The sequence below is a fragment of the Amphiura filiformis genome, chromosome 9 (genome assembly GCF_039555335.1).
Source record: "Amphiura filiformis chromosome 9, Afil_fr2py, whole genome shotgun sequence".
In the NCBI taxonomy this organism is placed as follows: domain Eukaryota; kingdom Metazoa; phylum Echinodermata; class Ophiuroidea; order Amphilepidida; family Amphiuridae; genus Amphiura; species Amphiura filiformis.
Window position 1 is genome coordinate 28,996,269 of NC_092636.1, and position 140,100 is coordinate 29,136,368.

Below are 140,100 nucleotides of genomic sequence, written 5' to 3' on the forward strand. Positions count from 1 at the left end.
ACTCTTATATTCGATGATTTTTTTCTGCTACTACTTTACTTTATTATAAAATTTGATCGATTGAGGCCATATTTATTGGTCGAGCTATGAGACTAATACATATTAGGCGTAAAGCATCGAATTGTATCATTGTCATCTTTTGGATCCAATATTTTAAACACACTTGGATTCATCAAAACATAATAATGAACGACATTGGACGAATGAGGTACCAAAATGCACATAAATATACCTTCTTTGCTGAACCATGAAATGGTATCAGTCTATATGTTACTTACTTACTTACTTACTTACTTACTTACTTACTTACTTACTTACTTACTTACTTACTTACTTACTTACTTACTTACTTACTTACTCGCTTTTTGGTCTGAAATGGGTATATCTCCAAATGCCAATAAGGTATGACCACCCAGGTGGTGTCAAATGAAAGAGAAAATTGTGAAAATATAATGAAAATATTTTCGCACCCGTGGTGACACTCATCACCCGGGTGCATATTCCTATGGGTCCTTTTTATACTCAAAATGCCAAGAAGGTATGACCCCCTGACTGGTGTCAAATAAAAGAGAAAAAGTAAAGAACATACAGAATATAATAAAAATATTTTCCCCACCGTGGGTGACACTCTTCATAAGACCCTGGTCAATAGTCCTATTTTTTGTCCATATATCGAAATGCTAAGAATGTATGACCCCCAAGTGGTGTCACATGATGGATAAAAAAGTAAAAAATATAATGAAATATATTCCTCACCGGGGGTGACACTCCTCATGTCCGAAACATGTAATAGTGGTATACTACAATATACTGCCAAAGCTGCATGGTTCAGTTATGGTGCGGTAACCGCTCTAGTTTCTATGTTAACTTATTATGAATACGATTTTAATCGTATTCAAACTTTTAAAAAATGTCTAAAGCAAGCAATATTTACAAGGGATGAGTAACGTTTTGTGCAGTCTTTATAAGACCTTGGGTGTTTTAGCAGCCAGTCAGCAATTTGACGTACACAATAGATATTATATTACACATGGTTTTATTTACCCTTTTTTAGGTCATGTATGTTGAAACGTTAATTGATATTATCTAGTCTTTGGAATCCACAAACACATTAGTGGTTAACATGATGCATCAGATTAAAAGTATTGTGCACATGTTTTGAGGACGTGGCGGGGGAGTGTGCAGTTGTATGGAATGACAGAAAGGACATAAATGTCTATAAGCAGTGATAAGGGAATGACGGCATCTAGTATAAAGTACTTTCTCAAAGCAAAAAGTACCCAAAGCAAGTATTTTTCCTTTGTGTAAATTTGACCCAAAACAAGTATTTTGCGGTTGTTTTCCTACCCTAAGCAAGTATTTTTTTAACTTTTATACCCAAAACAAGAAGGGTTTTTTTTTACATAATATGAGCTGACTTTTGTTGGCATGTGGGTGAACTTGAAGAACCCTTTTCGATTATCAACTGTGTGATTAAGGTACCCTTTTTTTCGTCTGGCGGTGAAAAAGACTCTTTGTCCCCGTATTTTTGTACGCGGGTGATATACAACTCCGGATACAAAGTGCCCCTGCGGGGGACTTTATTCCGTTCTTCATATCAGTAGCCACTTTTGAGTGCATCTTTTAGAGTATATGAATCAAATCTTGATCTAAGTCATTACCTAACAACCATTCCAATATAAAATCGCATTTTTTTTGTATTTTCAAATGTTGCTTTAATTCGTTTTCAGTTATATTCAATCTGATTTTTTTGCTAACAGAAACGTTTTCATATAGTTAATGATATTGATTTAAAAGTCTGTAAAAACTGCAAGCGTGCGTAATGCACTTTTAAAGGGCATAAAGCCGTTTTAAAATTAACAGATGTAAAAACAAAAACAATAGCTATAAAAACAGGTGGTACATATATGTTAGTGCAAAACATCCATTCTAGTACAGCTGATAACCTGAAGCACTGAGTACTTTCTGTTAAAAGCAAAATGTTTCATTACTCTACAACAGTAGGACAAACTATACATTTGATTAGTTAATGTTTTCAGACGAATAATTTGGCATTATATTTCAACAGTTCAACAAGATCATAGCATATTTCAACCCTTTATGACCTTTCGTGACCTCAAAAGGCAATCCAAAAATGACTCTGTATCTTAGAATCAACATTGGACATTATATACACTTCATGTGTGGAAACTCTCGTGCTTCTAACAAAAAGTACCCAAATGGCTCACAATTTGGCATCCTCAGTTCTACTACTCGTGTAGTGCTGCATTTTTTATATTTGACTACTAGGTAAAAGGAATACATTTAAAATCGCTGATACAAGTTGGATTGTGTGTGGCGATGCAGGCTTAAAGAGCGATTTCGTCAAAATTGGTCAGAGTATACCAAAAACATTAATTTGGGCACCTCTTACTGGAAACCATAGAACAGAGCAGTCCATGGTAATTTAGCAACAAAATAATGTGTTAAAAACTACACTAATGTATATTTTCTCACACTTAAAGTTTCAGGAAAAGTATATTATTTCAAGTATAGATATTATGTGATGTACCGTATTCTATAGTATAAGATGTTTTTTTAAATTTATACTTATATTTATATTTAATGTGATTTGTTGTGAATTATGGGAAATAAATTATCTGGTATCTTGTATCTTGTATAAGCAAAAGGGGAAGTTTTGACCTTCACAGTTGAAAAATATATCTGATTCTTATCAAGATGGTCTTAACATAATGGTTTATAATAAGATTTAGGGTGCTTCATTTCTAAGGTACAATCGGTCACGGTCAATTGTAATCAATAAGGATTTAAAATTTTGTTTGTTTGCCGTGTAACCTTGGGAATCAAACTTGCTATATAAGTGAAACATCTTTACTGTAGTTCTTCATAGGAACCATGTGGGACCATTTTGTTAGGTATTTCAGTAATTTTACAAATTTGACCTACGAAGAGGTTAGAAATTGACCCTTGACCTTTTTCCTTATAACTTGAAAATGGTTCATCATAGAAAACTGTACTTTTACTGATTCCTTGAGACCTGATGAATGCATTGGTGTTGGGTTTTATCACAATATGGGAACTCTCGAAATTTGAACCCTCTTTTCATTGATATCCATATGTCCATATTTTTGGGGGCGTTTCTGAAAGAAATTAATCCTAGTGACCCACATAATCTTCATGGCCAGTCTTGTGATGTCTTTTGTCTGGTTCTGTCCCATCACTTTTTTACCCTGCTTCACTATCGTTGTCAAACTAAAGAATATTCCTCTCCCACAATCATTAAAACAAAGTATTTTTAAAGCAACCGATACATATTTACTTTGCGAAGTAAATATCACCACCTTTTTCGTATCTCTCAACATGCAACATGTGGTTGACTTTGCATTTGAGCTGTTCCAATTGAAATCAGTACACCACCTGTGGAAGACATGGCCTTAATCTCCCACACAGGGGATGTAGATGTAAAACGGAGTCACCCATTCATGATATCCCCCATTTGAAATCCACACTGCCTGTGTGGGAGATTAAGATAATGTCTTTTATAGTGGGTGTATGTATTCCATCTGTAATATGCCATTACGTAGCTATGCTGCCAATGAACAGGGACAATAAGTACTAAACAACAGTTGCAAAACAATGAGCAATTATAATAGTGCCACGTTAAATGTGGCTAATGGAAAATCAGCAGACCACATGTACGCATTTTGAATCACGTGGCAAATTAATTAACATTACTACTCAATGTTTCGAGCTGACTTTGTAATTATAATTTAATTGACGATAAACCATCATCCTGTCAAGACGTAGAGCAGAGTGAACTTTGAAAGGTAAAACTTTGTAATATTTTGAAATCCATAATCATTATGGTCTAAAAGAGGTTTTGCAAAATATTCAGAGCAGCTTTGCGGTATTTGTAGCGTGGTAATTATTGAGATAGCGCACTGCTTTTTATGGATGAAAACAAAATAACATGTTCTAATGAGTACTTGCCGTACTTATTGTGTATTTGCTTCTTAATATTTTGAAATCCATAATCATTATGGTCTAAAAGAGGTTTTGCAAAATATTCAGACCAGCTTTGCGGTATTTGTAGCGTGGTAATTATTGAGATAGCGCACTGCTTTTTATGGATGAAAACAAAATAACATGTTCTAATGAGTACTTGCCGTACTTATTGTGTATTTGCTTCTTAATATTTTGAAATCCATAATCATTATGGTCTAAAAGAGGTTTTGCAAAATATTCAGACCAGCTTTGCGGTATTTGTAGCGTGGTAATTATTGAGATAGCGCACTGCTTTTTATGGATGAAAACAAAATAACATGTTCTAATGAGTACTTGCCGTACTTATTGTGTATTTGCTTCTTGAGGAAGCAAAATATAATTTTGACTGAGCCATACACAAGTGAATTTTAAAGTGTAATTAGTGAAAAGTATTTATATTATATGGTGAGGTATCATGTAACATGGAAATGGTTAACTATGAAATGAGCAAAAAGAAGTTGATAATGACTCGATTTTTTTTTCTCGTTTTTTTGATCATTTTACAGAACTAATACTTTAAGAACTGAGGTAGAACGCGTACCTACTTACTTGCTTGTTTGTTTACTTACTTACTAATTCAAAGAATTATGACTTTATGTCCTCCTATAGAACTGCAAACTAAACGGCCAAATAACCAGTAGGGTTTCTGTCGCTTTACCTTGACATTTCAGCTCAAAATGGACAGAAACCCTTCCTGATAATTATTACTAGTATTATTTCAGCATTTTCAGTATATAGTAACAAATTTAAAATTAGAAGGAAATCGTACATGAAGGCTTTACTTACGTACTTTACTTACTTATGGCATAAACAGGTGAAAAGGCTTCAAATAGGCGAATCCCATCATGGATTGCAGGAGTGATGTGGTAATCGTGTTGACACTCGTATTTCAACTTTGCCTCACCCAAGGACAACAACCAGTCGTGGTGCAGGTTGCAGAAGAAGGATGTGAAGATAATCTAGAAACGCTGAAAGATATACCAAAAATAAACCCGCACAACTGTAAAGGTAAGGTCGATATTTTTTTACTTACGTTTTCTGACATTCATTAATAAGAAATTATGGGATTTGGATTTTTTTTTGGTGTTTGATTGTTTTTTGGTGTTTTTTAATATGATGTTCCAATTTTTTTTAACGATATTGTCAAACTGTTTTTGATAGGTTAAATTGGGAACTGTACAGGGTGTCCCAGATACAAATAAACGAGTGAATGAATTTAGAAATAAATCGAGAAATGGGCATTGGAATCAAAACATTTAAAATGCAGGGCGTGGTGCTTTTTATTTTGCATCATACTCACATTTTATTTGATTCTTTTGACTGGTTGTGAAAAAATAAGTGATTACATAATACACGCACCAATGCAATACATTTCAAGTTTGATCAACAGGTGCTTTTTTCATATTCGTTCACCTCTTCCTCTTACCTATTTTTTATAATCCTACGGTGTTTTTATTAATCATGCTTTCACTGAAAAATTAACAACCTGAATATAATTTTTGATTTGCCTTCAAATTGATACACATTGGTTGAAATTTAAGAATTTTTTACCACATTTTCTAAAAAACATAAAAGAAAATAATAATAATAATAATAATAATAATAATAATAATAATAATAATAATAATAATAATAATAATAATAATAATGTCAATTTCTAATGCGCACATCTCCACCAAATCAATGGCGCTCAAGGCGCGATACACAGATTAACTTAAACTACATAATAAAACCTGCAAGGTTTTACCTAATAAGTGTACTACTCAATACATTGCGCAAACAAAACACATATCCGTCGTTACGTAGGATAAAAGCCAGGATGATTATTTTAGAAAAACGGTGAAACCTATCGGGGGGTTTTAAAACCACACCATAAAGAAGAATAACCAAACTTTAATGTGAATTAAATTTACTGGGAGATGACCTATCTGTCTGTCTTGCTATTGCAACTTATTCAAATAAGTTAGGACTACTCAAAAACACCATCTTATCAATATTGCTTGCTTTGTCAATAGATTTACTTATGAACATAGTGCACCCTATAAAGATAACTTTTTTGTTGTCTCGACTTGTTACGATCCAGTGAGGTTAGTCACTTGGATATATACTTAGATCCAGTTATTGCAGCTCAAACCAAACGAATTAACTTAATCTCTTTTGTCAAAATTTGACCATTTCCCCCCACAAAATTCAGCTTAATAAGTTTTGTTTCCGCAATCACCTCAAAAACTTCATGAGAGCCTTTCGTAAATAGCCACACTCAATGTTGTGTGAATTTAGAATTTTAAGTTAACAATTCAGAAATAACCCATTCAATTCAGCAATTGAATAAGAGGAGAGCGTTGCTGAGTGGTTTTAAGGCGTTGGACTGTGAATCCCAGGGTCCCAGGTTCGAAATCTGATTAGGTCTGCTTGAGCTCGGCTGGCTCTTTGTGTTCAAATGTTTGTGTCATTGAGCAAGGTACTTCACTCTACTTGCTTAGTGCTTCGGAGGGCACTTTAAGCCGTCGGTCCCGTGTACATGTATTTGTCATATTAATGCAGTGTGCACGTTAAAGAACGTCACAGGCTATTCGAAAAGAGCAGGGGATCATCCCGGTACTGTTGACTGTACTTCAAAAATACACTCATTTACTCTTGGTTCCAGAGTAAAAAAATAAGTACAGCTTGTCTGTACGAAGTGCGATAATACTCATAAATATGAGGCCTGCACTAATAAAGAAGAGAAGATCTTGAGTTAGCATTACTTTAGGGGCTGTGCAATAATTATGAATAGAATAAAATATCCGAACGGCCCGCCCAAATTCGCTTCCCCCCTCGGCCTGCCAAAATTACTTCCCCCTCCCTCTCGACCCGCCAAAAATTATTTGCCACCATCCCCCACTTGGGATCCCAATTTGCAATCCTTAAGGGCTGGGGTATGAACGTTTGGACAGTATTTATTTTGGGACATTAGAGCACATCAGACATATCGAATTGCATTCTGAATACGAAGAATGTCATTCTGATATCAAATAATTTTGATTTTTGAAATTCGCAATTTAATACACATTTTATGGCAAATCATTAAAATTGATATTTTGATATTTAACAGTACTTGAAGTAAACTTTATAAATCTGATGATTTATACTTAAAGTGTATGTAGGTGGGATGAAAAGCCGACGATCAATTGAAAATGTTGACCTTTCGTATTGAAGATATGGATTTTTTTCCCAAAACACCAAAAAAAATTAGGTCTTTTTGGGAAAAAACCCATATCTTCAATTTGAAAGGTCAAAATTTTCAATTGACCGTCGGCTTTTCCTTCCTGCTACATACACTTTAAGAATATATCATTAGATTTATATAATTTACTTCGAAGACTGTTATATATCAAAATTTGAAAAATATCAAATTTTTATAATTTGTCATAAAATTTGTATTATATTGTGATTTTCAAAAATGAAAATTATTTGATATCAGAAAGACATGCTTCGTATTCAGAATGCAATTGATAGGTCTGAGGTGCTCTCATGTCCCACAAAAAATACTATCGAAACGCAATAAACGCTCATTTTAGATCCCTTAATGGTCTAGATATAATGTTGCGAGCACAGCGAGCAGGAAATTTGCATATCAAAGCGTTCCATACTGTTTTCCCAAGCCTTTTCAGATTAAAAAGGCGCCCCATGAATGTGTGCCAAAAATTCCTTCCCCCCTCTCGGCTTGCCAAAAATAGCTTGCCCCCTTTCGGTTCGCCAACCCCCTCTAGTCCTTCAAGAATGACTCTCGGCTTGAGAAGTTTAAAACTATACTAGTATTGAGCGGCCTCGCTTCGCCGAGCTCCCCCCCCACACATAGCCGTGGGTCATTCTTGAAGGACTACCAAACTCCCGTGTTAATCCAATGCACATTTTGCTTCACCGGACCGCCCTGACTTGGTCGCATTTGCAAGAGGGGTGCCACGAAACCGTAGTAGGTACAAATGTAGTACTTTTTGTCAATCAAGTATGGTTTATTCTCTACATGTCAATCTTTAAATTATTAGCATAGTCCTTATAATAACGGGGGATCGCCTTGATAAGTAAATGATAGCAAACCAGTGAAAAATACCCCAAAACTCAGTCAGTGGAGCTCCGCCCGTACATGTCAATAGCGTCATTATCGAATGGATTAGTCGATCGTAGCGGACAATTAGATCGCTCATCGGATTAATATTATCACGTGGTACGAAATTTGCATCGGACAATCGATTACTATAACGGTTTAGTACTGCATATTTCGGTTTAATCTTCACTAAGCGGGTTTATGGCTGAAAAGGTCACGGTGAATTTGCCGTGGACAAAACTGCACTCTGAATAAGTGGTATATTATGATAACATAGGACAACTTTCAAAAATCTATTCATCGCGTTTGATCTACATGATCCTTTGAATATACCATTTATTGACATTAAAATGCAACGGAGCAACATTTTCACAATTGAGTTTCAAAACAATTTACTGGAAAATAACAGTAAAACCCGTAATAACTCTTTTCTAAAAGTGGGTGTGCAGTGCTAATGTTAAATAAATAAACTACGCAAAAAAAGTTTCTTTATGGTTAGGAAATTTACCCACTATTAAAATCTAGCAACTAATTTTGTACGTTTGCTAAATAAGCGCATGCGGGGGATTGTCCTGCGCATTTTGACACCTCAATCACTACCCTACGACACTCCTGAGATATGAATGTTTAAGTACCAAGAGGTCGACAATTAAAAATGGCAAAGAAGCCTATTCAAGCCTAAAACACGAACAAAATAGGTGGTGAGACCATCGAGCTATTAATAGAAGGAGGATCCACGAACCCAGTTCCCTTTGTAATATGATCGTTATGAGTCGATACTGAGCAATCAGGTATGAATCGATTTGCTAAGCTTCTTATCTATTGAGCTTGGCCGGTTATGAACCACCGTTATCGCGACTTCTAAGCAGAATGACGTCATTTTTACCCACAAGGCATTGTGGCCGTGACCATAAACAAAGGAAAACAATTTACTTCCAGTAATTTTATAACGCCAATATTTCTTATGGCCAAGCTTGGCGGATCGTAGAAACAACATTGCCAGTCTTGGAAAACATTTCCAAATCATTTCCACTGGTTTAAAAGTCCCGCAGAAACCCGCCACTATTAATAATCACGATCAGAAAAAATACATAAATTCACCGTAACTTTGGAAGGAAATGAGGAAATTCGATCAGATTTTCGCTAGTAAATCAACTTGAACTTGGAAACACAATGACGCAATCGAAGATCATGTGACCGATGCAAAAGGGCACTAATACCATCCATTTCCGGTACGGGTCACCTAGGGGGTCGGTTTAAATTAGATTTTGAAATAGATGATCGATATTGTCGCATAACGATCATAAACATCATGCGTGTTTGAGGGACTGCACTGATTAAATCCATTTAACAGTACGACAGCAACTTAGCTCACTTCCGGTAATTTTTACCGGCGTGACCTCTGCTGTTACGTAACGCAATGTTGAAAATCAGGTGGCAAATACGGTTTTTCAGAAAACATCAAAAAATGGAATACACCAGTCGTTTCTCCCTTCATTTCCATATTGAGCCCATAGATAAGATATGAAACATGAGTATAAGGCAAAGAATAACGTGTAAAAGTTGAATTATTGTGGAAAAATGAATACTTTTGGTGCGCGAAGTAGCCTAAAAATGAGAGAAAATGCATGTCACGATCACTAAAATGGTTATATCTACAGCTTTGAGGAAACGCCGGTCTAATGCTTTTCTGTTGTGATAAACATTAATTAATCACAGCTTGTATTAAAATTTCAGCGAAAATGAGCGGTGGAACAACCTAGTCGTAGGTTGAAAAGTTGCATTCTTTGAGTCCGCGTGACGGTAAGCGCACGTTGCAAGTGTCACGATGCTTCACGAAATGGATCCCAGCCGGCGCTGTCTATTATACATGTTATATTGATTAATATAGCAATTAAAACGTCTATTGTTATATATTTTATAAATGCAAAATACTCTATTGTGTAACAAAATATTGTAGTCGTCAAAGAAGGTAGTATCATCTCATTTAACTGAAGTACAAGCAGTTTTGAAAAGATTGTTGTTGAGTGAGATCCTTGAACATGTTGAACGAGAAATAAGATAGCAAAAGAATACGCTTCGCCCGAACAAGTTGCGATGGCTTAGTGGACAGAGCGAAGGTGTGCAGTGCGGAATCTTATCGATGATGTGGAATTTTTCAGTTCGTTTTTCTTTTCTTTTTTCCTCTCCCTTTTGTCTTTAATAATATAGGCCTAATGAATGTCAGCTTGAAGGCCCACTTTTTTCATGATTTATTTCTTGTTCATGTTTAAGCCTAATCCTACCTTCGAGTTCATATCTTTAAAAAAAATGCATTGAAGTTCAGGAGCTTTCAATATGAAATAATCAAATAAAGCATGTCAAACTTAAGTAATTTTTAAAAGTTCAAGAATATATATGCCTATCAAATAAAGGAACGTCAACACAGATTTTCACGATTTTTTAATTGGACTAGACCCCTCCCCTATCGGCAACATATTTTATGAGCTTTTATGCATACATATCAAATCATGAGATGCACGAATTTCAAACCTTATATTTTGGCATATTTGTAATTTTTACACAATGTCCAACTTACACCTCGGATTACACCTAATTGGAATCAGCCAAGTTCGTTGTCTAGATAGAGCAACTAACTTTGATGTCTTATTAAGACTAATCCCCCATAGAACACCACAGTTAAGCGGTCAAGATATTAAGTGTTTTCTTTCATTCTTATCTCGCTACAAATGCTTCAAATGTAACGTGAAAACCTTCCTGACAGTTATTTACTAATATTATAAATATTGTTATAATTTTTGGAATAACAAAACTTCAAATTTGCCCGAAATCGTATATTATGGCTTTAATAAAAATATGAAAACTAGGATTAAAAAATATGAGTTAAAATCAAATCAAAAATCAAAGAGAGGTGCTTGCGGGGTTCGAACCAAGATCGAACTTCCAAATACATGTATTTACCACTAAGCCATACCTGAGATATGATTAATTCGGTGACAATAATAGCAATGTTATTCCCAATCAGTGGCTCACTCGTGCATTCCATTTCTGGAATGAATTAACACCGTCCAAATAATGTAACACAAACCTTTATGCTGACTTTTAAAATTGTTTGAACGTTGGGAGTATTATTTTCAAGTTAAATAACCAACAATGGACAATTGACAATGAAAGTTTCTTTGCAGGAAAAACATCGGCCGTACAATATATGGCGTGACAGTAGTCACGCACAAAGATAAACATTTCAACATGTTCAATATACGACTACGAATATACCCAACCAAAATTCACGAAATTTTCAGGCAAGCTAACTTAAGTTATTATATAACATGACACCCATTTTTGATTCCGGCGCTTTTTCTTGCTTGATGATATGAACATTTTTGTGTTCGTGACATGCAATTTTCTCATTTTCCGAGCTACTTTGGACATGTTCAAGCTTCTTTTTTTTTCATTTAATTCAACTTTTACACGTTATTTGTTGCTTTACACAAATGTTTGATGTCTTATCTGTGGTCAGGGTACATGAATGGAGCAATATACGACCCGTGTCTTCCATTTCTGGAGCTATTTTGATAAAAAGCGTTTGCCGGCTAAAATTTCAACATTGTGTTACGTAACCCGTGTTCACCAACCCGTATAAATTTTCCGTCGAACAAAAGAGGTCACGAAGTTGCTGTCGTACTGTAAGTGATGACTCGCGTTGAATAGCGTAATCGGCTTAACCCTATTGAGTGGATAGTAGCTCGAAGGTGAGACCAGGTTTAAAAGAATGATAATTTGTCATGTGCAGTATGACTCCTTCCGCTTTTATTTGGCACTGACGGAATAGCAGAATACTGCTATTCCTACAACTACTGAACCATATTTTGTAACACGGACTACACATACTGCAGTTACTGTCCGTTTTCCTATACACAATACACAGTGCGCTCACCATTGACGCGTGACCTCTACAAACAGTGTATGTTATAGGTATATGGGCATTGCCTAGTTAACATCACTGTGTGAAAAATAACCGGCCAATATTTTCACTTTTCTCCAAACTTCTAGCAAATATATTTCTCTAACATGACCTAAAATTACAGCTAGGTTAGATGTTCAGAAGGGGTCGCACTTTCGTAGAATATGAGTGAGGGCAAAGCATAGCTAGCTCATAGCTAGCCAACTCCCCGTGTGAATTGAATGGAGATTTGACCGAAAATATTGAGCTATATTGGTAACGGACCGCTCCGTTCTGAAGGATGCCAAAAAAAAACGGTACAAGCTACATTTAAACTATTCTAAATAGGTTCTAGAAAATATAGTTTTGTAACATGTCCTAAATTTTTAGCTAATTTAGATGTTTGGAGAGGGTCGCACTTTTGTGTTTTAGGAAGGATATGTAAACGACAGATAACACCAAAAATATGAAGAAATTATTTCCAAACCGTTAACAACAATCATTATGTTGCTCATTTTGAAGAATGCTGGCTGGTTAACAAAAAGCAGGCCATTGTCTCATTTCGTGAACAAAGGTACACATACCATTGTTTCCTTTCGTTTCCTTTATAATCGGTTACCCAACTGAAGCTATAATACCAGCTTTATTGCGATGTCGCACATGTAAAACAGACACTTGTGCACAACCAGAGAAGATCTGATTTAATCAGTTGAGCTGCTTCAATGAGTGTTATCTTGGTTTAATAGCTTTTAATGGGGTTTAAGTCCTGCAAAGGTCGAGATGAATTCTACTGTAGACATGACTGCATCATGAAAGACGCAAACCCCTCCTAATTTTCAATTATAAACGTCATACCGTTATATTTGGTAGCAATGTATAGCTATGGGTCTCCTTTAGCCAGTGATACCGAAATAAGTACAAACATTCTGGATATGTACAAAAGTATAGGTAAAACAAGCGATTTTCTCTTAAATGCAATGACATGACTATTTAACCTAACTAGCAAGTTAAAAATAGTAGTTCTTAGAAGAATTTTTCAAGAACGAAATGAAAATCATGTATTTAACAACCCCCCCCCCCCTCTAACACCGGTCATTTTTGATGGCCGGTCCCCCACCCGGGCAAGCTGCTGTGATAAAAAAAAAATCACTAACATAAAGGCAAAGGATGGATCTACGATTAGCTTAGGACATTTGGTAACGTTTATTACTTGCTGTTTTATAAAAATAAAAAGTCACTAGAATAGTTCAAAGCTATGTTTGGCAACAGTCGTTGCAAAAATAACATATGTCGTGATTTCTGCTTCCGACCAAAAGTGGCTTAATAGACCACAATGCAATTATCAATTAACGTGTTTTCAAACAAATGTCATGTTGTCTGCTTCATGGTTAATCAACTATTAACAGCTAAATTGAGTTCGATTTTTTGTTATGGCTGGCCTATTCGTGCTTGCAATGCGTTAATAATCCTTATTATCAAATTCGAAAGTTCATTTCAACTCCATTATGCCATCTTTCAATTAATGCGTGCATAGGGACGCACCATTAATAGACTTCAAGGGGGGTTAGGAAGTTAGGGTCGGGAATTTTGTTTTCGCCGTCGCGCGGCGAAGTTTGTTTCGCCGCCAAATTTTTTAAATTTCATGCATTTATACACAGTTAGGTGGGGTAAGTTTAAAAAAAATGTTGCACGAAGTGGGGAAAGTCTTTTGATTTGCCGGGCCTTACCCAGATTGAAGACTACCCTCCTTTTGTGTAAGGCTTATTGACCACGCAATCAGCGTGTTTGCACTTGACGGACAGTTTACTTTACTTATAATAAGATCGACTTCGGGCGGGAAGGATGGTGCCACCTCGTCAGCTCAGGGACCATTAACAAACACTTGTTAGGGGGCTGCCGGCTGATGCAAAGCTGATTTCATCGCAAACATTTTTCGGGGCCCCCTTTTTCAGATCAAACAAAATTTCAGCCCCTCCTTTTTTTTGGACATGAAAATTATGGGTAAACCACATAGAAAAAACATATAAACTCTACTTTCCCGGGAACATTTGTGGTCAATTTAAGCCCTCCCCCAACAAGTGTTTATGAACGGTCCCTTCGACTCATAAAAATTGGAACAGTCCATCGACAGAGTGTTACAGAAACCATCGACACATGATGCAGTCATGTCTACAGTAGAATTCACCACGACCTTTTCAGGACTTAAACCCCATTAAAAGCTATTAAACCAAGATAACACTCATTGAAAACAGCTCAACTGATTAAATCAGATCTTCTCTGGTTGTGCACATGTGTCTGTTTTACATGTGCGGTATCGCAATGAGCTGGTATTATAGCTTCAGTTGGGTAACCGATTATAAAGGAAACGCAAAGAAACAATGGTATGTGAACCTTTGTTCACGAAATGAGACAATGGTCTGGTTTTTGTTAACCAGCATTCTTGAAAATGAGCAACATAATGATTGTTGACTTAATACGGTTTGGAAATAATTTCTTCATATTTGTTGGTGTTATCTGTCGTTTACATATCCTTCCTAAAACACCAAAGTACGAATATTTCCAAACATCTAAATTAGCTAAAAATTTAGGACATGTTACAAAACTATATTTTCTAGAATTTTAGAAGAATACTTTTAATATTGGCCGGTTATTTTTCACACAGCGACGTTAACTAGGCAATGCACTATTACCTATAACATACACTAAAACACCAAAGTACGAATATTTCCAAACATCTAAATTAGCGAAAAATTTAGGACATGTTACAAAACTATATTTTCTAGAATTTAAGAAGAATACTTTTAATATCATGATATTGGCCGGTTATTTTTCACACAGCGACGTTAACTAGGTAAATCCCCATACTTCTAACGTACGCTATTTGTAGAGGTCACGCGTCAATGGTAAGAGCACTGTGTATTGTGTATAGGAAAACGGACAGTAACTGCAGTATGACTTAAATTTACAGTGTAGGCAGTCGATATGTACTATTCTATATAATTACATTATATTGAAGAATAAATAATCCTTTTTCTTCCATATTTTAAACATAAAATGGACAAGAATTTAAAGAATTTATAATTTAACAAGGGCATATTGCTCTACATGGTGTATCAAAATGATTGGTACCCATCAATATTTAGCGAACATGGCCAAGACTGGTACATCAAAATGCAGCATTGCAGCCACCTTATTTTTTAGATTTATGTCATAAAAGGTCATATAAACAGTTAATCATAATCATCTAAAGGATCTCTAATGTGTGACTGTGGAAGAAGCAGCCGTGCCCCCTGAGCACTACCTGCCGATCTAAAATTGCCACTGATTGGTCAATTACATGATATCTTCACTTTAATCACCAATCAGAATGGAGCTTTGCAAATAATTCACCCCAATTTTAGTGTGTGGTGAATTCATTCTAACAATGCTGCTGATTGGTCCAATTGATAATGAAATCTTCTTTTTGGCCAATCGGCAGGTAGTTCTCATGGGGTTAATTAGAATCATGATGCAGTCATGTCTACAGTAGAATTCATCTCGACCTTTGCAGGACTTAACCCCATTAAAAGCTATTAAACCAAGATATCACTCATTGAAACAGCTCAACTGATTAAATCGGATCTTCTCTGGCTGTGCACATGTGACTGTTTTCATGTGCGATATCGCAATAAAGTTTGTATTATAGCTTCAGTTGGGTAACCGATTATAAAGGAAACGAAAGGAAACAATGGTATGTGTGCTTTTGTTCACGAAATGAGACAATGGCGTGCTTTTTGTAAACCAGCATTCTTGAAAATGAGCAACATAATGATTGTTGACTTAACACGGTTTGGAAATAATTTCTTCATATTTTTGGTGTTATCTGTCGTTTACATATCCTTCCTAAAACACAAAAGTACGACCCTCTCCAAACACCTAAATTAGCTAAAAATTTAGGACATGTTACAAAACTATATTATCTAGAATTTTAGAAGAGTACTTTTAATATTGGCCGGTTATTTTTTCACACAGCGACGTTAACTAGGCAATGTACTATTACCTATAACATTAACTAAATCACCAAAGTACGAATATTTCCAAACATCTAAATTAGCTAAAAATTTAGGACATGTTAAAAAACTATATTTTCTAGAACTTTAGAAGAGTACTTTTAATATTGGCCGGTTATTTTTCACACAGCGACGTTAACTAGTCATATCCCCATACTTTTAACGTAGGGCTATTTGTAGAAGTCACGCGTCAATGGGAAAGAGCACTGTGTATTGTGTATAGGAAAACGGACAGTAACTGCAGTATGTGCAAAGCAGATGGATACCAATCATTTTGATACAGCCTGTAATACAAAGGTTACCTTAATTTGAATGTGTGTGATTTTGGAATATATAAAAAGATAAGCATAATGTCTAAGTAAGGGTTTCAAAATGTCGTTTCAGATACCTGCATAGCATCAGGTGATCCGCATTTCAATACCTTCGATTGCGTCAAGTTCGAATATCACGGAAAATGCAGTTATACTTTGGCAAAATCTTGTGGCAATGGCTCACTAGACTTTGAAATTATTGGAGAATTTCATCGATTGCAATACCATCCAGAAATGTCTGTAATTAGAAGTCTCATAATCACGTTTTCCGATAAGGTAAGGACCATCTACTGCTAATACATGCGTGTATATGGAGGGGGCATTGGGGTAAAAGCAGGGGCGGCAAAAAGGAAGGGGCGGCCGAAAAAGAAAGGGACGGCAAAAAGAATTATGAAAGAAATAAGGGGAAAATTGTCGTGTACACTCTGTACATGTGCGCTCTGCGCGATTAACTTTACGCGGACGATTCCATATTGCAACCAGCGAAATACGCACCTATGTCACTATCAAACTCGAGCATGATGAACCAAAGAATCTGAATGCTTATGCGTGTATAAAGTCGTTGAATTTTGTGTCTGCAATTGTAAGAAAAGGACTGTGCAAAATTGCATCATTTTGGCTCTTTTACCCAAAATATTACCAAATATAAACATTGGAATTTTATCTCAAACTAACGAATTGCGCTATCTGTCATTTGACAAAAAATGATAATATATTTTGTTAAACCCAAAACATTGCTGTATTTGTCTGGACTCATGAGTAGGGTGGTAATTCGGGGAGTAGCCAATTTTGATTTGTACATATCTTGGCCGAACTTCGCCTACACTTCTAAATATGTTTACTTTTGTGTATATATCTTAGGTCATAATATTAGATTCAGAGTTCCATGTAACCATCAACGGTGTTTCAAGGACTGACGCTACTATAGACTTGGAACCATATGCCGAAATAACAAGATATTGTAACGCAGTGGTGAGTATTTCTCGGGATTTTGCTCCATGAAGTACGTAATCAAAATGGAATAATGCAAATGGACAATCACATGCTTTCTAAAAAAAGTAATTTGTCAAAATACAACTCACCAAATTATCAAACAAATTCATCTGATATCGTTTGATTTACTTCAGAACATATTGCAATAACAGTTTCCCCTTAGAATTAAGGTTACAATCCAATATCAATTGCTTGTGTTAGTATAATTATATAATTATACAGGTAACACAACTTATAAGTTCCCCCTAATACTTTTTCAAATAAATCGAAAAATATTTCGATAAATGTCAAAATGTGACAATGTTTGTGTAGCCTTATTTGTTTTACACATATGGACCAATTTCTAGCGTCACACATCATTGCATTAAGTCACAATGGTTCATTATGTAAAAAGAGGTCGTTTTAAAAGTTGCACATGAGTCCATAGCAGTCAGGTATTCTTGAGAGTTCACTCCTATGGACTCGGATGCAACTTTTAAAACGGTCTCTTTTTTACCAAATGAACCATTGTGACTGAACGCAATGATGTATGACACTATAAATTGGTCAACATGTGTCAATCAAATAAGGCTACATTAAATATTTTTACATTTTGACTTTTGCAAAATGTTTTCGATTTATTTTAAAAAGCATTAGGGGGAACTTATAAGTTGTGTTCCCTGTGTAGTCTCCTCAACATTGTTTCATTACATTATCAGATTGCGTTCAAGTTTTGCCATTAGCACGATTTATAATTATGCTTACAAATATAGCAAGATCTTTACTTTTATGAATATTGTTGCTATTGCAATCATTACCATGGACGAATAATAGAGCACGAAGTGCGATGGACTTGCAACTCCGTTCACCGACGTGAGGACAGTGACAAAAAACAAGTCCTTATATAAATACGCGATTTACGTAGCCTATATCGCTAGCTATCGTTGGTGGCAGTCAGCATTTTTCTGTTATTATATATTCATATTTTCATAATATATCAAGATGGCGGTCGAGTCCCGGTTCTCTGTCTCTAATTCTGTGGTGGCAGCAGCATTTTTCTTCAGTCACGTGATAATGGCACCGGCGGATAATACACGGGTGAAGCCGACGGTGTCCCCACTTTTTTGCATTGCGCTGGTATATGAGTTGCAACGGCCTGTCATTACTTGTCTCTTTAGTTATTAGTATCACTGCTTCTTTAGCACCAATGTTTTACATTTCATTGATACAGTTGAGAGAAATACAATTAACATGATACAACTTCTTTTAAATACTTTAAGGTGGTACTTTTGGGAAACGGCATACAAATTTACTGGAGTAGACCACACAGAGCTGTAATACAGATTGACCCGGAAGCAGATGCAAGTTTGACTGGCAACCTGTGCGGTCTTTGTGGGAACAATAACAACAAAAAGTACGATGACTTGACAACACCAGACGGAAAACATGTAAGTATTAAGAAGAAAGAGTGCTCACAAATGAGTGGCCCAGTATAAAAACGGCCCATGGCACATTTTTCGTCATTAGGAGAAATCGGCACTGTAAATGTACGAATGTTCAATAAAATACATACGAAATTTGATGCTTAAAAGATTAAATTGACAACATTCCCGAGTTACATTCATGATGTGTTATGTTTGTATGGATGACCTTTGGTAACCTTTTGACATTTTTCAACAGCGCCCTCTATTTTTCAAAAATGTGCCATGGGTCGTTTTTATACTGGGCCACTCAAATCTGTTCTGGACATCTAGAAACACCAATAGTTATAAGGAGACCATCATCTGTGATCAGATATGAGTCCAAATGATTTCCATTTAACCCCATGAGAACTACCTGCCGATTAGCTAAAATGAAATTTTCATTATCAATTGGCCTAATCAGCAATATTGTTAAAATAATTTCATCACACAAAAAATTGTGAATTATTTGCAAACCTCCATTCTGATTGGTGATTAAAGTGAAAATATCATGTAATTAACCAATCAGAGGCAATATTAGATCGACATGTAGTGCTGAGGAGCTTAAATACGATGAGAATAGTTAATGGCTGCAACGATGTGTCTGGAACACAGATCAACGTTGAATAGTTACACGTTAATAAATGCCTATCGCTTGTAGAGGGAGGCATATGACTCAATAAAACAGTTAATGCGTCCAATTTTCGAGCCCCGCAGGGGTCAACATTCAGCACAAGTGCATTATTGTGTCGAGCAACAAGGAATATGGGTTTATTAATGTCATACACGACAAAGAATGTCTGCTATTTTGTAACAAACAAAAATACGCGAACACACGGTGCGTATAGTACTTCAAACTTTAGAAACTTCACGCGAATAGAGATATTTAGGTTTGCTATTTTTTAAAGCTGTTCGATTTGGTAGTTCACTGCATTTATGCGAAGAGTAGTGAGCTTTAGCAAAATTGCATTGATCATTGCATAGTGAACGTGTAGAAGAATTCAAATTATCACAGATATACTTTTGTAGGTCCTGTTGTTCTTGAGTTGTAAAGCGGGCTGAAACAACAACACAACACAAACAACAACGTACATAACTCATTCAAAGTATATGATTTGTAGAATGAACTTTTGCAAAACATGAAAGTGTTATTTTTCAATAATATATTAATTTAGATAATGAAAATCGATTTTTTTTTGGCTGCTACTCCGCGTATTTTATAGCAGCTTTTCTGATTGGTTATTTGGTTTTAAGAGTGTATTTTGAATCCATTTACTACAGCAGACATACAGACTACGTACATACCTTTGATATAAATAATACATACTGTTTGGTAATTATGATACGTTAAAAAGTTAACATTGGCGTGGGAAACTAAGGAATATTTTCAAAATAATTCTCCCGGGATATGTTCTCTTTGTTTAAACCTTTTATTCTGTGTATCAACAGGTGTCAGATGCCGTTACATTAGGAGACAGCTGGCGTACCGACGTTACTTGTGATGTGTGTGATGATTGCGAACAAACAATTTGTCAGAACAATCCACAGAATTATCCTCGAGCGAAGGAGCTGTGTAATATTTTCATTGATGGTAGGTGATCTACGAAAAGAAAATATTATAGAATATCAAACAAAAGGCTCATATTTTTTTATCTACCATCAATTATGAACTTTATAACATTCAGGCGGCGGATGACATGATCGAGCCGGCAACTCGTGAAACCGCCCGGCCGTATGGCATTTTCCATATACTGGTTAGTTTTGTGGGGTTCATTATCGAACCCCAACGGTTTTAGCTTGTATTTATATTATTTATCAACATAGGCCTATTTGTTTGTGATATTTCAAGCGTTTTAAAATTTCAAAATAATCCCATTCAATTACACGGTTGACGATGAAAATTTACTGAATTTAGGGAATGCACGTCATACACCACCTGATAACATTAAAGCCATATTATAACATTTGGTGAGGAGGACGCCATCAATATTTTTCAAAAATCTGTTTTTTACACAATTGAAATAATTTTATTAAACTAACATGCCCTGCAATAATCAAGACTTTAGGTGCTGTAGTCAAAATTTGCGATTTTGAATAAAACGCAGGAACCGTCGTTTTATTATTACGGTGGAAATATTAGTCGAACGCATGCACCATGTTCACATCACAATACATGTACGTACACGGCGTGCAGGATGGTACACACACATCAAAGGCCCGTGCAGTGGCACAACCGAAGGAGTTACATGCATTGGCGACATCTGCGCTGGTAGTAAATTTCAGTTTTCTTTGCCCTACCTCAATTGTGTGGCTCAAAATTAAAAGGGTTCATATCTGACAGTAAAAGCTAACATTTTATGGAAAAGAAGATGAAGAAAAATAGTTTGTTTCGGAGATATAAAAGGACAATGCCTACGCGGTATGTTAGTTGAAAAAAAAAATTATGCACAAATTTCATCTTTCATATTTCATATTATCTGTCTTGTTATTACCGCTTTATCATTAATATTGTTACTATCAAATCAACTGTGAGCGCTGCTAAAGCTGCAATGTACAATATGAGTATGGGGCTATTCGGCAGTGTTGTCAAAAAATGACAACATTGTAATGAGGCAAGCTAGAAGATAATAATTGTGTGAAATAAGTTGTAAAGATGCTGTACATGTAGGTACAAACCGTACATAAATTTATTCGCCGTCGAAGTGATGTAATAATCGGATTAACTGCTATTGCAATAAATGAAAACAAATTTTGAATATATCGTGCTGCACTAGTACGTTCATGCGGTACATCTGCATTGAACTATAGATGTTTGGAGCAGGGATAAAGACCTGGATCGTGATTCTATAGAATATCCATATCATGCTGATCACTCGTTCGCACCTATTTGAAAAGAGCGGTTTGTATTCAATCTATGATTGCAGACATGCACAGGTGATGAGTGTAACCTGCTTGTAGTGCAGGGCGATATATACCAAAATTGCTTTCACCCATTGCTATCCTAGTTCTTCCGATTATTACATCAATTCGACGGCGAATTGGATGAAAGGCTCCACGCAAACAGCTTGCCATATTCATTATGTTTGCATGCGCCGGGCTTATTTCGGTATTTAGTATTTTAATTATCAATGAGGTCATCCTCGTTCCACTTGGGTTTGGTGTTCTTATAAATTGTTTATAAAATGTATGATATGGAAATTGTACATATTACATTGATGATGTTTAACACTGTGACTTTCATCTTTGTTTCATAAATAGGATCAATATCTTCTCAGCCTTGCGGTAATAATGACATGCAGTCTTTATATGACGAGTGCGTTAACATTCTTTGCGCTACACTTCCCGAGGTTGAAAGACTTTGTCAACTGATTAATAATCACATCGAATCTTGCATAGAAAGTGGTGTTGAAATTCAATATCATCATAGTGGCGAGTGTGCGAACGGTAAGATATAAGCTATTCATCTACAGTCCAATGACCACTAATGCCACCAATGACAAGCCTTGATTGTGTCCGTTGTCTGCAATGCGCGTGCGCCACGCCGCTCAGCGGCAAGCGGCAGGGTAGTATGAAACCAGCTTAAGATCGAACCCGCGATCTCCGAAAGCAAATAACCAAACCATTAATGCACGCTCTCCTTCAACCAACTATACTGCGCCAATAAAGTATCCTTACACTTGGATAAATAATCACAATTTCAAAAGTGAATCATATCTTGGGGTAAATTTGAATTTTTAATAGATGCACTATCTAATCCTGCACATTATGACACCACATTGAATCCAATGTGACATCAAGAAGTAAAGTTATAAGCAATTGAATAGACGAAGGTCCAGTTTTAAAAGTGACAAACTGGCCTATACAAGGCGCAAAAAGATTCCAACAAGCGCAACAAAGAGACAGCACAATGAAGCGTTATTTAAAGCAGTTTTTATTTCAGTTTTTACTTCTCTGTACTTTTCATAACTTTCATTTTATTTGTCAGTTCTTTTGTTTCAGTTTTCTTTTGTTCCTTTTGTTTTAAATTAAAGACAAACGAATAAATTAGTCATTCACCACTCTCAAACCATATGTCTAGTCTGTGGAGTTTTGAATAGGCCAGTTTGTCACTTTTAAGACGGGACCTTCGTCTAATCAAATGCTTGTAACTGTGCTTCTTGATGTCACATTGGATTCAATGTGGTATCATAATGTGCAGGATTAAATTTACCCAAATATTATTCAGTTTGGAAATTGTGATTATTTTTCCAAATGTAAAGCTACTTTATTGGCGCAGTATATAATAATGTGCATTTTGAATTTCAGTCTATACACGTTCACGTTTCTCCGTGAACTTTGTTTCCTCCTGCTTCTAAAAGCGAACTTTTTCCCATGAGTAAGATATTACTGTTGTGTCTGGTCTTCCATAATTGACAGGATTGTGATTGATTATTATGAATCGGGGGATGGGGTGGTACAAAAAAACAAAAAACAAGACTAACGCTAGTCTCGAGACTCCCACTTTGGGTATCAAATCTAAAAAGGGGTCTTTTGGGATATATTCCAAAAGTCTCTTCTAGTCTCGTCAGGGATGTTTAATTCACCTCTTCTAGTCTGCAAAGGGGTATCAAATGTTCTGATTATTTGTGCCTTTCATCTAAACTTTCACCATACCTCCCGGCAAAAACTAGTCCCGTTAGGGGTTACACTATGCCATAGTCGATTTTGGATAAATAAAAATATGTTATTTAATCATTATGAACGCATTCAGTTGAACTCGAAATTATACTGATATTATTTTATTACATCAAAATACTAGTAAATGGTTATGAAAAGGTTTATACGTAGGCTTATTGAATGCAACATAATTATTATAATTGCACTTTAATACTGAACAGTAGAATTTTTAGAATCTACCAGTTTAATAATCGCGAAAGCCCGAGTAAAAAATCGACTATGTACATTGCATTTTAACAGGACTTTGACCGGAGACTTAGTCCCTAACACACACTATCAATCATACTTGTTTATCAATCCAATTTAACCGCAAGCACAAAGCCTGTACGTACAAGACGCGCTCATGTACCTAGTACACAAAGCGCCGTATAGTTGTGTACAATGTAGTTATCAATGGTAATGCCACATGCCCGGAGGATTTAAACCATAACGAGATCTGGTCGACCAATCAGAAATCCGCATCCATAGACAACTTGTTACCTGCAATCGAAAGTAAGTAGTCCACGTGGGAAGCCAACAAACAGAGGGAGTACGGTCACTAAAAAGATCAGATGTGAAAATCTATCAATTGTGCAAAAATTAATAAAATCAGAGTTTTAAGAGTATGCATTATAAATGGGCAAGTGGACTACGGAGAAGTCTAGTTTAGGGGTATGTGTATGTCTTTACAGAAATCTGGTCCCGCTAGGGGTATGCTTTTGATATAAAATTGCATTGGTTGAGCCCATATTTATTGGTCGAGCTAGGAGTTTTAAAATATTGGACGAGACGTAGTCGAGTCCAATATTTACAACTCATAGCGAGACCAATAAATATTGGGCGTAAAGCATCCAATTTTATCATTATTATGGGTTGGATCCAATATTTTCACACACTTGGATCCATTAAAACATAATAATGTAGAAATCTGGTCACGCTAGGAATTTTTTTAATTAAAAAGTCTCGGTAGTCTCGGTAAGGGTTACCTCCAGGAACCTAGCATGGGTACTCAGGAAATCCTTATTATTCAAGATATTGGCGAAGAAGTTCAATCACACAACCGAACCCTGTGTACACACTGTTATATATACAACTATCCATGCCGCATATTGCTTCTTAGTGTCCAACTTTGTTTTAGTTATTAATGTTTTACTTTTCTTTTTAGGTTGTTACAGAAACCAGATCTTTATTGAGGTAAGCCATAGTAATTATGTCTTCTATAAAATATTACGTGCTTTCATGCAGTGCAGTCATGGACAAAACTTTGAAATCACCTTCTTGTCATGATTTTGCTTCCGGGTCTTGCTTATAACGTATTTTTACTCAATAATAACTCTCCAAAACAGGTAAAACTAATCTAAAAATCTAGAAAACTGAAAGCGAGGCCAAATATTAAATTACATACGCCTAATTATGCAAAGTTAATTAACCAAGTAACTATAAGCACTATCTCAGACTGGGTGCATATGTAGTACAAGCATAATAAAAGTATATTGTGTTTATGATTTTGCTCATTTTAATCTGCATCATTTATTAGGGTTAATCTCTTGAGAAAATAAAATGAACTCATATTTAAAACAATATCCGAATCCTTCATAAAAACTAGACAATTATTTTGCAAATCCAAATTAATGTTATAATCACACTCTAATTTCGTACTAATTGAATCCCTACTCATTTATTTTTGATCCCATTTTGATGTGATATGTTGTTCAGTTTGAACCCACAATCTTATCAAAATGAATATATAGATTCCGTTTTATATCAACAACTAACTATAAATTGACAAGATCTTCTATTCATTATTTGACAACATTATCCATTTTTCTTTTGACAAGTTTCTGTTATGTCCCTCTGTGAGAAGATAAAGTACTCAAAAAGTCATTTTGACAAGAATTTCATCCGTGAGACTGCCTACATAAGACAATAGTGTTTGTAACATGTCCACATCCTCCAATATGTTGCAGTCAATTGCGTTTGGTGAATGACCTAGGTGAATGACCTCGACATGTCATTTTGTGATGAGCCATTTTTAAGAAATATATATTATGTCTCTATCTAAATAGTTTCCATTGTCAAATTTGACAAGTTGAGTAGGTAGTTTAAGAGTGCACTGCTAAAAAACGTATTAATACCTATAGGATACAACGCGTAGCTCGGTAGATTTACAATTTCGTGGCAACGATGTGAAATTAAAAGATTTTTATTATTTTAAAGTATGGAAGCAGTTGGGCGGACCAAAGTTGTTCTGAAAACTGTACTTGTGACAGTGAGACTGGCATAAATTGTAATGATACCCAGTGTCATGAACATGCGACGTGCACCGTAGACCCTGAAGGAACCCGGTCGTGTGTGTGCAACGAGCCAGAATACACCGGCGATGGATTTACATGTACACCGGGTAAGTAATATATGTACCGTATTCGAATTGTACATTTCGCAAAACCTAATTCCATTTTTTTCTTCTTCAAATTAGAACGCTTAAGGGTATACGAGGTATTGTTGGCATTATCTGAATCTCAATATTATTCAAAAATAACACTTTGATGTTTTTGCAAAAGTGCATTCTTCAGATCATATACTTACTTAATTTATTGTTGTTAATGAGTTATGTAAGTTTTATAAAAATGTTGTTGTTTCAGCCCTCTTTACAACATAAACTCAAGAACCACAGGACCTACAAAAGTATATCTGTGATATTTGAATTCTTCTACATGCTCACTATGAATTGAGCAATGCATTTTTGCTAATTTTGATTACCATTCGCAAGATGCCGTGAACTACTTTGTTTCTGCTGCTTTGACCAACAATACATCGTATACCCTTAATTAACAATGTTCGTTGATTAGAGTAAATCACATGGTTAGGCAATAGAGGTTGTGCGTTAGATAATTGATTGGCTCCAAACAAAGGATTTAAACCGGTGTCCTACACCGTAATCATGGCGCAGTGCAGTCCATTCAATCAAATGTTGTCATCAACCTATTTGATCGTAGTGCATTTGTTATGTCATAAGACAACTGTCGCGGTAGATTACAATCATGCTTTTGTTGAATGCATTTGAGAAGTCCGCCATATTTACGATATGCACACTCTCTATACGTGGATCCTGGATTTGTCTGGCGGAAGTCAGTTTGACCCAAATTCCTGCCCACAATACAATATACAGGGTGGTAACAGCACGTCCGTTAGCACCCTACAAACGTGATCAGCAGAGTGTAAATTGTACGTTCTCCTTGCGACGCACAGTGTCAACACCCTATATTATAAATATTTTTTTCATACAGCTCCATACTCCGTTGGTGAAATCAATATTCTATTGTTGACATAGATAAAGAAAGTTTACATATGCATTGTGATATACACGTGTGATCGTATATTCAATACAGGCACCTGGATTTGAGGTGAATGGGCTATTTGTGTTTCTTTATATAATTGTAATTCTCAAAATTAAATATATCACAATTTTAACTTACGATTTAAAAATCGTTACGCCAAAAATGCAGTAAAAATGTATCCAGAGCCAACAGCAATGGCCGCTAATTAGTGTATTTAATTTCAAGTTAGTGTATTAAAAACAAAACCTGGGGTTTACCTCAAAACAAATCGAATTTCCTTGTAATAGCAACACCATATGGGATACTAGAGCATGATAGTCGTACTATGCTTAGCCTGCGTCGCTCGGCCTATCTCGAACAAAATCGCCATGCGTAGCTATTGAAAAACGAGAGGATTCGCCGTACTATCACGGCAATTTTTGACACGAAAATCATGTTTCAATTCACCGTTGTTCCTCACCGTTTCATACACTCTTACATAGCGAGAACCAATCAGAGCAATCGTTAGAAAAATCCAAACCATGCATTGATTGTGTATAACGTACACTCCGCGTACTACGCGCAGTGCTTTCGCACGCGTTCGCGTCGTGTAGGCTTGATTCTTTTTTCGAGCGGTTTGATGCATTTATATTTGGTTTTATTTTCCAATATTTTAGTGATTATTTTGTTATAAAAACAACAAAAATCACGTGTTTTTCTTCTCGTGTATAAAATACACTCTTGCATTAGACACATCAACATCAGCGCACGTGCATTATTTTGTCTAATTCATCTCCCAATAAAGGTCCGTTCATACTACCACCGCATTTGCGATGCGTTGCTTTGCGATGCCGATATATCGATTACTTTTGCCGCAACTCAACGCAACTCGTCGCAATTCCAAGTTAAAATGTATTTAACTTTGTTGCGATATCGCAATGCAGTAGTTTGCAGTACGATGCAGTGCGGCAACGCACCGCATCGAAAAAAGCAACGCATCGCAAATGCGGTGGTAGTATGAACGGACCTTAGCCGTGCATAAATATTGTATGATTGCACGGGCTCGCACTCCGCGTACTACTCGCGCTCCGCGTACTACTCGAAGTGCGTTCATTTTTCTTGCGGGTTGATGCATTAATATTTGCTTGTATTTTCAAACATTTTTAGTGACAATTTTATTATAAAAATGGCAAAAATCATAGAATTTTTTTTCGTGTATGAAATAAGTTGATAAATGCATATCACTTGTTGCTCAAAGAGATGTACAAAATAACCCACTTGTACTGAGATGTTAATGTGTCTTCGGGGCTCGTGCATTAGACGCATCAACATCTCAGTACGCGTGTATTATTGTGTACAATTTACTTCGCGAGGACAGCTTTAGAATTAGATCGTCTAATTCACATGATTATTTCATTACGATTGTCCGTTATGTCCGTTAGTCATTGCAACTCAACTTTAGAAGACGATGGTGGTATCTCTGTTGATATCAGCAATAAAACTAAAGAATAAAGAGGCGTTCATACTACCACCGCATTTGCGATGCGTTGCTTTGCGATGCCGATATATCGATTACTTTTGCCGCAACTCAACGCAACTCGTCGCATTTCCCGGTTAAAATGTATTTAACTTTTTTTTTTTTTTGAAAATTGCAATATAATACAAATTTTATGGCAAATTATTAAAAATAATTTTTTATATTTTTGATATTTAACAGTTTTTGAAGTAAATTGTATAAATCGTATGATATTACTTTACATTAGCTAGATAAAAAAAGCCAACAATTGGAAATAGGATCAATTGGAAATGTTGATCTTTCCTATTGAAGATATTACATTTTTCCCCCAAAAGACGTAAAATTTCTAGGTGTTTTTCGAAAAAAAAATGTATATCTTCAATACGAAAGTTCAAAATTTTCAAATGGCTTCTATTATAAAGAGATTTTAATAACACATTCCATCCACCATTGACAAAATTGAAATGTATGAAGCCGTAACTCATAGACTATAGATTCCAGTTAGCGCCAGAAAAACATAGCTCAGTATATACTTAACTGAATACTTAAGAATATCTTAAATTCCATTATTCTTAATCATAATTGACATTTTTTATTATGAATAGGATACAACTTTTTTTCTCTAAATGACATTTCTTGAGTTAAGGCTTTCTGGCTCTCAACCCTCGATATAATCACTGCGCTTTTTTTAAACCCATCCCAAAAAGAAAGTATCAGTTCTGCATCGATTTGGACAAATGAGGTATCAAACTGCGCGGAATAAATTTATCCGAAACATACTTTTGGTAGGTCTTGATTTAACACCCTTCTTTGACTTATGGACCAAAATTAAACTGGTACTTTCTTTTTGGGATGGGTTTATATAATATAAATTTATGTGGGCTGTTAAGATATCGGTAAGGCGTTCGACTAAGGTGCGAGAGGTTACGGTTCAACCCTTGCGGTGAATTACGTCGTAGTATGCTGTCGTGGACAATGAACTTACTCCTGATTGTCTTGTTGTAACCCGCACAAAACTCGGGGAGCTGATCCTGGCTGTGATCGTTAATTGTGGAATGTCACTGGTGTGTAGTTCTAAGCAGAAAAGTGGTTAAATGTTTTGCATGGGTCGTAGTGTTTAGCGACAACCTATAATTTGTTTCTGTTTTAGGTAACACATTTTAAAAACCTGACATGTTGCTGGTTAACGTTGTTCTCCGCGGAATCTAGACTGATTGAAAGGTCTACAATATACAAACAGTGGTCGTGTGAAATGCGTTGTGAACTGTATAAAAAAACACATGTTGCAACGACTGAGAAGATGATAAAATGTTTCCCATTTACAAATTAACCATGCCACTAACCGTGTGTATTATTTTGCACAAATGCTATGCACACGCTTGAAATTGCGAGTGTGTACGCAAGGACTAACTCTGAAAAAGAATTTAGCAATACATTTTAGTTCAAAAATATGACTAATTTGTCAAAGATATTCATTCTATGTAGCATCAATTATTTGTCAAGATATTGTTCTGCTATCTCTCTAATCAGGATTGATTTACGTCGTAGACATAAAAAGAAGCATTTAAATGTCGTGATCTTGATTTAGAAGTATTTATTTCAACGACCTACTTCTCTGTTCCAATATTAACAATGAAAAAGAGAATATTTTCATTTTGAGGGCATTGGGTCCGGGCTCATTTGGGCCCAATGGTAAATCGGGCCCTGCTGGGTGAAACGAGACGGAATTTTTAAAAGCAGTCTGCATAGCTTTATGTTTACATATGTATGTTTTGTATTACAGGTTCACCATGTGAGCCGAATCCTTGTCTCAACGAAGGAAAATGCACTATTTATAACGTAGATGAATTTGTATGCGAATGCAAAAAAGATAATGGATACTGGGGCCCGAGGTGTGAAAATCGTAAGTTGTATTGTTGTTTTTAAGTGGATGCTTGCTGTTTGCTTATTTGTACCTCACTTCCTTTATTATGTAGAAAAAAATTAAATGTATGTTTACTTCACATGCCATTCGCTGAATAACCGAATTTCATTTTGCCGAATCCCAATATATATGGAAAGACGTTATCAATTTCCAAAAGTGAAGCAATGATATGGAATATGCCTTATTAACGATATACATTTCTCATCTTTTTAGCGCCACCCTGTGACTCAAGTCCGTGCCAGAATGGTGGGACATGCATCAATGAAGGAGGGGAATACAGATGTGTCTGTCCATTTGGTCAATGGACTGGACCAAATTGCAATATTCGTAAGTATAGTATGATTTTTGTATCAACCAAATCTATATCCAATCCATGTAAAATTTATACTTTCTTTAGCATTATCTGTAATCTGTAACATTTAACCTAAAATGGTGCTTTCATATAGATGCTCACAATGGGCTATTCCATTTAAAATCCACACTCCCCCTGTGGAAGATTTAGCTAAAGTCTTCCACGGAGGGAGTATGAGTTTCATATAAAATAGACATTTGGGTAACTTACATTTGAAATACTCATTCCAGTTGTGGAAGATATAGGTAAAGCCATAATACAGGGGGAGTATGGATTTCAAAATGATTAACCCTTTTGAAAAACATACTCCCTCTGTGTAAGATATTATCAAAATCTTCCACAGGGATAGTGTGGATTTTAAATGGAATAGCCCAATGTACTAAATTGGCAAATTACAGCTGCTCGTATTCATTTAATCGTTCATCGTCAGCATGTTACGCTTTTTGCCTAAGTCATTTTTTGTAATTTTGAGAACAAAGTACAAAATATAGTTCAAGCATGCATTTAAGCATATTTATTTACCAATCTTTGCACAAGACGAAATGATAATGATACAAATGAAAGGAAGGGAATAATCCGAAACAATTCAGGTGATTACGTAACTGATGCATGCTTAAACCACATTTTGTTCTTTGTTCTCAAAATTACAAAAAATGACTTCGGCAATTAGCGTAGCACGCTGACGATATACTAGTACGACCATGCAGCTACTGTACGGGAACAGCTCTACGATGGGGATGTGCATAGCAGGATCGAAACGGAAGATGCAACGTTTCAGTACATAAAAGACAATTTGTCAATTTATTTAGTATTATAAATACTAGATCTAGATAAACTTAAAAAGCTCTCAATATGTCAGCTTCGTGGGTCAACATTTATATTCTGTTTCCTGGACGTTTTTACCAACCAGGTTGCCATGTCTGCTGGGCATGTGGAGATCCTCACTATACCACATTCGATGGTCGTTGCTATGACTTCCAAGGGAAATGCATGTACACATTAGCCAAATCAACAGATGATGCTCCATACCAATTCGAGGTTGTCGCCAATAACAAAGAAGCATACTGGAATACCAGGGTCACAATAACAAGAGAGATTTATGTATTCCTTGATTTTGGTGAAGACGGGTGGTGGGTAAGTATCACAAACTTTTGTTTGCATTGTTGCTCGTTTGGTACTTACGGCATCAGTAGTTAGGCATGCTTAGGGAATTCACTTGCGCTGGCATCAGATCTTTATAATCAAATTTTACAAATCTACAAATAATTTTTGCATTATCCTTTCATATAAATCATTTTGACAACCTGCGTGAGTTTCTAATATTTTTTTACTTTCTTCAAAATGTCATATTTTACTAAAACTAGGCTATCGGTTACCATTTTATTTTTGGGTTAAATTCTACCATTCTACTGTAATCTATCGGCATTAAGAAACTTATTATATGAGACACATTGCACAGTTTTTCAGTTCAGTGGTTTAGATAAAATAGTCAAATGACCATTCACATTCAGTTACACTCAGCACAGTGCTGCTCACTATGCAGCATTTCCGCCCAAGGTCAGAACTGCTAGAGCGTGAGCACACTGACTGAGCTATTATATTTAAGAGGATTTAAAACATTCTTATTTAATTGACACTGCAATCTTACTGCTAAATGCATATACTGTATTACACCACAAAACTTTGTGGCATTATGTCAAAAGCGGAAACCATTCTTATACTGAGGAAATGAGACATATCAACATAGTATTATATTGTTATTGAAAGACGAGGGATTAGAATTATTGCATAATAAGAGTGTGCACCTTTAATCACTAAAGTACCGAAAAAGTATTGATTATGATCCGGAAAAGAAGAGTTTTATTTGTCATACTAAAACTGTAGTGTGCACAAAGAGTAGTACTGCTCCTCCTTGCTTAATATAATGGCATCTCCCAGAAAAACCTCACCCGCCTAAAGCTTCTCGCTGGAGAACAACAAGTGCGCCAGACTCATTTTCAGAGAACCAAAATATACTCATACGTCTCCTTTGCTTCATAGTCTGCACTGGCTTCCAGTTGCTAAACGTGTCCAGTTCCGCACTCTCGTTCATTTTTATAAGGTTCTTGCTTCATCAACACCTGAGTACCTGTCCTCCGTCCTTCACACCCGTCATTCTGGGTACATGTTGCGCTCTACTGCTGCCACTTGCCTTTCCATTCCAAGATCCCACAAGTTGGCTGGTGACAGAGCATTTTCCATCATTGCCCCTGTTCTATGGAATGGCTTGCCTTTCCACATTCGTAACACTCCAAATGTTCAAACATTCAAAAAGAACCTAAAAACTCACCTATTCACCTAATGTTTCCTCCCTCTTGTATATTTTCCTTTCCATAGCGCTTTGTTTTTTCATTTAAAAAGCGCTCTCTAAATATGTGTATTATTATTATTATTATTATTATTATTATTATTATAGTATTGTGTGCTAGGCCAGTATTCAGTATGCATGTCAAAATGCAATAATGCAATAAAGAACTTTGAAATGGATACTTTCCTGACATGAGAAAAATAATCAAGAGCATTCGCACATTCCAAGCATTGCAACAAGTTGTTTAGCTGGTAAATTTGGTATATTTGGCCTGCCACGCACTCACACACTGAAATACTGGAGATTTAAAACATCTCACTTCGTCAGACGCAGACTAATCTTACACGTACATTCAAAATGTATCAATAGGAATTAGAAAAAAAAACATACAGTAATTTTGTGGTCTTTATATGTCCTCTAACTGATGTCGCTAGAATTGATTATTTCATTTGATTTTGTAGAGTTTCTGTTTCCGTTATGGTTATGGAGGGATACAAGTCAACTATGAGACCGTTAGCTTGCCGTATACAAATAGAGATGCTGCAGGAGATATGAGAGTGCACATTGGACAAGCTGGTTATTACACAGTAAGTATTTCTTATTATAGTTTTCAGCAATGTTCTTCAGCGATCTATCGATTTGGCACTGTTTATGGCGTAAACGCGGAAGTGGGTTCTGATTGGCTAATTGAATTACGTCATCACATCGGCACCTCATTCGCTGGTCACAAGATGCGTAGCATCACGTAACCTAGTTCTTTTTAAGCGATAGTCATGAAAAACAGACGGACACCGCTGAATAAATTTGCTGAATTCTATAATATTATTTATTCACAAACTCACAATAATAGTACAACTTGGAGAGTTGATTCCGTAAGAAGTGCTATAAACATATTGTCATGAATTTTACATTTCGTCACAATCCACAATTCCACATAAACTGAGGTAAGAGTTAACAATTCAATCCATTTTGAGCATGCAAGATTAAGATTAAGTAATTGCCTTTAATCATATCCGAGGTTGTCCCGGCGGTCTACAATTATTACTCGTTTAAGTACATCACGGTTAATTATCATAGTGACATTTAAAATAACCTTTTTCTTTACAGTTTCTCGCCACCAATTTTGGGTTGTATGTTGGTTGGAATGGCGTACATTGTGCATTTATAGTGGTGCCAGAGACGTTCGTGGATCAAGTAGAAGGACTATGTGGATTGTTTAACTTAGACATCGCAGATGATTGGACAAAACCTGATGGCAAATCGGTACATATTGTTGTGTTCTTCGTATACTAACAAATTAGAGCTTACTATACACTGTCAAAGTAACAAACGCCCTTGAGTACATAAAATAGTAAAAGTATTTTAGCAAAATCATTTTAACAAAAGAGCAATTTACATAGGTAAAACTTTTTTCAGAGCCAACGCCCTTTAAATCAAGTTAGTGTTCATCTTTTAAAATATTTGCATTATATTTTAAATTATTTAACAAATAAGACCAACATAGATAACTCCTTTAAGATTTTGACTAAATAAAAGGCAACTTTGGAGTTAAAATTGGGCTCATTTGGTCACTAATTCAAAAAAATAAGGCCAATAAAATCTAATGATAAACATGTATCCTGTAGGCTACTAGTAAAATTGAATTCGGCAACAGCTGGGTTTACGAAGAGATAAAAGTGTGTCAAGGAGAATGCACACCTGAAACATGTGATGATGGCACTGGAGGCCCGTGTGATGATAATATGGAGAAAGAGCCGATGGCGGACGTACTCTGTGCGTTTCTTAAAACAGGTAGGCGATTAAGCAGTTTTCAATATCGATAAATTTCAGTCATTAGACACCAGTACCAACACAAGTAGTAATTATAATTAAAGACAGAATTTAAAAAAAAACTAGTTTGGCGCATAAAAAGAAGGTTTGGTGCCGATTGGAGAAACGGAATTGCAGAAAATGGCGAAAAATAACGTACTTTTACAAGGCAAAAAGCAACTTTTGTGCCTTCAGGAAAGAAAGTTTCCTACTATGAATACCTAACTTGTGAGACAGTTTGTATTGTGTATTTGTGTTTGTGAGACATATTTGAGGGTGCAAAAAAATTAACCATAAGGCGCCCTGTTTTACCGCCACGTTCAGCAACTCATAATCACGACACTAAAACAAACTGTGCTCGAATTGATTGACATATGACGTAGACACAAACTGGTCTTTTTAATTATGTTTTCAATTATAGATACTTAACATTCCAGTACACATTTGATGCTAGGAGCTGACCTGTATTACACATGCAATCAGCGCAGCGAAAACAAAATTTGGCGTACTTACTCAAAACAATCAAAATAATGCATGTCATATCAATAGTACGAAGGCGTGATACAGGTATGGCATGAAGTATCCCTGTATCCACCCTTCCCCACTCCCCATCTGTCAATGTTGATGGGTCTCACGGACCTGATGACAACATGGCTTTGTCCGATATTGAATGGGGAGAGTGTGGGAAGACTAAGAGATTCACATTCACCAAAAGAGAGTCAACGTGTGCCAACATTTGACCCTGATTGTGGCATGTTGCTTGTAGTATTGGACGAGCGCGTTGTCTCCAGACCTTGTCTACATTGAAATACGCTTTCAAATCTTAGATATTGAAACCTTACACTTTACAAATGCTCATTGCCAGTTTTAATGTTTTCTTCTTCGTTTATCAGAGATCAATCTTAAAGGCAAATCAACAGAGCAGAGCAGCACATATGATAATAGTAAATCCCCCTCTGGCAACGCTGTAGATGGCAAAACGGATGGCGACTATCATCTCGGATCGTGCATACATACACGTAAGTTTCTGCAACGCTGAATGGCGCAAAATAATGACTATAATGGCAACTTCACTTTTTCCAAGGTTGAAATTTAATTTACTCTTAATAAATTACAATTTTATAATTACAAGATGGATAAGAAAATTGTATCGGAAAAATGATATTGTTTTGCTGTACCAACTCAAAATGGGGTTGAACTTCATTTTCTACATGATGCATAACTAATATCTCCCAATTTGGACTACTAGTATGCCGATGAATTGTTAGCACAGAATTATAAATAAATGCCGGAAGAGTGACAAATAACAATTTATATGATGATCAGCTTGTAATCGGCAGGACTTATAACATTGTGGATGAATATAAATATATTTTATTTTGAGAGCTGTCTTGTGACATCTCGCCAGATACATCACGAATTATTATAATGGAAGTTATATACAACAGGCACAAAAAGTTATAGTCATCCTTGCTGTTCAACAACCTGATAATTTGAGATTATTCTGAAATATACATTGTAATATTTGGACTTTGCTTTCACATTTGGCACCCTGTTCGTTAAAATCGAGCAAGAATTGGCAAAGATATGCGCCTCCAAACCGTCAAACCCCAAAATCAGAAGTTGCAATTTCAACGATTTTCAATGAATTTCAAACAACCTGATGGAACGCATCGTTGTTGCACACAAGCACCCCAGGCCAATCAATAAAGCACACAATGTAACAGGCACAATTGAATCATTAAAATTGCAACTTTTGATTTTGGGGTTTGTGGGCTTGGAGGCGCATATCGTGGTCAATTCTTGCTCGATTTTAACGAACAGGGTGTCAAAATGAGAGAGAAAAGTGCAATTAACAAAATGTATATTTCAGAGTAATCCAAAATGATCAGGTTGTTGAACAGCAAGGATGACTATAACTGACGAGTTTCTTTTTGTGTCAGGTATACTTTGCCTACTTCCTTTGACACGTAAAATATAAACCGCACAGGTTAGCTATTATATCACTCTTTTTTTGACCCCCTGAGCACTACCTGCCGATCTAATATTACCTTGGTCAATTACATAATATCTTCATTTTAATCACCAATCAGAATGGAGCTTTGCAAATAATTCACCCACATTTTTTTTGCGTGGTGAAATTATTTTAACAATGTTGATGATTGGTCCAATTGATAATGAAAACGTCTTTTTCACTAATAGTAAAGGTAAAAGCGTAACAATTTACGTTGATAACGAGTTGATCAAACCACCTGACTGCAACGTCTATTCAGTCTTTTGTGTCCGAGCTGAGCGCTGACATATTGGAAAATGTTGCCAATCAATATTCATGAGAGTGTACATTCAACGTCCAGAAATTAGGAGGATTGTGTTTGGCAGGTGTGAAATACATCTGACTAGGCGTTTTAATTACGTAATGCATATAGGTTTTGGCATCGTCGAATGGATATTAAGAGTTTTTACAAGTTGCTTTAAGCTGTTTTAATGAAAATATGCTATTTTGGCGGCCATTTTGAATGATCACCCCCTATATTCTCCCAATCCATCCTAAGATGCGCTTTTACCTGTCCATACACATGATAAGGACTCAAGAAAACATGTCACTATAATGTCATTTCCAGGTGGCACTCAATCTGAAGCTGGTCTATATAGGTTTTTCTTCTGCAATATTTGTTGTATGTGATTAGTTGTTGGTTTTTTGAAATCAAAAAAAGATATTAACGCCTGGTGGTGGGTCGACTTGGGTGAACCAATGTGTGTAGGAAAAGTAGTTATCTTCAATCGTGACGATTGTTGTGGTAAGTAATGTTCTCCAGCAATTAATTAATTAATTAAAATGTATTTATTTATCTATTTATTTATTTATTTATTTATTTATTTATTTATTTATTTATGTATTTATTTATTTATTTATTTATTAAATTTATTTATTTATTTACTTGCACTGAAATTAAATAGCGATTTCTTTATGCCTATTCGGGTCAAAATTAAAAGAGACATATTTGACAAGTGAAAACGACCATTTTGTGAAAACAAATACAATTGATTTCTTATGGAAATGTTACAATATATTGATTTAATTGATATATTCTTAGATGGACGACTATCAGGTGCACAGGTACGCGTGGGCAGTGATAGTAATGCGAAAAATAATCCTAAATTTGGGACGGTGAATGGAGACATGATCAACCAGGCCAGGAATCGCCAGAGCAATATGCTGGAAGTATCACGCGACCAAGGAGGGCGTCTCGGGAAGTACATTAGTATTCATTTACCTGGCCAAGAGTATCTACAATTCTGTGAGATCAAGGCGTATATTGGCACATGTGAAGAAGGTAAGACTCTGTAGTTTGTCCAATCTCAACTGCCACTGAGGTTGAGTGTTAAAAGCTTCAAAACTTTGCGCGCTTCGAACGCAATTGTCCAGATACAGTGTTTGGATCTGGTTAGCTTGCGCGAGAATGCTTAAAAAAAAAAAAAAATATTTCCCGGTATGCGTAAACGCCACTTACACTGTAGTTTTAACAATGTTCCAATATTTAACATGCCCATTTAACTTACAATGTTTAACTTTTTTATCCATGTAACAGAAATCAATCTTATAGGCAAACCAACAAAGCAGAGCAGCACATATGATAATATTAAATCCCCCTCTGGCAACGCTGTAGATGGCAACACAGATGGCAACTATTATTCACGGTCGTGTATGCATACACGTGAGTACCTCTAAACTTCTTTATAAAAAAAATCAAGCTTTTCTGTAAAATGTTCTGAATCTTGGTTCAAAATCAATTATTTTTCAAATAATGTAAACTTAATGTTTGTTGTTGTTGTTTTTCTCACAGAGGAAAATGACAAAGCATGGTGGTCTGTCGACATGGGCGACAACTATTGTGTTGGCAATGTTGAAATCTTTAATAGGGTCGATTGCTGTGGTAAGTAACGTTTTGTATTATAGTTCATAAATAATTATGTTAAAGCCTTAATGTACGATCTTTTTTCAGAATATACCTATATTTTTTTCAAAACCGATTTACTGGCATATTTGTAATACTTTCACTTTTGTAATACATGTTCTAACTTAAATCTATGAGCAAACTGTCAAATTCGCCCTATTTGAAGTAAAACGGGATGATTTTCTGTTGGTCCGACATATTATCATATTTTTAGATTATGATAATATGTCGGAACGACTCGCATATCGTAGTCTCCTACGAAGCTAGTTTGGTTACGCTCCCTCCACGTGTGGAGGGAGTGTAAACAAACTGGCTGCGTAGGAGACTAACTCTGAGGCCGCGCTCGCCGTCTTAATCCAAATAGTGCGAGATATTTCGAGTGATAGAGGTGAAGTTTATGATGTTGTTTCTTTGCAAATTCCCAATGTTTTCGCGTCCAAATGTATTGGGAACTTTCATAATGATTGCATATTATCATTTTGGAAAAAAAAAAAAAAAAATCTAAAAATTTAAAAAGATCGTACATTAAGGCTTAAAACAAAGACAATAATAAGTTTTAACACATTGTAGATAATGTCTGATAGCCATACTTTGCTTCGTTACACTCTTCCTTTTCGATGTTGTTTTTTATTCTTTCTCTTTCTGTGTATGTATGCAAAATTTCTTTTCTATTTCAGAAAAACGTCTAGTGGGTGCCGTCGTACGTGTTGGCGATGATAGTGGAATGATGACCAACCCTGTTTGCGGGACGATAACTGGGGAATCCGGTGAACTTGGTGAAATAATATTGTCGTGTAACAGGAAGGGGAGATACCTAAGCATCCACTTGCCATCCAAGGGTTTCCTGCACATATGTGAGGTTAAGGTGTATCCTGGCAAATGCGGACTAGGTAAGACTTAAGATCCGCTCATACTACGACGCAATTGCGGTGCGGTGCGGAGCGTTGCCGATATATCGATTTATTTTTGCCGAACTCAACGCAACTCGTCGCAATTAACATGTATTTAACTTTATTGCGATATCGTAATGCAGTAGTTTGCACCGAGTATGATGCAGTACGGCAACGCACCGCATCGCAAAGCAATATTGCGGCGTAGTATGAACAGACCTTTAGCAACATGTAAACTGATATTGGATATATATGTCAGTTTAGACATTAGCTTTTTAAAACACTACACTGAATGAAGACGCCATGGTGGTGTCGCAAGCTACGTCGCTGCTAAACCAACCAAGACTCTGAAAAAGGTAATTTGTGAAGTTTACATTTGACCTTTACATTTCATACATTACATAGTAAATTTAAATTACAAATTCTAATATGCAGATATAGCAGAGGAAATACATAACTGTCGTCCATTTTATGGAACTATTTTGAGAATAAACCCAGCAAACACAAAAACGTTTTAAAGACGTTTTAAATAAGTTATATTTTGGCTTTTAGTTTAGGTAAAAACGTTTTAATAACATTAAAATGTCGGGTTATATAAAGGTCATCAAAACGTTTTAAAACGTTTGGTATGAAAACACACTAGAACAATATTTTTAAAATGTTTTCAAAATGTTATTGCAAACTATTTTTGCAAACATTTTTTCCAAATGTTCCTAAAATGTATTTTTCAAAATGTTTTAATAACATTTAAATGTCGGGTTATATAAAGGTCATGCAAACATTTTTAAAACGTTATTGTAAATATTTTGGGCAAACATTTTTAGCAAAATATTTTTTCAACCCCAAAATAACATTCTGTTTAGAATGTTTTGTATCAAGTTTTCAACAATGTTTTTGGAATGTTATAAAACGTTTTTATACCCTTTACATAGCCCGACATTTAAACGTTTTCTGTAAAACATTTTGTGTTTGCTGAGCAGTGGATTATCAAAAATATTTTTAATGTTATGAAAACGTTTTATACCCTTAATATACCCTTTATATAACCCGACATTTAAACGTTTTCTGACAACCTTTTATAACCTTTGGCGAATGATGTCGAAAACGTTTTGTGTTGGCTGTGAAGGTCGTTTGTGTGTACAAGTTGCCGAATTCTGCAACCTTCAAGAAATTGCTCATTTCGGAATAATGAAGCACTTTATCTTATGAATTTCTGAACTTTGGCATGAAAATCTACATAATTATATTGGTATGACAGGATGATGAATTTATTGAGCAATATAATACGTCGAAATGTCATTGCTAACTTGAGCAAAATGTGGTTTGAGCACAAAGTCTTCATGCAAGCCGCAAGGAACATGAACGTTCATACTTTACAGTAACCCACACTGGAGGAAGTTTTGGATGAGGAAACGGACATTTTGATGAGAAACAGCCAAAATGGTGAGAATTTAAATTTTCTCATTCTTTTGGATGAGAAAATTTAAATTCTCACCATTTTGGCCGTTTCTCATCAAAATGTCCGTTTTCTCATCCAAAACTTCTTCTAGTGCCAGCCTACGAAAAGAGTCCATATAAGCTTACGGTACTTTTGATATGAGATGCCAAAAACATTATCCGTATCATAATGGTCACAACATCTACATGAATATAAGATCCATAATAAACGCCGATTACAGTAGTTCAGTTATCTCTTAGAATCCCAAGAACAGTTTATCAATGGAAGACGACCAACGGAAAGATGAGACCTGGACGTCCTAAGAAAACCTGGAAGGAAGTCATCTAAAGGGAGTTGGATAACATTGACAAAAAAGGTGGTCTCTGGACGAGGAGCATGACTACATCATAACTTCTACTACATCAGGCAGCAAGTGCAAAAATATATGATGCTGTCGTCTGGTATTTTTGCAAATACATTATACAATACTATTTTACAATGTTCTAACACTTTCTTGCATATTATATAGGACCGTTTGCTTCATGTTTTGACGTCATCGACCCAGCAACTTATTTTTCCAATTGTAAATACGACATATGTTCTGGATCACCAGTGGAGGCAGTATGTGATGACCTGGCTCAATATGCAAGTGACTGCAATGCTAGAGGTGTGGAATTACTAGACAATTGGCGCGATATGGTACCGAGTTGTGGTAAGGTGTTTCAAATGATCTGTCAATATATCGGATTATACTCCATTATAACGATATCCAACATATACATGAATGGGAATGAAAACGTATAGCATGCGCCTATTTTTTTTTTGGGGGGGCTTTGAGGCGCCAGCCCCGGGGTCAAAGTAGGGGCGGCAAAAACGAAGGGGCGGCGGAAGAAGAAGGGCGGCAAAAACAGGGGCGGCAAAAACGAAGGGGGCGGCAAAACGAATTAGCAAATAAAAAAGGGCGCAAAAATTGAAAAAGCATATAAAATTTTGAAAAAAGGTTGCTTTTAGGGCGCAAACGCCTAAAATCCTTTTTTTTTTTCTTTTTTTTTCAAACGACCGTACGGTACGCCACTGTATAGGCTAGTCAAATAATAAAAAATAAGCGGTTAACTCACCACTAATTGCAACAGAACCAATTTAAGTACCATTCATTTCCGAAAAGCATATCTAATAATAGAAAATCAAATCTAATAATAGGGGTGACCATGAAAATTTGAAGTTTCTCCTGTATTGTAGAATCATACCTTATATTAAAGAGCTCATTAAATGGAGCATCAATAGGATAAATGGTTCTAAAGTTATGGCCAATTTTATATGCGTGTTTCGGATAGGCAGTTTGGACAGATTATGGAAAACCAAGGGAAAATGGCACAACATTTAATAAATTCCAGTTTCAAATTCAGTATTTTCAAAAAACACCTTTTCAGTAACCCTTGAAAATGGATTACATGATTTATGCAAATACTCACATGAAGAAATCATTTATAAATACGGGTTTTCATAAATGCATTCGGAGATCTGGTCTTGTGAAATTGCCTTTTTGTTCTATATTTCTTTGTACAAATCCAAGATGGTAGTCATGGAAGAAAAATTATGAACAAATTTGAAAATGTATCACCAAATTTTGACAACTTAAGTCAAGGATGATAGAGAGTACACCCGTTTAGTACGGGGGGCCATCCAGATCAAGAAGAAATCGCCAGAACTAAATCGCGATGAAGGACTGGAATTGCCAACCTTATACAACGCCCTCATTCGAACAAAAGTTGCCAATGATCAACAAAAGGGCAAGTCCATCACAACATCTTAGGACTTCTTCTGATGAAGATGTGTGTAACAAATCGAAAATTCAAGGTTAGTTAATTTTTGTGCTGAAAGTCAGTTTAAACTTTTGGACATTTTTTATTACCAGCACGTATGAACTTACATTCATCATAACATTGAAATGTATTTTCCATTTTTAACAGCCAGTGAATGTGCTCTACACGAGATATATATTCATTGTGGTCCAGCCTGCCAACCAACTTGTTCTGACCCCGAGCCCTATTGTGTCGAGCAATGTATAGAAGGCTGTTTCTGTAAAGAAAATTTGCTTTGGACTCCAGATGGATGCGTGTCTGCTGATCAGTGTGGATGCACATATAACGGCGAAAAGTACTATGCGGTGAGCAAATTGTTTAATAATACAAGTGCACCTATAGCTCGGAGGGCTCTGTGGCTATGAGAGCACCGGCAGTATGATAACTATATTGTTTGACCCCTGATGACGCTCTTGATTTTTTGATATATTCCCGTTGCGTCGAGTATTCTTTATACCACGTTTGAGCTTAATTGGGTATATTTTAACGTTTGACCCCATATGATATTTGACCTTGGGTTAGCTCGGTTTGATTTTCTTTACATTTTATCCTTACACTTTGAAACAAATTCTTAATTTTAACACTAAACCATATTTGGGTAAATTTTTTTTTTTAATAGATGCACTATCTAATCCTGCACATTCTGACACCCCATTGAATCAAATGTGACTTCCAGAAGTAAAGTTACCAGCATTTGTTAAGAAAAGTTTTAAAAGTGACAAACTGCCCTATACACGCCTGTTCGGGAGCATGAGACGACAATGTACAGCTATTATGGACGATAACGGTGGCCACAAACGATATGGGGGGAGGGTCAAAAGAACTTAAACAAAAGAAACTAAAGAAAACAGAAAGAAAAGAACTGAAAAATAAAAATAAAAAGATTCCAGTTGATATTGATATATAAGTTTATTCTCTCATCTCCATTCACCGTAGTACTACATGTAGTGGGACGTCTAAATCGATTGTTTCCAGGTCAACTGCTTCAGTGCTCTCTGTGTTCGGAACCACGATATTAAATGATCACAACATAAAGTCAATTGGTTACAAACCATGCGTTAATAAGTTATTAAAGTATGACGTATGGCGCAATCGATACCATTGATAGCTAACTTATACAGTGATTGATTTTCTTGACCAGTTACTAGTAAATGCTACCTGGTCAATGACCTGACGGTGTTTTTAAAATTTAAGATATTTTACCAGATATTCAAACTAATATAATGAATGCAGCAATTAATATTGCCTATTGTTTTAATACACTGACGGACAAGTATATGACGGACAGATAATACTTGTGCGGAGTTATTGCATTTGCTCTCGATATCGCTAAAGCATAACTCCATCGATTATCTTGCCATGGAGTTATTGCATTTAGCTTCTCGAGCCTATTCATCGGCTGCAAATGCAGTAACTACTTCGAACGGCGCGTGCGATTATCTTGACTAATGCATTGCACTCAGTTCATTATCCTTATCGTAACTTCGCAAGCGTTGATTGCAGAACGTAGTAGTTTGTATTGTAGGCCGTCGCTTGATCGATTCCCTCATACAAACACATCTAAATTAGAAAGTCCCCACTTGATATGAACACTTGGAGAGTTTTGTTTGCGGCAGTATCACACCAATCTTGCTTGATCGATAAGCAATGATTGAATGACTTTTATCGTGGACAAAGTAGCTTATGGTTAGGGTACTTGCCTGTAGTGCATACGGTCTCGGGTTCAATTGCTGGGATATTGACTTGGGAAAAACAATGTCTGAAATTAATTGGCAACCTCTGTAGATTCAATTCAGACTTCCGCTCTCCCCATGGCTCATTTAGAATTGGGTAAATGAATCATGATCATATGAAAGTACTCTGTCCTTCGGAGGGAACGTTAATCCGTCGGTACCGTGAACAGAAAGCCATACCTGTACATGTATCTCGCAGCTAGTTTGGTAAAGAGTAGAGTGTTAACCTCTAACTGTTCGTAACCCGTCCCGGTGTTCAAAATGGATCCCAATGGAAATCAGTTTCAATAGAGGCATTCTTTTGTTATCCAGGTGTGTCAAAACCCGAACAAATCAAATCAAAATTTGTACGATTTGAAAAGTGGCAGGGTCGGTTACTGTGTAAAATTATTGGGTATTAACAATACATAATGCTCTCCATATCGAAAAGACCACGGACAGTGGTGTTTCTTTCCAATTGATTACATACGCAGATTGCGTTTCATTTAAAGTGAGTGGAATATGCAACTTCATACCGCATCTTTTATAAAATCGCACCGCGCACCACATTTCACTCAGTCATTAATGTCTCGACCGTTCTAATTTGATATCATACTGTAGCTTACAACATTTTCCTCGCGTTCACCTCCAATTATATTGTTGCAATTAATTATGCTTAAGGTTACTACTTGTGTGTTTACTCTGTGGTTTACATTAATTATTGCTCCCTAAATTAATATATTGAACCAAACTGAAAAATATTTATATTGTGTGTTTATATATTTGTTGTGATTTTTTGTGGTTTTAGCCCAACGCCAAATTTCTGAAGGATGACTGTTCCGAGGAGTGTACTTGTCAGGAGGGTGGTGAAATACTTTGTGCTCCATACGGTGACGGCTCATGTGACGAGAATGCACAATGTACCATTAACGATAAAAATGGCAAACGGGATTGTTATTGTCGACATGGTTTTGTTCAGGACGGACACAAATGTGCAGGTATGATTGTAAAATGATTCCAATTGATTTGATTTTATTCAATATAGTATTCAACCACATCAATAATTCGTCGGCCGTATCACATACTGACGTATTTGCAAAATACGCATTTCGAACTTGAAATCGAACTTGAAAATCTAGCGATTTTCATTTGCTGCATAATCTTGATTAAAATAGTATTGTCGATTAAAACCAGTTTAACAGTAATGCAAATATACCATTTTTTCAATATAATTCACTTATCACTATCAAAGCATAACTTATTCTGCAAAAAATGAATATTAAATAAAATACGTCACTATGTGAAAAGGACTAATGTCAATTTCGCCGTGACAAATGACAAATACGTCGCGCAAATACGTCAGTATGTGAAACAGTTGCGCAAATACGTCAGTATGTGAAAAGGACAAAACAGCAAATTTGCCGTGCATTGACAGCATCGCGCAAATACGTCGCGCAAATACGTCGGTATGTGAAACGGCAAATTCTTCAAATTGCAGATACGATAAACTGGGCTTGCGCAGTATAGGTGATCGGCAAATACGTCGTTATGTGATGCAGACATTTCAAGGTTTTGTAAATACGACATAATGAAATTAATTAATATCTTACTAATTAAGCCACTTTGAGGCATCATTTTTGGTGAATATATAGAGTAGAACATAACTAACTAACATACGAATTTTCTCAAAAATGTTAAAAATGTCAAATACGTCAGTATGTGATACGGCCAACGAATTATTTATAACCGCATTAGACAATTGCACAATAGATAAAAGTACGGTTGCTGAAAATGAATACACCCGAATATAAAGCATTTAGCGTTGAATTACAAATGCTAAGGTATCATAAAAAAACCATTAAGCATTGTACTGATAATAATATGTTATTTACATAAAGCATAGATTCCTATTTAAATGTTAGTTTTCTCTGATCACGTTGACCTCTTTTCATTTCGAGCCAAACAAATGAGGTAAAACGAAGATAATTGCTATTTCATTCCAGCGCCTAAAATGCGTGTATTAGCTCATCAATCGTATTATTATTGAGCGGAGCTTCACGCAGCTGGGATGTATAAATAAAACATACGACATATAGCGATATGCACACCGTTTATGCGTCACTGAATTAATGAGCTCACATGCATAAGACGCGTTAAGCAGATCACATAATTTTAATGTCTTTACGAGACAAGTCAGAGCGGTGTCTGAGCTAACGGTTTTGTGCCCAAATATAGAGAAATATAAAGCCTACACTCACAGAGGAGGTATGAGTCCAAGGCTCAATGTAATGGGTTTTATTTACCCTTATGGGTATGATTTTCACTGGGAAGAGGAAATAGCATAAACTGTCGGTTTTTTACCTATCCTACAGACTTGACATTAAATATGGAATATTTCTTCACGAAGTGGCAAGACTACAATAGTCTGGAAGGGGTCTGCATAAACCACATGGGTTTTAAAAATATTGATTGCAGTATGTCGGGAGATTGTGTAAAATAATTATTTGATAGAAAATGTACTTTCCATGAGTTTACATTATGGTGTTTATAATGTAGTGTATTTGCCTAAAATGGTGGGGAGTAAGTAAGGGGCTGCATTTGAGCTTTGTTTGGACACAATAGCCGTTCGACAGAGCTGAAATGCACTTTGCACAATTTTTTGAAAATGGGTGCAGATTAAAATTTGTCTCTTGAATGTGGTATTCACTCAGAGAGATTGAATGGTTCCTCTGGGTACGGTACAAGAACGGATTCCTGGTCGTCCTGTGAACTCACGCTGTTTCTTTATGTACAGTAAGTTTATAACATTTGGAACCAGAGGACCATTCAAACTTTCTGAATAGGCCCCCTACGTACCATTTTTAAGAGCCTTTTTTTTCAAAAGCTCCTCCCACATTCAAAACTGGTACATTACAAGTTCATTTCAGATTTGACCAACATATTGATATTTAGATTCAGTTAATCACCTCAAATTTCAATAAAATGTACCCCATAGAACTCAAGTTCAATCTTCTTAAATTCCCCATTCTAGGCTAATTCACTACAATACGAGCACCATAGAGTGATGAAATGTCGCTTTCTTTAGCGTCAAGTCTAAACACTACCCTCACTACTGAGCACACATGAATAAAATGTCAGGATTCAACATTGATAGGGGGAACGGCAGCTCATTTGCAATACCGGACTAATTTCATTCCAACCCTTTTGTCCAGGGTTGTAGTCTTAGCACTTCATGAAGAAATATTCCATACTTCATGTCAAGTCTGTATTTCATAACTTTTATAACACATCGAAATATAAATGCAACCAATGACTCATTGTCTATAAGATCAATGTATTAGAAGAATATTACTGTATTATTTAAGCAAAATTACCCGAACTGGAAAATGTGGCCTGAAAGCTGTGACATGCCTTAAGCACCGTATTGATAATTAAACATTCATTAATAACCTAAAAAGCTCGTTGCAAATAGTGACAAATAACAAATTATACCTGTAATGCTTAAATAATTACAGGAGAGGAGAGGAGATAAGAGGAGAGGAGAGGAGAAGAGAGGAGAGGAGAGGAGAGGAGAGGAGAGGAGAGGAGAGGAGACGCGTGTCTCTTATGCTTTAACATTGACTATACCTTTAATATTATCACTTGTTTTACAGCTTGGCACGAATGTAGAGCTTTTGGCGAACCTCATTATAATACCTTTGATGATCGAAAATATGATTTCATGGGACAATGTGAATATACCCTTGTGAAAACAATATCTGGAGATATTAGTTTTGAAGTAATCGTAAAAAATATCGCTTTTAAATACGACCCAATATACTCTCTGACGAAACAAGTTACAATCAAGGTTGACGATTTGGTAAGCGCTCTGATTATAAATGTATAGGAATATAATGTAATATAGTGTACGCATTTTGTCTCTCTGGTCAAAGAAATAAAAGGCAAAAGGCCAAAGTCGTGTATATCCTAATCAATGCGGTTTTGATGTATAGGTCAGATTGTATTATTAACATTTAAACAACACTGTGTGTAATCAGTTCGGTCACAACATGAAATCCAGACTCCTGATGTCAAGACGGATACTTGAAGAATATTTTCATTGCAATGGGAGCATTTTTAAATTTACACGTTTTTATCTTTTGACCTATTATAACCCAGCAAACACAAAACGTTTCGACATCATTCGCAAAAGGTTATAAAAGGTTGTCAGAAAACGTTTAAATGTCGGGTTATATAAAGGGTATATTAAGAGCATAAAACGTTTTCATAACCTTAAAAAACATTTTTTGATAATCCACTGCTCAGCAAACAAAAATGTTTTACAGAAAACGTTTAAATGTCGGGTTATATAAAGGGTATAAAAACGTTTCAATAACATTCCAAAAACATTCTTGAAAACTTGATACAAAACATTCTAAACAGAATGTTATTTTGGGGTTGAAAAAATATTTTGCGAAAATGTTTGCCCAAAATATTTTCAGTAACGTTTTAAAAACGTTTTTATGACCTTTGTATAACCCTAAATTTAAATGTTATTAAAAGGTTTTGCAAAAAACATTTAAAGAACATTTCCGTGTTTGCTAGGTTCAAACATTGAAACATTCAAACAAGATAATGTTATTTAAGTATTGACACAATATTTGACAAAATGTTTGTAAAAATAGTTTACAATAACATTTTTTGAAAACATTTAAAAATATTGCTGTAGTGTGTTTTCATACAAAACGTTTTAAAACGTTATCATGACCTTTATATAACCCGACATTTTACTGTTATTAAAACGTTTTTACCTAAACCAAAAGCCAAAATATAACTTATTTAAAACGTTTTTAAAACGTTTTTGTGTTTGCTCGGAACCTCATAGCCCATTAAGGTTATTAATTATTTTAAACTGTTGTGATTTGGTAGTTCACAGCATCTTACGAATGGTGGTGAGCTTTGGCAAAAACTGTATTGCTCAATTCATAGCGAGTGTGTAGAAGAATTAAAATATCACAGATATACTTTTATAGGTTCTTGAGTTACGTTGTAAAGAGGGCTGAAACAACAACACTTTTGTAAAATGTACATAACTCATTAACAACAATAAATTAAGCAAGTTTGCAAAGTATATGATTTGCAGAATGAACTTTTGCAAAACATCAAGGTGTTATTTTTCAATAATATATTGATCTAGATAATGGAAATCGATTTTTAGGTTGCTTCGACCAACAATACCTCGTCTACCCTTAATTAGGCATTCTAACGATATTATGACCATTGATATTTTACTTGGCTTTAACTTGATTAAAGCATTTAAAAAAATTTTATCCCCTTGCATGACCTTTGACCTCGATAACTCAATTTGCTCAAGGGTGCCCTTGAGGCTTCCGGTGGATTCTGAATACACACTCCTGGTTCTTACTTAAATTAAACAAAATATTACGCAACTTCATAAAATATGTACCAATTTTACAAGACTAAATACATGGTGTCCCAATAAAATATTTTTGTATGTAAAGAAACCTTAAATCGTTAGCTTTTATAAACCAAAACAATTATTTCAATCGGGCTCACAATTTTTGAAGATATGCCCTCTTTAAGAAATGTACCCGTTTTTCACTCTGTCTACGGATGAGGTTTAATTGGCTACATCAACGATTAAATCGAAAAATGTGGTAAATGACATGGATAGAAAATAGCATTAGGCTTTGGAACGCATTCACTATGAGCGAGGATCACCAGCTAGCCTCCAACATCTTCGCAACCGTATTACTGCTGCTTTCGCAAGTATATGGCGCACAAGGAGGGTACGAAATGCAATGCAATGAGGACCAGGGCTGAAACCTGTATTCATCAATGAGGCAACCAGGTAGAGGGCAAAGCAGCACAGTAAATTCTCTTCAAAAGATCCAAGGACATAGCAAACAGTCTTCCCAAAAAGAGAAAATGACATGTTGTAAATAAAAAGAAAGCAAGAAACAACAAAGTAAGAAAATAAGAAACAAAATAAAACCAAAAGGCATAAATTAGCAAGAAATTAAGTTTAATTGCAAGTATAGCAAGAAAAGTCCCATCCCACACCCATTTTGCCGACAGGATAATGACACTTGACACAATCCCTAGCCAATAGGCCCACCGGTAAAGCCCATTCCCTAAATAAAGTTCGTTATTTTCTAAAGTTATCATTGAGGAATGCTTGATATTCATGCATGGTACGTGTACCCCTTTTCAATCTTTGAAGCAGCCAAACCTCCTCCGTGGACAGAGTGAAAAACGGGTACATTTCTTTTAAAGAGCATATCTTCAAAAGTTGTGAGCCGATTGAAATATTTCTTTCGGTTTATTAAAGCTAACGAATGTCCACAATACGAGGGGGTATCCAAAAGTTTTTGACATCACCCAGAAGGAAAAGAGATAATGAAATTTTGTCAGTGTAATCACTGGTCCTTATGTACATTATGGTCCAAAAATGGTCTCATAAGTATGTTTATTTTTTTACAGGTAGCGCTATGATGGGCAGTAGGCGCATAACCTTTTCATGATAAGATCCTCCACTTTCTTGAGTTTCTTCACTGTGGCCGCATCATCCGTAAATGATTGACGTCCACTTCTTGGTTCATCTGTGAGGGACATGTGGCCAGTTTGGAAATTCCTTTTTCAAAAAGTAACAGTGCCATATGATGGGCAATCATCACCGTAGATAGCTTTCATTTCATCATAGATTTTCTGAGCATTGTAGGCCTAACCCTCCAAATGCAGGAACTTAATCACACTGCGTGCCTCAATTTTCACCATTTTGCAGGTTATGCGCCTACTGCCCATCTAGCGCCACCTGTAAAAAATTAAACATACTTAGGAAACCATTTTTGGACCATAATGTACATAAGGACCAGTGATTACACTGACAAAATTTCATCAATATAGCTCTTTTCCTTCTGGGTGATGTCAAAAACTTTCGGATACCCCCTCGTATATTTGATTAACTTTTCAGAAATAGGAGAAAAAGAGGGCGCATTGAGGGTTTTGTTTTTTGTGGGTTTTTTTTTGGGGGGGACACCCTGTAGGAATAGGTACATTATTATAACGCGGTCGTAAGAGATTGATCACAGTACTATTCTCCTTAATAAAGCCTACTTAATGACAGGTATCTTACTTTGTAAATCCTAACGTAGTCACATTGCTCACAAACAGGAAATTACAATTGGACCAAAAAAACGAATTCGAGTGAATGGAGAAAAAATCACCCTTCCGTTCGATTCTGATGGTATATATGGTTTAGTTAGAGTGTACAGGGAAGATTCTAGCACGGTAAGATTTTACGGAAATAAGGATTGTAGATGTTGCTATTTCTTGTTTATTATTATTATTATTATTATTATTATTATTATTATTATTATTATTATTATTATTATTATTATTATTATTATTATTTATGAATATTATCAATCATCCAGGTAGATGAGTGAAAGAAAAGTTTAACCAATTTCTTGCAACAAGTTAGGTGTGAAGCATGCATGAAAGGTTAACATCGCTACACTTCTCCCGATGCCCATTCTAAATACCATTACCATACCAACGCATGCACATGTACTTCTGCCCCATTTTGTAAAATATACCTTGGCATACATATACCAGAATCGAAAGGGTTGTATTATGTACATTAATTCTATTGATCTCTTTATACCTATAAACATCGGACCAACAGGCTTTCAACAATATTGTGTTATGTCTAATTTGAACGTTGAAATAACAAATTGCCAGCCTCATCAGTAGCCCTTACATGGACGGTATTAATTGATCCAGGTAGATCAAATAGTTGTACTAAGTCTAAGTCTATCCATGACGCATCATCAGGCCGACTGATCTTGAATTGGATCTGTATTCCTGACCTGTGACGTCACGATGGTAGATGTTAAGAACCGACCATCAGGAAAATCCCTCGACGACTCTCGTGTGACGTCACATCTACCATCGTGACGTCACAGGTCAAGAATACAGAGTCAATTCAAGATCATTCGGCCTGATGATGCGTCATGGATATGACGTGATACCGTAGCCATCATAAATAGTAAGTCCAGTTGAATAGAATTATAATTTAGTACAATTATTATTATTATTATTATTATTATTATTATTATTATTATTATTATTATTATTATTATTGTTATTATTATTATTATTATTATTATTATTATTATTATTATTATTATTATTATTATTATCGTCTTTGTTTTTAATTGTTGTCTGTACATTAATATTTCTTGCTTTAATATGATTATATTTTTTCAAAACAATTTGAATCGACGTTGATTTTTTCCGAAACAATTTATATGGAGGACTTTTCGCACAAGCTTCAATTTTAAAAAGACAAGGTACTCAATTTGATAAGTTGGGTCATATTTCACAAGAATCTATACATTTCTATAAAATGTTAACGAATTTTAGAATGACAAAAATTTGGCGATATTATCAATTTGAACAGTTACTTCCGTAAGTTCGTAATAATTCGTTTTGATGAGATGTAACTATTCATTATAAACATCTCAAAAAAAGTAAATACCCACCTGAAATAATTTTCCAATCTTCAAAAACGGGCTATTGGATTACAAATCTGTAAAATGCTTTGGAAGCAGAATTTATTTCTACGCATTTTGACACCTCATTTGTAGCAATTGTCTAAATATTTACGTCGCAGCGTACATTTAAATCAATGTAAGCAAAGATTTGAAAGTTTCAGTAAATTCTATTGATTTGATTTCATTTCTGTGACAAATGTCAGAAACGAGGGCGAGATGGCCGAGTGGTTAAGGCGTTGCGCTGCCGGCCGGGAGATACGATCGACGAGGGTTCGAGCCTTGGGCTAATTGCCTTAGGTGAAAATGCTCTTCCCTCCCAAAAAGTTCCTGTATTATATGGTCGGGAATCCCTCATTTAATTGAAGAATAAAGCAATATTTTTTTCTTTCAGTAATGTCAGTAAAAACATAGTGCTTGGATATATATTTTAAAAAAACTGGTGTTAAATAACAACATCTTGTTGAGTGAGTAGGCCCCCTCGTCCGGCGTATCCAGATGGCTTCTTTCAGCCACCTGGTGGTCTTGTCAGCTTCTCTATCGATGACTTTTGAGTCCTCCCAATTGATGGAATGATTTGTCGAGGCAGCATGATCGGTGATAGCCGACTTGTGAATGTATGATCATCTTTGACCAACTCACCACGCCCTCTATAGTGGTTCCTGTTGCCTATAAAAGGAAGCAGTCAGATGTGATGAGTTGCCAGTCTGAAGAAACCGCTAGTGTAGTGGTGAAACGTCACTAAAATGTGAATTTACCATCTTCATTTTTATTGGATTTGTATAAAAAGAACTATGTCAACAGTGAAATCTAACAATCCAAATGAACTTGTTCAAAGGGCTCTAGGTAGTTGTTCACATCCTCAAATTGAGGGAGGTACTCATCGGCAGATAGATGTACCTTTAATGTAGGACAAGGGGACAGTAAAGGCCCTACTGTGTATTATGTGAAATTGCCTTTTCAAAACTATGATGTTCTACCTGGGGTATATCAGAAAGAAAAAAAAACACTTGATAGCCTTACTATTATAATTGATAACAATGTAGACCTATATGGTGTATATTTCTTTTCTTATTTTACACGATATTTTTCAATTCTATTGTCACTTACAGATATTAGAAACAGACTTTGGGCTGGAAGTAATATGGGATGGAGTTATGGCAGTAACAGTTCGGCTTCTGGATACATTCATGAATAATGCTGAGGGATTGTGTGGATACTTCAATGGAGATGAGTTGGATGACTTCAAAGGTCCCTTACAAACCTTGGTACTAGATTTGGTTTTAATGTTACATAGTACTACCTTAATACGTATGCTTCGACAGCGCCAGACTATGCAGCAAAATTGTCTATTTTGTTTAACTTTGTGATGTTATTGCAAAATTTTTCGTCGATAAATATGTTTTCCGTCGGAAAATACTTTTAAAAAATGTTGTTTTTGATGACATATTATAAATTCACCCCCCCCCCCCCGTGTGTAACAATTGAATACCTGAGTGGAAGAAGGGCCCAACTCCATCGAACCTGTTTTTGAGATATTAAGAAAAAACTTAATATTTGGAAAAGTTTTATAGACAGAACGTTTTCATCTTCAGGGGACCTTTAATACATGAACATACAATAGTACATACATTCGAAATTATATATAATGTTTCCATGGCAACGGTACAGGTCTTAATACGAGATGGAGTTGGGCCCTTCTTCCACTAATATACTGCAAGTGCCAGTTTTGTGTTATAAATAGCTACAGAAATTAGGAAATCACCATTAATTGCACAAGTATAACTCGTGAAATATGTTAGAAAGAAAATTTATTGTAGTGAAAAGCAGATTTCATGGATGAACAAAATTCCTCTTTAACCCTATATTTGTAGAAGAAGGGCCCAACTCCATGGAGTTGGGCCTTTCTTCCATGAAAACCACGATTAAGTGTACGTGGAAGACTATTTAGAGAGTGGATTTTGGCTCATCTTTCACACACAAGGAAGATCAGTCTGCTGGCAATAAAATGCTGGGCCTAACTCATTTTTGTAAAAAATTGGAGTTGGGCCCTTCTTCCACTCAAGTAAATTATTTTGCAATTCAATCAATACTTAAATCTGATGATATTTATCTAACGAGTACCTATCCATGTCGACTTCAACGGCATGCGGATTTGGTCACGCTTGCTGGTTATGGTGTGTAGTACCCATGGGTCACGTGCGTATTTATAAATACAGTCGAGGTTAAGCTTTCGGCACTAGGCCTTTATTAGAACTGTAAAAGACAAGAGAAATGAACCAGAAATAAGAAAATATGGCAAAAAAATATGAAAATATATGCACAAAATGAAAATTGGTAAGTGAATTTGTTCTAAAAAGTAAGAAGGACAATGCAAACGAGCGGCTGCATTTTCGGCATGACCAACCAAAATTGGGAGAAAACAAGTCTTCCGATTCAAATCACGCACAAAATGGTGTAATTCACACATTTAAGGTTACAGAATATCATGATTTACATCAATAATAATATACCCTTTTTTTCTTACAAATTTATGAAGTACATAAAATATGTTCATCACCTTATTGACTCAAATTATTAGACATCTCTACCTACATAGTGCCGTTAAAACCATGTTAGTATATCATTTGTCCTTTAGGCCTCTATATATATATATTCTTGTTTACTGTACTAAACTCATTTGTGTGTCTCATAACAAACGATACACTTCTAGTGCCCGTTTCTATTCATCGTTATGTATTCTTCTCCCGTGCATTATTTTCGCGAACTACCCGTGCATTATTTTCGCGAACTACCCACAGCCCAAATTATGTAAACCTGCACGCTAAACAATGCATTATCTAAAACCTGCACGCTAAACAATAGATTCTAGATAATACGTGCACGCTCAAATACTAGAAATACTACTTTCACATAACCATATAGGGCCTAGTAGAGTTAGGTGGCGCTTTCGACACAGAGGTCACATAACTATAAAATTGTCTGTTCGATATATATACCAACAAAAAAGTACGAATATACATTCTGTGGTGTTAAAATGGTATAGTTACAAACGGTGTTCTATAATAGGGTACAATTACCGAATAGGGTGCAACTCGCTAGACTTGAGTCCAGTCCTCGTTTACGGAGTTTAGGGTTAGGGTTTAGGGTTGGGGTAGGGCAGTCTTGTAATAAGACTAGTAGAGTTGCACCCTATTGGGCAATCGCTCGTGCAAAGATCATTGTCATAAATTATGATTAATGACCTCAAATAAATCAAACATCAAATGAGAATAATAGAGCTTCTATTAATCAAAAAGGGCCAAAAACAGGTGGATCATAATTATACAAGATGACACCATTGCAAAATGTTCAGCATTTTACAAATGAAATACATGTAGGCCTATATCTAAAATAACATAGCCGGGCCCGGGAAACACACACTAGCGCATAATATCATGATCATGCTTTATAATACCATAGGCCTTCAAACACATGTGTTTGAAGGCCTATTATAATACTGAACAAATTGTTAAATCCCAATGTCGTGTGTTTTAATATAGGCCTAAGTAGATTTTAAAGTTCAAATTATAGAGCTATAAAGTCCAGTTGATATTCACCGTAGTACTAGTCGGACATCTAAATCGATCGTTTCCAGGTGAATCAGTGCTCTAAATGATCACAACATAAAGTCAATTGGTTACAAACCATGCGTGAATAAGTTACTAAAGTATGACGTATGGCGCAATCGATACCATTGATAGCTAACTTGATTGGATTGATTTTCTTTACCAGTTAAATGCTACGTAGCTGGTCAATGTCCTAACGGTGTTTTTAAAATGTAAGATATTTTCCCTAATATTAAAACTAATATAATGAATGCAGCAATTAATATTGCCTATTGTTTTAACAGGCCTACACTCAAAGTGTATGACGGATAATGTACTCGTGCAAATGCATTCGTCAAGATATTGCACTTGCCATGGAGTTATTGCATTAGCTCTTGAGCCTATCGGCTCTCGAGCTAAATGCAATAACTCCACGGCGCGTGCGATTATCTTGACGAATGCATTGCACTCAGTTCATTATCCTTATCATAATTTTATTATATTCAAGTAGAGTATTTGAATAGAATAAATTATCTTTTGTTATAACAATCCTTAAAAATTATGCTTAGTCATGCATGCTAATAATATAATCTCTTCCACAATGGTTATGGTAGCAAATTTAATACTGTGTAGCTTTTATCATATTGTTTGGAAGAGATATTTCCAAGATCTTCTAGGTCAGGTTATGTGTCAACTGGTAGAGGTCAAATTTAGGCATCCATTTTGAACAACATTTGACATCATTTATGAGTCATCAATTTTGATATTCTGTTTAGTTTTTCTTTCACTGTATACAAATGAAATGGCATTAGAACAATATAATTAGATTTCTTAGGATGTAAATGGTGAGTACAGTTTAGATTGCCTACTTGAAATGGATCGGCCAAACATGAAAAAAATATCTAATCTGGTGGTATAGGTGACAAGAAATACAGTTTGTTTTTAACATTACTGTAGTTTAGTTGTGGAATTATTTTTTAAGTGAATTTAAACAAAGGTATGGTGCTTGAATTTAGTAAAAATACACTGGTAACAATGGTTTTCTTGGAAACAAGATATAGCAATCTGTGGCATTAACCTGTGATGACAAATGCAATGAATTGAGTATATTGATAAAAACAGGGAAATGTGTTCCAACCAATTAGACTGAGCTGGTCTCCACTATATTGAGAGCAGGCCTCTTATTTTATCCCTTGAGAAAGAAAAGTTCTTGTCAAAACGTCGGGTTTTTAACTCTGTTTATATGTCTTGTGTTTCCCCATTGGATGTTGTGTCATATTTTCCCTGTTTTTAAGTTTGAGTATATTTTGTTATTATAGATTCATAATGTTAACGAATTTGGAAACAGTTGGAAATATGATGGTCGTGAAGGTTGTGATTGTGTTCTTGATGATCCTGACTCCTGTCCAGATGTCGATCCTTGTGATGCTAAAGTAGATGTTAGTGATCTATGCTTCCCAGTCTCAGATATAAACGGTAACTAATTTATTATTCATTTTTACTTTTGTTCTGTAATTAATCCAGATTTGTTTTTTTCCTGATTTATCGCAACCTTTGAAATACAACATGGACCCTACCTAAATAGAGATCATACTTGACGACGACGAGGTACAAGTTGCAAAATAAATAATCATGTCTATTGTCTTGCTTTGTTACTTATTAGGTCCTTTTGCACTTTGTCGTGACGCCGTCGATCCTCAACCATATTTTAAAGATTGTTCATTCGACTCATGTGCGGCACAAAACTCAACGGATATCCTGTGTGACTACTTTACCAAATATGTGTATGCATGTCGTGAAGTTGGGGTGGCCATAAATGGTTGGCGTAATGAATTTCACCAATGCGGTAGGACTAACAGTGTTTTTTAAACATATGTAGATTTAATTTTCGAAATCAAAACCTTTTATGTGAAAAGCGAGAAGAGTTTAAATTATTTCATTCAGTATGAAATTATCTGCTACAAATATTAATAAGTTGTATAAATGAGGTTTATTCAGAACGCCCTCTGTTGATACCCACAGGCATAGGCGACGGAAGCACGCCTCCCCCACCCATAAATTTTGGCAAGGGGGACGCCCCCTTAAAATAATAATAGAACAAAAAAATCAGAAATCACAACTTCCATGTAAATTATACAAAAAATAATATTGCAAGGAAAACGTTACCTTTTATGGACAATGAATACAGGCCAATAGGATTGTGCTGCAAGTTTCAAGTCTTGGCTTACGATCGTTTAAATCCGTTTACATCAATATTGGGTCCATTGCAACAACACCGGTGTCATAATGCGCAGAAATCTATTCTACTTCTAATGCATATCCCAAATTTGGCATATGATAAACGATTTTGGAATAATGGTCTTTCATTAAGGGGGATTACTGTTTAGGTATGTGTTTAGAATAGTTATATGTACAATGAACAGGCCTAATATTTTTATAGAACACATAATTATAAAGAACTACATAGTTTATAATGTGTTTGTTAAAAAAATAACATATTCCCTCTTCTTTTAGCAATCGACTGCGGACCAACCAAGCGATACACAGATTGTGCTAATCCGTGTCAGGCCACTTGCCTTGATCCTAATGCTGAGAACAATCCCACTTGTGCACAACGTGCTTGCTTTCAAGGGTGTGAGTGTCTGTCAGGATTGGTGCTTTCTGGTGATGAGTGTGTTCTGCCTAGTCAATGTGGATGTACACAAGGGGGAAGATACTATTCGGTAAGATAGCTGTCATATATTAACCTTGCTTTACTGACGTATTTTTGTGGTGGGGACATTAAAATCGGGGGGGGTGCCCATTGCTTGCCCATGGACTCTGTCAGAGGCACTAAAGCGAGCCCATGAACCCCACCCAATAGCCAATCTCCTCCGCTTACACAGATATAGTGGCGCTTTAGAATTCTTTTCATTTTAATGTTACACTTTAAAGAAGTTAAGAACCCATGGTGTATAATTGATTATTATTCTTATATTGGATGATAATTAAAGCAATGTAAATAAACATAAAGAAAAGTCCGTACTTATGTAACCCTACGATATCTGTTATTTTTTCGCAGATTAATAAATGCCATTAGAACCAAAATAAGATTATGTAAACCGATAAACGGTAACAGGTTTCCAAATGATTTGACACAGAGAGTCAGTCAGATATCCAGTGCAAAGAAAATGATGCTGAAATTAATGTTCCTTTATTGCTAATAATATATTTTTGTATTAGTGAGCATTCCATGTTTGTTTCATAATCTAAAATATATAAACCGTTCTGACCATTAACACGATAAAATGTATCGTGTTAATATCAGAACGGTTTATATATTTTAGATTATTATTTAATAAGATCCTTGTTTGCAATAACTGTGGAAAAATATCGTCAGCCTACTATGCTAATTGCCGAAGTCATTTTTGTAATAAACAAAGTACAAAATATGCTTCAAGTATGCATTTAAACATATTTATTCTCAAATCTTCATTCACAAATCTTTAATAAAATGATAAATAAATTTCGGCTTATAGCGCCTTTTTCCAGCTAGATCTTGAAGGATTCAAAGTAATTTCGCTGCCATGGTGAATCAGCACAATCATATCGCATCATCTAGGCCAGTTGCAGCCGAACCTCAGGCGCAGACCTATCCGTAACATCCACCAATTATCTGTGCAGCTCCCCAAATTCCATTGGGTGAAGGAAGTTTTGATAACCAAACAACTAATCACCGATTTTTGTGAATGAACAAAATAATAATGATACAAATTAAATGGACTAATCTGAAATAATTAGGGTGGTTATGTAACTGATGCTGGTAACTAATTGTCGTAATAGGACGAAATGATACTCCCGCTCGCGGATATTTTACCGTAGTTAACATTTGTATAGGGAGCCCGTTAAAGCAACTGTATACGTAGTGTCCCGCCTATTAGAGTTAGGGTCAGGGTTATGTTTAGGGTTAGGTTTAGTGTTAGGGTTAGGGTTGATCGGCTGTTATATACGTATTCACTAAGTATAGTATATCGTGTGTTTGCGCTAATCAATAAGTATGATAAACAGACGCATTTCTTGTAGAGCTACTCGTAGCACAGTGGTAAAGCGTCTGACTATGGATCCATAGGTTGTTGGTTCGATTCCCGGCCGATCCTTGGTAGAATTTTAAATCTATATAATATATTTCGTTTCTTTTTGTTAAGTAAGAAGAAATAATAATGGCACTATGGTGGAATCTAGCTTCATAATACATGTAACACTATACAGTATAAGTTTCTCCTATTTAAATGTTAACTACGGAAAAAATATTGCCTCCCGCTCACCTCCACACCCGAACACACATATCAATCAGCATTGAGGCAGAACCTTTAATGACATTTGTGCGACTGAACTTTCAGGCTGGGACGAGGTTTGTTGCAAGTGACTGCTCTTCAACGTGCCGTTGTATCGGAAAAGATCTGGTGGAATGTGACGACCTTGGGTGTGGTGATAATGCAGTATGTGACGTACAGGATGACGTAAGAGGGTGTTATTGTGAAGAAGGGTATGAGCTGCTATCTGATGGCAAAACATGTAAAGGTATGTAGGAGCTAGAAATAGGCGTTTCATGATTTGCCCAAGTGCTTTCTTGCTCTCAGTATCAAACGCTTTGGTCAGGTCCACACAAGTGACATAAAGTCCTTTGGTTTGTTCACGACACTTTTCCTGGAGCTGGTGAAGAGCTGGCGATAACCGACTGTAACAACATTCTGGGGTATAGATCCCCAGTTTGATGGTGAAGGCGAGCGCCACATTGGCAACTTCTTGTGTGCCATCCCCTGTACACCGATGGATAATAACACGCGAATTTGATGTTTTATGAAACAAAAATATTATTTATAGAGTGTGTTATGAGTCGTACTTGACTCAAGGCCAAAATCAGCTTTTACCCGAAGTCACACGAATGCACAACACAATTACACTGTTTGATTAAGCTAACAAAAATCTAAGTCTTTAATTGAAAGTAAGATATGATTGGTACAATATATGACAACAAATGCACATACAAAATAATCAAATATAATCACTCTTTTAACTAATTAGTACTTAGCCAGCATTCTTCTCCTTGATGGTAATATATTTCTTGCAATGTCCTGGACGGCTGCTGTATATATCCTAATTAAATTGTCCTGCAAAAATTAGCAAAGTCAATGGTACACTTGCATTCATGATCCTTGCGTATAAAATCATTATACGAAATTGGTGCTGCTATGTCCCAAATACTAAACGCCTTACGCCGTTCTCCAATACTAAAACTCCTTGCGCAGTTTTCCAAATCTCTTTACTCCTTGCGTAGTTCTCCTACTTGACAGACTTTAGAAGCTTTGAATCAGTTATCAGCATGAAGACGAAGATCACAATAAATCCCTCCTTTTCGGGATGTCTCCACACTATATTCTCCGTTCAGCGGCTAAATATTTAAATATAGCACCTTCGCTATAATTCCAATGCTGATTCAATATTCAACTTTGTAAATATTTTGCTGCACCATACACACAGCTAACTGCTTCATAATAATTAAATGTCTGTGTAATAAACCTGTTGACATTTGCTTTTATAACAACCAAAACTCACATCTGTTAATAGATCATTCTATCATATTACAACACTTCCTGTGGGTGATTCCCAAATCTTATCCATTTCACAATCCAAAGGATTTCCCAAGAATATTAATAAAGAGAACTTATAGAGATGAAGAGGGGTTTCCCCCAAACAATCTATAATTAGATATGATTCAATTGCTTTTGATCATTTGATGAATGAAAGGGAATCCCCCTTAAACATGACATAACACACAAATTCGTGCATGATTACTTCCAAGGTGTTTCCCCTTGTCTCATATTTCTTGTGACATACTTTTCAACTTGTAAACAAAGTTAAATAATTAAATTAAAATACTGAGGGCACATCACAAATGTAAAAAAGGAAATTAGAATAATGTAAATCTAAATTGATTGAACAGAAAGCCTGAAATAAAAATCGAGCAAGTAAAATATTAAGCTTATTATATTTAACATGCCGAATGGCGCGCTAACATGCACGGCTGTTTGATGTATTTGGTTTCAATATTAACTAAATACAAACTATAGATGACGCTATTTATTCTAAATCATATTTCTTTATTTGCAAGGGGTATGTGAATATTAATACTGTCATTAAAACAGCTGGAATAGGTAAAACAAGCAACAAGGAAATTTAATAAACATATTTCATCAAACAATAAAAGGCTTCTACCGTGGTGTGTCAAAAATTTATCGCTAAACCCGAAAAGTACATCGGAATCCTAAAGATCAATTCAGGGCTGGAATTAGTTGTATTAAAAGCTTGAAAGACTAGTAACTAAATAGCATCACCATTTTTGTCATTAATAGATACATTTTATATCCGATAAAAAATGCTGCAAAAGTTGAGAATGACTCAAAAGCATCTGGACAAATTAGCATGATATCGCCTTCAGCTGTTTAAGCCTAAAATGTGGGTGTACATGATGTTTTGTGTGAAAAACTAATAAATGATCCCATCAAACAACCGTGCAGGTACCGAAGTAATAGTGAAAATATTTATATCTTATTTATAAAATACACACAATAATATTAATAGATAACCATCTGCTTCTCTTTTTTCAGATACTTCGCCATGTTCACCTAACCCTTGCCTTCACGGGGGCCAGTGTGTAGAGACAGCTGACTCCACATCATTTGTGTGTCAGTGTCCTTTCGGAGTGTGGGGTGGACCACTTTGTAATGAACGTAAGAAAAACATTTTATATACAAATGTGTTACAATAACATCGTAATATGACTCTTACCCTACGCTCCTAAAGCTCCTGGTCGATTTGACTAGATTTCAAATGAAATAAGATCTCACTATATTATCCGGATCAAACTAATTCTTAACATGATTTTAGATCAAATAAGACTCGTAAATGTGATCTTATTTCACTTGAAATCTGGTCAAATTGGTCTTTCTCAAGGACTACTTGCGATTGAGGAGGACGAGCGGCGAAAGGACGAGCGGCGAAGCCACGAGCGGAGCGCCGAAGTCGCAACAGAGCGCCAAAGCCGCGACACCGAGCCGCGAAGCGGTCAACCACTGTGGTTTCTGTTAGAGTGTTGAACCCTGTAGTTTCTCTCCTTATGTCTAATATACAGCCTGTCTCAAAACAAATTGTGCAAGTTAAAAGCGCCCTTTTTGGGCAATTAGAAAATAATATTGTGACATGATGCTTACATCAATGTCACGGGCACAGTCTTAGCTCTCAAATGCCGTTTGTTCTGTTCAATTTGCGTGTTTTAATCTCGAGATATAATTAGTTAATTAGTTAAAATAAAGGGGAAAATCACAATTGTGCCACTTTTACTAGGGAAGAGGCCTGTACATGAAATCAATGATATCATCGTGATATGAAAAGAATGCATCGATTACACAACAATACAATACAAAAATAGTTTTTTACTGATTTTACTGTTTTACTGTTTTATCATGTATAATGATTCTCTTTTTCCAACTTAAAGCTGATTAAAAGATAAATAAATATTTCACATTCTGCTGTAAAATTAAATACATATCATGTAAATGATTTTGTCTTGGTAAATACTGTTCTCTTTGTCATTCAATGCATGTTAAAAGACACACAAATATTGCACACTGTGTTGTAAAATTAAAATCATGTTAACAAAATATTGCACATCGTATACGTTTGAAATTTTACACTAAAGAATTAAAATTCATTGATGATTTTTAATCAACTCATAAGTACAAATAATAAGCAGCTGAATCCGACATTGAATCAACAGTTTAGTACATTTTAAAGTTTGGGCTTTAACATTACTGTTATTGTGCATGGGTCACACAGAGCCCGGGCCCTCTTTCCTTCTACGTGACCGCCGCATGTAGCAATGCATCTTGCTGTCCTCGTCTTCAATACAATAATTACATACCGAGCAATTGTTACATAAGCATTTCTATTCATACAAATGAATGTCCTTTTATCAACTGTACTGTACAGGTATTTGGATATAACATTCTATTAAATTTTCTAAAAAGTGGCACAAAAGGGTTTTCATACATTTGTGTTTAGTGAAGCAGATCTCTGGATTGCCGAAACCAAAATGAATTAAACAAACGGTATTTGAAAGCTAGGACTGCTCCCTTGACGGTGATGTAAGCATCATGTCACAACAGTATTTTCTAATTGCCAAAGTAGGCGCTTTCCACTTGCACAATTTTTTAAGACAGGCTGTAGTTACATGGTCTATAGCACAGACTACGTCAAATCGACTAGATCGACAAAACTTGTTCAGTTTGTGTTCGAGGAGTTCAAATCTCAATTTTGCAAATTCAAACAAAAACAAAACATGGGGATGAAGAAGGGTATTTGTAATATTCAGGAAATAAAATAAACGAATAAGTAATATTACATACTGTGTGTTATGATATTGTATTGATACTTTATTAGGTTATTACAAATGTTTCGCTGCTGGAGATCCTCATTATCGTAGCTTCGATGGTAGAAGATTTGACTTCCAAGGCAGATGCAAATACACATTAGTGAAATCACTACCCGGTGCACCACATGATTTTGAAGTGGTTGTCAACAACGAACAGTTTAGAAAAAAGCCCGTTGCTGTCACCAAAGACGTTTACGTGTATTTTACGCACAACGAAATTTCCTACGTAAGTTTACTTATGATCTTTGGATCTGTTCCAGCGGTTTGGACATTACAGACAAAAAATCCACAGTGTCTCAGAATATTGCTTGCCCTGCCACCATCTCAACGAACCATAATAATAATACTAATATTTGGTGGTGTGTGTACAGGGGGATAAAACTTGTCATTTGGGTCGCATTTGTGTAGCCAACCTGTAAGAAGTGAATAACACAAAGAAGAATAAAACAAAGAATAAAACGAAGATAAAGAAGAGAACGAAGATAGGAAGAAGAACAAGTTGAAAAAGAAGAGGAAGAGGGGGAGGAAGAGGAGGCAAGAAAGGAGGAGTGGGAGGGATGATAAGGAGAAGAAATATGAATGTTGATACCAAAAGCATCATATTTATATTGTACATAAATGACACAGTCTTTCCTTCATATTACAGGAATTAAGGTTTACATATGGACCAACTTCTACTTTTTATCTCGATGAACTTAAAGTTAATGTGCCGTTTTACTTAAAAAACGATGATGGTACAGTTCACATATCTGTCGAAAGAATTGGCCCCAATATAGTAAGTAACAACTTCATTAATCCATCTACATATTTTAAAGGTTTGAGATTAGTGATTTATTCTGATTTAGGTAATGTTATAAAAATATATTTATTATGTTCATCAGCAGCGAATATATAAATGTATTACTTAATGATATAAATATTAATTGTTTCATCTATATGCAGAGTCAATATCATCTGTGTTTCCAACGCGGTTTTCTTCCCCCGCATTGTTTCAAAATCAGTATGGAACAAACCAAAAGTTCGATAACATCCTAGAAACGAAAGTCCGTTCAGTATGAAACTGACCACCTCCCCTCATTGAAAGGAAAGTGTAACATGTTGACAACTCCAACCAAAAAGGTCAGCTAGCCACTCCTCCTTACGAAAGAACTATCGTTTATAGGACATTGTCGAACTGTTTGGTTTGTTCCCAATGTCCCATTGGCTACTCAGAAAATCACAACACTCGCATTATCGTTACAGGTGTTGAAATCCGAGTTTGGCCTAATCGTGGTATATAATGGACGGTACACTGTATGGATACACTTATCAGAAGATTACATGAAATTTGTTGGTGGCCTGTGTGGTTCATTCGATGGTGATTCTTCGAATGACTTCACTGATCCTGAATTTAACCTGGTATGTTATATTAGCAATTAACACAAACAAGGTGTCAAAAAAAAAGAGGACATCTAGCTTTTCCATTTATATTTCGGATTTTTGTTTTATTTAATGACTTGGCGCCTAATACAACTTTTTAGTTACTATTTGTGCTCGATGTACATAATTGCAATATAGTTCTAAATTTTTAGTACGCCATTTATTAACACTATCTATTAGAATCTGAAACAATAACATACAAATGTGCATGTTCTTCTGATTTGTATAGGCGAACAATCCAAATGACTTTGGGAACTCGTGGGTATCTGGTGAATGTGCCACTGTGTGTACACCAACTACTTGTCCAGTCGACCCTTGCGAAGGCAACATTCAAGGAATGATGGCAGGTGTTAATTTATGCGAGCCACTTGAGAATGAATTAAGTAAATAAACTCAATGTCCATCTTTGAACCTCCTTTATCATTTTCATGTCATATATAATTGCATAACCTAACATGTTCCACATACCTGAAGTGAGCGGAGGTCAACGTGTGTCATCAATCGATCAAAATACACCTTAATCGTGGTCTTCTAAGGCACCAGAAACAAATTTGTTTGATCATTGCATCGACTGTAGATGCTGCCTCGATGCTTGTTGTTAGTGAACTATTAACTAATTAATCAGAATTATTGCTATGGTCAATATCGTTACAGGCAAAGGTTACTATATTATCACAATTAACAATACGAAATAGTTGATTTCACAAATAATAATTATAGACCAAGCATCGATGGTTGATCGAACTAATTTGTTTGTGGTGCCTAAGTTTGAGAGCACCATTCATGGTTGACGCCTATTCAAACGCATTCACAGTACCCGACGTTGCAACTTTATGAATCCACCAAATTCTATCCAATCGTTAATTTAGGGATTCAATCATATTTCACCGTTGTTTATTACCGATTAACAACGATGCGTCCGCGTCTTATACGTGGTTTACTTCGCACTGGACGCAGCAACAAAAACAAGCTAAAGATCGTCTGGTTGACATGATTCGGAATGTCCGTTTGTCATTGTCACTCAACCTTACAAGAAGATCGGTGATTTCACTGTTGATATCAGCAATAAAGCGGTAATGTTTAGCTGCTGTCCCGCAACATAAGATTAAAGGAGTGTTTTTGCATAAGCTCTAGGCATGACGAACTTTACGCGCTCCCGCGTAACTTTGCGTACGCGTATACGCTATTGGACTGTGCATTAATCACCGATTAACAACGCTCGACTCCTGTACAAATGTATATACTATTATCAGCTCTTAAGGGGGTACTACACCCCTGCCAAATTGTGTGCCTGTTTTTGTATTTTTCTCAAAAATTATAGCGTATTGGTGAACGAGTAAGATATGTATATTATAGGGGCAAGGACTACAACTACTGCACTGGAAATTTTATTACTGCACAGACAACAGTTGTGGAGTTACAGTCAAAATTGAGGGAAAACCAATATTTGATCAATAAATCAATAACTACTTGACCTGAGTTGCTGAATTTTCAGTGCAGCAGTTGTAGTCCTTGCCCCTATAATATACATATCTTACTTGTCACCAATGCGCTATAATTTGTGAGAAAAATGCAAAAATAGGCACAAAATTGGCCAGGGTGTAGTACCCCCTTAATAGGCGGGAATTATTCGGTTTTTGTTACTGCGCGAGTCAATAAAGTTCCAACTTATGCACGCGTAAATTCGCAAAAGCACGCGTCTTCACGCTAAACGCAAAGCGCAGTTCGCGTAACTGCTGGGCCCAGCTGTGTGTACGCCATTCTATATCAATCCACGATGTTATGAGTCCCCGCCTATTAAGAGCTGATCAGAGTATAGAAAAAGTTTGTGAATTCTCGATAAAACCGATTACATTAGTAGTATCATACTGCAGCAAAATTCCCCCCAAATGTTTAATAAACATTGTTTATATATATTTGATTGCTTATTAATTGTGCTGAAAATCATGACCAAACTAGTGAAGACTTTTTTTCCTATTTCTTTTTCTTGTTTTTATTCTTTTCTTTTATTTGTCTACATTAATACTGCCTGATTGTACAATTACTTACCTTTCACTTTATTCTTTGTTTCGGAAAACATATTTTGAATGAATGAGCTCTTGTAAACTCATACTTCAATATTAGATTTAAATAAATATTAGTCCATTTTATATTAATAGTTCGTCTCAAAGCCCTTCGCAAGTTAAAAACCAAATGCGCAATGCAGTTAATTAGAGGTGTTTTTTTCTTTACTTTATTATTTTTTAATCTGTGGGACGAGCCTTTTGACAAGAAGAGACCCCCTTTTCATCCCTGTATGAGGTTTTACTGTGCGTAGACATGATCACATTTTGAACATGTGAGGGCGGGCTTCATTAAGCTTACTTGTGATCCAAGATCCTGTATTAACTGTGTAATCCAATAGGAAAATGAAGAAAATTTGGATTTTAACCCTCAAAACTCCAATGTAGCATGAATTTTAGAAAATCTGCATTTGAATAATATTTGATACTATCAAGTAATGAAAGCCACATTTCATGAAACATTTGCGAAAGTTTTGTAAAATGGCCCTTCGTGCTCAAAAATTTAAAATAAAATACATACACACATGTTATGACATAGGAAGCCATTGATAATGCTGGGACACACAATTTGGCCCATTTTGGGACATTCAGGCGAGCATACTTTTCCTCATAACATTGCCAATTATAGGCCTACATACACGATTGACCCTCATTTTTTAAGTTAAATGATTCTCTTTTTAATGAAAGCAATTTTAGATGAATTTATTAAATTTAAAAATTTTATGAACATGCCTTACTGTGGTCCAGATCTGTATTGAGATTTACGATTAAGGCTGTTTTGACATCTGGGAATGTCAGACGTGGGATTTTTATGTGGTGGGTTTGGATAAAAAAAAACAGTGGAAAAACTGAATAATGCGCAAAAAGCAGGCGATTTTACTAATGCGCATGGGACTTTGAAATGATCCAAAATTAAGATGGCCCTAACAGCTCCAAACTACTTTTATAGGGTGCTGAGGACCTAAATGCATTCCTTTTTTCCCCAAGTAGTTAGCCTCCATAAAATGATCCTATAATTACCACTTTCGTTTTAATAGCATATGTGACATGATCTGATCCATGGGGGCCAAAGGCGGCAAATTTGAAACTGAGATAAAGGTAGAAATATGGAGGAAAAAAACAATAAAATACATAACAAAATAGGCATCAAAAACTTGCATAATTTTAGAACCAAGAATGCTAGACCTTAGGTGTTTTCAGTAAATGATAGCCTATTGTATGTATAATGTAATAATCACAGTAACTCAATTTTCAAAAATGGCTCCTTTGGCCCCCATGGACCAGATCATGTCACATATTATTTCTTCATCTTTCATAGCGTCATTTCTTATAGCACTAATACTAATCCAATAGTTTTCGTTTATACTAGGTGTATTTAAAGAGTGTTTTGCAGTGGTGGATCCCACGCAATTTTTGAAAGACTGCAAATTTGATGTGTGTCAGAGACCTGATGACAAAGATCTGCTTTGCGAAATTTTCAACCTCTACGCTACAGCGTGTGAAGAAGCCGATGTATCCATTTGCAATTGGCGAGCATCAATACCGCAATGCCGTAAGCGTTATATTTTGTTACATTAAAAAACTATAAAAATAGTTTAACTGTTGATCATGGAAGTGCAGACCCAGATGAGAAGGGACAGTTTGGTCTGCACATTCTGAAACGTAACTCACTTCTATATGACTTATGTAACAGTGACGTAGCCAGCACCTTTTCAGAGGGTGTGCAAAGGAGGTGGGGCAAATTTAAAGGAGGGAAGTACAAAGAGACCTAAAAATCTTAAATATTGGTGCAGCCACCATCCCATGGGGTGGCATGAGGGGGGGGCAAGACTTGTCACAGGGGAAGCTGCCCCCGTCGCCCCCCCCCCCCCGACTACACCACTGTTATGTGAGCATGACATGAGGAATTAACATGAGAGATAAGATTTTTAAAATGACAAATTCGCTATTCCAAAGTACTTTCCCGCATCATTTGAAACGTGCTCACTGCAACGTTACGGCTTAAGTAATTTTAATCGGTTTTGTATAATTACTAGTTACAGGAAATATCTTATAAAGGAAATGCTGTCATTTATCACTAAAACAAACTGAAGGAACTATAGTTACATTATGCAGGCCTTGCCGTTTAAGGCGAGCGATCGCTCTCGCTTGCCACCACTCACCCAAACTCAATTTCTAGTGAGCGATTTTCTACTCGCCATAGACAATAAATAACAAGGCCTGTTATGACTAGTAAAGTACCTTCCCTCAATAATAGGAATGTTCTGCGAAGAAACACATTACCCTGTTGTAATAGCTGAATAAACCAGCTTCCTTTTAGTTTTACTCTTCTGTAATAATATTAAGGATCTGTTTGCCACATAGGTTTGAATGTCTTATGTGTCTGTATTCTATAAAGCATGACTAAAGTAATCAGCAACTAATACATTTCAGAAAAGACCATTTTATTTCTGAAGTAAATCATCTAATCGGCGTATATAACATGTCATAATTTAATAATGCAACGTAATTCATTCAGTTTGTATCTATGCATACTGGTTTAAATTAACTATAAAACACGACGTAAAAAATCATCGCAACTCGATATGACAAAATGTCGGTATTTTTCCAGAAATTGAATGTGGTCAAAATATGGAATACCAGACATGTGGCACTCCATGTCCGGCAACTTGTACAGAACCAGAGCCTCAAATATGTGTTGCACTGGCCTGTGTTGATGGATGTCAGTGTATGAAAGGATTTGTGTTAGATAATGATAGATGTGTACCAAAGGATCAATGCGGATGTAAAAGAAATGGAATGTATTACAAAGTAAGTTCGCATCTTTAAATATATATTGTAATCATTGAAACCCTTTTCCAGCAAATTGTTGTTTGCTTGGCTTTAAATACCTCCGATGTGTATTACTTGATATTTCGTGATCCACAGCATCATCTCCCACTTTTCTCAAAAAACGTTGAGATTTTTATACCACTGGGAACCTCTGGCTACATAATGTTTATGTACAAACAATTCTTGCAGATTAATTCATTCAGCAAACATATCGTCAAATATGAATTACGTTATGGTACACCAGAACGAAATTAAAACACATTGTCTATGGAGCAATCTAATACACATAATCATGAATAACTCGCAAACACAAAATTGGAATCAACTGAGATTTTGGAAATAAGCTTTTTTTGTGGATATCTACTTAAAAATGTTATAAAGAAGAGGATGCTATGATCACGAAATACTCCTTTAAGACAGCTGTGTACTCTCAGATATGCATTTAGTAATAGTGCCATAACTTTGTAATTATTCGGTTTTGTGGTACATCATAATAAAAAAAAAACTGTTTCCAAAAATTTTTTATATTGGCCTTATCTTGTGAGATATAATGTATCAAAATGAACTTTTTAAAATTCAAAAACGTCTATCTGTACAAAATGATGCCTATATTCGGAAATAGAACAAAATCAGCTATAACGGAACAATTCAACTACGAGATTCTTGTGAGATCAGTGCTTCCATATGTTAGTGCGTGAGCTCGGGGATGGGAAGGTACGGGGGGAGACAAAGCTTCACTTTTGCTATAGGTAGTTGACATCATGGGCTACACAAAAATAGCAATTAAACCGGAGTAGATTTTGGCGGGAAAATGTCATCGAACTTTACACAGGGTCAAATTTCAAACTTGCTCAAATTGTGTTTAAAAAAACATTCTAATGTATTCCTCTAGTCATAAAGATTCAGAAAAAATACCGTTCTTGAGTTAATAACGGATATGTCAAGGGTAAATTTGGCTCTATACGGGGGTCTGAAACATCAAAGTGCTCCAATTTTGAACAGGTTTCAAAACGTTAGCTTTGATAAAACGATTCAAATAAGGATAGAATTGCTTAATCTAGGATATTTTGTTACCTAGGTAACACAGCAAAAAAGGTCAAGTACCATTGATGTCTATTGACCTTGACCTTTTGATGAAATACGAAGGTAACAAAACATCATAGATTGTGCAATCCTATCCTTATTTGAGCAATCTCAAACTCCAGCTTTTATATACAAAAGATTACGCGAATGCTCACATGAAATGTGTTAGTTGAGTTGGCCGTTTATGCTAAAACATGTGAAATCCAACAGCTTTAACCGAGACTCACGGTACATTGCACTTGTAGGCTTATGTTTGTCGCTTGCATGCTTGATGCAAGTTGATACGGGTGCACTACACTAAATCCTTCCGCATTTGGTGTAACCCTTCATAGTTCCGGTAAAAAATAGCACCTATGCGAAATATATCGGCGTCCCGAGGGAACCAAATTTGAGTGACTCTTGGTTGTTTTGATAAAAAAGATAGAATAGGAGCTCAACATTACATATCTGTTCAGAAAATTGTCTGAATCGAATGTGCATGGGTAATAGGCCCTCGGAACAATATCATGGCCGGAACTGGTAAGGAGGCGAGCGTGTCGGCTGAAATTCGGGATGGCGCTGTTCAGGAGTTCGTATCTTTTAAGTTTGTCTTAACTTGTCCCAAAAAATAAATTTAAATAAAAGTTTAATCTTTATTTAAGACACTGGTTTGATCAAAATATTAAAAATGTTGTTACATGGGGTAGAAAAACAAACTTACTTTCTTGTATTTTCGCGTGTATTTCAATGGGACGATTATTTAGTGGTGTGTGCCCATACGCACATGCTAATTGAAGCTCGCAGAGTGATTACAGCCCGTTGTGTGAGCATGCTAACTTGCAGGCTTATGCTTGTCACGTGCATGCATAATACACACATGCAAATGGAAGCTCGCAATGCGATTTGCAGCTCGAAGATTCTCACGTGCGGAAGCTGTACATATCAAATTTATTCGTTCAATTTCTAAATGCATACTGAATTATACGGCCTAGTGCACACAAGAATACTGTTTGGGTGCACTACAATATAGCTATGGCAAATCTAACTTGGTATTCTTCTTTTTCTCAAAATTAATATCTGCTCATGTATATTTTGGATAATTCGTACTTTAGTGATTAAGGGTGCCCACTCTTGCTAATTATGAGCATTTCATACCCTCGTTTTCTAATGAAAATATAAAACTACGATGATATGCTTCATTTCTACAATATAAAAATCAGTAGCGTAGCTGCCGGGGGCAAGGGGGAAATTGCCCCCCCCCCCCCACCCTGGCAGTGATTTTATACAATAGCAATTTGATATAAATGGAATTCCTTTCCTTTTACACATGAATAATATTGACAATAGATCCTGCACCCTTTATTTCTATTCTATTACCAGAAAATAGTGCCATTTTTGGCACAAATATTTTAAGTTGTTTACTTCAAGGTGGCGCGCGTACGCGTAAGTGCCAACGCGTATCGCGGAAATATTGCACGCGAAACCAAGCGTAATGCTGTGCGTAGAATGTGTTACGGCGCTTGACCCATTATTTATAGGTTAAAGGTGAACTTCATTGAAAATAAAGTTATATATCAATGGAAAGCTTATGATGTCAGGAAGCAGAAAAGAATATTTTTTATTTACCTAACGTACCAGGCTAGACAAAATCTCCATGCAAAGATTGGATATTGGCACGCCCCTAAATTACAAAACGAAATCGTTCAAATTGGGCGCTTTCGTTGATGACGTCAGCTCGGGGACACACAGTTACTTCCGGGTTTGATTGTAAACACAATGTCCATGCATTACTGTGGCATGCATCGGGCCAATGTACGAATTAAGTAATTGTCAACTTACTTTAGATGAAAAATATCTTCAATAAAATAAGAATAACATGAAGGAAACATCATGATCAAATCAAGAATGAAGTTCCTGAATAAAGTGTGTGGATAAAAATGGAAAAAGAGCTGGCCGGGGTGATTTGGGATAGGCCAAGCCATCCACGATATGCATAGGGAATATTACAGTAAAGCACGAAGAGCGAAGATTTGCTAGTGCTCCGGGCTAGTGCTACCAGTTCAGATCGTCACGCCAAGTTGAGATAAACTTATCACAATGAGAAAATGAAGGAATAGAATAAGGTACATGTACAGGATTTTTTAATTATTTCTTAGCTTTACAACCGGTCATGTATGATAGGCGAACTCGTAGATACATACGGGATGAACTCAGCGACTGACTGAGTCTCAGTCGCCGAATGTTCGGTATCCGCGACTGTACTGTACTTGCAGACAAAATGATCGATTTGATATTCACATTCTGATATTTCCAACTTATTGCTACTTCATCAGCAAAATTTATTTCTGTAAATGTTCCAAATATCAAGGAACGATTGATCAAATCACCTAAAATACACAGAGAAGTGCTCCCGGAAGACGAAGGCTAGCGCTGTTAGGGCATATCCGCTCCTGCAATTTCTTCAGTATTTCGCTACTACCATCATCCATACAACAATTACATGGATGTTTTTCTTTTTCAGTAGGGCTACACCGATTGTGCTATCATCAAGAACTGTGGCAGAAATGACAATATTATAATTTAGATTTCATCATTCCTACCAAGCCTAAATTGTATTTATAAAGTATTTGTTTCTTTCAATTGTCAATTCATGGAAAGAATATTTTCCGCAATGAATGATATCCGACCGGGGATTGATCACGGCGCTAGATATGAAAACCTTTTTATGAGCTGGATTTAATGAAATCTTTTTTTGATTACTGCAAGACAACATTTTTTAGAAATCAGATATTTTAAAATGAATCAAGAACAGTGAATGTCACTTGATAAGCAAGTATTTAATTTGATGTTTATATTATTATGCCACGACCGGTCACCGGTCGCAGCAAGCATTTGCACATGGAATTGATCACAGCGCGAAATTCGAACTCAATAACCCAAATATACCCAGCCAGTTTCGACTGATTTTGTCCAAAATTTACGGAAAATGTATGTGTTGACAATAATTCTATTATTTGCAACTTGAATATTCCTCTAATTTCAAGCTTAATTGCGAAAATGCATACAAAAGCAGACTTGATCAAATCTGAGACTAGTATACCTAAATTTAGGTATACTAGTCTCAGATCAAATCTGCTGCAACACACACCGCACCGCAAGTGCTATACCGGAGGACGAACTTGGCGACTCGCTGTGTTTGCGCATATCCACCTTGGTCGGGTAAATGCTATTTCTTCAGCAGCAATTTACGCATCGTGTTCGGTATAAATCCATAAAACATGAATGTTTCACTTTTTCAGTACCGTACACTGATTGTACGAGCGTACTATCATTAAAGAATCGTGACACAAGTGACAATATTTTAATTTTATTCAGATTTCAGAATTCCATCTACTAAGCCTCAATTGTACTTATTTTATAATAAAGTATGTTTCTTTCAATCGTGATTGCGTGGAAAGAATGTATTTACCGCAATGCGCTAAATATGAAAACCTTCATGGGCTGGATAGTGATGAAATCGGCGGTTTTTTATTAATTTTTGATTACTGCAAGACGATATTTTTAAATATCAGATATTTTCAAATGAATCAAGAATAGAAATGTCACAAACAAGTATGTAATTTGTTTTTCGATCATGTTTATTCAGTCCATGACATGAGCGGTAGCAGCAAGTTTGCACATGGAATTGATCCCAGCGCGAAATTCAAACTCAATTACCCAATTATACCCAGCGAGTTATGACTGATTTTGTCAAAAATTTACGGAAAATTTATGTGCTGACAATAATTCTATTATTTCTAATATATATAGAAGGAACCAGCAACTTGGAGATTCCTCTAATTTTAAGCTTTATTGTGAAAATCAGACTTGCCGGGCAGCTTGCAAAGTACAGGAAGCAAGTCTTGTTTACATGTTTCCGAGTAGGATCACGTCACTGCGAACCCTGAGCTTACGTCACGAGCATTCTCAAGGTCATAGACGATTGCTTTGGGTGCTTTTTGGGCGCCTTAAAAAGACCAAAATTCATTCATTTTTTAATTTTTCAGCTTTATTGGCCATCAAAAAAATCGGAAAAAATAATTTTTAGTATCCTGACATCATAAGCTTTCCATTGATATATAACTTTATTTTCAATGAGGTTCACCTTTAATGAACGCGTACTACTTATTGGGAGAGAAATTAGACAAAATAATGCACCGAAGGGGGGAGTGCATTAGACGCATCAACATCAGCACAAGTGCATTATTTTGTCTAATTTCTCGAGCAATAAGTAATACAAGTTTATTAATCTATTTCATACACGAGAAGAAAAAAACACGTGATTTTTTTTTTTATATCACTAAAAATGTTGGAAAACAGAACCAAATCTAAATGCATCAACCCGCCCGAAAAATGAATCAATCCTACGCGACGCGAACGCGCGAGAAACACTGTGCGTAGTACGCGGAGTGCACAATATACACAATCAATGCATGTTTCGTACTTTTCTAACAGCTTTTCTGATTCGCTGCTTTGATATAAGAGTGTATGAATACAGAATAAAGGGCTCTCATATGATGTGTTTTAAAAAATCACAGTGCGCGATTTTGAATAATGGGTCGTAAGAGTAATAGAATGATGTATAAAGTTCCATTTTAAAGTACATACACTTGAATTCAAACTACGATTTGACCATTGGTACCACAGGATTTAGTTCATTCAACAACCTCAAAGTGGCACCAGAATACCACTTTAAACTATAATTTACCAAGTTTCTTGTAATCATAATGAGGTCAGAATAAATGTGAGTGTTTTGAAAATGCTGTCTTTTTCAGCGTGGTGAGACCTTCTTGTCAGATGATTGTACATCAGAGTTCACATGTGAACCAGAAGGATTAACAGAGAGTCCACTAGGATGTAGTGAGAACGAAGTGTGTGAAATCAAGAATGGCGAACGAGGCTGCTATTGTCCTGTTGGATTCTTTAACAGATTTGGTGTTTGCCAACGTAATGTATTCATTTTCATTATGACATTTTTCTATGGCTATTTGAAACAAAAATTCCATTGCGAATGTTCATCAGTTAATTTTCTCGGGCAGAGAAGAGTTACCAACCTCTGGTATCAAGTATTAAGCCAAATTCACAAAAATTTAGATACATGTATGGATCTTTCTTTTGACCTGTTTTAGTTACATTATCTTAATTTTGGCCTCTTTTACCAGTAAAATGGAAAATATTCTCAAGCTTCGAGCAAAGTTGTCCCAGGAACCTCATTTTGGTAGCGGGTGAGCGGGACATTTGTGTAATTATGCCTCTCTTACCTGGTACACCACTAGCCTAATATAACGGTCTTGATAATTCTTTGTTGATCAAAATACTATCAAGTTTTATAGAGGGATTGGCATAGTAATAATTGGTAAGTGTGTATTGTGTTCAACCAGTCAAATTGGTCAACATTTGCAAATGGTAATGTATTTTCTTTTGGTTGATTGTAGAGATTGGTTTAAAGAGAGTAAATGATACGTACCGTTTGCCACCCATTATAAAATAGTTTTGACTAAACATCTCAAAAAAAGTAAATAACCCCCCCCCCCCTTTAAATAATGGCCATTATTCAAAAACTGGCGTTCGTATTATCAATGTAACCCAAGATTTGAAAGTTGCAGTAAATTCTATTGATTTGTATTCATTATAATGGAAGAAAATCTGCTTTACTCGCATGGGAATGTTTGTTTTGTTTCATGCATTTGGGGGTCAAAATGTCGGGAAAATCAATATCAATTATCGTTGGTCAATATTTAGTTGAAACATGAAAAGTTAAAGATCAAGATGAATGTTAAAATTACAACAACAGTAGTAAGAGACATTTGTAAAACCATTAAATCACATGAGTTTAAAACTGAAAATGTCAATGTGTGTGATGATATCTGAGTGTTTTTGTATTGTTGTAAGTTGTAATCTGGACCTCAATACATTAAATTGACCGGTCTTTTATTGTTTGCTGGGCTATCGTATCCAAATAAATTCTGCTTCCAACGCATTTTGCAGATCTCTATTATATACAATAGGCCGTTTGAATAATGGCTATTATTTAAGGGGGTTAGTTACTTTTGTTGAGATGTTTATTTTATAATGACATCGGAATTCATACAACATCTTACGTCAATCAACCTTGTTTCAGTAATAATTTAACGTATAACATTTGATCTCTAGGGATTTACACGTGCAGAGCATGCGGTGATCCCCATTATACAACCTTTGACGGGAGAAGATATGACTATCAGGGACGTTGTTCGTACATACTCGCACAGACTGGTGCCAATGCACCAAATGCGTTTCTTGTGGTGGGAGATAATCTACCATGGGTAAATCCAAGAGCTACAGTCACTCGTTATGTTCACATTTATGCATATGAATTGGTGAGTATATATACAGAATTTTATACAATAGCAATTTGATATAAATGGAATTCCTTTCCTTTTACACATGAATAATATTGACAATAGATAACTCAAACAGCTTAAGGGCTGGGGTATGAACCTTTGGACAGTATTTATTGTGGGACATTAGAGCACATCAGGTATATCGAATTGCATTCTGAATACAAAGAATGTCCTTCTGATATCAAATAATTTTGATTTTTTGAAATTTGCAATGTAATACACATTTTATGGCAAATGATTAAAAATTGATATTTTTGATATATAGCAGTACTCGAAGTAAACTTTAAGGTGTATGTAGATGGGATGAAAAGCCGGCGATTAATTGAAAGTTTTGACCTTTCGTATTGAAGATATGGATTTTTTTCCCAGAACACCCAAAATTTTCAATTGATCGTCGGCTTTTTCTCCCAGCTACATACACTTTAAGAATATGTCATTAGATTTATAAAATTAACTTCCGAGGACTGTTATATATCAAAATGTGAAAATATCAAATTTTAATAATTTGTCATAAAATTTGTATTATATCGTGAAATTCAAAAAATAAAAACTATTTGATATCAGAAAGACATTCTTCGTATTCAGAATGCAATTCGATATGTCTGATGTGCTCTCATGTCCCACACAAAATACTGTCGAAACGCTCATTCCAGATCCCTTTATGTAGTATACAAGACAACGTAATTTGTAGGCGGCAACAGATCAGAATCCTGGTGGTTAAGGTGATATTGGAGGCATTATAAAAGTGCTCTAAATATGTTTTAAACAGATTAATTGGGTAGAGCAAAGCACACCTATCAATATGCCTTTTATTTGAAGCAGATCGGACATTTGCCCTGAAACTTGGTTAATGTGTTCTAATGTATTATATAATGAAGCCGCCCCCTAATTTGAATATTTGCATAATTAATTAGCATTTATGCAAATTATCTCATTAATTATGCAAATATGTAAATTGACCAAGTTTCAGGGCAAAAGTATGCAAAATAAAAGTACCCTGAATATTTATGCATTGATTTTTAGCAAAATATTGGCAAAAATTACATATTAATGAGCCTTTGCAGTCCTTTTAGCTCATTAACTATATTGATTATTGACAAAAACAACAGGATACAAAGAACATATAAATTGATGTATTATGGAAACAGTGTGTCCGATTTGCTCCAAACAAAAGGCATATTGATCAGTGTACTTTACCCTACTCAATTAATTTGTTTAAAACATGCTCAAAGCATTTCCTAATTTCTAGAAAATGCATCCAATACCACCTATAGTGCCCGATCATTATTCAATCCCCCTTGCATCCAATCTCGATTCAACGTCTTCTTTTGTTGGTTTGTTTGTTGGTTTATTTGTTTCTGTTTTGTTTTTGTCACTTGGTTTTATTTCCTGGTTCTACTATTTATATAACATATCTTATACTACTTGTTTTGATATACAGCATGTGCAATTTAGCTATGATACCATTGACGTTCTGGTCGATCAAGAAATCGTACACTTGCCGTATTTATTTGGCAATGGCAAACTCAAGATTTACAATGCCGGTCGCAATAAGGTTTGTTTAATATGATTGCATGATATAAATGTTTGTTAAATTGATATCAAGATATAGCTGCCCTTCAAGCTACTTTTAATATCCAAACTTATTCCGATAAATGTTAACAATATACCATTTCATTTTCAAGTATAAATGTCCACGTACATGTGGCTACCTCGAGACAATGACGTCCGTCATCATCAGCATTTTACATTATAAATAAATCTCACGCATTTTTCCAAAGGTGTTGCTGACTGATTTTGGTCTGCGGGTTATCTGGGACGGAAACTATTGTTTGCACATAGACGTACCAGCTAATTTCGTAAATCATGTTGATGGCCTGTGTGGACATCTATCGCAGGATAAGTCTGATGACCTTATGAACCCAGATGGCATTGTAGTAAGTTTTGTCATCATTGTGCGTAGTCTGGTAAACACAAATATGTTATTTTCTTGGATTCAGACTTCATGCATTAGTGATTTGAACTAACCCTCTTACGTGAATTATACCTGTTTTGTTTTAAGTTGAAATAAACCAACAGAACATCGTTAACAAAAATCATTATATTTTCAGGAAACTAACATCAATTCGTTCGGCGACAGCTGGGCGCATGGAGAAGAATGTCAGCCATGCACACCAGAGACATGTCCACAAGAAAATCCTTGCGACTCCGACGCAGATGCCGCACAAGCAGCTAGTGATGCTTGCTCACCTCTTTCAGGTAACAATACTAAGTTTGTAAACTCTCGAGTTTCTGAGAGTAAAAAAAATAGCGGGTAAAAAATACACAATTTGGCGAAACATTTGTAACCAAAACTACTGATGTATATGCTTTTGATATGGGCCTCCTGGGGCTGCCTCGGTTTCGAATGCATCAATCAAGTTGTGGAGGCTCTAAAATTGTGCACGAACATGATAATAATTAATCCTACGGTAATAATCAAGGTTAATTTGCGCCTTAAGCAATCGGATAACAATGTTTGCTAGGTATTTTTATGGCACCATAGAGCAGATCAGACAAACAAAAGTATACAAGAGACGTAGAACATTTAATACATACCATCATGACTTAAAAGTGTGTCTCCGCACAAACCCACCATGAACTATTATATTTGTTTTCAATTATTCCATATTCTTAGTCAGTGGGAGTGGTCTAGTTCGTAGACACATAATCTGATTGGACAATCGCATGATTTCGGGTGCCGTCTATCAGGCCGTAGACGACCCCACGTCATCATGCGTGTTCATAACGCGTAACACGCTCACAGAGGTGCGCGTATATATCGCGTTGTATGCGTAGACGCAGTGCGGGATACTCGCACGCGCTAGCAGTACGCGCAAAAGAAGATGTGAAGTTGTAAATAAGTTTCGTTCATTTTAGCAAAAGGGAGTTTTTATGACGGTAACTTAATTTTTGCTTTAAAAAATAGTTTACAGTTATTAGAATAATATTTAACTGACTAAGAATGAGAATAAACGATAGGAATTTTTATTTTGACTATCCTCTACCTATGATAGACGACAGACAGGTCCAATATTTTTATCGTAGTGGATACCGGCTGCGCCGGCATCCACTACTCAAAATATTGGACCTGCCTGTCGTCTATCACACGGTAGAGGATAGTCAAAATACAAATTCCTATCGTTTATTCTCTAATTCCGCACCAGGGCCAATCGCCGAGTGCCTGAAAAAAGTGGATGCTTCTGAGTTACTGTATGATTGCAAGTATGACATTTGTACGGACCCAGGAAATAAAGATGTGGCGTGTATGTATCTCGAGAAAATAGCAACTCTGTGTCGGGAAAATCGAATCGATGTAAATAGATGGCGGGATGATGTTCCTTTTTGTGGTATGTATATCAGGATATATGATAATATTTATCATGTGTTAACGGAATTGACATTTTTGATAAATCCCATAAGCCTTTGCGAGTACACCTAAGAACTCGTCATTCTGCGTCACGCCGCTCTGCGCCAATGCGCACATCGTTTATCGAACATCGTTACTGCGCATTGCAAGTCGGCGTGACGTCAAATGACGAGTTCTGGGATTATGGGATTTACCGAAAAGGTCAATTAACTACGAACAATGAGGGTCTGTCCCGGGTCAAATTTCCAAATGGCATGCCAATACTTGCTTGCTCCTCCCTCCTTTCGGTCTCACAAAAAATCGCTTTCCTCCCACCTGGGCCTGCCAACAATTGGCAAAAGTCTAATTTTGTGATCCCAATTTGCAAACCGTAATTGGTCTACAATCATGGCGAAAAATGTTGCCACACCAAAGCATCCTGTCCCGCTCCCTATTGCAATTAGTTGATTTGGACAACATCGTCATCATTAACTACATTTCAGTCTCCCAACATTGAAAAATGGGGGTGGGGAAGGGGAGAGTGTAAGCTGAATGGACATTTGCAGCCTTTATATAAAGATAATGCGGTACTGTCACATTATGTGACATGATTTGATCCATGGCGGCCAAAGGAGGCATTTTTAAAAATTGAGTTACTGTAATTATTACATTATACATACAATAGGCTATCATTTCCTGAAAACACCAAATTTATTTTCTTATGTATTTTATTTTATTTTGACCTTTATCTCAGTTTCAAATTTGCCGCCTTTGGCCCCCATGGACCAGATCGTGTCACATATTTAGGTCTGTTGATTACTTGAATTTTGCACCAGCTGGTGAGGCAACTAATTTCCGCCAGGATTGTATATATGTTGCGAGCGCAAGGAGCAGAAAAATGTGCATATTTAAGCGTTTTCGTACTGTTTTCTAAAGCCTTTTTAGAGCTTAATATTTAAAAGGTGCCCATGAATATGTGCAAAAACTTTTTGCCCCCTCCCCCTCTCGGCTTGCAAAAAATTGCCCCCCCCCCCCCTCCTTCGGCTCGCCAAAAATGCCCCCCCCCCCTCCAATTTTAACGTAATTATTGCAGAGCACCTGGAATGAAAATAAATGTAGGTATTTATATAGCACCTTGCATCCGTAATTAAACGGGTATCAAAACACTGTATATTTATTTCGCTGCCACTGGGCTATAACACACCATTGGCAAGCAACAATAACGGCGTCGATATGACTACCCCCTGATAGCTCCCCATTTTACACCTGGGTAATGTGGGACAAGTGATATAAAGTGTCTTACCCAAGGACACAACACGTTGACTCGGTCAGCTACAGGAAACAATAATGTGTAAAAATGGCTCTAGCCCAGACAAACCATACCCTTTATAGCTGGCAAAGGGGACACCTCTTGCGTGATCACACAATATCCTTTGGAAGCCGCGAGCAAAAAGGGATCGAAAGGCACAGACGGTATATATAAAGAAAAAACGTTTCGTCCTTTTTACACATGTATTGCCACATGGATATTATTTTTATGTATTACTTGTATGTATTATGAGTACGTCAAGGGCACTTTATAAAGAAATTGGAATAAATGCAATAATTTTAATTTTGCACATTTTGTTATCTTCTGTGACCTCTACAATCAAAGTTATAGCATGGAGCGAAGATGGGGCGAATGTCGAATATTAAGTTTTGTGTATGATCTGTTCGACAAGATTGCAGTAATAGTGTTATCGCATATTGACCAGGGAACCTAGACTTAATTTAACATTCCGAATCATATCAGTCAGCAAACTTTAGAGCAGGCCTTCTCAACTAGTTTATTTGAAGTGCCAACTGGAAAATTTCAGTGATCATGAAGTGCCAACATGTTAAGGGAGACCGAGGACTTTGTGAGTTAGAGCGGGCGCATAGCGGGTATGGTGCAGTGGTGACGCTTTATCGGGGGTCGGGGGGGGCAGCGCCCCCGGAAGCTCCTGGATTTTAAGGTTTTTAAAGGCCTAAATTGGGTATTTTCACCCCTTTTTTTGTTCAAGATTGATGTGAAAAAATTCTTAAAATTACCGTGCGCCACTTTGACTGACTCCAAGCGGGCGCGCCGCCAGTTGAGAAGGCCTGCTTTAGAGGCATCAAAACATACATACAAGTTGTCACATAATTGTCTTTGCATGTATATAAAACCAAGAAATGGCATTTTTCTTAAAACTATGCAGTTTGCTGTTATTTTACAAATTACATGTATATGTGGTATTATATTTATCCAGTCATCATGGTCATCATCTATTTCAGGGGAAACGGGCACAAATAATTATTTGTATGTAATTTTGATCCACCTAGCTATTGAATGTCCACAATTCATGAAGTACGCGGACTGTGGATCTGGTTGTCCCAATACCTGCGCTAATCCTTCCGCTTCAACGGAATATTGCACCCTTGGATGTGTGGAAGGCTGTGTGTGTCAACCTGGACTTCTTCTTTCTGAAGGCGCTTGTGTGGTTCCAGAGGAGTGTGGATGTACAAGGAATGGGAAGTACTATTTGGTAAGTTGTCAGATTGGGAACCGTATGTATTGATTAAATTTAATGAAAATAATACTAAACATTGGCTCATTTGTGTATCGCCTAAAACTGATTATAAAACGTATTCCCGTGTGCTTTTTGTCGTGCTTTTCCCACGATGCACTGCGTATCGACCTCCATTACATTTTCAGAGTCAACTAATGTGGTATTTACTTCGCACGATATACTTATGCGATACACTCATTTCATGTTCATTCACCTGGTACCTTGTGCACAAATAATAGGGAAAGGATTTAGCATAACAAAGGACAGTTTGAATTGTTTGTAAAGATTTCATGATTACGAGTTAGTTCACTGGCGACAAAAAATGACGAACATCCCCCTAGTTGCGTAGATTTCTTTTTGTCATGGGGGGAGGGTGGAAAAAATGTCTTGAAGTAAAGTGAATCTAGCACCTTTTGGTGACAGAGTAAACTTATAGGGGTATAAATGCGAGCGAAGATAATCTGGTGAAATATGGAACAAAATAAGTTCATGCGAATCAAGCAGAAATTCGGAATTTTATGCTAAATTGCCCAAATACGAGGTCAATTTGGTCATAAACCCACATACAGGCGTCAATTATGGAGGAGATGATTGTATGGGTCATAAATATATTGATATTGAATGGACCCCCCCCCCCCAGGCTGGAAGAGCATTCGATTTGTGTATTGACCGAATTAATACCCATATTGTAGCAGTTTTTTAATAATTTACATAACAAAGCCAAAGAATAATCAATTGTTAGTAATTTGACATGAAATTTGTATTATATCGCGAATTTCAATAAATCCAAACTATTTGCTATCTGAAGGACATTCCTCTGCCCTACCACAAAAATTACTGTGCAAACGTTACTATCCGATCCATTGCTATTAAAAAAATAATTTTATTCAAGTTAATTCAGGATGTTTATATTTTGGAAGAACAAAAAAAAATCTAGAATTTTCAAAATTTGGGTCGATATTCTTTTGAACATTTTTGTTGTTGAGGACAAGCAATTATTTTTGTAGCCTTAAGATAGTGACATAGTGTGCATAATTTATTTTGATTCGCATAACAATTTCCATATTATTATTGTGACTTAGAACGAGGAAATATTTGTTGAAGAGGCCTGCGACCGTAACTGCACATGTAAAGAAGGAAAAATAGAATGCATCCACCATTCATGTGGTGAAAATGCAATCTGTGAAATTCAAAACGGCGTGAGAAAATGCTATTGTTTAAGAGATTATATTGGAGATGGACAAACATGTACCAGTAAGTATGGCAAAGAACTTCATTGGGCTATTTGATTCCAGTTAAAATCTACACAGCCCTATGGTAGACATAACCCTAATCTCCCACACATGCAGTGTAGATTTCAAACTTTTCGACTATATTGAAATATAGTTGAAAAATACGCACGTGACCCATGGGCACGACATACCAAGACCAGCAAGCGTGACCAAATCCTCATGCCATTGAAAAGTATAGAAACTCTTTAGATAAATATCATCAAATTTAAAGCAATAATGTGTGATTTGCATAAAGAATAGATTCCTGTTTAAATGTTTGTTTTCACTGATTACATTATTCCCTTTTAATTTCAAGCCAAACAAATGAGGTATAACGAAGAAAATTGCGATTTCATTCCAGCGCCTACAATGCGTGTACTACGCTCGCCGATCGTAACATGTAATACTACACAGAGCATCGCGCTCGATGTGTGTACACACAAGCTGACATCCATGGAGATGTTAGCAAGCAGTCGATCGATGAACTCTGAATAAAACCGTGTCGACCCGGTTTTAATATAAAAAGTTAAATTTTACTATTGTTAAAAATACCATGTGAAAGACTAAGCCTGAAGTGCATTAATTACAACAAAATTTAAGTTCCGAGTTCACCGATCGTTCCAGCTGTATGAAGCTCCACTCAATAACGCATTGACGATAAATTGTAGGCGTTGGAACGTGACCTGAATAATAACATCTGTAACGATTTATTCCATGCAGAGGTTTCTCTGCCTACAGACAATAGTAATATAACAATACCTCAATACGCACCTTTAGGGTTTCTCTATTTATACCTAAATTCCATCCCACAAGGTAATAGGCATATTACATAACAGAGGTTGATTCACCTACGAACAACTCCTTTTGTAATGCAATACCTCTGACTTACATTTTCATTATTTTTTCAGAGCCATGTGAACAGTCTCCAAACCCATGCCAAACTGGAGCTCAGTGTGTTAATGATGTCAATGCTGATGGGGGCTATTACTGCCAATGCCGAGAAGGTTTCACGGGACCTAAATGTGAAATAAGTAAATGTCCTCTTTTATTTAACTCATACAAAGATTTGTGTCATTTGATTGGCCAATCACTATTAATCATTTTTGCTTTTCAGCAACATATGTTATTCACTTTGATACAAAAATATATGACGTTTATAACGAAAATTGGAGAGGTTGCAACAACAACCCCCTTTGTAGTCCATGTTACGTAATATGGCTCAGTATGACGAGTTCATCCAAGGAGCGTTGAATTATGGGAAGGGCGAATGGAATTACGTCACGATTTAAGATGATGTATCCTAGGTCTAGACAATACGTATGCAGGTTTACGTCCAAATGTCTAATTTTTTACTCCACAGTCATTTGTTTTTGGGACCCCAATGGAAAAGCCTGCATACGTATCTGGACTTTTGTTGTGACGTGTTTGTCGTTCCAATCTAGGATGGCATTGTGTAGTTTGTACATGTTTGTGATGTTAAATCATTTGATGCTTTGTATTATTTGGTTCCTGTTTTTTGTATATGTTGCATAGCTAAAAAACTAAACTAAACAATAGGCGCCATTAGCGGCCATTCCTATATGATGTTAGTCACGTGTCGTAATATTTTGGTTGAATGACGGTGATTGTTGAGGTATTATATAATATGCCTGATGGAGTTAGACCGTCTGACTATCTAGTATTCTCCCCCGCCGTCAACAGGGTCGGATCCAGGAATTTTTGATAAAGGGGGCGCCTTTTGGTCGACGACGAAAAAAATGTGTTAAAGGGGGTTACCCCCTCGAAAACTCAACGGTTTTGGCCCATTGTTTGCTGTTCATGGCCGAATTTGTTCCTTTTTTTTAATTTCTTATAATTTTTGTATTTTTAAGGTACCAGCGCCCTTTGCTAGTCAAAAAATAGAGGGGGCGCGCGCCGGCTGCGCCCCCCCCCCTAAATCCGCCCCTGGTCAATGCGACTCCAGTCACTACACATAGTGAGTGAAATCATACTAGAGTGCTGTGAAGGCGGAGGAGACTAAATCTATAGTTGACGAACACGCATGCGTTGGTGATGTATGCTTGTGGTAACCATTCGGCTCAGCATTACTGGGATGAACTCTCACCCTCCTGGGTTAACTGTGAAAACATCCGGGAAAAAAACACATGACCGTAATATAATGTTTTCTTGTTATGCATTAGGTCTCCTAATTTGTAGAGCATCAGGTGATCCACATTATCTCAACTTTGACGCTAAGAAATTCAATTTTCAAGGCGACTGTGAATATGTATTGACACAAAATTGCAGCAGTGATATCCCCGAGTTTAAGGTTATTGTTGACAATCAAAAGTCCAGCCGGAATAACAAAGTTGCCCTCACCAGAAGTGTGACGGTATTAGTTCATGGCCAGGTAAGTTGGGCTACATGTAGCCGGAATTTGAATTATTGTCTGTCAAGTTAACTCTATCAGTAAGGCAGTCGACTCCGTTGTATTGATTTAGGATCTGATACTGGTATATTGTGGTGTGTCTAGAGTTTGCGTTGAGGCGGTGCGGGGTGCGGGGGTACATCATTACTTTTTGGTGGGTATGCCCTCCCCGAACCAGGAACTGTAAACGGTCAAAATCATGTGTCCTTTTTGGCTTTCTTGTTGAACATCGTCGTGTGAGGAACCCGGGGGGGGGGGGTTCTTCCTGGTTGAAGGTATACGGGAATGTGCCACGGTTTTGGGGTACCTTTTCAGCGATTTTGGTATATCGATGGGTGGGTTTTCAGTGGATAACAATGCACCCAATTGGGCGCATTTGGGTAAAAATGCCATTAAAGCGCCCAATTATGACAAATTTTGGTGCTTTTTGGGTGTTTTTTCTTGAAAATTGGTATACTGATGGGTAGCAAAAACAGCAAAAAGTAGGTATAGAGAAAGTCAGCATCCGAAAGTCTGCGTGGCACACCCCCGTACAAAATTTTTTGAAGAACCCCCCCCCCCGGGGTGAGGAACAAGCGATTAAGGGGTCCTTTAGAGCTGAAATTATCAAAATCAGGGGTCTTTCAGGGCTCTGTTTTGGCACATTTCAGGGATCTTTCGGAGCTGCGCGGTTTTGCTCTGTTAAGTGCCCCCGGGGATGGGCGCTTCTTAGCTGCAAGTCTCTGTTTTTTCATATGGTGTTTCTTGATCCACAGCGGTCATCGAATTGCCTATGAATAGCGTACAATGCAAATCACTGAGGTTTAAAAAATGTTATAATTTGTGTAAATAAAAGTTACTTATACAGCATAAAAGTACAAAAGCAAAGCAGTTTATAACAGCTCAAAAGGGTTAATTTTAACAACCCGAAACTCAATATGTACTGCTGATCTCAATGCGCCCTCGCGCTAAAATGTATAGTATCGTGCCAGAGAAGAAAGGTAGGCCCGACTGTATTTATCTATCGTGTTTTATTTGCAGACAATCGTTCTAACACAGAAAAGAGATGTTCAAGTCAACAACGGCGGTAAAGCAGTCCTTCCTTTCTACGATCCTAACTACAGTATATTCCTCTCTGGATCATCGGTGGTATGAATGAAAACATATATCTTAATCATTTATTTCTCTTCTTTAATTTCTCATCATGATAAAGTATAATATTCAACTTTTTTTTAAAAATCTTTTTTGCTATTTTTACGAGGTTTTCTATTTTTATAACCATTACCGTTCTGCTTCTTCCGTCATATTTATCACACTCATTGTTGTAGTTTTAATACCACTTTCAGATCCTGACGACAGATTTTAACTTGGTGGTAGAATGGAGTGGTCGTTCAACAGTTATTGTCAAAGTACCCAGTGGTTATCGGGGCCATCTCTGTGGCCTGTGTGGTAATGGTAATGGAGGAGGTAGAACTACTCCTACTGGGGAACTGGTAAGATTTCCACCAAAAACACTTTATCTTATTAAACATGCTAGACACTTCATATTTGATGTCAAGTACACGTGGGTTTAATAAAAGCGAAAAAGAAAAAATGCCCGATTTTGCATATTTTATTGGCGGCCATCTTGGATTTATAGTTGTTGGGATTCAAAGCAAACTTAGAAAATGTTGGAGTTGTATGGCTCAAGAACTCTGACCAATGGCCATGCCTCGAGAAACCTGCCCTAAGTGTATATACTATTATGATTGTATGATTTGTAAATAGCAAACTTTAAGAAGATTCTAAACCAGACACGGAAGTTTTGTATGTAGCACACACTGTTCTTTTTTGAAAATATGCAGAAAAACAATATAAACGTTTGGGGACACAGTTGGGCAACAAATCAGGGCCAATGTGAGGAGTGCACAGATTGCCCTACAGATGAGGATATGTGCGAAACAGTAGATCCAGCTATTAAGGAAGATGCAAACAAGATGTGCGCAATCATCAATGCTGTTGAAGGAGAATATCACCCTGTACCTGAAGACATTGCAAATGCCGGGTAAGTTCACTATTTTCATCATCGCTCTTGACAAAATAAACGACCATAGGGCAGAAAGTTTTGCTAGAAACATGATAGCCAACAATGATATTTCGGGGCAGAAAGAAGTATTCACTATTATTAAAGAAAAAAACTTAAATGTTTTAGAAGTTGATGGCCTCGTAATGGGTTAATGGCTAGTAACAGTGCTCTCAATATATCCGAGCTGTTGTTTCTTTCTTGTATTAATTTCACATTGTTCTACAAGGTGTTTTTTTTTTCTTTTCTTTTTTTCTTTTTTCTTTTTTTTTTCTTTCCGGCTAAAGAACCTTAAAAGTTCACCGAAAGTTTGAAAAATCTGAACATTTTTTTCTGATTTCAACCTTTACCAAAACCTGATCACAGTAATATGTTATTGCTTCCGATCCACCTCCCAGTCCCCCACCCCCATGTACACTATTAAGCTTGGACAGAAAAACGCAAGTTCTTTGGTCATTATATGTCTTACCAATTAGCATATTGTCAAGATTTTATCGATGGATTAAACACCATTATCGCCACTGCCGTATAAGTCTCGAAACTAGGCTAACTCTGTCTATATACAGGGTGTCCCAAAAAAGAGGCCCCTTATTGCGCCCTCCTTTTCTCCTATTTTAGAAAAATTGATCAAGTATATGTTGGTATGCAAAGAAGCCTTTGCCCGTTATCTTTAATAAACCGAAACAATTATTTCAATCGGCTCATAACTTTTGAAGATATGCCCTTTTAAAGAAATGTATCCGTTTTTCACTCTGTCCACGGAGGAGGTTTGGCTACTTCAAAGATTGACAAGTACATTATACCATGCATGAATATAAAACATTCCTCGATGATAACTTTATAAAATAACAACTTTATTTTAGGGAATGGGGTTTACCGGTGGGCTTATGGGTTATGGATTTTGTTAAGTGTCATTAATTTGGGCGAAATTGATGTGGGATGGGACTTCTTTTGCTGTACTTACAATTACTTATGATTTCTCGGTTATTTTATGCCTTTTTGTTTTATTATGTTTCTTACTTTCTTCTTATTGACAACATAAGTCATTTATCTTTTTTGGAATAAAAGGTAGCCCCGAAAAGGGCTGTTTAGTTTGTCTTTGGTTCTTTTGAAGTGAGTTTACTGTGCTGCTCTGCCCTCTACCTTGTTGCCTCCTTGACGAATACAGGTTTCAGCCCTAGTCCTCATTGCATCAATTGCGTTGCGTACCAACCTTATGCGCCGGATACTTGCGAATAATTATAGCAGTAATACGTTTGGAAAGATCTTGGATTTTGTCACAAATGAAGAAATCAAGTGGTGTGAGGTCTGGTGATCTTGCAGACCACTTCACACCATGACCCATCCCAACCACTCTGTTAGCTATCCGTGGATAGAGTGAAAAACGGGTACTTGTCTTTAAAAGGGCGTATCTTCAAAAGTTTTAAGCCGATTGAAATAATTGTTTTGGTTTATTAAAGCTAACAATTAAAGGTTTTTTACATATCAAAATATATTTGATCAACTTTTCAAAAATAGGCGAAAAAGAGGGCGCAATGAGGGGCCTCTTTTAAAGGGAAACTATGGCGTTGTCTATCGGTAATTTGCCATTTCACTCGCAATGAAAAAATCACGCCACTTGCAGAAAATAATGTTTCCTTAGTAGAAAACTAATGATTTAACTGTTTTCCAAGCAGACTTGCAAAAAGATCAGTAGTCACCAAGAGAAAACGAATTGTAAGGAGATCTGTAGTGGAGTTAAGCGAAGAGCCAACTGATGGCGGACAAAGTGCCATCGCAAGAGATAGAACCGATGTAAAACTAAGGCGCAAGAGAAGCTATTTTGGTAAGGCAGTGTTACCACATGACATTTTTAAAATTATTCAAGAATATTCAATATTGAATATTGACCTACATGTGTGTTTTTAGTAGCAAGTGAAGACCGCAAGTCCATATTTGGTATTTTGAGATATGATCGTTTAAATTTTTTTTAAATAAGAAACCAAAAAAAACCCATAATATTGATACTTCTCAGGGTTCATGGGTATATGCAACAAGAATCATTTTGTATATCAACCAAGTAAATATCTGTAATATTTATCATTTTTGGACTTACTCTCTTCTTACGCTCGGATTGAAACAACTTATAACTCAAAACTGAATACAGATGTTGGATATATTTAACCATATTGGTAATCTATGTGCAAAGACACCTTGTTTGTTGAATTTGAAGGTTGTTTTAAAATTTGATTTCAGTTGACCTTTAACCGGTAGTGACCCTCTAACTCATTAACCGAGCTCAAAATGTATGATAAATTATATATTTTCGTAATCGTTGGGACGAGACGAGTAATTTGACATGTCTCTTGACGACATTGGACAATTTTACATTTTGACCCCTCTTGACCCCAACGTGACCCCTATGGGGAGGGGGCCAAATGTTAAAAAAAATCAAGGATTTGAAAGTCCCCTTAGTCCCATAGTCAAATACCATGGAATTAAGATTCCAAAATTAGATTTTTTTATGGAATGTCATCTTTAAAGGCTTTAAGCTCAATAACATGTCTGGCGACTTGTTCTGGGTTTTGTTGGAGCTGGCCACATATATTTTATATTCACCATCACAGTAGTATCATTTTTATGTGCATGGACAAATAGGTAATCAAAATTCAGTCGTATACCCTTTATAGTCCAGTACATACTAGGGTTTAATATGCATCCCACAGGACTCTATCAAACCAACCTTTTTAGTTTCCTTTTATCCTATAACACATTATAAATTTAACAAAAAAAAAAAAAATCCCGGTCCTCCGGCCATATTCAAGATTAAAGATCAACACAATGGTCAAATTTCAAAGTTGCTCAAATCTGGTTAATAACACAAATTATTTCTCTCATTGCAAGGATTCAGAAAAAAGTATAGTTTGACCTACCTTCGACATACCGTTCTTGAGTTATAAGCAAAAAGGTAAAAAAAAACAAGTCAAATCAGGTTATCATCTAGCGATCCTCCTGCATGAGATATACGCATGAATAGATGTGTATTTATCACTCGAGTGACTATTCTTTTATAATCTCGGTGGAAATATTTCGATTGTCTATATTTTTTCACAGGCAAATAGGACTATTTATTTTTAAATCTTTGGGAATAATTCTCTGGTCCCGATTTATTATCGAAATATAGTTCAAATTGAATAAAAATCGGCATTAAAGACAAACATTTCAAAATGTTACCAACAAATCTTGTTAGGTCCGAGATCCACTAAAAATGTTCCTTCATGACTTTGTCTAATCTATATATATTTTGCAAATATATAATAAAAACCGTGTGTCTAAGTTAATTGGACAGACAGTAATAAGCTAATCCTAACACAGGAGCCGTGATAAAATAAAACAAAAAATATAATGAAGCTGTAATATCTCTATCTACCAAAAAACGTTGACAACGTAAAAGAAATCAGCAAGTTTAAAAAACCCACCTCGGCTCACTTTTTGAAACTTGGTCCCATTTGTAAAAGGTACTGATTTAAACTTTATCATATTTACGTCAATTTAAAACATTTCCGGAAGTGTTATGTATCTTTAATGTGCAGATGCGATATTAATTTGTAAGCTTTCTGGAACGACTTGAACGGTTATTATCTTGTTCTTGCATGATAAGCCAATATCTTTTTGTGTTTTGTTTTATAATATCATGATTAATGATTGAATTAAACGAATAACAAGTAGGCTTGTTTGTAATCTTGTTGGAAACGCTGTATTCTGTTGAAATAAAATAAAAACACTGATTTGCTGTTGGTGTTCAAATGGGACCAAGTTTCAAAAAGTGAGCCGAGGTGGGTTTTTTAAACTTGCTGATTTCTTTACGTTGTCAACGTTTTTTGGTAGATTTCTTTTCTTTTTATGAATGAAGCCAAGCAGCTCCAAGCTTGGAAAGTCATGTTATGAAGTGCACCATAAAACGAATAAAACGAAAAATGGATATTTGAAGTTGCCATTCTTGATTCATGACAATAAATAATTAAACAAAACTTTATCAGTCGTTTATTTTTAAAACTTGCTCGTCACGCGTGACTGTAATGTTCAGAGGCGTATACAATGATCAATAAACATTTTAATATACTTTAATTATTCAAGGCTACGTAAATATGTAAATAAAATGTAAATATGAACAACACACACCCAATGTTGACAATGCCAGAGAGACACACATAGAGTAAATCCGATTTAGGCCTACTTCATGTCGGAACTGGTAAATGCGCATATATTTCAGCCTATACTACGGAAGCGTCTAAATGCCCCAGATGATCGTGTTTTAATGTTGGTGGTTCTTTGTAGCCCTGCGGGGCAATCTACTTGGCTATCCGAATTTCGCGGTTTGTGGTTCTTTGTAGCCCTTCGGGTCAACCGAGTTGAATATTCCTATTAAGCGGCGGTTGTCGGCGATCTTTCGTGGTTTGTGGTTTTCATCAAGCCCTGCACTCTATCGGGAGCTAATTTATAGTTTAAGCTTGTTGAATATCCATATTTCGTGATTTGTGGATCTTTGTAGCCCTGTGGGGCAATCTAGTTGCATATCCAAATTTCGCGGTTTGTGGTTCTTTATATTGCGGGGCAATCTAGTTGGTATCAATATTAAGCGGCAGTTGTTGTTGATCTTTCGCGGTTTGTGGTTCTTTATAATCGAATAATCGATAGGCCTGCAGGCAATCTAATTGGATATCCCAATTTCGGGGTTTGTGGCTCTTTGTAGCCCAGCGAGGCAATATAGTTGAATATCGTGGTTTGTGGTTTTAATTTCCCTCATCAAGCCCTGCCCTCTATCGGGAGCTAGTTTATAGTCTAAGCTTGTTGGATATCCGTATTTCGTGGTTTGTGATTCTTTATAATCGATAGGCCTGCGGGCAATTTAGTCTTTGTGGTTCTTTGTAATCTTTCGTGTTTTGTGGTTTTAATTTCCCTCATCAAGTCCTGCTCTCTATCGGGAGCTAATTTGTAGTTTAAGCTTGTTGGATATCCATATTTCGTGGTTTGTGGTTCTTTGAAGCCCTGTGGGGCAATAGTTCCATATCCAAATTTCGCGGTTTGTGGTTCTTTATAGCCCTGCGGGCAATCTACTTGGATATCAATATTGAGCGGCAGTTGTTGGCGATCTTTCGCGGTTTGTGGTCTTAATTTGTTGGATATCCATATAATCGATATGCCTGCGGGCAATCTGGTTGGGTATCCAAATTTCGCGGTTTGTAGTTCTTTGTAGCCCTGCGGGGCAATCTAGTTGGATGCCCCTATTAAGCGGCGGTTGTCGGCGATCTTTCGCGGTTTGTGATTTTAATTCCCTAATTAAGTCATGCCCTTTAGCCCTGTTGGGAAATCTAGTTCGATGTCAATATTCAGCGGCAGTTGTTGGCGATCTTTCGCGGTTTGTGATTTTCATTTATAATATTTATATCAAATATAATTTCAGTTTGAGCTGTGAACAGAGCCACTGATAAATAAATAATAAATAAATGTCGGTGTTTAAAATGACGAAGATGCCATGATAGTCAGGCATGGTGATAGCATCTGGATTGTGAAAGTAGGCCCAAGGCCTAGGCCTAAATGTGAATAAAAAATCAAACATGTTTGTTTGATGAAAAAAATAATAATATCACAATAGCAATGGATGTTCGAAATGGTGTTATTCTTGATTTACGACAATAAATTGATTAATAAAACATTTAAAAAAAAGTGGTGGGAAGTTTCGAACTTGAGCAAAAATTCATAAAGGTATTAGAAGTCCATGGCCTTAACCACTTCACCACGGGGACGTCCCGTTATTACGATGTGTGAAAGTGAAGTATTTATTAATATGAATATATGCTGTGGTCCGGAAAGAATAAAAGAATTGTGAAAAACTTGATTTTTTGGCGAATAGGGTCCAGATTTTGTATGTAGGGTATCCAGGAAAATGCCTGGGTATATTTGAAAGTGAGTCTGAAAAATTAGTGCGACAGTGACAGCCATGTATGGCTGTAGCAGTGTCGAAAGATTGTGGATATCAGTATGATTAGCTATGATTTGCCACTAATTTTGGCTATGAAATACCGCGTGAAATAAAGCAAGAATGTTTGTTTATTATCAAACAATCGGATTGACTGTAAGATTCGTGTAACTTTTTGAAATAAAGAGTTATTAAAATATGACACTTTGGACAGTAAATACGATTTAGCATGGTTTTAGATATATTTTGTACCCAACGAAAAATATCATAGAACAATAGCGTTTTGTTCCGTGTAAATATAGTCTCGCGGTGCATCTGTTTATTCTTCTTTATCAGTCGTTTTTTTTAAACTTGCTGGTCAAGCTACCGCGTGACTCTAATATAAATACCGTATATATATTAAGACTCTAAATCAAAAGCAACTTTCAAATATTGTTTCCAATACTTTGTATACATTAACCATTATCACGTCGGTTGGTAGCGTACTGCAAAGAAGTCTCAAATTTTCAGAGTCAAAAAAGGCTTTTATACTGCATTTTTTAATAAAATGAAGATTTATCCTGCAAAAAAGTACTTTTATGTAGTTCTATACACATATAATTTTTATATAAACTATTTTTGTATAAACTACTGTTATGCATTTCAAATTTGTTTCTGTTCTGGCGGAATCACTGAAAATCCCTTTATACAAAAAAAGGCTCATATTATTAACCAATATTAATTGACAACACTTACAGATCAGTACTGCTGTATGGCTCTTGGTCTGGAAGATGGACGTATTGGCAATGAGGAAATAACAGCATCATCGATTTACGATAGCAGTTACAGTGCCGCCCAAGGCAGACTCAATAACAAAAATAAGTATTGGGCAACGCAAGAAGAAGTACCAAACAATGCATTTATTCAAATTCGTTTCCGTAAAGAAGTCACTTTATGTGGGATACGCACACAGGGTAGTGCACAATCTGCGTATAATGAATATGTGACGGCTTTGGAAATACAATGTGGTGAAACTGAAAAAGAAGATTCATTGAGATATATTTTGGATGATCAAGGTAACCCTAAGGTAGGTAATGATTGGGTTATTATTGTGTCATTCGACCGACAATATTATTGCATTCACAATATGAACATAGGAAGAAGAATGATTTATTTACGCACATTTTGATACCAATATCATTCATTATTATGTTTTCAGGGTTATTAGGAGTTAAGAAAACCTAATAATGATAATATTGGATGGCTTATTTCGCATGATACCATAACATATCAGATTCGTCATACAAATATCGAACTCGCCGTTGGCTCGTCCGATATTTTTATGACTCATCCAATATGTTATGGTATCATGCTCAGCCATCCAATATTATATCAGTATTAACAACACAATCCAGGAAAAGACATGTTAATTAGCCCTAACACCAGACACCAGACACTGAATCGAAAGTTCAAGAAGAAACGAAAAAGGATAGAAGATAAACAAAGAAGTCACTTGGTACTCCCGGGTTCCGAGTCAAATCAATACAAATAACTGCAACTATTAAATTCGGGTACTTTTCTTTTAAACCACTGCTGTGCCGTTAATGTTGAACGACATTGGACGAATAGGGTATGGAAATGCACGTACATAAACCACCTTTCTTTCTATATTAAAATATTATGAATACCTTTGCAAGTTAATGTTTTTGAGTTACATTTTGTGAAGGCTTTATATGCATTTTATATGATAAAAAACGTCAAAAATACTTTTATACTATTTCATCGTGTGTTGTGTATTATACTTAGTTTGACCACATGAACCGACACAACGAATCGAATTAGTTTCTAATACAAAGGTGATTCAAAAAGTTCTACCTCCATCATCACAATTCTACCTCCATCATCACATCTCTTACGAGAGGATATTGAAATTACCCATGGTTGTACTCTTAAATCTTGGCTACAAAATAAAAGTCATTTGATAAAAATGTGATAAAATGGTTGTTTTTTTATGTGTTGATTAAAGTGCATACAGATTTTGTACGTCGGCAACGGTCTGAAAAGAAAAGCTAATTTTGATTTAAAAGGTCGCCAACATCTATGTGGAAAAAAATGGGCGCTTTTACTTATGCTCACGGGGGATTTGAGACGCATTATTAAAACAAGATGACCTTAGCACTTTGAATATACTATATATATATATAGATCATCGATTGATATTTGAACCCGTGGGAAGGCTTGAACCAGATCACTCACACCTGTAATATTAGTATCTTTGAAAAGATCGGTATTCTATTCAATCTATGATTGCAGACATGCACAGGTGGTGAGTGCAACCTGTTTGTAGTGCAGGGCGATATATTCAAATATTGTATCCATCTATTGCTATAGAAGTTAATCATCTTATTACGTCACTTCTACGGCGAATAGGTGAGCTGACTTGTGACGCATCATCACAAGGTCCAGTGCCGCCGAGAGCCATTACGGGCCCGGGCCAATGTGAACGCACGGGCCCCTGTGATCAGTGATGACGGTGCAGGACTTCATAAGTGTGTGTGTGTTTGGGGGGGGGGGGGGGCAACAGTGGCATAAATTTCTTTGTAACATGGGGAAGGGAAGTTGGTGTAAAATCCTTGAACATATGTTGCAGCGGAGCGAAAGTAGCATGTTTAGCTGCCAATAATTAAATATGAACATTGAAGGAGACAAATGCGCGAGAAGCGCGCACAAATTTACAAGATTAAGTTTCTCTTAACAACTTCCACGCGAAGTGCAAAAATGCCAATTTAAAGCCAATTTGAAGCTAGAATGTTCCATGTATGACCCGGTGAATTCGACAAATGCGCGCGAAAATGTATAATTCGAATTAGCGACTTTTGCTCCCAGATTGGACTTATTGAAACAAACTCCGTGCGAAACGCTGCAAAATGGCCAATTTTAAGGTAAAAGCAAAGAGTAAATTCAAGTGAAATATTTATTAGCGTGTATGCTTCAAAGGCTATCTTGTATTTTTGTATAAAATGTACGTCTCTTTTCATTGTTTTTTACGGGCCCGTTAATTTTGTTTGTTTTTATGGGCCGTGAGAGAGCAAAGAAAACAGACCTTATAATGGACCCGTAAAGGCAAAGAAAAGAGACCGTAGTGGGCCCGTAAAAAGCAAAGAAAAGATACCTTAGGCCCGTAAAGGAAAGAAAAAACACCTTAGTGAGTATGTAAAAAAGCTTAATAAGCAAAGAAAGGATACCTTAATGGACCCATAAAAAGAAAAAAAGAGACGTCGGAGGGCCCGTAAAAAGTAAAGAAGAGATACCTTAGGCCTAAGAAAAGAGACCTTTGTCGGCCCGTATAGTAAAGCAAAGAAAATATGCCTTAATTGCAAGGTATCTTTTCTGATCCTTTTACGGGCCCCTGTGGTCCGTTTTCTTTGCCTTTACTGCCCCATAGTAAAGTATCTTTTTCTTCACTTTTTACGGGTCCATCGGAGCCCGGGCCCCGGGGTAACGCCCCCGTTTACCCCCCCCCCCCCTTGTCGGCGGCACTGCCAAGGTCCATTGTTTTTTTGCCTGGCATATTTTTGTCAGGTACCCTTGCTTTTAAACCTCGAGCGAACAGCATACAACCACTACACTGTTCAATACCCTTATTGTGATGGGGCGGGAGTTTTAAAACCACAAACCCTGAACAAAATATGATGTGCGCGCATACTGCAAAGCAAAACACAATGGAAATTGTGATGATGCAAACGCATACTACCGGACAATGACGTCAGAAGTCAACTCAACTATACAACACTAATAGACAGATAGGAAGAATTATACATAGTTCTACCAAACAAAATGTTCTTTTAAAAAACGTTTTTATAAAAGGTTTTAATAACATAATGTCTAAATTTTTTAATAACAAATGTCGGGTTATAAACAGATCATGAATACGTTTTAAAACGTTATTGAATATCTTGGGCAAACATTTTTGCAAAATATTTTGTCAACAGTAAAATAACATTATGTTAGAATGTTTTGCATCACGTTTTCAAAAATGTTACAAATTTTTCGGTAAAACGTCGTGTGTTTGCTGGGTATGGTTGTAACTGACCTGCTTTTTATCAAAATATGTAAATTCATCTATACCCAACATCTATTTCAGGAATTTGCTGCCAACTATGACAGATCTTCTGCTGTTGATATTACGCTTCCCAAACAAATTGATTGCAGGATTTTGCGTATCATACCTAAAAAATGGAATGAGTGGGTTGCACTCCGTTTCGAAGTTATTGGCTGTTATAAAGACTTTAGTAAGATTTATTTTTTGGTTATAATTTATGTTACATATGAATACAAAACCCACCCAAGTCCATGGGAAGTGATTTTGAGAGAAAAACCTGTGTATCATTTTAATTCCTTCAGTTAGATTTACCTGGTCAATATGGTAGGTTTTACGTGCTAATGAGTGGATTAACCTGTATTAGGTATGACGATTAGTATTTCTGGGACTTCGTGGGGTTCATTTTAAATTTTGGACTTGGGTGTTTTTTTAATCATATACAAAGACAACAATGTTAGAATGAGATTACCACTAGTAAAATATACAAAATGAAGCACACAGGTATGTATAATGTTGAGAGGCATTCTGCCATGTAATATAAACCATACACTTTCCTTTATTAAACCCATTTTTTTCAAAAGTCACTCTCTAGCAATGAATGTGTTACAAGTGGACTTTTATACATACTGGATTTTCAATCAATGTGTTACAAGACTCAAATCGTGGAATTGGGTGGTTCTTTCATACATGCTATTTTTCACATGCTCAATAGACACAGAGGATGAATTTGAGTTGTTCTTTCATACATATGACAGGCCTATGTATAGCAACAATATCCCATGCTTAACTCAATTTAGCCAAAAAAACTTGGGTGATCAGATTTTTAGCATTGTGTTTTGTACCTCTAATTGAGACCTGTACCAAAAAAGGTTTTAGGTAAATTGCACTGGTCGTTTTGATATTAGAAGTAAACACGGCACGATATGTGTGGTATACCACAAATGGGGCTATCACTTTTTCGCTCGTAACATCTAAATGGAATAAATTTTGGGCCTAAAATTTGACCGGGATTATGACAAAATCTGAGCTTTCTCAGGTCCTATCTTTAAGTGTCTTTAAAACGTTTTTAAATCGATCAACATTACAGATGTGAACTGCATGGCTCCTCTAGGCATGGAAAGTGGCATGTTTTCAGACGGGCAAATTGAAGCCTCTGATGCTTATGAGAAGGAATACAACTTCGTTGCAAAAGAAGCCAGACTCAGAAATGATTTATATTGGTCAACAGCAGATGAAAACCCAACACATCCGTGGATTCAAGTTTATTTCCAACAGAAAGTCAAGGTGTACGGACTACGCACACAGGGTAGTTCGTTGTGCAATGAGTTTGATGAATGGGTCACGTCATTGAGCATACAATATGGAGATAACAAGAATTCACTGACATACATTACGGATGCTGATGGTAACCCTAAGGTAGGTTGTCGTATATATATGGTTTTAATGTTACGATGTTGCTTTTACCGTACACTGAAAACATAATGTCGTAAGTTCTACTAAGTAAAAGTTAGTAAAAACGATGTCTCGTTCTACTAATCAATGATTTGTACGGCATGACAAGCGATGCTATATATTGGTTAGGCATGCTTAACTAACGTGCCTTACCAACGAAATGATTAGTACGGCATGGGTTTTACGAATTTCAAACCTGCCGTACTAACCTATAGGATCGTAAAAACGATGTCTCATCCTACTAATATTGGTTAGTTGGACAGGCTCAACTAACTAATATTGGTTAGTTGGACAGGCTCAACAAAGATTAGAACTCGTTTGACTGGCGGAACGAATCAGTTGTACAAATGTGATGTACGATGGTTGTGAAGGTGGAAAAGTATGCATACAGGTAATATTTCAAGTTATTTCTCTCAAAATGAGCACTAGATATTGTATTGATGGTGTAAGCTTCTTTTCTGTATGATCAGAAATGCTGTGCACATGTACATTGTGGTCGTAGAGACTAAAAGTCATAACTGCGTCACATCGCATGTAAGCTTATACATGTAGCTTTAAGCTTACATGCGATGTGACACAGCATCGTGACTTTTAGTCTTTACGACCACAATGTACATGTGGCACAGCATTTCTGATCATACAGAAAAGAAGCTTACACCATCAATACAATATCTAGTGCTCATTTTGAAAGAAATACCTTGAAATATTACCTGTTAGCATAGTTTTACACCTTCAAGTTTGTCGCTGCACAACCGCTACTCGGCCAGTCGTCTGCAAGCGTGGTCGAGTGCAGAACACATGATCGAAACAGCGGGAATGTTTAAAACATCGTAAAACCACCAGAGCTTTGTAAAACCAAATGGTACAACGAGTTCGTAAATGCTGCGATGACAGGGTTTACGAATTATCGATGCTGTACTAAATGTTGCATTGTCGTAGAACTTCCAAATCCAATTGGTAGGACCCACTCAACAACTATTATTCCTTCATTTACGAGTCTTGCATACGTCCGCTTAGTTACATATATCGTAAGACATCGTAAAAATTGGTAGAATGCGCTCAAGCAGTTTATTTTACGAATTTAAATTAGTAGAACACAACGAAAAACAAGCTTTTGTTTTCAGTGTAGACTTCTCCGTAGTCCACTTGCCAATTGTGCATACTCTGGTTATTACATTTAAGCTTAAAACTCTGATTTAATTAATGTGTGCACAATTGATAGATTTTCACAACTGATCTTTTCAGTCACCGTACGCCCTCTGTTTGTTAGCTTCCCAAGTGGACTACTGACTTTGGATTGCAGTTAACTTTTTAACACGGGACTATATGGAGAGTTAGGCCAATTTCTGGCCTAACTAAAATTGGTCATGATGTAATGCATCTTTAAATGAATCTGGCTTGTGATTGGTCGCCCAGATCTCGTTATTGTTTAAATCCTCCCGACATGTACTGATACCATTAACTATACATGGTACACAAATATCTAGGGAATGCGGCGCTTTTGTGCTGGCGGATGAACGTACGCATCTAGCGTGTATTGTACCACCATGCTAAGTCTTGTAATTAGATTTTATTGATAAACAAGTATGATTGACAGTGTGTTTTAGAGAACGAAGTCCCGGGGTAAATAGGGGGTTAAGTTCTGCTTAAAAGTGAAAGTCCATAGTCGGTTTTTCGGATAATAAACTGGCAGATTCTAAAATTAGAATTGTTCAGTATTGAAGTGTCATTATAATTATGCCATTATAATATGTTGCATTTTATACTTTACTTTTACTGTCACAAATATAATTATATAAACTTTTTCATAACCATTTTATACTAGTATTTTGATGTAATAAATATCAGTATAATTTCGAGTTCAACTAAATGCGTTCATCATGATTAATAACATTTTATTTATCAAAATCGACTATGGCATAGTCTACTTTTACCGGAGCCGTAACAAAATATACCAAAATTACTTTTTCGTCACAATTTGCGATAATAATAAGATTGAAAAATTATTTAAAGAACGAGAGTAATATATAAAATGTACGTGTGTAAATCTTAAACCGTTCCCAGTCATGCAGGCAAACGTTGAAAAAGTTTCCGTTTAGTCCAAGACAGAGTAGGCGAGATCGTGGGGTGTGTTTTTTCCGGGGTTTGAATATAGAAGTGGGTTCAGGATTGTTACTGCAGGGTACTTTTCATCACTCGTCAAATTCGGTAGATGCCGTGAGACAGGACTGTCCCTGCGAGTACAAAATGCTGTCTGATTCGAAACACAAGGTGGCGCTACACCACAATCATGATCAATCATTTACGTAAAGAGGCCTAAAACTTTTAAAGGCGAAACAAATATGCACAAAACAAATTGGCATTCATAGTTACTGACATCATTGATTGTATTTGGCGTATACAATTATGAAAGTGTGTGTTCAATTATCTATTTCAGGTATTTCGGGCTAATTTTGACTGCGATTCAGTTGTTACAATTATATTCGAGGAGCTAATAGATACCAAGATTTTGCGTATCGTACCTGTTCAATGGCATTATTGGATAGCACTTCGATTTGAAGTCCTTGGCTGCCCCATTCATCACGGTAAGATATAGCTCCATTAGCTTTTTAAAAGTAAAGGATACTTTAAAAGATGATTTATATATATCAGGTTTTTTTTGTTTGTTTGTTTGTTATGTTATGTTTTGTTTTGTTTTGTTTTGTTTTTGTTTGTTTCGTTTTTTGCTAATTAAGCATTGCATCGGTTTGTAAACGACTAAGATATTATTTTAATTCAAATTCTAATTCCCGGATATACATGTAGTTATATATTCAGTTGCATGGTTGCTTCAATGTTGCCCTTTTGTTTCTGAAATGAAATGGTGCTGATTTAGTGAAAAAGAACTTGGAACATTATTTTCGTCAACTCATCCATATTGGTTCGCCATCTACAAAACTTAAAGTATTTGTACAAGAAACTCGTAAAAGTGCTGGCTACGCCACTGGGGGCAACTCAGGGAAATGCCATCTAAAGGCGGATGAGCTATTCTCGGGGAACTGGATTTCACCATATCTCAGTAGCAGATACTTGTCAGAAGATGAAGTCAACGGCTAGTTTTACTGGCAGGTTTTCGTGGGATTGGAATATGAATCTGAATAATCCCAACGAGAGTGATGCCAGACGCAACCTCATGAAATCAATATTGAAGATTGCAATTTGGAATGAAACGATGATTTGGACGATGAATCAGGGAAAGTTAAACATTTCAACCAATTAATTGGAGAAATTATGTCCACTTATCTGGAATTTCAGAGATGATATGGACAGGAAAGGGTATTTCATCACAGTAACCACGTAGTATTCTGGTACAGTCAACGAAGAAGTCACCAAATGAAAGTTACCATTCAACCATTCATGTTACCAAGGCAACCCCATGAATATGTCAGTAATCCAGGCATATGCAACTAAAAAGTTGGAGCAAGGAGCGCCAATAAATGTGACGTGTCATATCAAAAGCAGACACTTTTGGCCAGGATCTTAAATATGGAGTAATAGCCAGAAATCTGCCCGGGGTGATTTTTTCACAATTTGGGTTTGTTACGAATTTATTTTGTGATGTTATTAATGCTAAAAATATTGTCTGATAGTTTCAGACTGGAATATAAGTGGCATCTTGTATTTTTGAGACATTTTTCAAGGTAGTACCACTCATAGTACTAAACATTATCAATAATATATGATGGACAGTAACAGTTTAGGGGAATCAAATGAGAGGTGGGAGATGCTTTTGGACTTTTGCCTAGAAAACATATTTGCAATCATCAACACCTACTTCAAACAACACCCAGGACGATTATATACCTGGTCATCACCAGATCAACGCACTGAACATCAGATTTGAAAGTTGTGCTTTAGAAAATATCTTTTATTAGCAAATTATGTTAGTTTGAAAAGCAAAAACGTTGCCTCCCCCCCCAAAAAAAAAAAAAAAGCTCATGGGGCAAGTCGAAGCCTGTGAAAATTGAAAATCTTACACTAGAAGCCTAAATTTTACACCTAAGTTTAACATTAGGGTTTGAAAAAAAAATACAGCACCAAACATCATAATTTTTCTGATATTTACCGAAAAATGAAAATAATTGCGTTTCATTTGACCGAGAAAATTAATTATAAAGTGAAAAGGGGTAACTAAAAATGTTGCTAATTTCAACATCGGATTCGATCGTTTCCATTGCCTAATGTATTGACTGAGTGGGTCTTGTATAACAATAGCTATTGTCTGACTGACGTTCTGAGAGCATTTGTAAAATTATTATCTATTCCAAATCCAGTGACATCTTATTAATTTCCTTGGACCTATGAATGTATCTAAATAGGTATTAGCATTTTACTTGTTATTAGCATTTTATACATGGCCGTATAGTGTTAGTACCATACTTTTCATGTCCAGCTGGTTAACATTGGACTAAACCTACCAGGACAATATGCATGAGGCGTCACCTGGTCACAGGAAATGGAACAAATAATAGCAGACAAATCACTGATGCCTAACAGGACAGAACAGTTCGTAATTAACGATTTGTGCTCAGGTTGTTTTTATTCTCAGGAATTTGAAAAAGTGGACTTTTTTTTCAAAATTTGGACCTTTTTGGACTTTGGGGCGGATTTTGAAAAAGTGGATTTTTTCCAGAATTTGGACCTTTATTGACCAAAAAGGCATAAAAACCCCAATCTCGCTATGCTCGCAAATGAAAAAGCTTTAAAAAATACTATAAAAATGACTTTGTAAAAGAGGGGAAATTAAAGATGAGAATGACTTAAAAGCATCTATATACATTAGCATCAGTGGCGTACCGTGGCCGCCCCAACCCCGGGGGGCTGAAGAAAATTCAATTTTGCCGCCCCTTCCTCAACAGCCCGAAAAGGTTGACCTAATTTTTTTCTCGGTCGTTTGAAAAAGTGAAGAGCAAAAAAAAAAAAAAGGGGTTTCAGGCGTTAGCGCCCGAAAAGCAGGACATTTTGATGTATAGTACCATTTTTCAACATTTTTTATGCTTTATCAAATTTTTCCGCCCTTTTTTATTTGCCGCCCCTTCGTTTTTGCCGCCCCTGTTTTTTGCCCTTCTTCTTCCGCCGCCCTTTTTATTTTTGCCGCCCCTGCTTTTACCCCGGGGACTGGCGCCCCAAAGCCCCCCCAAATACGCGCATGAGCATGATATCACTTTTAGCTGTTTAAGCCTAAAATTTGGTTTTACATGATGTTGAAAAATTAATAAATGATCCCATCAAACAACCGTGGAATCCAGACAGGAGGATATGTGAGTTCATAAGGGCAATGTCGGGGAAAAAAGTTCACAGTCGATGCGAAGAGATGAGGTCCGACCAACAGCAATTATAATGAATGGTTCATGTTCTACTAATTCCAGCGGACGGTCTGTGGCTAGTAAGGAATCGTCATTGACCATACGCAGATCTGGCCAGGGATCTACACGAAGGGATAAGCTTCCTAGAATGCTGCCCTCATTCGGAATATGTATCCTAGGTCTAGACAATAGGCGGATTAGCGGCCATTTTGTCTTCGACATGATTTTATTCACGTGTCCTTATACTTTAGTACACAATTATATAAGTTAACAGGTTTACAATATTAAAATTATATTTTGAATATACAATATACCGTAGAAACCCGTCTATAAGGAATAGAAGCGACTGTGATGATAGCATATTTCACGCTAGCGCCCTCCACAATATTATATCATTATGGAATTTGAGCAAATCATTTACCGACACAAGCAGGTATACAATGTATTATTTTATCTTTATTTCGCATCTCACGAGCATAGCTCACTTGGCAAGGCATAAGACTTTGGTTCTTTAGATCGGAAGATGGTGAGTTCGAGCCTCATCACGGTCACACAAACTTTTATAAACAAAATATTGTTCAAACTTTTCATTTATATTTTCTTGCATTTTCTAAAGACTCCTTTCGTGATCATTTTTTTTCATATTTAGTTTAATTTATTCTATTGTTTTTCTTTTATTGTTTCTTTTCTTTGTCTTTTTTTCTTGTTTAATTTTATTTTTTCTTTATTTTTCTTTGATTCATATAATATTGGCAGGATAAGGAGAGGAGGGAACTAAAGACCCATTCAGTGATTTGCTCATCCGGACGATCGTAAAAATCATCAAAATTCACCTTTGTCATTGTCATAGATGTGGTAACATGGCCTGCTAGTGGTTCAGCAGAAAACCGTGTGACACATAATATACATTTGGCTACATTTTATTATACGATAAATACGAATTTATTAAACATGGTAACAAATATTCTCTAGCAGATCGGTTATACGATGGAACTGGTAGGCATAGGCCTATTATAAATTCGGGATATTAAATATCTTCCTGACGAGACAGATCTGCGCATGTGGTCAAAGACGATTCCTTACTAGCCACAGACCGTCCGCTGGAATTAGTTGAATCGCTATGGCTGTTGGTCGGACCTCTCATCTCTCCACATCGATTGTGACCTATCCCCGACATTGCCCTTATGAACTCACATCCTCCTGTTTTTCGCTGGCGAAGTTACGTAATAATCGGATTAACTACCATAGCAATAGGTGAAAACAATTTTTGAATTCAGCATCGAAGTGGTTACGTAATCCTCTTGGTTACCGGATCACACTATTCAGCATCGAAGTGGTTACGTAATTCTCTTGGTTACCGGATCACGCTACTTTGGTATGCCTTCGAGTGCCATATACTTTATGTGGTGATCATTTCGATCGTGGTTCATTACTCTAGCGCGTGATCCCGTTGACATAGTAACATTACGTAACTTCGATACTGAATTTTGGTATGCCTTCGAGTGCCATATACTTTGTGTGGTGATTGTTTCGATCGTGGTTCATTACTCAAGAGCGTGATCCCGTTGACATAGTAACATTACGTAACTTTGATACTGAATATACCGCGTTATACACTGATACGTTCAGGCGGTACCTCTTCATTGAACCATATCATGCTGCACCTGTAAGATCTTTGAAAAGACCAGTATTGTATTCAATCTATGATTGCAGACATACACAGTACAGATGATGAGTGTAACCTGCTTGTAGCGCAGCGCGATATGTTCAAAATTGTTTTCACCTATTGCTATGGTAATTAATCCGATTAATTACGCAACTTCACCAGCGTATAATGGCCGAATAAATTCTGACCATCACTTGGCTTGTTGGATTCGTCTATACTACAATTCGCTGTCGAAGTGACGTAATAATCGCAATAACTACCATCAAGCAGATTGCACTAATCACCCGCGTATGTCACCAAACATAGATTGAATACCACTCTTTTCATAAATACTAATCTTACATGGCGAGTGATTAGCATTTCTTTGACAACTATGGTTTAATGCATAGGTGCCACGTGAACGATAAAGTGCAGGGCTATATATTCGAAATTGTATTCATCAATTGCTATGGTAGTTAATCCGATTAATTACGTCACATCGACAGCGAATAGCCTGTAGTATGGGTTCAAGTGGAACAAAATAGAGTATGTCCATTGCTAGCTATGGTAATTAATCATGTTAGTGTTTACATCACTACTTCGGTGAAGACAAGAGAAGTGTGCCTTCTCTACCAACGCCTGTGATATAACAGGTGCAAGCGAAACAAAATTGAATGACCAGAATAGTTTCCTTTGTCAGATGAATTGATTGAAGTTTTTGAAGACACTCTATTCTTGATGGGACAATAGATTCAAATATGGAATAATTATTATTCCTCATCTATTTTTTTTATTTAAAAAACTGCAATTGTGGCAACAGAACAATATTTATTTTGATTTCATTTCAAGTAGAAACAAAATCGTGCTTAAGCCAAAAACGCACCCTACCTCAAGAATTGGGATGGCACAAAGGTGCAACATAGGTTTTATTGCAAAGACGAGGACAGACAAGTAGTTACAACACATCTGTCTAACCGTGGGTTTCGCTATTATTTAGAATAAATGCTTTTACTAGTTTCTATAAAACCACAAAATTACTAAAAAAACTATAAAAAAAAACTATAAAAAAATATATAAAAAAACCGCACCTAAAATTAAAAGTAGAAAGGTAGATTTGAAGAAAGATAAAAAGAACATGTCAAAAAGTTAAAATTAAACGAGAATGAAAAAACGGAACCGGTGCCCGGACCATGCTCTCTTCAGCATGTCTTCAGTTCCGAAGTCTGACGCTCTATCAATTGAGCTATACGATCCTGATATACGAAACAGTCGTTATTATGTCAATACAATTGATTGGTGTTACAACATACTTAGATGGAATGCATAGCCACCCAGTGCCAGTATATATTTGCTCAAACTCCAAATACAACAAGCAACCAATTTTATTGAGGGCGTTTCTTAGGTATATCCTTGTAGACGGGGTTTTACGGTATTCTGTAGTAAATCGATCAAATGACGGTGATTGTTCAGGTATTATATATATGCTTGATAAAATGAAACTGTCTGACCAGCTAGTATTCTTCTCCGCCGTCAGTGTGATTCCAGACACTCCACGTACCGTGTTGCGAAGGTGGAGGAGACTAAAGTTGTATTGACGAACACGCATGCGTTAAAAACTATGTAGCCTAGGTCGAACAATAGCGCACACCGACACCGCCTGGCTAATAATTATTTGGTGCAGCAGAGACACTAAAATGAATACACGGGATCGATACACGTGAATTGCTATGCACGATTTTGATATCAGACGAAAATCTTCGGATACCGGGTTAGAAAATGATGAATATCTCCCGTAAATGAATTTTCTCAAGAAACCAGATGTGGTCTCATACACTTGAAAATACGTGTTGAACAGATATGATGGTCGCTAGAATGCGCTTTGAAAATTGGCCGTGCGCTTTGAACTCAAAATCGGACCAAAACTCTAATTTTATATTGCGTTGGTCCTGTATGGACTACAGCGTGTAGTACAGCTGCACTCACTACAAGGCAGTATAAAAGTCGATGACCATTGACCTCAATGGGGTATACAAGCTTATTCACGCACAACCAAGATCAATTACCCGGCTATTATGAGTAGCCTTAGTCATGTCCCTCGACTTATTATTCGTCCCAAAGAGCTTCAAAGGTCTGAACCAAATGGCCAATCGTGGCTGTAGATTCAACCTACCATGGCGATTTCTGCCATGAAGATATAGGGTCGATGACACTGTGTAGCGTGACGTAGTTTCCGGCATTGTTCTTATGCACTTTCACCCTCCTGGTCAGAAAAATATTTAATATCCGAATTTATAATATGCCTACCAGTTCGATCGTTTATTTGATACCATGTTAAATAAATTCGTATTTATCGTATAATAAAATGTGGCCAAATGTATACATGCGCTTATTTTTTGCAGGGGGGGCTTTGGGGCGCCAGCCCCGGGGTCAAAGCAGGGGCGGCCAAATCGAAGGGCGGCGAAAAGAAGAAGGGCGGCAAAAAGAGGGCGGCGGAAGAAAAAGGGCGGCAAAAAGAATTAGTAAAGAAAAAAAAGGGCAGAAAATGTGAAAAAATTTTACTATACATACAAATGTGTTGCTTTTGGGGCGGTAGCGCCTAAAAATCCTTTAGGATCACTGGTATATGTGTACATAGTGTGTGGGTCAAGAATAATAATCTTCTATGGACTTGGCTACTAAGGGACCGTTCACAAACACTTGTTAGGGGGTCTGATGCAAAAGGGGGCCTGAAATTTTTTAACCTCCTGGGGCTGAAAAAATGACCAAAAATTTTCCTGGACAAATTAAGTTTATATGCTTTTTTATGGGGTTGACCAATAATTTTCATGTTAAATAGAGGGCCCTGAAATTTTTGAGGTATGTAAAAGGGGGGCCGAAAAGTTTTCGCGATGACATTTTGTTGTTGGTTCGCCACGCCTGTGTGCTTCTTTCACTGCTTGGAAGGTATCGGTAACACTGACAAATAGATGTGACTATGACCAACGCTCTGCAGGGTCTATTGTTCTATTGTTTCCGATTAGAGCGCTGACATATTGGAAAATGTTGCCAATCAATATTCATGAGAGTGTACATTCAACGTCCAGTTTTCTAAATTGAGTGACTTGTGTTTGGCAGGTGTGAAATGCATCTGACTGGGCGTTTTAATTACGTAACGAATAAAGGCATTGACATCATCGAATGGCTGCCCAGTGCTGTTATGTGTTCAGTTATTATAAAGGCCTAATAATTATTATTAAATGTATTCATCTTTCTTTTCTTTTCCCTTCTCTGTACTTATTCTTTCCTAGGCCTACACTTTATCACTCCCTCGCTCTCCTTGTCCCCTCTCACCCTCCCTCTCTCATTCTCATCATTTTCCTTATATTTCTATTTATCTACTTGAATTTATTATATCTGCAGTACTATAGACCACTTGGCATGTGATGTCATTGCCCGGCAGTATGCGCGCGCATTATGGCAATTTCCATTGTCCTTTGCCCTGCAGTGTGCGTGCGAATCGTAGTTTGCTAAGGGCACGTGAATTTTAAATCGCCCGCCACATTTCATATAGTACAAGAAAGCTATTGAACAGTGTAGCGGCTCGTTTAAACATATCGACAGACGAGTCCCTCGCCTTTGTTGATAAACACTGATGTCAAGTGGCATGATGCAGTCATGTCTACAGTAGAATTCAGCTCAACTGATTAAATCAGATCTTCTCTGGTTGTGCACAAGTGTCTGTTTTACATGTGCGACATCGCAATAAAGCTGGTATTATAGCTTCAGTTGGGTAACCGATTATAAAGGAAACGAAAGGAAACAATGGTATGTGTACCTTTGTTCACGAAATGAGACAATGACCTGCTTTTTGTTAACCAGCATTCTTCAAAATGAGCAACATAATGATTGTTGACTTAACACGGTTTGGAAATAATTTCTTCATATTTTTGGTGTTATCTGTCGTTTACATATCCTTCCTAAAACACAAAAGTGCGACCCTCTCCAAACATCTAAATTAGCTAAATATTTAGGACATGTTACAAAACGATATTTTCTAGAACCTATTTAGAATAGTTTAAATGTAGCTTGTACCGTTTTTTTGTGGCATCCTTCAGAACGGAGCAGTCCGTTACCAATATAGCTCAATATTTTCGGTCAAATCTCCATTCAATTAACACGAGGAGTTGGCTAGCTATGAGCTAGCTATGCTTTGCCCTCACTCATATTCTACGAAAGTGCGACCCCTTCTGAACATCTAACCTAGCTGTAATTTTAGGTCATGTTAGAGAAATATATTTGCTAGAAGTTTGGAGAATAGTTAAAATATTGGCCGGTTATTTTTCACACAGTAATGTTAACTAGGCAATGCCCATATACTTATAACATACACTGTTTGTAGAGATCACGCGTCAATGGTGAGAGCACTGTGTATTGTGTATAGGAAAACGGACAGTAACTGCAGTATGGTCTATAGAAATAACGATGTAATAGGATTAACTACTAGAGCAAATAGATGAATACAATTTTTGAATATATAACCCTGCACTACAACGTTCACGCTGTACTTATGCATTGAACTATAGATGTCAAAGAAATGCTTATCACTTGCACCTGCATATGTCCATAATTTAAACAAAATCTGATCTTTCCAAAATTAATTGAGCACATGCAGCAAAGATTTCCCTTTGGCTCATAATAAAATTATTACTAAAATAAGACTCTTTAGACCTTTACCTTTTATAGAGCACTGTGAATTTTTTTCCTGTTTCTTCTTGTTTAAAAAGTGACTGAAAGTAACACAAAATGGGTCATTTTGCCGGATTGGCGCCCATGAGCAGAATTACCGTGAATTTAGTGACGCCCACATGTTGATATTTTGAAACAGGTGCAATGACATTTTGAATCCTAAATTAACTTTGATGGACTCTTATTTTTGTTCGTTACAGCGATACCTCTTCAAGGCAAAACAACAGCGCAGAGCAGCACGTACGATATAAACAGGTCCCCTCCAGTAACGCGGTTGATGGTAATACAGATGGCGTCTATAGTCACAGGTCGTGTACACATACACGTGAGTTTTGACATTACTAACGGAACTTTTTATCATTTTACATAAATGAATTATAATCAAACTAAAAAAATAATTATCAAATATATCAACATTTAAGGACAGGTTTACATCTGAAATATATTACACACATTTTGAAATTTCCAAAAAAGAGCTAACAATGGCCATAAATTTTCAAAATGACGGGTCATTTTGGATTATTTGGCGCCCAGGTAGAATATTCTCAATGGAATCATGGGAAATAGTATTTCATTTTATTTATGACTCATGATTAATGTTCTGTAACTATATTTAAATGACTATTTTGTGATTCTAACATTCTTTTTATGGTTTGTTTCTAAATGATATCCACCAAAAAACGTATTACAAAGGCTCCATAGGCCACTGTGGACACTGTGTTGTAATTTCATTATGTTAACAACAAAAGAGTAACTTTTTTTGCACATAACATTATTTTGCCAGGGGTTTCCGCGACTTCTTTTTTAGAAAAGTGGAGAATCACGAAATGGATCACGAAATGTCTCTTTAAATAACTAAAAAAACACCTTAAAGCAAAATATCTCATGTAATCAGAATCACGGGATGTAGTAACAATGAATTATCTAACAACACTCTTCATAGATTTTTAAAAATATAAATTGTTGGTGCCAGCGTACAGCAATGTGATGATAAATGTGAATCATGAAAAATATTACTTACATTTTATTTGTCACTGATTTGAGTGAGATTATAATTTTTATCTTTTAATATCATAAATATTAAATATTATCAAAATATTGAGGCAAATTGTAGCTATTTTGAAGATACACATGAAGATTGCGCTGAGGGATCGTCTCCTGATGTAGCTCCGCACCACCCACTTTTTAACCTGCACTGTATATTTCGCACCTCTACAATTTTATGTTCAAGTTGTTCCTACCCATGCACACAAGCAGTGGGTTTTTCCTCATAATTGAGGCTGCACTTTAAAGGAAGGAAGGAAAAAAGATTAATTTATTGTATTTTTAGGATATTAAGCCTCTAAGAGAGTGAGTTTTCTTTCATTAAAGCCACATTATAACATTTCTTTAAAAATAGATTAGTATTAATTTTCAATAAAATATTAGCATTTACTGTCAGATATGTCCCCTTTTAATTTTGAACCGAACAAGTGAGGTAAAGCAAAGAAAATCAGAATTTACAACTAGCGCCAATGCATGTCACGCCGGCGGTTGTAATATGGTACGATCCTCTGGCGTGTGTGTACGTGTGTCCCGCACGCCGTGTACGTAGAACTGTGTTGACATCGCATACGCGTTCGACTAATATTTCTATCGTAATAATAAAACGCTGATTCAGGCGGTTTATTCAAAATCTCGGATTTTGACAAAACTACAGCACCTAAAGGCTTGTTTTTTTGCAGAGAATCTTTGTTTACTAAAGTACATTACAATCGTGGTAAAAACCTGAATTTAAATTTTTTTGAGGGCGTTCTCCTCGGCAAATGTTATAATATGGCTTTAATCTCATCTGTTTGGCTTCAAATTACAAGAACAGTATCCTGATAGTTGTTATATTATTATTAATTACAATAAGAATAACCAAATTTACTGTATTTTTAGGTGAATTAGGATAATAAATTCCGAACCAAAATATTTTCCTTTCATTAGTCCCTGTCTTCATTTGTATGCTTGTCTGTTTTCTGTCTGCCGGAGTCTGTCTTTCTTCGAATATTTGATCGTGTTTAATGTTTTAATTTACTGTTTCGTGTAGTTTCGTAATTATAATCCTAATGTTTTCTTTACGTATCCAGAATCCAGTGGAAAACCTTGGTGGTATGTCGACTTGGGAGAATCCCAATGCGTGGGAAAGATTGTCATCTACAATAGGGTTGATTGTTGTGGTCAGTAACGTTTTGTTTAAATTAGATAGAATCCTAGATTCGTTACAGTATAGCCTTATCATAAATGTTCCTTCAAATCGTTATTTTATCCCTTGACGTAAATTCAAGTAGAAGAATGTTCATTGTGGGTGTGTACATTCTTAAAACTGTACTGGTCAGTTTTGTCCGTGTAATTTACCGACTCAATGGGTCAAAATGGTAATTTTACAAATTTCGACCACAAAAATGGGCGAATTTAGTTTTACAGATCTTCCTGTAAATACTATATCACTTGAATTCACAGTATTAAATTTGAATGCAGTGATTTATATATTGATTGTTTTATTTGATAATACAAAATATATTTATTTATTGATTGATTTATTGATTGATTGATTGATTTAGTGATTGGTTGATATTTATTTATTTATTTATTTATTTATTTATTTATTTATTTATTTATATATTTATTTATTTATTTATTTATTTATTTATTTATTTATTTATTTATTTATTTATATATTTATTTATTTATTTATTTATTTATTTATTTATTTATTTATTTATTTATTTATTTATAAAACAAATTTATATATTTATAAATAAATAAATAAAAAAATCTTTGTATTTTTCAGGGAATAGTTTAAAGGGTGCCGAAATACGTGTTGGCGATAATCCGAATACTGCCCTTAATGAAAAATTCGGAGAGGTGAAATCTGAAAATGCCGCAAAAACAATAATAACGTCCGCGTTATACGGGAGGTATATTAGCGTTCATTTACCACGCTCAGACTTCTTGCAGCTGTGTGAGGTTCAGGCATTTACTGGACACTGCCGAACAGGTTTGATATTATTTAGATGGAACCATTCCATTGTAATCATACTTTTAAAATCTCAGAACATATGAGGTCAGCATCCTTTCTTCAAGAAAAACAGATTCTAAGATCCTGTTAGAACCAATATCTTGCTTTCAATTCTTATCTAAATGAAATCTTATTTGTAACATGTAAGATATGATTTGTAAGTGTAAGTGTTTTTGATAGAAACTGATGCATAATAAAACTAATGTTCACTTGGTAAAAAAAGAAAAAAACCAAAATGTTTATTTACTGAACAAACCTGATGAATCTATTCAACGAAGTTAAAAAAATACTAATGCCATTTATTATTATTATTATTATTATTATTATTATTATTATTATTATTATTATTATTATCATTATTATTATCATCATCATCATCATCATCATCATCATCATCATCATCATCATCACCACCATCATCATCATTTTAGCTTTTTATTTACAGTGAAGTAAAAGCGAAATGAAATAACATACAATGGAAGAAACTAAACTATATGGCGGAAACGATCGAAACATAGTATATTTTGATCAGCTCGTAATCGGCGGGCCTTATGGCACGCGGATTAATATCTATTATGTTTTATTTCGAGAATTGTCTTCTGACATCCTGCCAGAAGTACCACAAATTATTCATTCAAGTCCGATACGTTGTCTATTTTCTTTAACAAGCACAATCGGAGACCAGACATGTCAACTATGACACTTTTAATGTGGATCTTTTTTTCGGCGTAGTGATAAAAGCCTAACAATTCCCGCCGATTACAAGCTGTTCAAACTGTAGGTGCAGTCAGGCATTGATCACACTCGCAATTTGCCCGTCGTTCTTATTCATGCAGTCAGCTAGATTTTGGCGTAAGGGCTCGGATAGGGACGTTTTCACGTAATTGAATAATTTTGATAAAAATGTGGAATAAATTCGCGATATAATACACATCTGATGGCAAATGATTACAAATTTATATTTGTGAAATTTAACAGTCATCGATGTCAATTGTATCAATCTAATGATGTGCACTTAAAGTGTGTGTATCTGGGATAAACAAAAGCCGTCCAAACTGCCGTGCAATTTTGACCTTTCGTATTGAAGATATAGATTTTTTTCTCCAAAACGCCCAAAAAAATTAGGTCTTTGGGGGAAAATGTATATCTTTACTCTAGATGGTCAAACTTTTCAACTGATGGTCGGCTTTTCTCCCAGCTACATACACTGTAAGTACATATCATTAGATTGATAAAGTTTACTTCGAGGACTGTTACACATCAAAAATATGAAAAAAATATCAAATTTTAATAATTCGCCATAAAATTTGTATCATAACGCGAATTAAAAAAACAACAAGATTATTTGATATTAGAAGGACATTCCTTGTATTCAGAATGCAATTAGATATGTCTGATGTGTTCTCAGGTCCCACAAAAAATTCTAAGCAGACGTTGCTATCCGATTTCTTAAAAGGGCTTCAAAAACATTTCATATTTGCTCTTAGTATAATAGTAATTAGCTATATTATGTGATGAAATTGGACTGCCAAACTGTATTTCGACATAATTTAAACTTAAATTGTCTACATTCTACAATATTGAAATGTTTAACCCCCTGAGCACTATCAGTGAATCTAACATTGCCTATGATTGGTCAATTACAAGATATATTTACTTTAATCACCAATCAGAATGGAGCTTTGTAAATAAGTCACCCCAATTGTTTTGCATGGTGAAATTATTGGTCCATTTGAAAATGAAAAATTCTTTTTGGCCAATCGGCAGGTAGTTCTCATATGGGTTTAAATCCTGATTTGGTTAACCATTGTCCATGTTGTCTGTTTTATTTCAACAGAGATCCCCTTGTAGGCAAACAAACAGGCCAGAGCAGCACATACGATGCGATTAAATCCCTTCGGGTAAAGCAGTAGATGGAAAGTTCACTACCAACTATCATCTGGGATCATGTACACATACACGTAGGTTATTTTTTATAAATATAATCATACTTTAGGCGACGAAAAAAAACCATTTTACCATTCTATATCTACGGGCGGGCGGATCTTCCCATAGGGTCGGTCGGTCGGGCATCTCATCTTTTTTCTTATTTTTTTTTCTTTCTGGAGACTAAAATCTTTAAAAAGGATTATTTGTTTCTAAAAATGTTCAGTCAGCTTTTTAGCAAAATTTAACAAAATCCCCAAATCGCAAATTCTGGGTCGTTCGGGTACGTAGGGCAGGGTTTTTTTGTGTCGCCTTACCAACATTTATTAATTCAGGGTGGATCCGATTTGGTAAGTAAAGGAATTTTTGTTACATTGTTCATACAGGGTGATTCAAAATGAAGTAAACTCATGTTTGTAGCGCTTTTGTACGAAATCTAGAAGAAATAATGAAAACAGCATTTAAAAGAGCAGATTCTGAACGTCTAAATTCGGATATATTTGTTTACTGCACTAACCCGAGTTTTACTTATTTGAACAAAACCACCCATTTATTCAGCTGTACATGGTTTATCCCAAGCATGTAGTCGTGATTATGGTCATGGTAGTGTATTGACTGGTATAGCGCGATATTCAAATGCAAAATAAAGTTGTTTGGCTAGATGGTATCTATCAAGAATGCCTAGCGGGCTACATTATAGTCTAAAGACGGGCTTCAAGATTTCTTTTTAATTTCTCAATTTCAATTACATCATATTGCACTGCAACCAAAGGAGCCAGTACAATATGGCATTTTAATTATGGCGACAAAGTTTCATGAAACTAGGAGTCCGCGTGAAGTTCATCCTCTCTTTTGTCTTCAGTTTCCCTCAGCTGATCGGATATCAAGTACACTCATGTAAGTAAGCAATTTAAGCCAGCTTCAGGATCTAGAGGACCGCGAACTGCTAGATTACTAGTAAACATTGCTAAAGTGAGGCATACGTTGCAAAGATACACAAGATCAGCAGCTCAAGACGGAACCCCCTTCACAACATTTCCTAAACAAAATTCAGCGGGACCATCCGGAAGAATATGAATTACACGAATTATAAGAGTTATCATAGTGAGACGACGAGGTATCCTTACAGACGGTAGTACCGTCGTGGATTTTGAATTTGAATATATAGGCCACACCAATCAACACACTACACGCATGATAAGTGAAACCGAGTTCAGCTACACAAGTGGTTGCTTTATTCAAATAAGTATCTGGGGTTTTGTATCAGCAAATGCAACAATTCGTTTTTAAATTGTGGGATAGGCTATTACGACGGGAATTCATAACAATTAGTGGGTTTTTAGCGGGTTCGCAGTTTAGAACTGTCAAGCTTTCGTCAGGAGTAGCTCTGACTTCTTCAGGACAAAATACCTTAGAATGAAACATGTAGACATGTAGACCGCCCCTTGCCTACTGATGACTCTGAAAAGAGCCGCTGAATTTTGTTTGGGTTCATTCTTTTTTAATTTAGACGTTCAAAATCTGCTCTTTTTAATGATATTTTCATTTACAGGGCTTGCTTCTAGATTCGTACAAAAGCGCCACAAACACAAGTTTCCTTCATTTTGAATCACCCTGTAATACAAACAAGTCCTACTATAAGCCAACCTTAAGGAGGCCTAACATGCACATTGACCCTAACCCTACCTGTGGTTTTTTTTTTTTTTTTAGGGAAAGAAGAAACAAAAAAAGGAGAGACGATGGATAAAAAAAAGTCACTTGGCACCCCTGGATTCGAGCCTGGGACCCCTTGCATGCCACGCAGAAGATCCCCAGCATGTAGCCACACAGGTGACGTTGGCCCGGCCATCGATTCCCTGGGTATATATGACTTGGTCTGATTGCGTCATCAAGTCCCGTGGAATGCATGCACGCAGAATGGTTTTAATAGTGAGCTTTAGTGAGACCTAGTTGGGTTAGGGTTAATATTACGTAATGCTAATCTATAGTTTAAAAGGCATTTCGTGATCCACAGCCTCATCCCCCACTTTTCTCAAAAAATTGAGATTTTTATATCACTGGAAACCTCTGGCTACATAATGTTTATGTACAAAATATTTCTTGCAGATTAATTCGTTTAGCAAAGATATCGTGAAATTTGAATTTCGTTCTGGTGCACCAGAACGAAATTACAAACGCATTGTCTATGGAGCAGTGTAATACACATAGTCATGCATAACTCGCAAAATCGGAATCAACTGAAATTTTGGGAATAGGTTGTTTTCGTGGATATCTAATGAAAAATGACATAAATAGAGGATTGTAGGATCACGAAATACTCCTTTAACATGAATATCTCTCTTTCCGGCCAAGTTTTCTTTATTATGTTTAATATCATGTTGTTTCACTAAATACAGAATACGATGACCAAGCCTGGTGGTGGGTCGACATGGGAGAGTCACAATGTGTAGGAAGCGTTGTAATATACAATAGGAATGATTGTTGTGGTAAGGAAATAAATATATATTTTATCACCCATAGTGGGTAGGAGAACATGAAAACTAATATGAGATACTGTATTAGGATCACATATTAAGTATCATGTGAGATTATAGTCTTGTACTCCAGAAGACAGGATCACATATTAAATATTTGACACCATAGAATATAAAAACTAGTAATTTGATAAGTTAAAATAAGATTTTTAACGGAATAAATCTAAATAATATGATTATGCAGTTTATTCCGTTAAATATTTACCCCATAATTTCCCTCATTCTTCAGGCCCTGCCCTCTATTGGGTGCTAATTTAAAGTTTAAGCTTGATTGCTATTGTTTCTTTGTAAGCCTGCGGCGCAACCTTGAACAATATTGTCTCTTTGTAAGCCTGCGGCGCAACCTTGAACAATATTGTCCTTGAGATAACGTCTTTCAGGTCACAGACTATTACCTCATCAGATCAGTCCCCGTCGTCTGCTAACGTGATTAACTATATGCCACGAGGCTAAAGCTGTAACAGGTAGTACGCAATAGACTTGTAGTCTTCAAGAAAGTGGAGGTTGGTAACTACAAAGAGGTGATTAGTAACAAGAAACTCACCTGTGCCTACCACCTTTAAGTATAGTAAGAATGGCAAAGCCCCGGGGCCAAAGCGAGCCAATGGTAGGTAGCATGCCGGAGCCTGGAAATAGCATGAAGGGAGAGTGCGGTTAGTATAAGCAGGATTGTAGTTGCACATAATGCATCCATCCAGTTTACAACCCTTTTAACGTTGTAGTTAATTGTTGCCTTTTATCAGGGGATCGTCTATTGGGTGCTATTGTACATGTTGGCAACAATGGAAATGATAAAACCAAGAATGCTGTGGCTGGCGGAGGGATAACTAAAACTATGATTGATAAGTCCGAGAAAATTGAAGTGTTGATCGGCCTTCGGGGGAGGTACATCAGCATTCAATTACCTGGCCAGGACTATCTGCAACTCTGCGAGGTTAGGGCGTATACTGGAAATTGCGATGGTAAGAGTTTTATGTTATTATTATTATTCATGTTATACTATTCATGTTATTGTTATTATTATTATTATTATTATTATTATTATTATTATTATTATTATTATTATTATTATTATTATTATAATTATAATTATTATCATTATTATTATTATTATTATTATTATTATTATTATTATTATTATTATTATTATTAAATAAATCCAAGAACGGTAAATCATCCACAGTAAAGTGCTCAACCAAGAAGGAGCTGGAATACATTTAAAATAGACTTGGTGATTTATTAAAGGTGAACCTCATTGAAAATAAAGTTATATATCAATGGAAAGCTTATGATGCCAGGAAGCAGCAAAGAATAGACATAATCTCCATGCAAAGATTGGATATTGGCACCCCCCCCCCCTAAATTACAAAACGAAATCGTTCAAATTGGGCGCTTTCGATGATGACGTCAACACGGGGACACACAGTTACTTCCGGGTTTGATTGTAAACACAATATCCATGCATTACTGTGGCATGCATCGGGCCAATGCACGAACTCAGTCATTGCCAACTTACTTTACATGAAAACTATCTTCAATAAAATAAGAATAACATGAAGGAAACATCATGATCAAATCAAGAATGAAGTTCCTGAATAAAGTGTGTGGATTAAAAAATGGGAAAAGTGCTGGCCGGGGTGATTTGGGATAGGCCAAGCCATCCACGATATGCAGGGAATATTACAGAGAAGATTCGCCGAAGAACCGGAATGAAAACAGATTGCAAAAAATAACTGCTAGTGCTACCAGTTCAGATCGTCACACCAAGTTGAGATGAACTTATCACAATGAGAAAATGAAGGAATAGAATAAAGTACATGTACGGGATTTTTTAATTATTTCTTAACTTTACAACCGGTCATGTATGATAGGCGAACTCGTAGATACATACGGGGCGGGGTGAACTCACTCTGTCACTCAGTCGCCGAGTGTTCCGTATCCGCGACTGTACGTACTGTACTTGCAGACAAAATGACCGATTTGATATTCACATTCTGATATTTCCAACTTATTGCTACTTCATCAGCAAAATTTATTCCTGTAGATGTTCCAAATATAAGGGAACGATTGATCAAATCTGCTGAAACACGGCGCAACTTGAACTTGTGCTACGGGAGAGACGAAGCGAGTCGCTGTGTTTGCCCACCTTGATCGACGCGGCTGCCTGTAATTTCTTCAGCATAAAAGCAGCAATTTACGCATCGTGTTCGGTAATTCATAAAACATGAATGTTTCACTTTTTCAGTACACTGATGGTAGTATCATTAAAAGAATCGTGACACAAGTGACAATATTTTAATTTTATTCAGATTTCAGAATTCCATCAAATAACGGTCTACTAAGCCTAAATTGTATTTATTTTATAATAAAGTATCTGTTTCTTTCAATCGTGATTGTGTGGAAAGAATGTACCGGGAGAATGTATTACCGCAATGCGCTATAATATGAAAACCTTTATGGGCTGGATTTGATGAAATCGGCGGTTTTTAATTAATTTTTGATTACTACAAGACGATATTTTTAAAAATCAGATATTTTTAAATGAATCAAGAATAGGGAATGTCACAAACAAGTTATTTAATTTGTTATTCGATCATGTTTATTCAGTCCATGACATGAACGGCAGCAATCATTTGCGCATGGAATTGATCCCAGCGCGAAATTCAAACTCAATTACCCAGTTATACCCAGCCAGTTATGACTGATTTTGTCAAAAATTTACGGAGCATTTTCGTGTTGACAATATGGAATCAGCAACTTGAAGATTCTTCTCATTTCAAGCTTTATTGTGAAGAAAAACAGACTTGCCGGGCAGCTTGCAAAGTACAGGAAGCAAGTCTTGTTTACATGTTTCGAGTAGGATCACGTGACTGCGAACCCTGAGCTTACGTCACGAGCATTCTCAAGGTCAAAGACGATTGATTTGGGTGCTTTTTGGGCGCCTTAAAAAGACCAAAAATTCATTCATTTTTTAATTTTTCAGCTTTATTGGCCATCAAAAAATCGGAAAAAATTATTTTAATATCCTGATATCATAAGCTTTCCATTGATATATAACTTTATTTTCAATGAGGTTCACCTTTAAAGCATTATTTACAATATTGTTTCATGCGGGCCAGCCGAAGCTGACATACACTCATCATAATCACCAAGTCTATTTTAAATGTATTATTAAGTTAGGCGTGCAGCCTAACTTATTTCTTTCTTGGCATTTCTTTCTTCTTTCTTTCTTTCTTTCTTTCTTCTTCTCACAATTTGCTACTACTTCCACATCCTTGATCGAATTTCGAACAAACTCGGTCACAAGCAGTATTTGGTAGCTGGCTACAAAAGTTATGGGTTGCTTAGCGTCAGAGGTCATCCAAGGGGTCACAGGGGTCTAAACATGTTTAAAATATTTTAAAATTTATTTAAGGTCATCAAGAGGGGTCATCAAGAGGACAAAGGTCAAATTTTTCAAAATGCTTCAATTGAGCTGAAATTTAAATGCAATGATCCTTATGACATCCTAAACATTTTTAAAATATTTTAAAATTCATTTAAGGTGTCAAAATTAAGGGGTCAAAATGCTCCAATTGAGCTGAAATTTAAATGCAATGATCCCATGACATTCTTAACATGTTTTAAATATTTTAAAATTCATTTAAGGTCATTGAGGGGGTCTTACAAAGGTCAAAGGTCAAGTTAAGTTTTCAAAATGCCAGCTTTTCACGATCAAGGTATATTAAAACAGCAATTGATGAAACAGTCGTATTAACATTAAACCTATCCAGCATAGTATTGCTGCTTGATCAGATCGTAACAGTCATCAGCCTAACTTACCTCGTGCCCTTGCAAAGGACACAGTTGCTCTAGTTATTATTATTATTAATTTGACTTCCGCTCTCCCCATTGTGTATGTATTTTGACTTGGTTAATAAAAGTGTACTTCGGCATCTCCTATACAGAAAACCATACATGTAGATGTATCGGTTGCGAAATGGGTAGGGTGATGAATCCCTAACTGTCACAATTAGTTTTGGTGCTGTTTGGATATCCACAATCTAAGTATGAATATGATATTATGTCCACCGTTGCAAGGAGATCCTCGATCAGGCAGCATACATAAATGGGAATTGAACCAGTCATATAACATTGCGTAAAGTTACGTAATACTTCCTTTCATGTCTATTGCCAGTTCGAGGCTCTCCCGCATACGGCAGAACCGTGCAATAGGCGACTGACGCTACGCCACTGCATATAGTGCTAACCCAGATTTCAAGCTGAAGGCACTTTTGCCATAATGTATGATTGCCAAACAATTCTGCGGTAATTACGGTGATATATAGGCCTAAACATTATTTCCATATCATGATTGTGATCATTTTGTAATACTTGGACCTTCCATGACCCAAATGTACGATATTTGAAGCATACAGATTTTCGGATGGATAAAGTTTATAAGGATTTGTTAAATATGAGGCTGCCGGCTCTGAATTACTGTGGCTTTTAAACACTATAGTCGGGCTCTCATTCACGCGCGGATGGGAAATAGTGTTCACTTTATGTTTGATACGGTTTCTAGACTGAAATTTTGCGTAAAACACGCTCCCGTAGTCCACTTTAATTAAAAATGTGCCCAAAGTGCTTTTTCCGGGGGGTGCCCCTACAATGGGGGTCAAAATTACTAAAAATATATTCTAAGGCCAATGGTGGTGATTTTGGTGTCTAAATATATGTTTATGGACATGAGAAAGTCATTTAGACAGTTTAAGAAATCCCAAATGGCTTCCTTATGTTCCAAAATTCAAAATGGCGGCCAAAATGGTGAATTTTAGCCAAATTTATTTGAACGGCTTTTTCAGGCCGATGTGGTGATTTGAGTGTCTATGAATATGTCTGTGGACATGAAAAAGTTATTACATAGTTTATCAAAATCCAAAATGGCTGCCTTATACAAAAAATTCAAAATGGCCGCCAAAATGCCGAAAATTATTCTGACTTATTTGAACGGCACTCTCGGGCCGCTGGTCGTGATTTGGGTGTTTGAGGACAAAACATTCATTTATATTGTTTATAAAAATCCAAGATGGCTGCCCTATGCCCAAAAATTCAAAATGGCGGTCAAAATGTCGAATATTACTCTATTTCAGTTGAACGGCATTCTCAGGCCGATGGTGGCGATTTTGGTGTCCAGCTATATGTTTGGGGACGTGACAAAGTAAATTCAGCTAGTTTACAAAATTTAAAAAAATTGCCCCATGGTCCAAAATTCAAAATGGGGGCTAAAATAGTGAATTTTAGTAAAAATTACTTGAAAATTACTTAGGCTGATGGTAGCGATATTGGTGTCTATAGGTAGGCCTATATGTTTGTGACATATAGGCCCCTATAGTGTACATGGCCAAGTCATTTAGATAGTTGATGAAATCTAGAATGGACACCCCAGCTCTTGGGACTTATTTTTGTTTTAAATCTAAAATCGCCGTGTCACAATATAATCACTTATAAATTGAACATAGATGCCCAAAATATTCAAAATGGCGTCATTAACCAAATGTTAATAATACTAATTAACGAAAATTGTTGCATATACATAGGCTTATCAAAAGTTGAACCCAAATCATCCCTCTACGTGGGTCTATTTCTAGCATGTGAAATCCAAAATGGTCTATACCCGGCATGTATGATACACATTTCTTTTTTAGTGTTCTCAAAATCACTTTCGATGGATTTGGGTGGGTTTTGTATTCATGTATTCAATTCTGGTTATTTACAAAAGTATAGGCAAAATTGATCTTCTTCCAAAAATTCTACGAACATGCGATTTTCACCAAATTGTCTCCTAAATATAAAAGAAAATGACTATTTCAACCTAACTAACAAGTAAAAAGTCAATATATCTTGGAATAATTTTACAAGAGTGAAATGAAACTGTATTTACTGTAGAAACCTATGGTGGGCCTCCCCCCCCCCCTCTATGGTCAATCATCTTTGATGGTCGGTCATACCCCGGATAAGGTGCTGGGGTAAAAATTGTATCACTTAAAAGAGCGTACAGGATCACGATTAGTTAAAGTCGTTTGGGCGTAAAGACGCTTGGTTTTTTTTTATGGCGGATGAAAAACCTTAGGGGTGGTACAACACGTAGTTCTAGGGTTAATCACTTTCCTTAATTGCGTTATAATGATTATTATGTTTCATATTATGTCCGATCTTCAAAAACCCCGGTTTAAAGATAGAAATCGTTTACCTTTTACGGGATATGCAACAGTTGATCACCTTTTTAAATCATAATAGATCAATGGACATCAAATGTGATTATTTGATTAATGGCGCCATTTTGAATCATTTGGGCATCTATGTACCAATTACAAGTGATTATATTGTGACACGGCGACCTTAGATTCAAAACAAAAATTAAGTCCCAAGAGCTGTGGTGTCTATATGATAATTATGTGAAATAAATATAAAATTTGCAATTTTGACCACCACTTGAATTTTTTCAGCATAGGGCAGCCATTTAAGATTTCATCATCTAAATGACTTGGTCATGTACACTATAGGGGCCTATATGTCAGAAACATATACCTAAACACCAATATCGCTACCATCGTCCTAAGAATATCTTTCAAGTAAGTTTTACTAAAATTCGCTATTTTAGCCGCCATTTTAAATTTTGGACCATAGGGCAACTTTTTTGAATTTTGTAAACTAGCTGAATGACTTTGTCATGTCCCCAAACATATAACTGGACACCAAAATCACCACCAACGGCTTGAGAATGCCGTTCAAATAATATAGACTAATAGTCGACATTTTGACCGCCATTTTGAATTTTTGGGCATAGGGCAGCCATTTTGGATTTTTTATAAGCAATATAAATGACTATTTCATGTCCGCAAACACATACCTACACCCAAATCAGCACGACCATCGGGCCGAGAGGGCCGTTCGAATAAGTTCGAATAATTTTCGGCATTTTGGCGGCCATTTTGAATTTTTTTTGTATAAGGCAGCCATTTTGGATTTTGATAAACTATGTAAATTACTTTTTCATGTCCACAGACATATTCATAGACACTCAAATCACCACCATCGGCCTGGAAAAGCCGTTCAAATAAGTTTGGCTAAAATTCACCATTTTGGCCGCCATTTTGAATTTTGGAACATAAGGAAGCCGATCTCGTAAACTATCTAAATGACTTTCTCATGTCCATAAACATATATTTAGACACCAAAATCACCACCATTGGCCTTAAACTACCTTTTTAGTAATTTTGACCCCCATTGTAGGGGCACATTGGGCACATTTTTAATTAAAGTGGACTACGGGAGCGTGTTCTACGTAAAATTTTAGTCTAGAAACCGTATCAAACATAAAGTGAACACTATTTCCCATCCGCGCGTGACTGAGCGCCCGACTACTATACTGACCCCGTAGACAGCAGGGAGATGTGCTTAATACACAGTGGCGGCGGAAGCGTTACAATTTAGGGGTAAGGGGACAAGCATTTTTGATCTGGTTTTACTAGGACTTCTTTTACGCCCGCGAAGCGCTCGAAAAGTTTCAGTTTCAGACTATTTAAGGGGGTACAACACCCCTGGTCAATTTTTGCCTTTTTTTTCATTTTTCTCACAAATTATAGCACATTGGTGACAAGTAAGATATGTATATTATAGGGCCATGGACTACAACTACTGTACTGAAAATTCAGCAACTCAAAGTTAGTAGTTATTGATTTATTGATCAAATATTGGTTTTCCCTCATTTTGACAACTGTTGTCTGTGCTGAAATAAAATTTCCAGTGCAGTAGTTGTAGTCCTTGCTCCTATAATATACCTTACTTGTCCCCAATGCGTTAAAAATTTTAAGAAAAATGCAAAAATAGGCACAAATTTGTGCAGGGGTTTAGTATCCCCTTAAGCAATATAAAGGTGTGTTTTGCTTTTTAGGACCAGTGCGCGCAATTTGGGGATTTGCCATTTGGTCTAATACCATTTGGTCTAATATCCATTTCGTCTACATCCATTTCGTCTAAACCCATTAGGTCTATATCCACTACGTCGAATAAACATTTGGTCCTTTATCCATTTGGTTCGATAACCATTTGGTCCGATAACCATTTAGTCTAATAACCAATAAGTCTAAAACCATTTAGTCTAACAACCATTTAGTCTAATACCCATTTGGTCTATAACCAATAGTTCTAATAGCAATTTGGTCTAATACTCATTTGTTCACACACCATTTAGTCTTACAAGCATTTAGTTTATTAATAAATAGACGAAATGGTATCAGACTAACTGGTTATTAGACCATGTGAGTATTAGACCTAACGGTTATTAGACCAAACGGTTATTATACCAAATGGTTATTTAAGAAATATTCGACCAAATGGTTATTAGACATACCGGTTATTAGACCAAACAATATTAGACTAAATGGACATTAGACTATATGATTATTAGACTAAGTGGCAATTAGCCTTTCTGGTAATAGACCAATTGAATATAGACTAAACGGGAATTAGACCAAATGGTATTAGACCAAATGGCGATAGACCCGCAATTTTACGCTATTTGGGCCAAAACTTTATTTCTTTCGTGCTTAAAAAGGAATAGCAATTATTGCTTCATTTTTGTGATGTGTTATGATTTCAGGGGGTCGGACACCCCACCTAAATATTTAGGCTGTCCTGACCGCCGCGTCCTTCCCGTTTTTGCCGCCCGGGGGCACATCAAAAAGTTTTGGTGGGTATGTTCCCTCGGAATTTTGAGGTGATGGTGCCCTGGGAGCTGACGGCGTACAGGTAAAGGGGGCCTTTTGGAGCTGTAAAATGGGGAGTTTTGGAGCTACGAACAGTAAAAATCAAGGTCTTTCTTGACTTTTTGGTTAAAGTCGCCTGAAAAAAAAAAAAACCCAGAAATATGATGCATGAGCATTTTTTGGGTCTTTTAGGGCTGAAATTATTCAAATCAAGGGTCTTTCGGAGCTATATTTTGGGGAGCTATATATAGGGGGTCTTTCGGAGCTGCGAAATCCAAAAAAGGGGGATCTTTCCGGGGGAGCATACCCGTATGGTCATTTGTGTTAACTTGTTGACGGCCTCTATAGTTAAGTTTTAATATATTGTTTCGGGGAGTAGAGTGTAGGTCGGTGGGTTAGCACTTTATTGTTGCATGTATAACCTATAATAGCAAACTAAGTTTTCTATATATCCTCATCGAACAGGTGTGTGTTACGCAGAAGATGACTCTATCATTCCCGAGGGTCATCAAGCAGTAGACTCAAGAGACCCTTGCCTGGTTTGTGGGTGCAACGATCAACACTTAGATTGTTATTCAATGCTATGTCCGATTGCGGTTCCTTTGCCAGGACACGAATGCCGTGAATATAATGTAACAGGAGAGTGCTGTCCAAGGCATGACTGTGTACCAGTAGGTTCGTATATAGTAAGAACAAATGTGGAAATTTGCTAAGATACAAATCACTTCGAGGCCAATAAACCATACCAAGAGAACATGTCAATGCAACAATTCAGTGGTTCCAAACAATTTGACAAACGATCCAATCTCGCGACCGATTGTGATTTGAATGAAAGGGGATGTGCAATAATTATGAGCCCTGGTGGGATGGTAAAATTGGGGAAAGAAATTTTGGGCGAGCACAAAGGGTAAGCCCAGAGTAGTCTTTGTCAAAGACTGACTCGAGATAGTGTCGGACTCGCGATCAAGGGAAGGGTGAGCGGCGAAGCCGCGATGAGCCATGAAGCTGAGAGAGTGTGTGGTTCCCAGTAGTTTCTCTCCCTATGGATAATATACAGGGTGTCCCAGAAAAAAATTACCGAGTGAATAGAATTGAATGTAAGTCGAGAAATAGACATCAGAATAAGAAAATTTAAAATGTAGCACATAGCCTATTTTATTGTGCATCACATACAAAAATTTGATTTGATTCGGTTGTCTGGTTGCGAAGAAATTAACGATTATATAATGTGTGCATCAATGCAGTTCATTCCAAGTTTGATCAACAGGCGTTTTTTTCATTTTCGCTCACCGCAAAGTTTGTGTCTCTCATTAAATTTAGTCCACATTATCTATTTTATAATCCGACGGTGTTATGTTATTCATGCTTTCACGTGAAGATGAATAACAGTATGATTTCTGCAATTGGAAGCTTTCCAACTTTAATTCTTTAGGTTGTGCAAATATATTATATTGTAACTTTCAAAGAACATTTGAGCCAAGACTGACAGTGATCAAGTGCTTAAAGATTTATGTGTGATTTTTGATACCATGCAACATTAATGTTGAAGTTTTAAATGATTTAAACTTTGCATTGCAATTTCTTGGAAATATTCCAACAACATTAATGTGTGTGAGAATCTTTTTAAGCCAGCTGAAATAATTCTCTGTGCAATAATTCTTTATGTAACATTTATATCAACATTAACCAAAAGGATATTTACAAGTACCGAGCATCATCTTACATGCAAGCTTTCATTTTTAATATCATGCAGGTTTTTAAATTTGAACAAAACCTAATTAGATGTTTTGCAAGAAACAGATTGTTTGAACGAAAAGGATTTCACCGAACAAAATATGAAGTCGATTGACAGTTAACCACTAGTGCGCATTGTGTTGAATGATCTTTCTTTCAAACTTGGAATGAAGTGAATTGACGCATACGTTATGTAATTGCTCATTTCTTCGTAATCAGTCAACCGATTCCACTAAAATTAGCGTATAAGATGCAGAATAAGATGGGCTACACGCTGATTTTTAGATATTTGGATTCTGATGTCTATTTCTCGACTTACGTCCAAATTTATTCGCCCGGTAATTTTTTCTGGGACACCCTGTAGGTACACGGTTTGTAACACAGACTAGCCCACCGGGGATGACAAGCGATTTTTGGCACATATTCTTGGGGCGCCTATTATTATTCTTGGGGCCCTTCTAAAAGGAAAACAGTATGGAGACGCTTTAATAAATATGCAAATTTTCCTGCTCGCTGCGCTCGCAACATATATCTAGACCATTAAAGATTTGCAAATTGGGATCCCAAAAATTTGGCATGTGCAAAGGGGTGGGGATTTTGTGGCAGGCCGAGAGGGGGCAAGCGAATTTCTTATGGCTGATTAGGAGACATGCGATTTTTTGGCGAGCCGCTTAGAATTTACCCCTCCCCCTCGGGAGCGGGCGGGGGGGAGGCTCACAATTATTGCACAGCCCCTAATAAAGTAAACACCCGATTTTAATTATGTGGGTATCACGAATTTGATGTTATTAATTCATTAATTGTTTTATTCAACACTAGATTGTCTCGATCACGCGGGAAATATTATAAAGAATGGAGAGACCACTAAGGACGATCCTTGTACACCATGTAAGTGTATTGATGGTGAATTGGCATGTGAAGCTTTTAGTTGTCCAGAGCAACCGCCTGATGAAAAACACTGCAAACTTGAAACACCAACAGGACAGTGTTGCCCAGTAAGGATATGTGCGGAAGGTGAGTTTAAACTTTTACTAGACGCCCTCTGTTTGTCTGATACTCCACTTGGACACGACAAGCCTTACTGCCCTCTATATTGATTTCATGTAAATTTTATTTGGAAAATAAAAAAAATTGAGAAAAAAAAGTGAATAAAATACGAAAAAAAAAATCAAAATATGTATGTTGTATTTTGAATGAAATAAACGTGTAAAAATTTTGATAAACTTTGCAACATATGAAAATAAAAAAAGCAAGGTACACCAACAGGCAAAGTTCGATAGCCAAAATTACCAGTTCCAGAGCCCACAAAAGTGTCAGGAAAACAGTACACTGGAAGTGATGAAATCACTGTGTACATAGCAGTCAAACACTAAACAGACAAAAAATAACCGAGGTTTCGAGCAGATAAACTGTTCTTCTTCAGGGACAGACAACAAAATATAAAGCAAACAACAAGAACTACATGCGGTAGTTTAAAAACAAATTTGTTTTTAAACTACCTAGAATCTTGATTTTTGCAGGGTATATTAGTTTCATAAAGTACAATATAATCGTGTAAAAAATGAATTTAAAAAAATCAGTGAGGGCGTCCTCCTCAGCAAATGTTACAATATGGCTTTAATTATTGTCATTCTTGGCTCAAATGTTCTTTTGAATATTAAATACATTTGCACATCCTAAAGAATTAAAGTTGGAAAGCTTCCAATTGCAGAAATCATAGTTTTCTCGGACAAATTGTTATTTATCTTCAGTGAAAGCATGAATAATATAACATAACACCGTTGGATTATAAAATAGATACACAAACTTTAGGAAGCGGTGAGCGAGTATGAAAAAAAATCAAACTTGGAATGAACTGCTTCGATGTGCGCATTATGTAATCGTTAATTTCTCCGCAACCTGTCAACCGAATCAAATAAAATTTTTGTATGTGATTGCACAATAATATATGCGCTTACATTTTGAAATGTTTGATTCTGATGTCTATCTCTCGACTTACGTTCAGTTTTATTCGCGGGTAATTTTTTATGGGACACCCTGTATTGAGGTGGGTAGACCTACCAATCATATGTCTAAGATTGGGGGCACCGTGCCGTAGGGAATACTCGGCTCCCCATATCCTACTGCTATCTGCTATAGGCCTAATCATGATAATAGCAGTAGGGTATGACCTAAAAATTATGACCTGAATTATGACACATAATACAATGTGTATAAAACGGGGCGACAAAGCAACTATACAGTGTATTATGAAAGCTACAGACATAATTTAGCTCAAACAGGCCTGTGCATCATTTTTTTCAATTCAATTTTTCATCATGCAAAGGCCACAAAACGCGAAGGTTATGAACTTGGCATAAAACTACACGCGAAATTATGGTTTAGGATTAGTGTTAGGGCAAGCGTTACGGTTACGTAGTGTTATTAGAACATTGCAATTTCCAAACGTAGACATCGGACGTACGTTGATCTATTCAAAACCACTCTCCTGTATCGAAGCGAGGTCACGTATTTAGCTATTTTTGAAGATATTCCACGTGCAAAATCGACGTAGATACATCGTTGAAAATGCACAAAATTTGTCCATTTCACAATATATTAAAGACAGTCAAAGATAATGAACATATGAAGGAAAGTCCAATTATTATTATGATCCTTTTTGTTTGTAACAAATCATTATAATAAAGGTACAGCGATGGGTTAAAAATGGACTAAATTTAAACGCAATATTCACACGCAGAGATTGCCCATTGAAATATGTGTGATACTTTGCGTTAAAAAAAATTACATTGCGATTTCCCATTTTGGATTCCAACGTAGATAAAACGCAGATGCTACGTGAAATATGCTGATTTTACCTCATGTCTAAGTCCATGCAACGCGCCCAATTTTCAGGACGAAAAAAGTCTCATTTTGTAAGTAAAGTCATGATGTATGTATGTAGTGATCTTTAATCTACCAAAATATATGTTTTGAAGCAACTGTAATATTTGGGGAGCACGAACAACAATTAGGTTTAATGAGCATGTAGGTCAAAATTTTAATCAAAATCAAAAGCAGTCTGTTTGAATTTAAGCAGAGACTCAGCTCACTGTTGTTTTTTTCAATCACTATGCCCTCTATCGACCTAAGTTAGAAGCTGTTGAGATTTGATCAAATATTATAGTCTCTATTTCAGCTCAGTTGTTCTCCTTCGTGACGAATGAGCATAATCCAGTCTGGAACCTAGACTCAGCAATATTCAACACCATTTTGTTGATGATTTCTGTCATTGGTGTTATGTAAATTTCGATCGCAAATAGTCAGTGGAATCAAACAACCGTTCTTTGGTATCCACGAAGGAACTCTTGATAAACTTGGCACTTTCGCACTAAGGGCATTCTGATGAGAGCAAATGTAAAAAATATGGGGTCATTGGGTGAGAGCATGATTTTGGCATTCGGTGAGAGCAAAATGTAAAAAATATGGGGTCATTGGGTGAGAACATCACCTTTTTTAAATGGAATCTTTGGGTGAGAACCAGAAACAGGCCCACAGAAACGTCGAAATCGCATTTTTAGTTCTAAATGGCTTCAAATTTCTTTGTTTTTTTTTTTTCAAAATAAGTAACAGTAAATCAGTGATAAATGAAAGTTAAGCTGTTTAAGAGCCGGGACAGAGCACGTGTTCGTTAAAAAATATGTGGTCTTTGGGTGACAGGGATTCTGAAAAAGGGGGTCTTAACAGCCCTACATACGCGTCACCTCCAAAATTGAAGTGCCCCCCCCCCCCCGGGCTTTTACATGTACAGCCATCTTTCCTAGTAAAAGTGGCCACACAATTGTGATTTTACCCCTTCTTTGTTAACTAGACATATCTCGAGATTTAAAACAAGAAAATTGAACAAAACAAACGGCATTTGCAAGCTAAGACTGCACAGTTGACCTTGATATAAGCATCATGTCACATCAGTATTTTGTAATTGCCAATGAGGCACTTTTTTACTTGCACATTTTTTTTTCTATTTCTCTGTTCAGTAATACCCAACGTATATATACAAACATTCCGCACATGGTATAACTGCTACATGTTATGATGTGATGTGAGTGTGCCCTTGCAAAGCTGGGACATTCTAGCTATGTACAAAAGTATAGGCGACATTTTATATGAGCAAGGGATTTTTACAACAACAACATAAAAAGCATACCCAGGCCGCGCCTAACCGGGGGCTGGAGAAGAAGGTGAAAATTGCCTCCCTCCCCTTCATCAACAGCCCGGAAAAAGCGTTGACCCAATATTTTTTGGATGAGTTTCCAAAAGGGCAGAGCAAAAAATAGGAAAATAGACGCTACCAACCCTAAAACAAAAATTATTGTTATAATTGTTTTACAACATTTGTTACAATTTTCCCATTTCTTTTTCTTTTCTCTGGCCAATCTGGCTTTGTTTAATTGTCTACATAACAATGATTGATCCTATTACTGTAATTATGTGTTTTGTTTATTTGACAGAGATCTGTCTGAATGAAGCCGATCAGAGCAGCACGTACGACCCTAGTATTTCCAATCCGAATAAAAGCTATAGATGGCAAAAGGGACGGCAAACTATCATGCTGTGATCATGCACACATACAAGTAGGTGCTCTTCAGGAGCCTTTGAGTAGTGACACCATAATACAGACTTGGCATTAAAGTAAGGAATATTTTTGCAAGATTCCAAGACTAGTCTGGTAGTGGGTCTGTATAAACCTAACGGGCTAAATATTAATTGGAGTACGACAGGGAGATGCGGTGTAAAATATTTGTCTGATAGAAATTGCGCTTTCCGTGAGTTTACATTATGCGCTGATTATGTAGTGAATTAGCTTAAAATGGCGGATTTAAGAAGACTGAATTTGAGTTTTGTGGGTTAAAATTTCCGAATGTTTGCAAGATTATCTCCTGATATTATCAAATATAAGATTTGAGGTCATATTTACGTATAGGTTTGATAAATGCGTATGCATGAGCTCCAAAAGCATTAGACGCATTAACATCTCAGTATTCTCAATTTCTCGAGCAACAAGTGATACGAATTTATTAATCCTTTTCATACACGAGATAAAAACAATCTCAGGATATTTATGCCTCCACCGCGAGGCATACTGTTTTTTGTAATGTCCGTGCTTCTGTCGATCCGTGTTTCCGTCCGTAAGCCCGTCCGGATGCTGTATCTCGGCCTGATGGGTGGATTGACTTCAGATTTTCAGGATAGGTGGGCCATGGTCAGAAACTCTTGGCTACTTTTTTTTTTTTTCGGGTGGGGTTCAAGGTCCCACTAATGTCAAAGGTCATTTGAGGTCAATTTGTAAATTTAGTCTCTCATAATTATGAACAACTTAAATCCTATTGCAAACCAAATGGGGAACCCCTCATCTATTGGTGGTGATTAAAGGTCATATACTGAGGTCAAAGGTCATACTTGTAAAATACCATTATTTTGAGACTTTTGGTTGTAAAATTTGGTCATTCTATATGAACAGTTTAAATCCTAATGCAACTAATCTTGGATTATAGCCGCACTATAGGAACCGTCATCAATTGAATTTACATATTCCTTTAGTATGCTAATAAGCTAATTTGCATATTTGTTACCCAATTCTGTATAAACTTTTCGTCAAAATGTCTGTCAACATATTTGAGAAGGCTATTTCTCGGAAGTGGTATGGCATATTGTGATGTAACCTCTTACATGTAGGTGGATATACGCATTGGTGGAATACAATGTGGTGGTGATTTTCCGTTATCAAACCATGCAAATGAAGTTACTTAGCTAATTTGCATATTTATAAAGCTAATTTGCTATTAATTTGGCTATTTCTGGCAGTGGTAAGATGTATAGTGATGGGACTTGTGGAAAAGCAAGGGGTATGGGGCCAGGAAATTGTATGCTTTGAAAGGTCATTTTGGGGTCACCCAGGGGTCATTTGAGGTCAAAATTCTAATATTTGTCCTATGGGCATGAAACTTGGTGGGTATTGTCACCATTTACAGCCTAAATTTTGAAGGTCATTCTGGGATCATCCAGGGGTCATCTGAGGTCAAATTTGCAATATTTGCTTTATGGGCATGAAACCTGGTGGGTATTGTCACCATGTAGAGGATAATTTTTGAAGGTAATTTTGGGGTCATCCAGGGTCATTCAAAAGTCTTTTGAAGTCAAATTTGTCCTATGGGCATGATACTTGGTGGTATTGTCACAATTTAGAGCCACATTTTTAAAGGTCATTCTTGGGTCATCCAGAGTCATTGAAGGTTGTTTGGGGTCATCCAGAGGTGATCTGAGGTCAAATTAGTCTGCCCTTGAGGCTTGATACTTTTATACCAACCTTTGTGTGCCACATCGCTCCCTTTGGTGGAGGCATCACGAAGTCGACGCTGTGCGCAACATGATCCCGAGAACCGCCGTCCATCTAGTTGCTATTTTTATAACCCATTTACCTCCCATTTTCCAAAATTGGTAATAAATAGCTCGGTTCCAAAAGGCGCTAAATCCACTTTTTGGAAAAATTGAGTTATTGGTACCAATGTATAGTGTTATATCATTGGTTTCACGGAATCAAACCATTTTTTCCAAAAGGAGCTCAATCCCATTACAGGGTGGGCCAGAAATTTGACTTTTTTTTTCAAAAGGCACTAACTCCATTTCAGTTTGTTTCCATAAGGCGCTAAATCCAACTGACCAATCACTGTGCTTTGTAGACCGTTAAAGACTAAAATTGCATAAGACTATTTTCCTGTTGACAAGGCAACTATTGATCAAAATTTAAAATCACAAAAGTTTTAGAATTTCAACATGTACACACACTACTACACTCCTAGCAAGCACAGACGACAATTTGTGTAAATGGCATGATTTGACAGGGAATTGTCGTTGTAAAATTTTGAAAAATATTTGCAAAATTTTCTCACATTTTCAAGCTTTTGGTGAATAAATATCATTACATTGTTGAAATAAAGTGCAGTTTGATTTATAAAAAAAATATTTGTGTGTATTTTGTTTAATATTGCAAATTATTTTGAATATCATTGAATATTTGTTTCCAAAAGGCACTAAATCCACGGTTATTGGATATATAAGGGGCCCAATAGGCATTGCCACAAGGGATAGCGACTTCATTTTATATAATATAGTTCCATTTTTTTAACAAAATTTTAAAATTGTTAAAATTCTATCCGCACCTTATATCGTTGGCCGATGGATATCGTTGGCCCAAATAGGCTGCCAGGGGGGGCAATTGCCACCCCCCTGCTCCCCTCTGGGCAGCTACGCCACTGAGAACAATCCCAGCAAACACGAAACGTTTTCAACATCATTCGCAAAAAGGTTATAAAAGGTTGTCAGAAAACGTTTAAATGTCGGGTTGTATAAAGGGTACATTAATGGTATAAAACGTTTTCATAACATTAAAAAACATTTGTTGGTAATTTACTGCACAGCAAACACAAATGTTTTACAGAAAACATTTAAATGCTGGGTTATATAAAGGGTATAAAAACGTTTTAATAACATTCCAAAAACATTTTTGAAAACGTGGTACAAATCATTCTAAACAGAATGTTATTTTGGGGTTGAAAAAATATTTTGCAAAAAAATGTTTGCCCAAAATATTTACAATAACGTTTTTAAAAAGTTTTCACGACCTTTATATAACCGACATTTAAATGTTATTAAAAACGTTTTGTAAAAAACATTTTAAGAACATTTTTTGTTTGCTGGGTGCAAATATTTTAACATAATGTTATTTAAGTGTTGACAAAATATTTGGCCAAAAAATGTTTGCAAAAATAGTTTAAAATGACATTACGAAAACATTTTGAAAATATTGTTGTAGTGTGTTTTCAAAAAAAAACGTTTTAAAACGATTTCATGACCTTTATATAACCCGACATTTTAATTTTATTATAACGTTTTTACCTAAACCAAAACCCAAAATATAACTGAAGTTGTGTCCCTCATAAAGCTCAAATTCAGCTTCCCTAAATACGTCATTTTAGGTAAATTCAATACATTATGAGCACCATAATTTTAACTCATGAAAAGCGCATTTTCTATCAAACAATTATTTTACACCTTCTCCCGACACACCCCAATTAATATGTAGCCCGTGCGGT

At 36.2% G+C, this 140,100-nt stretch overlaps 3 protein-coding genes across 6 annotated transcripts in view; all 3 read left to right on the forward strand.

The window, feature by feature from the left end:
- Positions 1-3,782: 3,782 nt before the first annotated feature.
- On the forward strand, positions 3,783-35,865 carry LOC140160034 (zonadhesin-like). Its single transcript, XM_072183304.1, has 16 exons — positions 3,783-3,827; positions 4,859-5,052; positions 16,508-16,710; positions 17,296-17,406; positions 18,687-18,854; positions 20,316-20,457; positions 22,125-22,310; positions 24,727-24,755; positions 25,779-25,962; positions 30,178-30,297; positions 30,532-30,645; positions 31,581-31,804; positions 33,479-33,604; positions 34,125-34,280; positions 34,643-34,808; positions 35,720-35,865. The coding sequence occupies exons 2-16, from the start codon at positions 4,890-4,892 to the stop codon at positions 35,863-35,865; spliced, it is 2,238 nt and encodes a 745-aa protein (XP_072039405.1). The 5' UTR covers positions 3,783-3,827; positions 4,859-4,889.
- Positions 35,866-37,537: 1,672 nt separating this feature from the next.
- LOC140160832 (IgGFc-binding protein-like) lies at positions 37,538-118,979 on the forward strand. The gene is made up of 44 exons (XM_072184144.1): positions 37,538-37,624; positions 37,922-38,161; positions 38,417-38,542; positions 38,672-38,761; positions 39,460-39,672; positions 41,640-41,822; positions 43,081-43,277; positions 45,493-45,682; positions 48,338-48,543; positions 51,858-51,974; positions 54,352-54,507; positions 58,146-58,302; positions 58,490-58,672; positions 59,341-59,549; positions 61,206-61,386; positions 63,474-63,596; positions 65,305-65,522; positions 65,943-66,071; positions 66,539-66,694; positions 66,945-67,098; positions 70,148-70,330; positions 71,390-71,589; positions 77,487-77,658; positions 78,865-79,070; positions 80,536-80,649; positions 80,876-81,031; positions 81,206-81,353; positions 82,301-82,483; positions 84,826-85,028; positions 86,135-86,306; positions 87,232-87,354; positions 88,504-88,712; positions 89,751-89,858; positions 90,056-90,202; positions 90,554-90,753; positions 92,448-92,596; positions 97,468-97,796; positions 100,854-101,001; positions 101,899-102,227; positions 104,701-104,848; positions 114,179-114,303; positions 116,093-116,182; positions 116,797-117,003; positions 118,862-118,979. Exons 1-43 carry the CDS (start codon positions 37,579-37,581, stop codon positions 116,806-116,808), a joined length of 7,128 nt encoding a protein of 2,375 aa, XP_072040245.1. The 5' UTR covers positions 37,538-37,578; the 3' UTR covers positions 116,809-117,003; positions 118,862-118,979.
- Positions 118,980-136,549: 17,570 nt separating this feature from the next.
- The window catches only part of LOC140160833 (zonadhesin-like), a 55,196-nt gene continuing 51,645 nt past the window's right edge, over positions 136,550-140,100 (forward strand). For all 4 annotated transcript variants that reach the window (XM_072184145.1, XM_072184146.1, XM_072184147.1 and 1 more), the window contains exon 1: positions 136,550-136,581. The gene's annotated coding sequence lies outside the window, so the exon portion shown is untranslated. The remainder of the gene's footprint in view (positions 136,582-140,100) is intronic.

Excerpts from the sequence above, each read along its gene's own strand:
- LOC140160034 (XM_072183304.1), top strand. The coding sequence starts at position 4,890 with ATGGATTGCAGGAGTGATGTGGTAATCGTGTTGACACTCGTATTTCAA. Across the intron at positions 24,756-25,778 it reads GAAACCAGATCTTTATTGAG|TATGGAAGCAGTTGGGCGGA; the intron begins GTAAGCCATAGT and ends ATTATTTTAAAG. Across the intron at positions 34,809-35,719 it reads CTGTGCGTTTCTTAAAACAG|AGATCAATCTTAAAGGCAAA; the intron begins GTAGGCGATTAA and ends TTCGTTTATCAG.
- LOC140160832 (XM_072184144.1), top strand. The coding sequence starts at position 37,579 with ATGTGTGTAGGAAAAGTAGTTATCTTCAATCGTGACGATTGTTGTG. Across the intron at positions 85,029-86,134 it reads GGAATGGGAAGTACTATTTG|AACGAGGAAATATTTGTTGA; the intron begins GTAAGTTGTCAG and ends ATTGTGACTTAG. Across the intron at positions 101,002-101,898 it reads TGGCTGTTATAAAGACTTTA|ATGTGAACTGCATGGCTCCT; the intron begins GTAAGATTTATT and ends TCAACATTACAG.